Genomic DNA, 144,179 nt, shown 5'->3' with positions numbered 1-144,179 from the left:
AAAAGAGCTAGCTGGATTTCATTCACTAGTCCTTTTAACAGTTCCACTCCCTCTTCTGTTCTGTGCGTCAACCTCCGACAGCTCTCTGGGACCAAACCCGTTCCCCTATTTCTGGCCCAACTGTAGAAGACAATGTCACCATGGATTCTATTGCTATCTCCAACTTCTTGGATGACCATTTTGTGGAGATTTTAAGCTCCTCCCTCTAACAGCCTGGCTTCCTCCATTAGAAATGAGTTAAATTGCCAGGGCAAGAGCCAAAAGTTAACTCCAGGAGGTAACAGAGAAGAGGGATGTGCCCCATACTGGCAATCAAAGGAGTCACAGGATGGGTTGCCACACATGGCAGACAAACAGCATGCATACCTGTGGCGGAGAAAGTCATGGCAGTAGGTCAGCAGTAGTTCGGCAGCTTCTGCATCTGGACCCTCAACCAGGCTAGTCTAAAAGGCACTAGTGGCCAAACACATGTCACAATGGTGGATGGTATTAAGATGGCACAAGAGGGATGGATGTGCAGCTACATAAGTGAAACACCCAGAGTCTAGTTTTGAACAGGCGAGGGACTGGTACTAATAGAGGAGCACGGTTTGATCTGCTCCTCAGGAAGTACCATTGAGGACATTGAAGGGCCACATACAGTGGGCTGCCTATCAAGCACAAACCCCTGGAATTTCGTAGTTTCAATGAATGGAAGAGCAAAAGACCCAAGATATAAAGATGGTGGAAGAAACCAATAGTGCAGCTAGAAATTCATACAAACAGTTTTGTCAGTGGAAAAGTGAAAGTCACTGTTGATGCTCCATGCGTGAAGACAATCGAGACATTGCTGATAATGCCACTCAATGAGACAGGTCCATGGAGAACTGCATTAGATAGCAATTTCGTTGATGAACAGGGAGCCGGAGGTGCCCGGCGGGAGACAGGCCATTATAGGGCTAATGGCAATAGTAAAGAGAACGACGTTCAGGACAGAACCCTGAGGCACACCATTTTCCTTAATAAAGGTGTCTGACAAGGCACAACAGACACACACCTTGAAAACTCAGTCTTTTAAAAATTCCTGAAGTAAACAGAACAGGCAGCCATGGAAGCCTCACGTGTAAAGATTATGGAGGATACCAGTCCTCCAGCAGGTGTTCCTGGTTTTAGCTGTCTTCACTTCCATTGATTGGGATTAATGTGTAGTCGTTTTTAACTCCTCTTTTTGTCTTCGTGTTCTACAGTTCTGATGGGTGTGCATATGACTCTAGTTGTTTTTGCACCATAAAACAAACCAACTAACAAACAAACTACACTTGAACTATCAGAATGTCCATTGGTTCTGCACTTGTTTTCACAAATATTAAATGATCACTATGGCACACCACTTTAATCACACCACTTTAATCAGACTCTTGGAGTATTTGAATCACTATCACTATTGCTATGCCATATTAAATGCTTTTTCCACGTGAATAAAACATCATTTACTTACCTGACAATATTTCACAACTATTTAGCCATCTCACTTCACTTAAACACATTATGTTCACATCACATTTCTCCATTTCTTTCTTCAAATTTTCCCGTTCCCCGGCTTTTTGAAGTGTTCTTATTAAAATGGTCATCTCTTTTGATGACACCTGAAATCTGAAATACTACCAACCCAGAGATCAAAATTGGGAGGGGGCCACATTTACTTCCAGAATTTTTTACTCTAGGAAATGCCATCATTATTCTCTGGGAATATAAAAACATAGTGATCTTTCAATTTCCTTTCCACATCACAGTGTCATTGCTGAAGAACCAGACTGTGATTGGTTTCGCCCTTGCACCTTTGATCTCGATCAATTTAAAGTGTCGTTTACTTGGTGCTTCATGTCAGTATGGTGCCTGCTGCTGCCTGGTACCAGCCTACCTACATCACCAGCTGCCCACCTTCTACAATGTGGACATTAGCTCATCTTCTTCCTGAGGACTTCACTGTTAACCTGGGAAGGGGACCTCACAAGTGTGAACTTTTACAGAAATGCCCCAAAAGCACAATCATCTCTTCCACTTCCTCATACATGTCATTATCATGCTGCAAAGCAGAGTGAGTCCAACCTCCACCAAGTTAATTCACCTACCATTTCCCCCTCTCCTCCCTCATGAGCACAACACAGATCTGGATGCAGTACACCTTGCCAACATTTGCAGGATATCCTACCAGCACTATTCAGTAACCACAGTAGTGTTATATACTTTTTGCCCTTAAGTACAACCTAGACCATGCTTCATATATAGTTGCAAATGCATTAGTTGGAAATACAATATGCTATTTACTGTGCTAGAAGTGAAAGAATGAAATTTTCCATCAACGTGTAGAGAGAAAACGACACCATTCTGTAACACATTGACAGAATTGCTCAACAACACATCAAACTAGGTACTGCAGGACTGTGTTAATGCAATTCTAGGGCATTCAGAGTTTGATCTAGTGTCTAGTTTTAGTGCACATTTAGGTGGTTTGTCACAAACATCTAGACAAAATACTGGTTGGTTCTGGATTACACTTGGCATCAAGAATCCCAAACATTTAGCTTTCAGCTCACATTTCTTCAACATCAATCATATTGCTCAAACTTAAAAAATAGAAGACATTGAAATAATGGAATCCATTGATTAATATGATAAGATATAAATTTCTGTGAGTAAATAATGTGATATGCAACATGTGACACAAATAGTTTTAAATCCTTTCAGTACAGATTCCTCTCCCCAAATGAGGAAGCTCAGGTTATGAAACTGATATACACATACCTACATAATACATAAAATATTTATTTGTTATTGAGAAAGAACAATCTCCATGATAATAAGATCAGAGAAAGATGGCAAATACCAAAATATTCCTGTTAGCATATAGACACCAAAGACAGTCAAATTCTTTGAAACACTCCTGGACTATGTCAAATGGTTAGCTAGTACCCATGATGGTCTGATGAAGGGTCACTGCATTAGGGATGTTGCTGCATATGCTTATTGTCTTAAGCGGACCAGAACATGTAGACAGTAGCACAAATCATCACCGATATATCCAACTGCTATCACTAATATTTTTTTTTTTTTTGTATCATGTTTGACAGGAAGCCTCTTAATCAATCTGTGACCATATTTAGCAGTGGATGGAAGTACACTAGTCTCGCACATCAACATAATTTTTATTAACATCTCATCATTACACGTTTCAGGACTCCCCATTATCAGATTAGTCAAAATCCATATACGCCTCCAACAACAGTCCAGCAGATCATCAGTGCCCTAAGTCAGTAACATTATCCTCTGCATTTCTGATAATGTGACTGAAATATGCTGACGCCACATCTTCAAATTTTCATGAGGCTATCCTGCAGGAAGTCAAATTTTCATGAGGCTATCCTGCAGGAAGTCTTTGAGTGCTTTCAATATATTTCTTGTAGATAGCTACCTACAATTTCAGCCTACATTTTAATCAGAAACTCCAATTGGTGTTTAATCTGAATTGTTGTAACAAAAGGATTATCATCAACCCACAAAAATTGTTCATACCCGCTTGCAAGTCTTAGCCCAACTTGATGCACCATTTGTGTTGCTACTGATCGTATCTCAGTAATTTGATGATAAACAGCACTGAAGGTTGTCTTCTATCTGGAAACACATTTTCATACAGCCCCGTGTACATAACCATTCACTTGGCCTCGCATAAAATCATATTTACCTGCTCACAAAATGGATATCCTGTTGGTTGACCAGAACATTTATCACATAGTTCACTAGTACCATGTAAGTGAAAGAATCAGTGCAGACTAATATAAAAAGTACACAAATGACTTACTTTGTTCTGTGAATCATAATTGCAATCTTTCACTATGATATGGAATGAACCAGTTTCATAATTCTAGCACTAAAAGTGGAAAGTATGGCAGTATACAGGCTGTCCAAATCATCTGTTAAAATTGTTACATCATTAAGTAGGTGGTCAACAATTTTTCATGGCTGGATACCACACTCCTTTCTGTACAACACAAAGGCTGAGAAACAGATAACTAAAATCAGTTCTGTTTTGAGCCTCTGTTCACTTCCCTGTTTCATTTCTCAAAGCTACCAATTCATCTTCTACTGCATTTGTTTCCCTTGTTCTTGTCAATTGTTGCCTAATGGTCCCCATGAAACTCCCAAGAACCTCTGGTTCTTTCAACTTATCCTGACCCCCATCTCCTTAATTTCCTACCTTTCTGCAGTTTCTTGATTTTTAATATACAGTCAACAGCCAATAAATTGTGGTCAGAGTTCACATCTGCCCCTGGGGATGTCTTACAATTTACAATCTGTACTCGAAATTTCTTTCTTACCATTATATAATCAATCTGAAATCTTCCGGTGTCTTCAGGTCTCTTCTGTGTGTACAATTGTTCTTTCATGGTTATTAAGCCAAGTGTCAATGATGATTAAACTACACTCTGTCCAAAATTCTACCAGACGGCTTCCTTTTTCACACCCCTAAAGTATGTTAACATTTTTCCAAAACACCCTGTAGATGGCATTAGTGTTAAAGTTTATTTCTTGATCGATCATTTTTTAGGAATAGTATCTATTAGCACTTTACAAATTGTTACAATTATTAATGTCCATCAGGATTATTGGAAGTGTGGTGCTCTGTTTTGTTTCTAGCTCAGGTTTCTAATTGTCACTGTCAAAATTACTGACACCATTATGAATAAATTGCTCCTGGGGAATATTTTTTACCTACATTTCATGACTTGTTAACATCGTTGTTGGATGCTTCCTGTATTTAATATAAAATAAAAACTGTATGATTTCAGATCATCAAGACAAAAAAATGAATAATCATACTAATACTTATTCAGATTAATATTAATTATTTATGAATTCATATCATTATTGTAAAAATACTTTAGGTTTGGCAAAAAGCAGAAGTGTTGAGCTATCGATAGGCACATGCAAAAGAAGGAAAACTTATTAGCTTTGGAGTTAGTGTTTGATGAGCTACAGTAAAATACAAAAACACCCACACTCTTACACACATTCATAAGCATGCATATGTACCCACATGGTGCCAGCTAGACTGATAGTGCCAATGCTATTTTGCACCAGGTGACTGGTTGTGGTGGTGATAGTATTGGGTAGAGTGGGTACAGGGAGAGGCAGGCAGGAAGAGGGGCTGGGATGAGTGGCTAGCAGTTTGGAGGGAGGTGGCCAGATTGCCATCTAGGAATGTGGGAGGAACAGTTGCCAAGTATATGGGTTGGTCCGATTGTAACTGGTGTTGGGAAGCAACGCATGCTGGAGGTCGCATGGGGATGCAATAAGGAAGAGGGTGTCAGGACAGAGAAAGGGCGAACTGTTGGATGGAGTGTGTGGGGACAGGAGGGTACCTGAGTTTGAGGTCAGGACAATTACAGAAGCTGAGGATGTGTTGTAAGGATAGCTCCCATCTGTGCAGTTCAGAGAAGCTTGTGGCAGAGGAAAGGTTCCAGATTGCACAGGTTGTGAAGCAGCCATTGAAACTGAGCATGTTGTGCCACTGGGTGGTCAACTATGTTCCTGACAGCAGATTGGTAGTGGCCATTCATCCTGGTAGACAATTGGTTGGTAGCCATCCCAACATAAAAGGCTGTGCAGTGCTTGCAGATTTATTTATTTTATTTTGCTTGCAGAATAGTTTATGTATGAAATGGCTGCTTTCATAAGTGGCCCAGCCTCTGATGGTGAGGATAAGCACTTGACAGGAGTGGAGTAGGAGGTGCCTGGTGTGGGTGGATTTGGCAGGTCTTGCAGTTTGGTCTGCCACAGGAATCATATTCCTGTGGCAAGGTTTTCACAGTGGGAGTGGCATAGGAATGCACTAAGGTTGTGTTGTGTAGGTTGGGTGGGCGATGGAACACCACTTTAGGAAGTGCAGGAAGGATTTTGGGTAGGATGTCTCCTGCTTCAGGAAAGAGAGCTAATCATAGCTCTTGTGAAGGATATGATTCAGTTGTTTCATTCAAGACTGATATTGGCTGATGAGGGGGATGCATCTTTGTGGCTGATTGTTGGTGGTGTTGGGAGGATTTGGGGTATGTAAGGAAATGGCATGGGAAATTCTGATTGTGGACTAGGTTTGGGGGTGGGGGAGGGTGGGGGGGGGGGGGGGGAGGGTATTGCCTGTCTAAAGACCTTTGTGAGACCTTAAACATAGTGGGAAAAAGAATTCTTGTCACTAGTGATTTGTTGTTCACAGGTGGTTAGGCTACATGGGTTGGATTTTTGTGGTGTGGAAGGTGGTGACATCAACAGTGGCAAATAGGGGTTCAGGAGGTAAAGAGGTGAGGATGGAGGAAAGATGGTGAAGGAAGTGGTTAGTATTATTAATGTGGGAGGCTAGGTTTCAGGCAAGTGGGTGGAGGTGTTGGTCAACAAGAGCAGAAATTCTTCCAGAGGGACCACAATAGCTGGCTACAATGGGCCACCCAGGATTGTTGGATTTGGGGATTATGTGGAAGGTTGCTGTTAGTGTGAGGAGCAAGATGATTTAGGATGTGCAAATATACTCCATGAAAGAAAGAATGATGTCTGGATAAAGTTTGATGCTACATTCCACCTTTCAGACGAAAAACATACAAAATTTGTTTTGATGCAAACAAAACAGTTGTATTCTTGCTTATTCCACCTCCACACAATTGTGCTCCGTTAAATAGAAAGTGGGCAAAGAGCAATGTCCCTGCAACCTAAAAGCGCACTGTTTGTGTATTCTTCTAGTCATGACAACCTGCAATAATAGATTAATAGTGATTTATTTAGCTTATCAATCATTTCTGTAACTTTTTTGGAGACTGTTGTAAATTTATCTTTTTAACTGATTAGTGTTTAGTGAATACAAATAATCCCCATGTCCAGTTTTCTTCTACTGTCATCAAAGAATTTTCGACGTATCTAAAGTGCATGTACAGTATGAAGGGCCGATTCAAGAACATTTTTCTGCACAAGTGACATATCGTAATCCTCCCCCCTTCCCTTACCACATTCGCCATTGTGCATATTCATCCATGTCAATTTCCACTACTAATTGTGATGTACAGTACATAAAAATTTTGCACTTGGGTTATGCTGTCAGCTTGGTGCCCCAGGCATCTGCTATTAGTTGTAGTATGTGCTGTACAGAAGTCTTATAGTTATGATGCTGCTAGCGACTCTCCAAGTTTGGCACTCCAGCTCTCTATTTGTGTCACCTGTGTCTTGAACTGGTCCTTTCTGTATGGTATGTGTAACATAATTGTTAGACATTTTCCGAATAGAGAATAAATATTTTAAAAATTAACAGTTTGCAGAGATGGCGATTTCACAGATGATGTCATAGGACCCACTAGTGAGTTTAAAGTGAGTATACAGCAATCATTTCTGACCTCTAATGAAGTGTAATTATCTTAAACATATAAATTATATGGTGATTGTTATCTTTCCTCCTTCCATTACTTTCACTGCATCATTTTATTGATATACAATTTTCATAAAATAATACCACATAATGAGCTAGTTAATTATAAACAGGCTGAATATCTGGGGCAGTTATACGATGCTTCGTAAGCCCAGCATCAACTACATACTCACTGACACCCCTACCTAGCTTGTTGAGGGCATGGACGAGCTTGCGAGCATTATTACAGTCTTGCAGGTTCTGTAAACTGTGCAGCCGCCTCTGGACCAGGGCACTCAACTTGAGAGCCTCAAGCTCTCGCCACACCTCATAGCTGCCCACTCTGGCCCATTCACCAGTGTCTGACTTTAGGGACCTGTCTTCAAGAGACAGTTAGTTGAAATGTCAATTAACAGTTCACTGAGTGGCCCTGGAGAATGTTGAAAAAAGTTATTGGTGCACAAAAAGCACACCTAAGGCACAGGAGGTATCAAAGTTGTTTATGAATAGTTGCAGACAGCTGTTACATCAATCTGCTTACTTATGCTACCTCTTACAAACTAAGAGACCATCATTGGGCCTCAAAACATCAACTTAAAGTACACACGACAAGTCATAAATGAGGGAAAGCTTAAGATGTGCAGTTGAAACACACCATCCAAAACATATACTAGAATAGTAAATGTATCGAGGTACGGTTTTCACTAAGTTATAGCAGACAATGTGGTGAATTTCTGATGTACAAAACAATTTTTTTATGTTTGTATGCCAGATTATAACACATAATTTTGTTATGTTTAAATAAAACTATGTGCCTTCATAGGGAATTTCAATACCATAGTGTGTGGAACTTAGTAGCAAGATAACAGCATCTGCCATGATGATCTAAATGTAAGTAATCTCTTAACTCTGGTATTGTTCATGTGTATATTGTTATCACATTTATAGCAGGTGCTCAAAATGTTGTTTGATTTCTTCTGGATTTGTTAAGGGCTCTAGATATCTGGATGAAACAGGAAGTCATGTTGGTGCCTCACATGGATTGCCTTTTCTTAGTTGTGATAGTTTCTAATAACTTCTGCTGAGGACTACATAGCCAGATACATTTAAAATTTCTATCAGTAAAACAGGGACCAATGGTAGGATTCCTATAAAGTTTGCTCAGCATACTGGGTGGCCGAGGTAACTGCTTATCCATTTCTTTCAACCAGTGTGGATTTTCAAGTGGACAGGTAGTGCATATTGTGAAAATCTATTTGGTCATGATCTGTAAATGATGCTTTGTCCATAAACAAAATCTTACACAGAAACACTGCATTCATAGTCACCAGAACACTCACATGAACTGTTGATGCTGTGTAATGTGGAAATGGTTAAAATGGGTCGGGATGCGCTATTTGTAGGACACTCGTTTTGATTAATCCCTCTCATCTGCTAGAGATTCCTACTGGTGACATGTTGATTTTGTGTTACTGCAGTTATAATGTTAGTTACATTTCTCTCATGTATATGAAGAGTAAAATGCGATTCTTGAATTTATCATTATGTTTGCAAATGAAGATCATGTGGGATTGAAGCAATCAGGACATGTTCCAGTACAGGATAGCACCACTACTCCAACAGTTTGACAACATTGATTGTAAACAAAAACTGTATCCACATTTTCAGCTGTTGTTTACATTGTGAAAATCTGAATATCTCTACAAACAAGCTTTCCTATTGCTACAACAACTGAACAAGTGTTAATGCGCTTTGAGCATCCAAGTGAACTCACAAACTGTAGTTGGTTTATGAGTTGACAGAATGGACAGAATCACACCACACAAAATTGGAGCTGTGACCACAGAGTGGTCGATAGTCCTAGGGATAACACCATTTAGAATGCTAGAGAAATTGAGCTGCCTGGCAACTGTCTGCTCCTAGCTCATGCACACACATGAGAACCTCCAAAAGTTCCTTTCAGATTTTCCAAGCAATAGCTGTAATAACATATATTGCTTAAAGACCAGTTTAACTAGGAACATATTTTGTTCTTAAAATATCTGATGAAGAGAAATTTTTTTTGAAAAATTATAGCTCTTCCTACCTCACCATAAAGTGCATCAAAACACATGCATCGTTCATTGATAACACATGCAAGGCAGGTCTGCATATCTTCTCAGCCTGTGTAGAGAGAGAGAGAGAGAGAGAGAAAGAGAGTGCGTGTGTGTGTGTGGGGGGGGGGGGGGGGTTGGTGAGGTGGGGGGGGGGGCTGGTGGGCAAGCAAGTCATTTTTCATAAACGGGGCTATTCATGGATGTATTTCTTAGTGAGGCGAAGTAAGAGTTGGGACTTATGTTGTTACAACTATTATTTTAAAATGGCATTATAAGGCATAATGACAAAATTTGTGGATAAATAACGTGTAATAATATTCTCCCTTCTATTATTTCTATACTCTGGAACAGCCATGAATAATTATTGGAAGGAGCAAGATACATAGGTATCCTACATGAAGTTTATTGCTGTTAAACACTTACACTAAATACTCCAGTGGCTAAAGACACTGAACTGTATCGTTAATAGAAGTGTGCCCACTTGATCTCTCTACCAGTAACAAGACAAATGTGAACAACTTCTCACACTTTCCAGAGTCTCTACTGTAGAAAAATGTAGGATTACTTCCCACGTACCAATTTATACAGAAATTAACACTTCTGTGATAGGAAGTATTTAGGTTTTCTTTAGCTCTACATGGTAATTTAAATGTAGTAAATTTCCTCCCGTGTCAGTCTCATCATCTCCAGAGCAGCAATAACAACCACCGCCTTAAATTAGTTGTTGTATATATTCTAATCTCTGTTTGCCTTTGCAGTTCCTGCCCTCTACAGTCCCTGCAGTAAAATGGAAGTTATTCCCTGATGTTTTAGCAGAGTTGTTTTCCACATATATCTCTCCCTGCCAATTCACCTCATGTTTTATCTGTGTGCTTCATTTTCAGCATCCTCAGTCCAAAGCATAAATTACAAGCCTAAGTCCTTCTCTTGACAACACAAGCAAGACAATTCTGCAGTCTAGAGCTGTGTGTTGCTTTAGGCTATATCCACAGGTGGTGTGTTTGCACATGCCACAAGTGTTGTTGCTCTACAGCTCCATTTTGAAAGCGATCACAGCAACAAAGCCACAGCAGCCTTTGGCCTTAAATAGATTGGGCATACTGCATAAGGGGAACATAACAATACTGTTGTACACAAAATACTTTTATTGTGTATTTTGTGATGGCAGTACCACACAGCTCGTAAGCATTTGAGAAAACATCATTGTTCCACCACCAAGAGATCATCATCAGTTATTCTGTATATCAAGGGAGATAACTCATGAAACGCATTTCATATGTAACTGTCAATACAATGCAGTGTAATGAAGTGTTTCTGTTACCTTGTACAACATTCAGTCAATTCATATTAGCTATAAACCATATGGAACTATTGTTTTATTACTTAGTGTACTAATTTTCACTGTGTGTGCATGTTATCATTAATAAGATACTGTGTATGTAACTATGTTCCAACATATTGTCAGCCTACATATTATAGTTCATTATGGTTAATGTTTCCTGTAAGGAATTAGAACCTAACTGTGAACATATGTACATATTACTTCCAAGTCAGTAATGTACCATACATACCTAAATGTATTAAAAATGTACTTTCTTGTACTCCACTTACATTAAAACTAAAGAGTGTTGTTTCCTTCAAAGGTCACAGTGTAAGGAAAACATTGCACATACAAAATGTGAGGAGGAGAAAATTTAGATAGAAGAGAATACAAAAATATCAGTTGCTACTTATTAGCACTTCATGACTGTCAATGCTAATGTTGTTGTAATACACATAGTATACTATTGCATACAAAGTATAGGTTGCTGAATTTCTATATATGACTGTCATAAATGATCAGAGTGTCATGTGATATACAACATGTATAATTTCATTTCATTTTATTATCTTCCTGTAAATCATCTATGTGATTTAGAAATTGTCACAAGTTTAATTAACTTGCAAGGTACATGTAGTACAAACATAACAACAGAATGCCACTTAAATAGCTTTTTTCAATGCATTTTTGAGAGTACAACTTTTGTGATGAACATGTACATAAATGTTAACACAATAATTTTACACTCATTCAAAGTACTCATCTACGTCATAGAAACTTTTTCTTAAAAGGTAATTTTTAAGCTCTGTCTTCAATTTTACTTCATCTGTTATTTCCTTCTTTATACTGTTTACCCCAGAATACTATACCATAAGACACAATAGACCAAAAGTAAGCAAAATACACTAATCTAGCTCACTCTATGCTGCATACTCTACATATTATTCTCAATGTGAAACATGCCGAATTGAGCCTGTGGGATAAATATTTGTTATGCTCTTTCCAGCTTATGTTTTGATCAATGTGCATGCCCAGTAACGTGATGGATTGCACATTCTCCTTCTCTTGTCACCCAGTTTTAACAGGAGGTTATTTCCTTCAGTTGATTTGCCATACTGGTTATAATTTGTTTTAATTGAGTTAAATGTTAATTTGTTTGCATTAAACCACTGGTGTATATATTTCAGGACTATCTCAGTTGTGGTGGATAGTTATTTTTATCATCACTTCCAATCATCTCTGAAAAACATAATTTTGGTAGCAATATTTAGATTGTTTGTCATTTATATAAACCAAGAACAATAAGAGCCCGAGAACACTGCCCTGCAGCATGCCTATTTCCCCTTTTTGTGCATGTGAAACCCATTTTAGTTTCTGGTTATTGTGGTCTGAGATGATTTCTATGACCTGAGTTCTGTCTTGAAGGTAAGATCCAAACCATTTACACACAACTCTTCTTACTCCTATTGCCTCCTCCTTGTTTAACAAAATTTGGTGATTTACTGTATCAAAGTCTTTTGATAGACCTTAATTAATTCCCACTTCACATTTTTTGTTGTCAAGATTCCTACAATGTCATCAGTGTAAGCATGGATGACTGATTGTGTGCTGTGGCCCGAACAGAAGCCATGCTGCTTGCTGTCCACAATTTTGTATGCATCTAAGCAACCTTTAAGTCTTATTTTTCACTAATGTCTCTAAAATTTTGGAAAATGATTAGAGAAACAGCGGTCTAACCTTTGAGATTTTCAACCTTTTCAGAAACGCCCCTTAGCTGAATGACAAATTGGCAATATGTACCAGGGTCTTTATAATTTGTTGTGTAACTTGTTTAATTACTAACACTTCATACACACCTGCAGACATTTTTGGTTTTACTCTTTATCACCTTTAATGTTTCATTTATATTGATGGGAGTTAACATCATGCTACTGGCTAGTTTCAAAGATGTTAATTTCTTGCATTTGGTAAAGTTTTTGCTTAATGATGCAGATACACTTAAAGAATGGTTATTAAAGTAATTTTCCAGTATTTCATCTTTTAATTCAATATTTTCACAATTTTTGAGTACTATTTCCTGATCCACGAGGCTATTACCTGTTTCCCTTTTCATTATTTCTCAAATAGTTCTTGATTTATTGCCCGGTTTTCTTATTAATATATCACTACTTAGTAATTTTGCTTTTATTATTAACATTCTATGTATATTGTTTGTAGTTTATTACATGTTCTTCAAACTTGGGGTCAGTAAAATTTTCATTTTAGAGTTAAGCATTTTCATCATCCTGGATGAATTTCTAATACCTGTTGTAATCCAGGAATTAGTTTGTAAATGCCCGTATTAGTTTGTTCTGACAAGATTTTTCAGAAAATGCATTTCAAACTTTAACATAAATAGGGAAAAGGAAACACTATATGCAGCATTTGTGCTTGATTGTAACAATACTTCTGCCCATGATTGGTTAATCAGTGTATTTACGAAATGACTGCAACTGTTAGAGGAGAAAGTTCTGTTGTACATTTTATGTGAAGCATTTTTAGTCACTCGGGCTGTGAGAATTTTAAGGATTATTGCATTGTGATTGGATACTCCTAGGCTGACAATAATTACATCTTTATCTGTAGTTCCCAGATTTGTGAAGAAATTATCTGAGGCTTTCTGAAGAGTTTGTTACTCTTGTAGGGCTAGTTATGTACAGATACAAGTTGAAGCTCTGTAGAACATTCAGGAACTGATCTTGCCTTTTCAGTTAACAAGTGTGTTGTGTATGCAAACTCTCTGTATCATTTTTCATTTGACTTGTGGACATAAAACAGCTATGTAGTCACCAGTATAAGGTGTGTGTCTGCATGAAATGTTGGAATTAGATTGGACATGTAGAATGAACATTGTGTTTGGTACATTTTATTATTGAAAATATAATGTACTTTAAAAATTGACAGCAGATAATGGTGTATAAATGCATCACATGTAAGTAATTCGTTGTATGTCTGTACACTATCAGCAGCAATACTCACTGTATCATACTATTAATTTATATGTCTTTGATGGATTTTATGCTGTATAATGCCATAGGCCATGTTAACTGTTTTAAATCACTTTGTTAGTAGGTGATGTATTGCGTGAATTTTCATAAGCAACTTGCTACTAGGTGATGTGTTATTAGGTAACTTTTCATTAGTACATACACCAAAGTAGTATTGTATTGACAGTGAAATATGAAATGCATTTCACAGGTTATCTCCTATTGTACACAGGATACCTCACAATGGTCTGAGGATTGAAACTGGTCATAATATCTCAGCAGCTCTTGATGGTGGAACTGTGACATTATATAAATAAAACAATGGAAAAGCCATAATGGAATGTAACAATATTATGAAAAGGATAGCTGCTACTCACCATATAGTAGAAATTCTTAGCCTTAGATAGGCACAGCAAAAAGAATGTCACACACACACACCCACACACACACCCACACACTCTCTCTCTCTCTCTCTCTCTATATATATATATAGAGGGAAACATTCCACGTGGGAAAAATATAACTAAAAAGAAAGATGATGAGACTTACCAAGCAAAAGCGTTGGCAGGTCGATAGAACCACGAACAAACACAAACATACACACAAAATTCAAGCTTTCGCAACCAACGGTTGCCTCATCAGGAAAGAGGGAAGGAGAGGGAAAGACGAAAGGATTTGGGTTTTAAGGGAGAGGGTAAGGAATCATTCCAATCCCGGGAGCGGAAAGACTTACCTTAGGGGGAAAAAAGGACAGGTATATACTCGCACACACACACACATCCATCCGCATATACACAGACACAAGCAGACATTTGTAAAGGCAAAGAGTTTGGGCAGAGATGTCAGTCGAGGCGGAAGTAAGAGACAAAGATGTTGTTGAAAGACAGGTGAGGTATGAGCGGCGGCAAATTGAAATGAGAAATTAGCGGAGATTGAGGCCTGGCGGGTAGCGAGAAGAGAGGATATGCTGAAGGGCAAGTTCCCATCTCCGGAGTTCTGACAGGTTGGTGTTAGTGGGAAGTATCCAGATAACCCGGACGGTGTAACACTGTGCCAAGATGTGCTGGCCGTGCACCAAGGCATGTTTAGCCACAGGGTGATCCTCACTACCAACAAACACTGTCTGCCTGTGTCCATTCATGCGAATGGACAGTTTGTTGCTAGTCATTCCCACATAGAACGCTTCACAGTGTAGGCAGGTCAGTTGGTAAATCACGTGGGTGCTTTCACACGTGGCTCTGCCTTTGATCATGTACACCCTCCGGGTTACAGGACTGGAGTAGGTGGTGGTGGCAGGGTGCATGGGACAGGTTTTACACCGGGGGCGGTTAAAAGGGTAGGAGCCAGAGGGTAGGGAAGGTGGTTTGGGGATTTCATAGGGATGAACTAAGAGGTTACGAAGGTTAGGTGGACGACGGAAAGACACTCTAGGTGGAGTGGGGAGGATTTCATGAAGGATGGATCTCATTTCAGGGCAGGATTTGAGGAAGTCGTATCCCTGCTGGAGAGCCACATTCAGAATCTGATCCAGTCCCGGAAAGTATCCTGTCACAAGTGGGGCACTTTTGGGGTTCTTCTGTGGGAGGTTCCGAGTTTGAGGAGATGAGGAAGTGGCTCTGGTTATTTGCTTCTGTACCAGGTTGGGAGGGTAGTTACGGGATGCGAAAGCTGTTTTCAGGTTGTTGGTGTAATGGTTCAAGGATTCCGGACTGGAGCAGATTCGTTTGCCACGAAGACCTAGGCTGTAGGGAAGGGACCGTTTGATGTGGAATGGGTGGCAGCTGTCATAATGGAGGTACTGTTGCTTGGTGGGTTTGATGTGGACGGACGTGTGAAGCTGGCCATTGGACAGGTGGAGGTCAACGTCAAGGAAAGTGGCATGGGATTTAGAGTATGACCAGGTGAAACTGACGGAACCAAAGGAGTTGAGGTTGGAGAGGAAATTCTGGAGTTGTTCTTCACTGTGAGTCCAGTTTGGTGGGTCTCATCATCTTTATATATATGGACACAGTCTGGCTTCAGCTGCCAGAGACTGTGTGTGTGTGTGTGTGTGTGTGTGTGTGTGTGTGTGTGTGTGCATCACCTATTTTTGATGAAGGCCTTGTTGGCCAAGAGCTTATTTTGTGACAGTCTTTTTGTTGTGCCGATCTGCGCCTTAGAATCTCTGCTGTATGGCAAGTAGAAACTACCCTTTTCATAATATTGTTACATTATTAAAATACATTTATTGTGGTTGGGTATTCCCTTTCCTTTTCAGACATCATTGGTAATTGTACCCTTTGTGTAAGCTGAGGCTGAATCATGTAATGAAAGAATTGTGATAGCAGCAGATATTTTGCAGTGTCAGACTCAAGGTGAGCTCACTGTCAGTAGTTAGAGAAGAAGAGATGTGAGAGTTGATCTACATCTACACTCTGCACAGCACTGTGGAGTGCATGGGAGAAGGTATTTCACACTGCTCCAGGTAATGGTAGTTCATTCCATTCTATTTGCATATGGTGAGTGGGAAGAATGCTTAACATCTCTCCAGCAAATTTGCATATCAAACTCTCATAAAATTGCTCAAATTTATGTCAAATGCAGGCAGTAGACACTGCTGTGAAGATGGGAAACTTAATGAATGTAATATGTGCAGAACACAACTCCATCACAGCAGCTGATTTCCTAAGAACAGTTACATTTTGATCTTTAACTTTCAAAAGTGTTCTAAAAACAAGCAAGTCAGCAAATTGAATGATGATATATTGTCGTAATTATGTGTATACCTACACTGGAATTTAGTGGCAACAATTTTCCAAAACAAATATGCTGCCAAAAGTTGCAGAACACACAATTGAAACATGCACATGTTGGTGGACTATGGAGACCCATTATTCATGACACGTGCAAACTTACAAAAATTCTCAAATATATACAGTACTTTAATCATATAGATATATCTTGAAATTATGTAGAACATCAAGTAAAAGCAGAAATGTATGATGACATGAGCTTTACCCAGCATACTGAATGTTCAAATAACTTATGGGACTGCAGCCAGTAACATTATTGACAACCACAAATATTTCGACATTTTAATCTCCCATCATTTTTATGGTATGTGTACAGCAGTTTAAATCCTCAGTCATCAAAACTGTTACAGAATATAAAGGTTGGCAAAAGAATGTCCTGGATTGCTGGTAGTGGTGCTGGCAGTTTTCAGCTGTGAAGTGCAAATGGCTACAGGTGGAAACTGTAGCCATCTACAGAGCTGAGGTGTTTCCACAGAGACATATACAAAATTGCATTTTGTGACTGGGTGAAGTAGATGCACAAATCAGCCACACTGAGCCCACTGCAGCTGCATGGGATCATCTTTTATTGACTATACTTCAGCACCATCACACAACCAGTGGTGGTGGTCATCAGATGTTATCAGTAGTAATATAACCAAAAGCAGGTAGCTTTAATCCTGTCCCTCTGTTGTTTCACCAGGACGACAGCAAGATCCCAAGCATAATTCAGACAAATACATTTCATATCTATCTATAAAACATGTAGTTTACAGCAGAGAATACAGCAAGGGTCCTTTTTTTCTGCATCCAAACCTACATGCATAGATTTGGATAAAATCAGTCCAAAATATGTGGAATTAGGACAGAAAGAAGACATTTAAGTTATGTGTGAAATGTTATAATCTACATTTACGAAGTAAATATATCTGACACATGTGGTCTCAACATGTACACAGAGGAAATACCAGGAGTCACCTTACATATATGTAAACATTCACAAATTCTGCATTAAGCCTAGATCCAGTCACCTACTACACAACTGTGGCAAAGGCAGATAGAATAGTATTGTTTTATTTTTTTTATTTATTTTTTTCCCCTACTAAAAACGGAGAAATCTGTGAAGCTAATAAAGCATATCTGATGTGCCTCCACTTTGCTTGTACAATACACAGCCACATCCTGCCACCTGTGGTCCTTGTGGGTCATGTCAATGTACTCCACATGGTCTGATGACTAAGGCTGCTGCTACTGCCATTGACTGCTTAGTGTGTTTCCCATCTTGACCAGCTACTTCTGCAGGTGACACAGCCCTTCTGACATGTAGCCTCACATCTCCTGAATGCGCTGCGTGATGCTCTGTCTTACCACCTTTCAACACTGCTCTGGCTCGTGATGTTGCTCTAGGGCAAAAATTTAACAAACTGCCATTGAAACTGTTTTCGGTCAAAAGACACACAGAATTGTGACAGTACTCCTGTCAGCATGTACAGAGGCTGCAAAAGCTTAGGCTACATATAACACAATAAAATGTGACGTTTGGTTTGGCATTTGGGTCCAATCACAAATAAAGTCACTAGTATCGTATCACAAATAAATAAATATCACTGGTTAACAGTGAACTATTACAAATCAAAATTGGGCAATAATTATTAATGAAGAATCGTAAGCAAAATGTGGTTTGCTGTGTTTCCTTGTCCACTTTCAGAAGTTCCTGTAGACACGTATTGTGTTGGTCATGTCCAGTGACAAGTAAGTAGTCAAGTCCTTCTTATATTCTTGTAATGTTTTGTTTCTAAAGCACACACACACAATTACAACAGGATATGGCGGCTGCCTCATCTGCTGATAAGTGCTAATTGAAGACAATGAAAGAGAACATGGAGCCAAGACATTTTTGGCAACTGGAATTACTTTTAAAAACATTGTAGAAGTGGTGTACGTCAAAAGTATCTCCTGTCAAGGAAATGGCCATTAGAGGCAGAGCTCCCAGTAATATACTGTTGGGCATAAATGTATTTGGCATCTGAGTGCAAGAATCCCATGGCACCTGGAGAGCTTCTGCAAGTGGTTATGTTGTTAGCTTTAGATAAAATTATTAATGCATATTTCCTAGAATAAATACACTCTTTGAACTTAAGTCATTAACAACACACAACGGTAGCACCTGATTCCAGAATAGCTGCAGTAGTTAGGGTCTACGAACTACCCCCACGTGACCTGGTCCCCAAAACTTAACTCGTAACGAGATCCCTTCGAAGCAAATTGTCATAAAGATAGTTTATAAAGGCTTCATTCAACAATAAGAAATGTTACAGTTTATGCAATAATAACAGATACGACCAAACTGTGTTGTTTCTTCTGTCTTATTTAACGTAACTTTGTTCACAATTTTATTTCGCATTCACGCTCTGATGTGGAGTATATGCGTGTGCCTGAACCCTAACTTCCAAGTTCCATCGATACCCTTTGATGAACAGTTTTGGTTTGCTCGACACCAACAGTTAATGATGATACAGTATTTTGTAATTGACGCTTCTAGTTTAGCCACCGCCCTCCACGAATGTTTGTTAGGCGTAAGACAATTACACACTTTTCTCTCCCATCCGCAATTATTAAGAGTTCGCGTAAAAGTTAATGTTTCTCTCCTTTTCATAAATTGGAGCCCGCTCTCCGCGATATAATAAAACAAAAACGCGTCTCTGATGAGATGCGTATAGATTTATCCCGGAATTGACCGTCCTGTAGTTGTACACGATTTAATGACCACACTAAGCTATCCGCGATTTCGTGTAACTAAATGCCCTTTTCTTACACAACGCACAATTAGCTCGTCTTTACTTGTTTATTTCCAAGAGTAAACAAAAAGCTTACACCGTATCATCGGCTTCGTCGATATAAAGCAAAACACCTCAATATGCCCAATTTTACCTCTTATTATAGGATCGGCTACCTTACTCATTAATTTACTACATATTATTTCCAGTAACAATAAACAGGTATAGCTGTTATATTTTAATTGTATTCAAAAGCATGTTATTATTATGACCGAACAAATCGCGCGGCGTGCGTTTTTGACGATAGCCTTACACTTGCCCAGTCTTTATTCATGCAATATTATATAGAAATATACAGACAGGACCGAAAGATCGATCTCTCTACCGTAACCAATAGAGGCAAATACGCTATTCAACTTCTGTTACATATATCTTGACTCGTATTGTTACAACGTTTGAATTTTGTACATCATACGTTTCTAAATAAAGCTGCCCACAAACCTATTTTTCAGCTTAGTATTAAATTTAGCTTTCACATCTGTCAGACTCAACAATAATGAATGGGTAAGTCATAAAAACTTTGGTAGCATCAATACCCTTACTTTTCTCGGCTCAAGTCAATGTACAGGGTGATAAGTGTGTCTAGGTGAGCACCACATTTTTGTGCTATGAAAACTGTGAAACTTGAGTTATCGCCGGCCTGGGTGGCCGAGCGGTTCTAGGCGCTGCAGTCTGGAACCGCGCGACCGCTACGGTCGCAGGTTCGAATCCTGCCTCGGGCATGGATGTGTGTGATGTCCTTAGGTTAGTTAGGTTTAAGTAGTTCTAAGTTCTAGGGGACTGATGACGCAAGTGAGGCCACTGGATACTGAGCACAAGTTCAATCTTGAGAAAGAAACCGGTCATATCCTTTGCAAAGAAGGCCTCTTAATTTCCACTCTCACTGATTTGGGGAAACTGGAGAGAAACCTAAATCTTCTACAGCAAGAGTGGGATTTGGATATTCATCCTCCCAAAACACTTCCCGGAAGTGTAGGAATGCAGGGTAAAATGTTGACAGTTTGACAATATTCTCCATTCAGATGTTGGAGAGTTTTTTCATTTCGCAGACGTATATATCATACCACAAATTCAATACTTAAGGAGTCTTTTAACATAATAGAATTTTAATAGGTCTATGCAAGGGTAATCATTGTGTATTACAGCACTTTAGGATTATTAACCAAGGATTTTCTATTACATTGTTTACTTTATTAAATTGCAAATGCAGTATACATATCGTTTTTACACATCAGTTTTTCAAAACACTTCCATTTCGAAAAATGCGTCGTATATCTACAAGATATTATTAAGAGGTCTGCGAAAAACAGGTCAGTTTCACTCAGTTGCCACAAAGTATTTATAAAAAAAAAAAAAATAAAAGAAAGTTTTACGTTACCAGAATGAGATTTTTGCTCTACAGCGGAATGTGAGCTGTTATGAAACTTCTTGGCAGACTAAAACTGTGTGCCCGACCTAGACTCAAACTCGGGACCTTTGTCTTTCGCAGGCAAGTGCCTTACCGTCTGAGCTACCCAAGCATGACTCACGACCCACCCTCAACCGTAATTCCGCCAGTTCCTCGTATCCTACCTTCCAGAACACTTACCCGCACAAAGCAAAGGTCCCGACTTCGTGTCTCCGTCCGGTACACAGTTTTAATTTGCCAGAAAGTTAAAAGTTTTACGTTAATTGTCCGAACGGCCCCTGCCCAGCAGATACAGTTGCTTCATTACTTTTCCATAGAGTTTTACTAATTGTGCTTGCTGATATTACAGAACTAAACTTCGAGATGTCTGGCGACAGACAGGTCGTTATAATGCTCGAGTTGCTCATAATCTCTTGTCGATCGCGACTGCCTCTCTCATTAACATATTTTGCTTCTCCATTTAATATCACATCAATACTAATAACTTGTCGTATGATGGAGAACTCTCCGGAAAGTAATTTATGAAATCTTTCGAATCCGTGATTCTGATTTCAATCAGTAAATTAACATGTGACCATTCGGTCCTCATTTCAACCAGTATCGAATCCATTTCCTGTTTTTTGTTGCTTGCGAGCTATAGGTAATATAACTACAGCACATGTTCTTGTCAATGTTATTGATAGAGTGAGGTCGCTTCAGGATATTGAAGGTCTGACAAACTAGTATTGTCAGGCCCCTTAATGCTGACTATACTTGCAATTGGGAATATTGTAATTTTTTCAGTATCTTCTGTTGTTGCAGTAAACATTATGCGCTTTGACCAGTGTTGTACTTTCTCAAAATAATGTTTCTATTTCTGCAATCAGAGAGACAGTAAAATCAGTGAGCTTCAGCAGCAGAACTTTGTAACTGCACAGATTCAACGTCATTCATCCAGTTTCAAAGATAACATAACTATGTAATAACTGTTACAAAAATATTCAAAATAGCGTTTTACTTGTATACATACCTTCATCAAGAAAGCCCAAATATGTTAACATAAAATAGGCAAGTATAAAACATCCAGAACACAAAATCTTTTGTCATTCGTTGCTCGTTGGAAAACAAGCCATTTGTTCGACAATATGTGAACGAAAATACGTTCTCATTGTGTCGTGAATGAAACTTAGTGTAGACGAGACTACTATATATAGCTAACACTTCCACTCGACTTGCGATCGTCTACCTTCAATTTTAAAATTTAAGTAACTCTTAACGCCATATTAACTTACAGTGTGATTGTAACTGACTTCATAAACCACATACGAAAGAGGGACACGAAACAGTCTCCACTTCTCATAATATTTATGGTGGTTTACTTACTTGGGAAGTAACACAAAAACAAATGGCAAAAATGAAAGTAAAACAGTTTACTATCAAGCTGTGATGTCAGACTAGTTAGCTCCAGAATCGAATGCGAAAGACTGCATAGTGGAGAACACGGGCGAATCCCAAACCAGTGTTTTTTAAGCGAAAAGTAAAAGTGGTTCTGAGGAACTATCTACAGAGACGGATATAGATTTGCTTTAAGTACAGAAACCAATTATTTTGAGGCACATCGAATGACTTCAAATTAATGTAAATAGCAGCGCGCTACTTGGCGTCTCATGCCACGCATCGCTTCGGTGCGCCGCTCGTTGCTATAAACGGACGTGGTGTGGACCACGAAGTGACGTGTCCACGCCACGACATCTCTAAATTGTTCCATTTGTTAATATAGAGATAGTGCGGCGTATGGGGATCGACCGAGATTTGAAACACGGATATCCCCCTCCGCAGTCTAACACCGCTACCACGACGCCGTCGCTATTTGAACTCGCTCGCTATTACACATCTTGAGCTTGGATCGTTCACTGTTACAAATTTGCTTCGTTTTCAGAGTTTAGTGCACCACATTCCTGTTTCATGCTTGATATCTGTCCAGTTTTTGAGGGGTTGCCCACTGGGCCATCTTAACACTAAATCCAAGGGAGTGCGATAGAAAATTTCATTCATTAGTTACACGCTCCATGTATGATTTGAGCGGTAAATCTTAATGATTGGAACGAGTCATTATATATTTACATGGAATTTGTCCGTGAATGTGCTTCCATATTGAGCATTTATTAGCTTTTTTTTCATTTTTGAATTAAAGGCAGGTATCAGCAATTCCTACCCATCACCATTTACTTCAAAGAGAAACTTTTCAGTTTAGTTTCAAAAATAGTTCAAATGGCTCTGAGCACCATGGGACGTAACTTCTGAGGTCATCAGTCCCCTAGGACTTAGAACTACTTAAACCTAACTAACCTAAGAACATCACACACATCCATGCCCGAGGCATAATTCGAACCAGCGGTCGCGCGGTTCCAAACTGTAGCGCCTAGAACCGCTCGGCTACACCGGCCGGAAGTTTAGTTTCAAATTTTACTTTGCTGTCTGTTATTTTATATCAGTCGGTAAGTGAACTTCCTATTGGTTGCAGCATTGTGAACCCCCCCCCCCCCCCCCCCTGTTTCTGCTACAGACAACCTTAATGTGGCGTAATGAATGTTTTTTTTTTTTCTTCTTCCTCTGGTATTATAATTATGTGCATCGTCGTTCCTTCGAAGTGCTGTGGATTATTTACAACAAACTTCATGAGGGAATAACTACTGCGAAACGGATAGACGGTAATACTGAAGAATCGGATACAACCCGTCAGTTTGAGCAATGCCGTCACAAGTTATCACAAATGATGCATTGCGAAGACTTACAAGCACGGACAAATGTTGAAAAACGTATATCACATACATCAATTTTTCGAACGCAATGTTACCAATATCGCTTTTTTCAGTCATCGTATCCTATTTTTCCGTTTATCTATCTAGATCAACAACAATAGGATACTAGTGCTAGTGAATGCAAAAGAAAAGGAATATGTAATATCGCCATGGCGAATCTCAGCTGACCTATATTGGTACCTGAACTTGACTTCACTTACATAAAATTTGTATCCCATACTTGGGATACTTTCGCTACTAATGGTTCCTACACGTTAAAAATATTACACTTGTCGCTTATTTCGTCTTCACTAGTACTAGTACCCTATTCTTGAGCTAAGCTAAATAGGTCAGTGAAAGTACAGGATACAAATGTATATCGCTTTTTTCGCTATTACTAGTATCCTGTTGTTCAGCTGATGCTAGCGAAGGTGGAAGAATCGAATTTAAAGGTTCTCTGTCCTGTTTCTTGCTCGTATAAATCACGACAATAATCTATTTTTTCTCTTGTTTATTTCCATTATCTTCAATTCATTCCGATACAATTCGTGGATAAGTATGTAATCGCAAGAATTGTGACTAATTTTATCGTATGCTACATTCTTTTGTTTACAATTATCATCCGCTGCTTTCAAAGTTTACCACCACGTAGATCCTCGGCTCGGATATGACGTCACTGCTCAAAGCCGACGAGTGTAATCTAACACTAGAATATATCCCGAATGTGCGCACCCGTACTTCAGTTGACCGATATAGGTCGACTCAAGTAAACATTGTCCACAATGGAAAACACTTTATCCAAAATGTCTCATAAGCACTAAGGATGAAAAAAAGTACCTAATAAATTGGAACGAACAATTGATTAAATTATAACAAGCGAGTAAACACGTGAGAATCCCATCCGCTTTGAAAAATGACGTCATAATTTACCACAGATGATGTATTGCAAAGACAGAGATGGATGTTGACAAGCACAGGAATGAAAAGTAGGGAAAAACATTGCGGGTATATACCATGTATAGCCATAATTCGAACGTAATTTTACATATATCACTTTTCTGGCAGTGGTAAGTCCTAGTATCCCACTCCTCGGGTTATTTATATAGGTAAACTGAAGGCTAGGATACTAGAGAAAGCGACTAAAGTAAAATTTGCATCCTATACTTCAGTTGACCTACATAGGAAAACTGATGAGTAGTATATAGGGACTGACAAAGGTGAAAAAGAGCGAAACGTAAAATTTGTATCGTGTACCTCAGCAGAGTCAACTGAAGAATAGGATGGAACTTTGGTAGTTTAACTGAGGTACAAGATGTCTGTGCTCCGCACTCGTATATAGCTTTCTGCGTTCGCTAGTACTAGTATCCTAGTCTTTGGTTGATCCAGAGGAACTAGCAACTGGAACGGCTCACTATCAGACAGTGGTATAATTCAAAATGTGCATACAAATCATTCAAAATTATTAAAATGACAAGCGACAGAAAGCATATGAAGTATCTAACTCTCAATAACATATTTATTTTTATTTACAATTATGACTCTTTGCCCCAGAAGTTATTCGATTTATCATCTATGGCTCGAAAATAAACAAACTAATATGTATGACTAATATGTAAGATCATTCATCTAAATGACTACTCTGCAATCCACATTTAAGTGCTTGGCAGAGGGTTCGTCGAGTTGTATCCCATTCTTCAATTGACCCCACACGCCAAGCAGGCACGAAGAAGTGTGTTAACATACGTTTTCAGCCAAAACCACCCTCAGAAAAGAAGCAAAGCACACACAGACATTCAAATACACACGCGTGACTGCTGTCTCCGACTATTCTGGCCAGGACCTTTTTAAAGGGGTAGGAAAAAGGGGATGAGATGATGCCCCCCAACAATCAGCGCGGTTACGTAACCTTGTGGTCTGCGGGGACGAGACCGTTATTGCAGTGTGGCTCGGATGTCGGAGCGTTTGCGATTTGGAAGGCAATGGAAAACAGAAGTAAGGCAAATCGAAAGTCAAATGGGAAAAATAAAACCACTACAATGATAGTAAACAGTTCAACCATAATACGTGTGTACAAAACAAAATAATGCTCGAATGGCTGCTCTTACGAATGAATGTGATTCCTTTAAACCTTAGATTACAATCAGATCGATTAGTACTGCTATAAACAAAGAAGACTGGCACTTTTTATGAAAAACCAGTCGAAACTAGACGCTGTCAGGTCGGAGTGACGTCACGAGGAAGTACCACCGCTGTGAACCATGGAGGTAAGTATAAATGCCATGAACCAAATATATTTTGGCCTGCTTAAGATGGCAGACGTCTGTTTCAAGTTTATGACGTAATAACTCCTTTTTTTTTTTATTTTTCTTCCACCCCCACCCAATGTCTACGCAGCTTTACTCCCTGGAAAAGCGCCTTCTCCTAGCTAAACCAGACCAAGGCGTTGGGGTGGTTTCCAACGACATGTATCGATTATTGGCTCTGAGCACTATGGGACTTAACTACTGAGGTCATCAGTCCCCTAGAACTTAGAACTACTTAAACCTAACCTAACCCTAAGACATTACACACAATCATGCCCGAGGCAGGATTCGAACCTGCGCCCATAGCGGTCGCGCGGTTCCAGACAGTAGCGCCTAGAACCGCTCGGCTTAATGATTATTGTTATCGAGTTGTGCATTATTGCTTGTGCCATGAAGTCGGAAGTTTAAATATTTAGTATGGGTAGCGAAATCCTAGTAAGACTTATTTAACACCAGTTTTTCGTTGCTTATTTATAATGAAACGAAGCAAGTGCGACAGGAAAACAAATGTTACTGTTGCTATTTTTAAACAGTAAAATTATGTGGTATCATCAAGGATCTGAATACTGGAAAAAGTTTCAAGTCCATCTTATTACTTTTATTCACATTCATGTCGGTTTCTACTAGAACTGATAGTTTATTGGATTGACAACGAAGAGCTGAAATTAGCTTCACAATGAAAAATTTAAACAGAACAAGCAGTTATCAAAAAGGCTCGTCAACGTAATCTTTTTAGGGAAAAAGGAAATGATAGACTGAGGTCACAATGAGAATTAAGTACCAAGACATACGATGGAATGTCAGTATGAGTGGACATTTTATGATCTTTACACGAAAGTATCAGATAAATATCTTACAGCCTTCTTCAGACATTGCTATGACCATCTTATTAATTAGGTACCTCAATAGTCTCTAGTCCAACAAAGAGGTTAGTCTTGTTCAGTGGTCCTAAATCTCTGCATCTTTATTCACTTATTCCCCAAAAAAGATGCACGAACTTTCTTCGTGGCATTGATGGTTTTTGAACATGATTGTGAAAGCAGAGATTTCGAAAACTTGGCTGAAATGCATTTAGAGGATGCGCTGGCGTGTTGAAGGGTTTCAAAAATACATTAAAAATAGAACTGTTATCGAACTTGCTGGAATTTTCATGTGTACTGCTCATCGCACTCCAGTCGAAGAATGTTGAGCTTTTACATTGCAGTAACAAAATTGTGGAGTTTCAGCAACAGCTGCAAAAGGAAAGAGAACTTCGAAACCTAATCGTCTGCTTTCGATAAAACTGGGGAGGAACTTAACACCAATAAAATAATGAAGGCTGAATCACTTGATAACTACTTACGAAGACTATTTCGAAATTGTAGATAAAATCAGCAAATAAAAATTAGATCCCATCTTTTGAAAAATTGTAGTACTTTCCGTCAATAAAACTATAAAAAACGAGCCTTTTTATGGAAAGAAAAAAAATTACCGAAAAAGTACGATAACTATATCGAAATCTTTTAAATTTCACAAAGAAGGGTTGCTACCCGGTTCTGCATCACCGTTATTTTTGTCCCATTTTCGCAAAATACTGTTATGAGCTTTGCTTAAGTACTGAAGTTAGTCTGTAAGTGCAACATGTAAATGTACCCTCAGTTTTATTTTTGTCAACAAATTTACAATGACAAGATCGTCCCACAAAGCCAGGCCTCCGAATATAATTTCAGATTTTTTTTCAGTAGTCCGATCAGTGAAATTTATGTTCATGTTTCTGCAGTCAAACTTGGCTCTGTTTGAAAAAAAAAAAAATGTAAAAGTCATGGAGAATAGTGAAGTGTGGGTAATTTGATTACTGTTTGCAGCTTGTGGTATTGCGGTAGCGTTCTAGCTTACCGCGCACAGGGTCGCGGGTTCGAATCCCGGCGGGGTCGGGGATTTTTGTTCCTCGAGATGACTCGGTCCGTCTTCATCATCACTCATCCCCAATACGGTCGGAAGAAGGCTATGGCAAACCACCTCCGCTAGGACCTTGCCTAGTCGGCGGTGCGGGTCTCCCGTATCCTCCCCTATGCTCCTCAGAGTATGGGACCTGATCATCAATTTGATTACCAAATTTGAGGAACAGACAATGGCTTTCCATAACATAGCACTTGATGTCGGCTTTTTATTTTAATAAATATCGGAATTTTGATTGGATGGCGCTATAGGAAACGCGAGGTTGGATAATGATGTGAAATAGTATAATATACCTGACTAAAAATAATGTGAACATTTCAAAAGGCAATTGTTTCCAGGAATATGAGATTTGAAGAGAAACTCGGAATAATAGTCTAAAACCTCTGTGGAAGAAAAGTATACTTACTTCCTTAAAATCGTGAACGCAAATATGCAGCTGACTGGGTTCATTCAAACATCATCTGCCGAGTAATTCTTACTGTGCTACACAAACCCAACATCGCATGGATAAGCTAACACGCAAACCTCCAGATGTCAGACATTCAGATCAGTACCAAATGTTTTGTGTCGATAGAGTATCAGCCAAAACACCGGTTTAGTTCGTGCTGTATGCTGTCGTCCAATAGGAGATGTGTAAACGGTAATTAAAGATAGCACCTAGAACTACCGAGTATCGGGGAATCGTATCTGTGAGCTCTGGATCTGATAACTGGTAGGTGAGTTGCTAGTGGGACAGACCATTGTTCAGTGAAGTTCTCATTCACTGTCGAGTGCAGTGTTTGTTTGTGTTCAGTGTTACATCAATGCCCTCGCTGGGAATGGTTAAAGTGATAGCAAAACCAACAATGACCCTCCTTCCATCAAGTCAATACTAAGTACATAATCATCTCTCAATTGTATGTATTATGTTTTCTAATGCATTAGAAAAATATTGTTCACATTTATCGTTGTCAAAAACTTATTTGTAATTAAAATGGTTTAATCAATTATTACATATAAATAAAAAGAAAGACTGGAATTCTAGAAAAATTTAAATACAAACGGAAAACGTTTCAGAAATGAAACAAACGACCTCAACACAGAAATGCCATTAAAACAAAAGTAACTATCTAAATGGAAAATTGATGGCGAAATGTAATGGAATTTAAAACATACCTTATATCTACTATATATAATTGAACTGAATAAAGTTTATAGTTAAAAACAATAAAGAAGGTCCGAGTTCAAAATCTACTGATGGCGTATTATTATTATTACAGTTTAGGCGTGGAAAGGTTACACGGGAGAACTTTTTTCTGGCATGTAAAAGGGAGTTTCGGAGTTTGAAGCAATGTTCTTTTGGCAGACTTCTTTCGCTACGTTAGTTGAAAGCTGCAAATCTATAGCATATATTTGTACAGACAACAGCACACCTATCTATAAAAATGTATTCTACAGGTTTGCTACTCTCGACTAACGAAGCGAGAGCAGACTGCCAAAAGAACATTGCTGCGAACTCCAAAACGTCCTTTGTATATGTGAAAAAAATGTTCTCTCATATGACAGTTTCACGCGTAATCTGTAAAAAAAAGGACACCAGTCGCTATCAGTGAGTTACGAATTCATGACCTCTCATTCGACGGTCTGAGGCTCTACAAACTCAGCTACCAGAGATTTTAACATTCGGAGCTCACAGATACGATTTCCTTATATTCTGTAATTCTAGTGTTACTTTTATTTACCGTTTACGCATCGTCTACTGGTCGACAGCACACAGCCCGAACTAAATCCGTGTTTTGGTTTACACACACAACGTTTGATACCGATCTAAGTGTCTGACATCTGGAGCGTTGGGTGTAAGCCTCACCTCCACTGAAAAATATTTGCTTTCGGAGAAGCGAGGTCGTGATAAATCCAATTTCAAAGACGTGGCCAAGACATTCTTGCAGAAAGAACAAAGAATGGAATTAGAATTCAAACATTCTATCTGTAACATTTCTTGTGATGAGCAATGGTATCTTTCTGCGAACATTTAGAAAAGAAAGAAATGCTTGAGCAGAAACAAAACGGCAACTCTCCGCATAATGACCAACTTAAGTCTAGATGAGGGCTAGCGCCGGCACTTATCTACTGCTCACAAGCGCATTTTAACAACGTGCCAGTTTCCTAGTTTTAGCGTAGCCAAGGGATGTTCCTTTGAAATAACCAATGATAGGCGAGAAGAGATGCAATGCGCACCGAAATTGAAAAGATTGTTTTGCTTGCCATTTTTTCGGTGTAGAAGTGGCTACGTAATTTTTACAGATGACAACGTCTTTTGTCCCCATCACGCGAAACGTTGACAACATTCCAAGACGAAAAGTGGAAGTACGTCACGTTACTCTAGACTTTCATCCAAAGACCTGTGCGCATCCACAAAACATATTATTCTGCCTCTGGTTGATCAGCAACAGAGTAGTATACTTCGATTTGCTTCGCGGAGATATAACTATCACTGCCGACATTTATCATCAACAACAGAGATGTTAAGCAGGAGCAACCTGAGAACGATCAGGAAGACTGCTTTGAAAGCTTCTCCACGATAACACGTGCCAGCATTCTGTTAGTCTGACAAAAGAGGGAATGTGTTGGGAAGTCATTCCGCAACCATCTTATTAATCAGATCTTGCGCCCTCAGATTCTCACTTTCTGTCGAACGACCTTGAAGGAGCTTCCTTTCGGGATGAAAATGCGCTCCGAACATAGCACGATGAGTTATTCGCTTCAAACTACGTGATTTCTACAGTCGCGGAATCAAAAAATTACTCCAGCGTAGCAGACGTAAATAGTGAAGAATATGTTATTTATGAAGCGAATATATTATTTCAAGAGATTCCATCGTTTTTTGTATAAATATGTAGCAATGTATTTCAAACATATTTTAACAAAAGAGTAAGTGCGGCAAATAGCTTACCATCTAAACCAATAAACATCATTTAACTAAAGCTAAATATGCCGGGTATGCCTACCAACAATTAAGATTACTGACCCCAGACAAAAACTTCGAAATCGCCAGACGTCTGTCAATCTTATTACTTTCCCAGGCGCTCACATTCTGTAGACACATTTTTACCCTGAACTCCAAAACAGTTACCAAAATCTACTTTAAGCAACGCCAAATTTCACCAGTTTGTCAGTGGAGGACCCCAACTCTCATTTTGTTAAGCGATATTCCATTCCCCGAAGCCCCCCCCCCCCCCCCCCCCTCCCCAAGAAACGTCTAGAATCGCCCCTGGAAGCATATGGGCCCGTGGTGAGGTGGTTTTTAAAAACTGGAAAAAAAGTACAAAACAGGTTAGTTGTCCGAAATATTGATCATAAAGCAGGGATGACCTTTTTCTTTTACTCACCCCGTACCCCTTCCACCACAGTAGTCTGTGTGCTTGTTTCCCTCTCCATTGTTCCCTGCAATACCTCATTTCCACTGCTTTCAGAATTAAGTAATTGCAAGTCTTGCAGAGAAACAATTCAATAAGTTAACATAGAGTACTTCCATTATTATAATTCAGTAATATCATATGGGGTTATTTTCTTGGATAACTTGTGTTTCAGTTTTAATTACACAAATGTGTGCCATAAGAATAACATGTGGTACTCTCCTCCACACACTGAGTGTCTCATACTGTAAACAGCTATTTAAAGAGTATTCTCAGTTTTTGCTACATAATCACACCACATCAATTAAATTGTGCAAATTGTTAATAATTATATATTCGAAAGAAATGGACACCATAGTTGCAACACCAGATGAGAAAAAAAAAATTAAGTACAGAAAGATGTGGATATTGATCCTGCCAAAGTGACTTACCCATGGTCATTGAGCCTAACACATGTGAAAGCAAAATTTGGAACTAGGCTGGAAAATAGGTTTGTGGGCAGCTCCTATGTATGATGTGCATAGTGCAAATGTCTTACCTACTTACTTCTGCTATCAAAGTGAATATTCATTTTACACAGTCATATTTAAATAGAAATGAATTTAATAACCTGCAATTGATCACATTGCATGTCATTGTGATAGCCTATCTCAGACAACTGAGCCATTGAACACTTGATGATGTAGGTTACTAGCCTAGGACTTTGAAAAAACTCTCTCTTGTTATGTTGATAGGATAGTTAGTCTTGTAACAGAGTCCTATGGTGTAATCTTTTTGTGGTGATGCAGGTTATTCTACAGAAGCATGCATTAATAATTTTGTGTAAGGCTGACAACATACCATCTTGCAGAAGCCTCTCCATGGAATCCTTGTGCTCAGATGCCAAATACATGTACACTCTAATATAATGCATGCATCACTGTCTAGGATTGAAAGATGAGTTTTATATCCCTAAGCACAAGTCTCAACAGGTCAAAGTAAAATAGTACCTCATTGTCCACTCTTCAAATTTACCGCAACTTTTAGCCTGAAAGGCTTAAATTCCGGTAAACACTAATACTAGAATTAAAAACAAGTTGGACTTTACAGTATACATGCAGTTGGGAGTGATTTTAAATATCAATAAAATTACATAAATGCTTACTTAATATGCAGCAGTGGATAATAACTGCAGCAGGATAGTGCAAGAGGAAGAGCAGTGGATTTTTCAAAGTAGCTAAATTTCTTCTCATACACATATAGTGATATAGAAGTAAATCCAGTTCTTATTAATGTGAGTAGGTTGTAGTGTTTTGTTACACCTCACAGAAGTGGCTGATTTTACCTGTTAAATGTGTAATTTGGCTCCTCAACATGTGTGCTTCATGATGTGTTGTGTGGAATACAGAATGCATGTGTACATGAATGAATGAACTACTACTGTCATATGAGAATATGCTTGTTGTAGTCATGTTCCTGTTATGCAGTACAGTCTTACATACAATAAGAGCTAGAGAAGAACAGAATGCAAACAAAAGCCTTCATTATTGATGGTGTTGTGACAGCAACCAGCCACAAATTTAGTTTAAGTTCCTTTACTCAAAAGGTACCATTCCTAGTTTCCAATCATTACAACTCATCGTCAGGCAGCTTTCATTAGAACATGTGGTGCATTTTTTATTGATTACTTGTCCTAAAATATAAATAATACATAATTATAAGCATGCCACACAGATGGTTGCATTACAGATTTGTATTGGGTTATGACTTATGTGAAATGATGGTCTGGACTATTTGTTTTCATAGTTTTCGTCCAACAAATGATGTTAGTAGTTTTCGCCACATTGTTATCGCTGCATACATAAATTTGTGCTCAGTGATACAAATTGTAATCATTCAAAACTGTTAATGGTACCTTTTGAATAAAGGAACTTAAAATAAATTTGAGGCTGGTTGCTGTCCCAACACCATCAACATTTGTCTTCAAGTAACAGCCACAGTCTCCAACCATATCATCATATGACAAAATTGCCTTCATTACTGATTATTAGTAACCAGATCCTCATTGTAAGATGAAATTCTGGGTTTGTAAAGTGACACATGAATACTGCAGCTGCTCTTAGTTTCTTAGCACCAGACAGTTAACTCAGTAGTTAGTTGGTTACAAATGTAGTAATTAAGAGGGACACATTTAATTCCTGCCTGATGCGAGTGAGTCCTTGTTGCGAACACAGTTTATTGGCTGCAGTTCCTTGTGGGGGAAGGCTATATTTTGCCTATAACCAGGAATGCCCTTCTACATTGAGCCATCAACATACCTATCAGTGACATTGGTTAACTCTCAGCCTGCCACAGGTACCCAACCTACGTGAGACCCCGTTAAGTTATTGGCAGTGCATATGAAATGTGGGTCATCATATACAAATTAAGTCCAAAAGGGAGGCCAGTTGTAAATTAAAGAAACTATCCCTGCACCAGCTCCATTGCATTTGCTTGTAGGAAAGGGGGATATCTATGGCCATCAGTCTGTGATAAATCATATCACATCAGATCTGAGATTAATATATCATTCTCCTCTTTCACTATCTTTGTAAAAATTCTTCAATAAATTATACTGTATGTACCTGTAACTTGTAAAAATCAGGAAACCAGGTTATTATCCAGCTATTTCTAGACAGTGTTTGTGCATACGTAAGCAGAAAACACAATGTATCACATTTTTCCTCTATTTTCCCCTGAGAAGACCTGTTACTTTGGGTGGAAGAATGGGAGACAAATTCTGTGGATCCCGAGAAACTGTGCCATGCAGAGTCACTGCTGGATGGGCCAGCCACCACACAGCTGCAGCCAACAGCCTTGGACTACAAGTACTCTACCATTTTCCACATTTCTGTTTGTGTACTTTAACAATGTGCAGTTTAAAGCATAGTGTAGCTAACATTGCAATGATGTTATGTGGGCCATGTCTGAAAAAGCAGACACCACACATGAAGCAATTGAAAATCCAGGATGGAATGTAACAATATTATCAAAATGAAAGTTGCTACTTACCGTAGATGCTGAGTCGCAGATAGGCACAACAAAAACGCTGTCACAAAAGTGAGACTACAAACAATGTCACTCAGAAACATACGAGTCTAGATAATTACTAACGACAACAGCTGTGCACTGTAATTTTTTCACGTGTCGCATTGTAAACAAAGTAATGTAATTAAAAAATCAGTCAGTTGGCCACAAGTGTGTAAAAAAGAATGAAAAGTCTTAATTTTTGCTGATAATTATGGATGTCAGATAGCAGAAAATGTGGCAGGTACACAAACTAATGCAAGTGTCCATGCCTTTGTCATACCATGAGCAGGCATTGTACAAGTGACAAAAACAGTGCTGAAATTGTGTGAAAATCTTGACTCAAAAGACTGTGTCATAATCTGTGCAGGTGCAAATGATATTGCCAGAGATACAGGTAGTGAAATCATCACTGTTCTTGAAAGTGTGCAACCAAATGAGGAAACACAAATGTAGCTGTTGTAAATCAACCACACAGATACGACCTACCTCCTTGGTCATGTGTAAGTAAATTAATACATAGAGTAAACAAAGAGATAGATGAAGTATGTTTTTGCATACAATTCTATATGTGAACTTAATAAATGTAAGCACGTTAGACAAATCCATGCATACCAGCCATGGCCTTAATTTAAATCACTGTGGGAAACTATTTTTGGTCAAAGAACTCTGTCGTTTAGCAAATTTGAGTCACATCAGGCATAGTATAGAAGCAGTCCAAAGTACCTTGGGTCATAAAGAAAGATGTGATGCCTTATAAAAAGGGTGAAAGGCATTTTTTAGGGAAGTAGACTGTATCACAAAAAAAAGTGATGCAGAATTAAATTGCAAATACACACTGGAGATTGCACACCAGAATGTACAATCGTTAACAAACAAAGTTGAAGAAATAAATACACTCCTCAGTAGTGAATGGAAAGATGTTTCAGTTTTATGTTTTTGTGAGCATTGGTTACAAAATGAGTATTTCCAATGCTTAAAAATATTGTATTTTAACCTGGCAAACTTGGGTGTGAAATAGATTAGCTAAAACTAACAATAGTCTTAAGTATATGGCAATTAAAATATATAACAAATTGTCTAAAAATGGGTCAATAAAGCCTGACAAATTATTTAAAGACAATGTTCATAACTTCTTGTTAGCTAATCCATTCTATTCATTAGAAGAATTTTTAGAAAAGCCCAATATCAACGTGAAATATGTAAAAATTTATTTTGTAAAATTAATAGGTTAAGTGAAGTGACGAAGTCTACTGCATGTAATAATGCTGAATGACCAATAAAGAATCTGAATGAGACTGTTTGCAAACTTCGGTGTGAGACTGACTTTAAAACCTCAGCTGTTGAGTTAATGACTGAAAAAACTATTATTTGACATGTGTATAATTAGCAACATAAGTTTTTTTTTTTCTTCAAAAAACTGGACCTTGCTTTAGGCAAACTCAAGCCAACTGGGAAAACAGTGGTATTGTGTGAAGATTTTAATATTGACTTTCTGAGCCATAGCCTTCACAGGGAAATGTTCTTAAATATTATAAAAGCCTACAATCTTTGTCTGACAGTTGGCTCTCCAACACATGTAACAAAAACTAATGTCAGTCTCCTTGATCAGATATGTTTAAACTTTGATACCGACTATAGTGATCACCTTTCGCAATTATTAATCATACCTGAAAATCACATTTCGACCAGTGTACAAAATATTATCCATAAAAGGATATATAGTCAGAAAAAAAATTGAATACTTCCAGTATCTAATCAGTGAACAGTCTTGGAGAGAAGTATATGATACCTCTATTACCAGTGAAAAGATAGAAATTTTTTTGAACATTTTCAGGCATAACTTTGACATAGCTTCTCCACAAAGGAAAGTGATTTCCAGAAGTGCAGATAGAGCCAAAAACTGGATTACATCAGGCATTAGAGTATCCTGTAAAAGGAAGCAGGAACTATTTCTTCAGTCAAAAACTGACAGCAGTCCAGAATTTCTTAGTTATTTCAAAAAATACAAGCTAGTTTTGAAACATGCCATAAAAGAGGCAAAAATAAAGGAAAATGGCAAATATATAATGAAGTCATCCAATAAAACTGAGTCCATGTGGAAAGTTGTGCAGGGTCTTACAGGGCAGAAGACAACTCACAAAAATATTGTGATATCACACAATGGCAGTTGCAAACAGCTTCAGTTCTTATTATGCAACTGTTGCTGGAAAATTAGTGAAGGGAAAATTTGGAAATCAACCTAATACAACATGGAAAGAATTTTCACCTATTGAAATAAATAATATCTCAAGGTTCCTCAGTCCAATAGGTTCAACAGAGCTCCTAAATACCATTAACTAATTGAAGTGTAATTATTCAACTGGTATGGATGATATTCCCGGTTATATTATACAAATAACAGCAACACAAATACTGTACTGTCTCCCTTATTAGACATATGCAGTTCTTCCCTGTCATGTGGTGTCCTCCCACAGCAACTGAAAATGGCAAACGTGATACCCATATATAATAGGTGACCAGGTTTGTAACTATAGGCCATTGCCTCTGTGGCCAGGATTTTCAAAAATTATTGACAAAGTGTTCCATTTACAACTTACTACATTCTTCGAGAAGAATAATATTATTTCTGGATGTCAACATGGCTTCAGACCACAGCGATCAACTGAAACAGCCACTTTCAACCTGGTAAACTATGTCTTAAATGCAGTGGACAACCACAGTAATATCTCAGGTTTATTTCTGGACGTAACGAAAGCTTTTGATGTGATTGATCATTCTGTGCTCCAGGGGAAGCTTGAACGGTATGGTGTAAGAGGTGTACCAAATCAGTGGACTACATCATAGGACTATTGTTCTCAGGTAACTGAAATTAAGTACATGGAAGGAAATGAATTCAAGGTACACCTTGCGGAACCATGTGAACTAAGTCATGTTGTTCCACAGGGCTCTATTTTAGCTCTCCTCATTATGGTATACATTAATGATTTTCCATCACACATTAGGGATTCTGAACCTGTACTGTTTTCAGATGACATGAGTCTATTGATTGAAGGTAATAAAGAAGAAAATCTCACTGTATTTGCTAAATATCTACAAAAGGAGTGTCTGAATGGTTTACCGGAAACAAGTTAATAGTTAATCCACAAAAAACGATACTCATGAATTTCCAAACAGATCAAAATGAAAATGTGGCACAACCTGTAACATGTATAGATAACCAAATCATTAGTGCTGTCAATGAAACTAAATTTCTTGGGATTCATATCCAGGAAAATCTTAACTGGACCACTATCTCATCCCTGAATTCATAACTAGCAAAAATGAGCTATGTAGTAAGAATTGTTTGCAACAATACTAGTGCAGAAACGGTTAGAGCTGTATACTTTGCTTGTGTACATTCAATACTAAAGTACGGTATCATTTCCTGGGGAAATGTACACCAGGCCATAACAGTTTTCAGGAAACAAAAGGCAATTATGAGATAAATGAAACAAGTGAGCAGCAGAAAGCCATGCAAACCTTTCTTTAAAAATCTAAAGTTCTTACCCCTTCCCTGCATTTATATACTGGATGTAGTCATGCATGTCAAAAAAAGAAAAGAAAAGAAAACCTTTTTCCTCAAAACAAAAGTGTCCATGATTACAGTACCAGATCAGACAGTGACATACATGTTAATCATTGTAACACCACACTATACCAAAAAGATGTATATCATACAGGAACAAAATTATACAACAGATTGCCAAGACATATAAAATATTTTCCTGAACTACAGAGCTTTGAAATGTTTGCGACAGCCTACCTTCTGAAAAACTGATACTATTCAGTCTCTCATGCAAGAAAAAATATAATTTGTATTTAATTGTAGAAATAAATTAAAAATATACAGTATTTACAAAATTGTAATTATTAGCTGTATAGATCCAATTTATCAAAAAATTAAATATGTATGTATGACGTTTGAAAAACCAATAGATAAAAAGGTCTTCTGTCCGATATCCTGTTTACGATATATGTACTGAAAAAGAGATTTATATGGACAAATAAATAAATAAAGCATGGCTACAGTCGCCTGAGACTGCAGTCATGTGAGTGAGTTGCATGAGTGTACGTCAACTATTTTTGCCAAAGGCCTTACTGGCCGAAAGCTTTATTTGTGACAGTCTTCTTGTTGTGACTGTCTGCAACTCAGACATTACACATTCATATAATTGATTCGCCACAATGGATAATGAATCTTCCACCTTCAGCGCAGGTGCACAATTATGTTTGACTTCCTACAGGAACTGCAGATAGGTGGGAATGTGGGTCAGCCAGGATGTGCGCCAAGATAGTCATACAATTGTGACAAGCAGTGTCTGGATAGCACAGTGGTTAATGCAACTGCCAAGTAGCCAGGAGATCCCAGTCCAGCACTCATTTTCACTCAACACTGCTGCTTCTGCATAAAGTCCTGAGGCAGCAGACAGCAACAGATCCTTCCTTTTCTGCCCCCCCCCCCCAAAAACTGGGTTCCGGTTCTGTCTCTAATAGCCATTTTCCTTGACAGGAGATTAAACAACCCCCCCCCCCCCCTCCTCTTGATTTAAACTATTTCTATATTTTTAAAAGTAATTCTCATCTCGCAAAGATTACAGATTCTTGAGCAATGACATGTAGAAGTCTGTTGAAGTGGTTTCTTCTTTCTGCATGAATCTGGCTATCTAGCATGTTTTGATGTGTATGTCTGTCCTTTTTTGTGGTGTTTCCCCATCTTTTGTTACCTCGGTTAAGTCAGAATATAAGTGTAATTCATTCTCAGTGATTCTTCCATTTTGTTCTGTAAACCTGACATCTTTTGATATATATTGTGTTAGAAATTTAGTCAGTATTAAAAAAATTTTTTGTCATGTAACTGATGAAAGAGTGCTTTCTTTCTCTTTTACTTGTAGCCTAGGAATAACTGGGTATGTAAAATTTTGTTGTGGTTGCTGTTTGTACCATATTTTTAATTTATTGTAAAGTTTATCATTAAGAAATTTGAATCTTCTATTTTATTTCTAATGTCTGCATAGTCTTGGAATAATATAGAGCACCTTAAAATGTCTAAAGTATTTACTATTAATTTTTTAACTTTGTAATATTACTTTATGCATAATAAGATGTTCTCTTTCATTGTCTTCAATTAATATGCACTTATGAGCAGATAAGGCAGCAGAAATTTCCTATTCTAATCATGTGTGTGTGTGTTTTAGAGACAAAATAATCACAAGAATATACTGAAGAACTTGAGTTGACTACAATCTTGTCACTGGACATGACTAACATGATACGTATATACAAGAGCTACTGAAAGAGGACCAGGACACACACCGAACTACCTAATCATTTCACATCTCCTTCCATCCGCTTAGTCGGGGAGGAAGTGTTACTAACCTGTTACCCTGTCATGGTGTGCCTTTACTTGTGGATTGCTAGTCTAACACAGAAACACACAAATATGGAGTGCTGTTGGGTGTGGAGTATAACACACGTTGCTAATTTCAGGGAACCCCGTCATTTAGTTATAAAGCTCTTCTCCATTTTGACAGACTGCAATAAAAGTATGAAACATGCTAAAGAATTCATTATTTTTTGGGCCCTCACAGCTATACTCCAGCCAGTACCTCTCTCTAACCTTACAAAATTCACAGAAATTCTATTACATACTCTGTTGAAGTAGCACTCCTGGAGGAAATGATATTTAAAATACATAGCTTAATCACAGCCCAGGTAATTATTTCCAGACTGAATGCTCTGCTCTGCACTGTAGTGTAGTGTATGCTGTTTTGAAGCTTTGTAGTGTATTAAAACTGTGTGTCATACTAAATCTACAGATGAATAAATATATCAATAAAGGGTTCTCAGTCTTTGTCAGGGTGTTAATTCTAATTAGCAAACCACATTTTGGAGCTTTTTGTTCCCCATGTTGTGCATATTGTGCTTACAATTTTTCATTAATAATTATTGCCCACTTTTGATTTGTAATAATTCATTGTTACCAATGATATTCATTTATTTGTGATTGGGTGCTAGTGATTTTATTTGTTATCAGATTCAAATGCAAAACCAAACCTCACAATTTATTGTGTTATATGTAGCCTAAGCTTTTGCAGCCTCTGCACATGCTGACAGGAGTACTACAACGATTCTGTGTGTCTTTTGACCGAAAACAATTTCAACAGCAGTTTGTTAAATTTTGGCCCCAGAGCAACATAATGAGCGAGAACAGTGGTAAAATGTGGTAAGGCACCATGTCATGCACCACACTCAGGAGATGTGGGGCTACATGTCAGAAGAGCTGCGGTACCTGCTGGAACAGCTGGTCAAGCTGGGAAACACACTGAGCAGTGACTGGCAGCAGCAGAGGACCATGTGAGGCACATCCTCAACATGACACACAAACACCACAGGTGACGGGGAATGTGGCTGCGTATTGTACAAGCAAAGTGGAGCCACGTCAGATATGCTTTGTTGGCTTCACAGATTTCTCTGCTTTGAGTGGCACAAAACAGTACTGCTCTGTTTACCTTCGGAACAGTTGTGGCGGAGGTGATAGGAAACTTGCTAAATGCAGAATTTGTGCATGTTTACATATATGTAAGGTGACTTCTGTTATTTCCTTTGAGTAGATGTTGAGACCTCATGTGTCAAATATATTTACTTTGTAAATGTAGATCCTAACAATTCACATATAATTTAAATTTCCTCTTTCTGTCCTAAACCCAGTTATTTTAGATGGTTTTATCTGAACCAATACATGTATCATTATACACTGCATATTTTTAGATGAATTCAGTGGGTGGTGGGGGTACTTACTATATCATCTGCTGTCAACTATATGTTTTATAAATAGATATGGAATGCATTTGCTTGAATTATTTTTGGGATCTTGCTGTCTCCCTGGCGAAACTACAGAGGGACAGGATTAAAGCTATTTGCTTACCTGTGTTTGGTTAATATATCACTACTGATAACATCTGATGACCAGCACCACGGGTTGTGTGATGGTGCTGTAGTAGAGTCGATGATCCCAGACAGTTGCAGTGGGCTTGGTGTGGCCGATTTGTGCAATTACTTCACCCAGTCACATAATGCAATTTTGTGTACATCTTTGTGGAAACACCTCAGCTGTGTAGATGGCTATTGTTTCTGGGTGTAGCCATTTGCCCTTCACACCTGAAAGCTGGCAACACCACTGCTGGCAAGCCGGGAAATTCTTTTGCGACCTTTTTATTCTCTCACAGTCTTGGTGACCAAGGATTTAAATTGCTGTACACATACCATAAAAATGATGAGAGATTCAAATGTTGAAATATTTGTGGTTTTCAATAATGTAGCTGGCTGCAGTCCCATAAGTTATTTGAACATTCAGTATACTGGGTAAAACTTATGTCGTCATACATTTCTGCTTTTACTTGATGTTCTACATAATTTCAAGATATATCTATATGATTCAAGGTACCATGTATCTTTGAGAATTTTTGGAAGTTTGCATGTGTCATGAAAAATGAGTCTCCACAGTCCACTAACATGTGCATGTTGCAATTGTGTGTTCTACAACTTTTGGCAGCATATTTGTTTTGGAAAAATGTTGCCACTAAATTCTAGGGTAGGTACACACATAATTAGGACAATATTTCCTCATTCTGCTTGTTTCAAGGGCATTTTCGAAAGTTAAAGATCAAAATGTAGCTGTAATTCTTAGGAATTCAGCTGCTGTGATGTAGTTGTTTTCTGCACAAATTATATTCATATAAGTTTCCCATCTTTAATGCAGTGTGTATTGTCTGCATTTGACATATATTTGAACAATTTTGTTAGAGTTTGATATGGAAGTTTGCTGCTGAGGCATTTAAGCATTCTTCTCACTCACCATATGCAAATGGAATGGAATGAACTACCAGTACCTGAAGCACTGAGAAATACCATCTTCCATGAAGTCCGCAGTGCTGTGCAAAGTGTGGATGTAGATCGACTCTTGCACCCCTTCTCCTGTAACAACTGACAGTGAGCTCACCTTGAATCTGACACTGCAAGCTTCTGGTGCTGTCATAATTCTTTCATTACATGATTCGGCCTCAGCTTACACAAAGGATACAATTATTGATTTTGATGTCTTTTTATGCCTTCACTGAGTGGTCTGTTTAACTCAAAAGAGAAAAGGGAATATCAAACCACAATAAATGTATTTTGATAGTGTAACAATATTATGAAAAGGATAGGTGCTGCTCACCATACAGTGGTGATGCTGAGATGCAGATAGGCACAACAAAAAGACTATCACAAAATAAGCCTTTGTCAAAAATAGATGACAGACATGCAAACGCAGCTCACACACACAGACCACAGTCTCTGGCAGCTTCTGACACCTGAAGTCAGAGACTGTGGTCGTGTGTGTGTGTGTGTGTGTGTGTGTGTGTGTGTGTGTGTGTGTGTGTGTGTGTGTCCTACTTTTCACAAAGACCTTGTTGGCCAAAAGTTTATTTTGTGACAATCTTTTTGTTGTGCTTATCTATGACTCGGTATCTCCACTGTAAGGTGAGTAGCAACTATTCTCCTCATAATATTGTTACATTCCATCCTCGATTTTCCATTGTTTTATTTAAATAATGTCACAGTTCCACTATCACGAGCTGCTGAAAATTTATGACCAGTTTCAATCCTTAGACCACCGTGAGATATCCTGTGTACAAAGGGAGGTAACCTGTGAAATGCATTTTGTATTTCACTGTCAATACAATGAATCTTAGTGTATGTGCTTATGAAAATTCACATGGTAACATTTTACCTACTAACACAGTGATATAAGACAGTTAACATGGCTTATGGCATCAAACAACATAACATCCATCACAAGTCATAGAAATTAAAAGTACAACACAGAAAGTATTGGAGCTGAGAGTGTACAGACATATAACGAACTACTTAAATATGATGCATTTATACAATGTTACCTGCTGTCAAATTTTAAAGTACCTTACATTGACAATAATAAAATGTACCAGACACTATCAATGTTCATTCTATATGTACAGATCATTCCAACATTTCATGTAGAGACACACCTTATACTGTTGACTATACAACTGTTTTACTTCCACAAGTCAAGCCAAAAATGATACACATGGTTGACATACAGAAATATATACATTACGACCCCGATGACTAATATCCTTACATTATACATGTTCTATATCATATACCGCTCTGATCATTTATGACAGTCATAAATAACAACTCAGCAATCTATACTTTGTATGCAATAGCATACTATTAGTATTACATCAGCATTAGCATTGACAGTCATGAAGTGCTAATAAGTAATGACTGATGTTTATGTATTATCTTTTATCTGAATTTTCTGCTCCTTACATTTTGTATGCACAATGTTTTTCTTACACGGTTACCTTTGAGGGAAACAATACTCTTTAGTTTTAATGTAAGTGGAGTACAAGAAAGTACATTTTTAATACATTTTTATGCATGGTATGTTACTGACTTGAAGTAATATGTACATATTGTCACAGTTAGGTTCTAATTCCTTACAGGAAACATTAACTGCAATGAATTATAATATGTAGGCTGACAATATGTAGGAACATAGTTACATACACAGTATCTTATTAATGATAACATGCACACACAATGAAAATTAAGACACTAAGTGATTAAACAATAGTTCCATATGGTGTATAGCTAATATGAATTGACGGAATGTTGTACAATATAACAGAAACACTTCATCAGATTGCATTGTATTGACAGTTACATATGAAATGCATTTCATGAGTTATTTCCCTCGATATACAGAATAACTAATGATGATATCTTGGTGGTGGAACAATGATGTTTTCTCAAATGCTTACAAGCTGTGTCAAGTATTTTGTGTACAAGAGGATTGTTATATTCCCCTTATGTGGTATGCCCAGTCTATGAAGGCAAAAGACTGCTGTGGCTTTACTGCTGTGATCGCTTTCAGTGGCACTGTAGAGCAACAATGCTTGTGGCATGTGCAAACACACCACCTGTTGATATAGCGTAAAGCAACACATAGCTCTAGACTGCAGAATTGTCTTGCTTGTGTTGTCAAGAAAAGGACCTTGGCTTGTGTTTTATACTCTGGACTGAGGATGCCGAAAATGAAGTGCACAGATAAGACATTAGGTGAACTGACAGGGAGTGATATATGTGAGAAACAACTTTGTTAAAACATCAGGAAATAATTTCCATTTTACTGCAGGGACTGTAGAGGGCAAGAATTGCAGAGGCAAACAGAGATTAGAGTATATACAACAAATAATTTAAGGTAGTGCTTATCATTGCTGCTCTGGAGGTGAAGAGATTGACACAGGAGGAAATATGATAGATTTAAATTAATTAATATGCAGAGCTAATCATTATCTAAATGTTTCCGATTGCTAATAAATTGGAATTGCTCTTTAGATTGGAGATGGGCAGTAAGCCTACATTTAACATGGAGAATGTGTGAAGTTGTTCACATTTGCCTTGTTATTGGCAGAGAGGCCAAGCAAGCACATTTCTATAAACAATATAGTTGAGCATAGGCAAACCTATAAGTCAAAACAGGCTTAAACATTTACATTAAATACTCTAGTGGCTAACAGCAATAAACTTCATGTAGGGTACCTGTGAATCTTGCCACTTCCAGTCACCGTATTTGGCTGCTCCCAACTTTAGGAATAATAAAAGGAAGAATATTATTACATTATTTGTGCACCGCAATTGTGATTATGGCTTATAATGCCATTTTAAAATGATAGCTATAACAACATAAATTTCTTAAAGACCACTTCAACTAGATGTAAGAATATACTGCTCTTGAAATATTTTAGCTGTTACTTCTCCTCACTAAGAAATACATCCACGAATAGCCCATTTAAGAAGAATGGCATGCATACCCACACATACTTTAAACAAGCTGAAGCAGTTATACAGACCTGCCTTGCATGTGTTATCAATGATCAATGCTTGCAGTTTGATACACTTTATGGTGAGGTAGGAAGAGCTATAATTTTTCAAAAAATTTTTTTTCTCTTTGTCAAATATTTTAAGAACAAAACATATTCCAAGTTAGACTGGTCTTTAAGCAATTCATGTTATTACAGCTATTTCTTGGGTAATCTGAAGGGAACTTTTAGAGGTTCTGAAGTGTGGGCATGAGGTATGAGGAGAAAGTGGCAGACTGCTCAACTTCTTCCACATTGTAAATGGCATTGTCACTAGAGCCATCAACCACACTGTTCACAGCTTGAACTCTGTGTAGTGTGAGACTGCCCATTCTTTCAACACATAAACCGACTACAGTTTGTGTGTTCACTAGTATGCGTGAAGCCCATTAGCTTTTGTTGAACAGTTATAACAACAGGACAGCTTGTTTGGGGAGATATTCATATTTCCACAATATAAATGACAGTTGAAAATGTGGATACAGTTTTTGTTTATAATCACTGTCGTCAAACTGTTTGAACAGTGGTGCTATCCTGTACTGAAACATGTTCTAATTGTGCCAATCCCACACGATCTTCATTTGCAAACATAATGATAAATTCAAGAATCGCATTTTACTCTTCATATTTCCATCCTTGAAGAAAGAACAGTAATACACGAGAGAAAAGGAACTTACATTGTAATTGCAGTAACACAAAAGCAACACGTCACAATTTGGAAGCTCTAGCGGATGTGAGGGATTAGTCAAAAGGAGTGTTCTACGAATAGCTCATCCCGTCCCATTTTACCATTTCCACATTTCACTCCATCAACAGTTTATGTGACTGTTCTTGAGTCTATGAATGCAGTGTTTCTGTGTAAGATTTTGTTTATGGATGAAGCATCATTTACAAATCATGAGCAAACAGATTTTCAAAATATGCACTATCTGTCCACTTGAAAATCCGCACTGGTTGGAAGAAATGGATAAGCACTTACCTTGGTCACCGAGTGTGCTGTGCAAACTTTATGGGAATCATATAATTGATTCCTGTTTTACTGATAGAAATTTTAAATGTATCTGACTATGTAGTCCCCAACAGAAGTTACTTGGAAACATCACAACTGAGATAAGGCAATGCATGTGTGGTACCAACATTACTTCCTGTTTCATCCAGATAACTACAGCTCTTAACAGATCCAGAAGAAATTAAACAACATTTTGAGCACCTGATATAAGTTTCATAATGATATACACTCGAACCAAATCCAACTTAAGAGATTACTTACACAAGTTCCACACACAATGGGTTTGAAATACCCTTTGAAGCCACAGAAAAAGATATATAGATCCATTTAAAAATAACTAAGTTATTGTCATAATTTGGCAGTAATAAACATTAAAAATTTCTTTTGTATGTCAGAAAATTCACCACATCATTTGCTATAACTTAGTGAAAACCATACCTTGATATATTTTCTACTTTCATGTATGTTTTGGATGGTGTGTTTTAGCTGCTTCATCTTATATTTTTCCTTATTTATGACTTGTCATGTGTAGCTGAGGTTGATGTTTTGAGGCCCAATAATGATATCTTAGTCTGTAACAGGTAGCACAGTAAACAGATTCACGTAGCAGCTATTTGTGCATATTCCAAAACTACTTTGATACCTCCTGTTCCTTAGGTGCGTTTTTTGTACACCATTAATTTTTTATATATTCTCCAGCTCAGATCATTTGGTGAACTGTTAATCGACATTTAAATAACTGTCTCTCAAGGACAGGTCCTTACAGTCAGACATTGGTGACCCTGGAGGCAGCTGCACAGTTTGGAGAACCCGCAGGACTGCAATATCACCCGCAAGGTCGTCTGCGCCCTCAACAAGGTAGGTAGGAGGGTCAGTGAGTTTGTGGCTGCTGCCGGGCCTGCAAATCAGTGTAGAACTGCCCCAGATACTCGGTGTGTTTGTAATTAACTGGCTCATTATGTGACATTATTTTATCAGAATTGTATATTAATAAAATGATGCAGTAGGAATAATGGGAGGGGGAAAGGTAACTACTCACTGAACAGTTTATACGTTTAAGATAATTACACACCATTAGAGGTAAAAAAAAAAGAGCTCTGTAAACACACTAGCAAGTCCTATGACGTCATTTGCAAACTTGCTGTCTCTGTAAACTCAGTTACTTATGGAAAACTTGTTCAAAACTGCTGTAAATTGTTAAAATATTTAATCTCTATTCAGAAAATGTCTAACAGTTATGTTACAAACACCATACAGAAAGGACCAGTTTCAGACACAAGTGACACAAACTGTGGCTGGGGGTGCCAAACTGAGAGAGGCACCACAACCACAACTACAAGAATTCTAGAGAGGACATATCACAACTAATAGCAGATGCTTGGGGCACCAAGCTGAGAGTAGCACCCAAGAGCAAGATTTGTATGTATAGTGTATTACAATTAGTAGTGGATACTGAAACAGATGAAAGTGCATGATTGTAAATGTGGGAGAAAGGAGGGGGGGAGATAATAAGTTGCTTGTGCAGAAAAACCTTGTTTAAACAGCCCTTCATACATGTACTTTAGATATTTCATTAAGTCTGTGATGACGTACAAGAAAACTGGACACAAGGATTAAGTGCAATTGCTTTTTGGTTACAGGGATGTTGCTCTGGGCCCAGTTCTTGTCTAACGGAGCACAATTGTATTCTGTGGTGGAGGTGGAATGAACAAGAATACAAGTATTTTATTTGCATTGAACAAATTTTGTATATTTTTTGTCTGATGGGGAGACTGCAGTATCAGACTTTATTCAGGCATCTTCTTCCTTTTATGGAGCATATCTGCACACTTGAAATCATCTTCCATCTCATCGTAACAGCACCCCACACACCAAGCTTCCATATAATCCACAAAATCTACAATCCTGGATGCCCCATTGAATCTGACTATTGTGATCCCCCTGGAAAAATTTCTGTTCTTGTTGAGCGGTGCCTCCAACCACTTGCCTGAAACCTAGCATCCCACATTAACAATATTAACCACTTCCTTCACCAACTTTCTACCATCCCCATCTCTTTATCTTCTTATCTCCTACTCGTCATGGTTGATGCCACCACCCTACACACAACATCCGTCATGCCTGTGACTTTGCCACTATCGTACATTACCTCTCCCAATGTCCTTCAAGACTCCAAACCTACCATCTCTTTCTTCATATACCTTACCAACTATATCCTGACCCACAGATACTTTTACTTTCAACAGAAAATTTACAAATTATCCACAGCATAGCCATGGGCACCCGCATGGACCCCTCCTATGCCGACATATTTATGGGCCATCTTGTGGAAATCTTCCTAGCATCCCAAAACTTGCAATCCTAGCTTGGTTCAGGATCATTGATGAAATCTTCATGATCTGGACTCAGGGCCAGGACACCTTATCCACATTCCTTCACAACCTCAACAATATTTCTCCCATCTGCTTCATCTGGTCCTCCTCGTCTCCAATGGGCCATCTTTCTGAATGTTGACTTCCACTTTTCTGATGGGTCCATCCACCACTTTGTTAACATTAAACCCATTAACCACAAAGAGTTCTTGCATTTTGATAGCTGCCAAACCTTCCATACCACAAAAATCCATTCCATACAGCCTACCCAACTGTGGACAACACATCGGTAGAGACAATAACTCTTTTGCCAAGTATGTTTAAGGCCTCAAAAAGGTCTTTAGACAGGCAATACCCCCAAACCTAGTCCACAAACAGATTTCCCATGCCATGTCCTTACATGCCCCAAGTCCTCCCACCATCACCAAGAACCAGCCACAAAGAAGTGCCCCCCTCATCACCCAATGGAACAGCTGAATCATATCCTTCACAAGGACTTTGATTATCGCTCACTCAGTCCTGAACCTGGGAACATCCTACCAAAATCCTCCCCGCACATTCTAAAGTGGTGTTCGATCACCCACCCAACCTACACAACATCTTAGTCCATTTCTGTGCCACTTCCACTCTGACGCCTTTACCACAGGGATGTGATCCCTGTGGCAGACAAAAGTGCAAGATCTGCCATCTGCCCAATCCACCCTTACCAAGCACCTCTTACTCCAGTCCTGTCAAGCACTTATCCTCACCATCTGAGGTCAGGCCACCTATGAAAGCAGCTATGTCATATCAACTCTGCTGCAAGCTCTGCACAGCCTTTTATGTTGCGATGAATACCAACCAATCATTCATCAGGATGAATGGCCACTGCCAAACAACTGTCAAGAACATAGTTGAACAACCAGTGGCACACCATGCTCAACTTCAATGGCTGTTTCACAACCCAAGCCATCTGGAACCTTTCCTCCACCACCAACTTCCCCGAATCCACAGATGGGAGTAATCCTTACAACACATCCTCTGCTGCTGTAATCATCCTGACCTCAATCTCAGGTAACCCACTATCCCCACAAACTCTATCCAACAGTTCGCCCTTCCCGTGTTCCTCTTCCTGCGTTCTGCGTCCCTCTCCCCGTATCCGCCCCACCCAATACTGTCCCCACCACAACAAGCCCCTCTGGCACAAAATAGCACTGGTATTGTCAGTCTAGCTGGCACAATGTGGTGGAGATATAGGCATGTGTGTGAGTATCTGTTTGTGTTTATGTATATTACTTTACCTTGCCAAAGGAGTAAGGCACAACATGTTCAATTTCAATGGCTGCTTCACCACCTGAGCCATCTGGAACCTTTCCTCTGCCATAAGCTTCTCTGAACTGCACAGATGGGAGTTATCCTTACAACACATCCTCTGATCCTGTAATTGTCCTGACTTCAACCTCAGGTAACCCACTATCCCCACACACTCCATCCACCCTTCCTCTGTCCTGTCACCCTCTTCCGAATCACATCCCTGTGTCACCTCCAGCATGCTTCGCTTCCTACCAACAGTTATAATCGGGCCAATCCATATACCTAGCAACCTTCTCTCCCGCATTCCTAGATGGCAATCTGGTCCCTCCAAGCTGCTAGTTGCACGTCAGTCCCGCTTCATGTCCTGCCTCCCTCTCCCTGTACTCATCCTACCCAATACTACTCCCACCACAACCAGTCACCTGGTGCAAAATAGCACTGGCACTGTCATTCTAGCTGGCACCATGTGGGTACATAGGCATGTGTATGAATGTGTGTAAGAGTGTGTGTGTTTGTGAATTTTACTCTTGGTCATCAAAGGATAACTCCAAAAGCTAGCAAGTTTTCCTTCTTTTGTGTGTGCCTATCGACAACTCAACACTACTGCTTTGCGCTGAGTGGTTACCTTTAATCCTAAAGTATTTTTACAATAATGATATGACTTACTTAGTAATTAATATTACTCTGAATGAATATTAATATGACCATTCTTTTCATGCTTTTTGACTTGGTAATCTCAAATCACACAGTTTTCTTTTATATTACATACAGCAAGCATCCAACAAAAACGTTAACAAGTCATGAAATATACAAAAAAATATTCTACTGGAGCTATTTATTCACAATTGTATCAGTAATCTTGATAGTAACAATTAGGACTCTGAACTAGAAATAAAACAGAGCACCACCTGCAGTAATCCTGATTGACATCAATAATCATAACTAGAGACCGGATTATATGCATTTGCAGTTGCATATGAATTTGCACATTTGGTTCCTTTTAACTTGTTACTGCGTATTTTAACTAAAACTAGTGATGATACATATTTTTGCTCTGTGTTTTCAATATTTTAAAAATTTTGACGGGTAGTCTATAGCTCGATCTAGTTTTTATGTCTCACAGATTGACCGCAACCTAGAAATGCGTACAGTCAAGGCCATTGCCTAGCAAAATCATTACAGAAGAGGAACAGAGGCAGAGTCAATGCTCCTGTGCCTACACCCACCCGGTTAATCCCCTCCGCTGTCATACTGTACACGTCGGCAACAATTAAATTAAAGTATGCAAGCCCAGCCTTCAGTCGCACATCCAATGTTTTAGTTAGCTTTCTATTTACTTGTACACAGTTGAGAATGTTTACGATGTGTAGTGTGTAGTGTATCCAAAAAATGAAATGTTATTTCATGGATAGCTGACCATCCTGGAACATTTACATATGACAGATTTGTTTTATATTGCAGAGATTATGAGAAAACCGTTTTGTGCAAAAAAAAGTTTCAAATAGACCAGCATGCCAAGACAAGTCTTCATATCACACAAATGTAGAAGAAAGGACCAAGATGACAACTGCTGACAACAGCAAGTTGCAGTAGCAGGGATTTGTCCAAATGTAATGAAAAAAGTCGGTTTAACATGGATCTATGTGAAGCATCCATTGCAAGCGATATTTCTCTTCACAAACTTACGAACACTGCGCAAATATTGCTTAAATAAAAATATACTAGGTGAATCAACATTGCATAAAAATTACATACCAACAATTTACGTAAATGTTTTGGAAGAAATATGCAGAGAACTCTAGGACAGCATTATCTGGATTTCAGTGGAAGAAACTACAGACACATGTGGCCAATACACTGCAAATTTAATTGTTGGTGCTTTAAAAGAAAAGCCTTCTCCTTCCTATTTAGCAGCCTGCAAAGAACTTGGAAAAGTAAATCATTCTACGATCACCAGATTTGGGAATGAGGGTATTAGAAAAATGTTTCTGGAATCTTCCGCAGATGAAAGGGTGTTTGTGTTCATTTCAGATGGTGCTCCCTATATCGTCAAAGCAGAAAAAGCCTTCTAAGTATTTTACCTCAATTTGATTCAGGTGACGTTCTTTGTTCATGGAGTACATCACCTTGCTGGAGAAGTACGTTCCATGTTTGTGAATGTAACTAAACTGATTTCACCCACAAAGAAAGTGTTTCTAAGGGCTCCTGCTTGTATCAAGACCTGCAAAGGAAAACTAGCAAATAAGTTTTACCTCCAAAGCAGCGGTAACTCGTTGTGGTATGTGGGTTGAAGCTGTGTTGTTTTACATTGAACATTTCAAGGCCATTAGACGGGAAGTAAATGACTTCGAGAATGCAGAGGCTTTGGCAGTTTGTCAGTGCAAGGAAATTTTTAATTATTCCAGTATCAAAAAAGACATTGCTGTGATTAGCACTCATTTTTCCCATATGCCTGCAAGTATTAAAAAGCTTGAAACTCATTGGCGTTGAATGGATCTTTTCAGTTAATAAATAAAATTATTCTAGTGAACTCCTCATTGCTGGAGGTATTCCCAAGAAAAGTTCGAAAACATTATAACCAATAATCTAGGCTTTGAACCCTTGTGCCAAATTGATAGCTTTAATAGAGGGGCAGGTGAAATTTTACCAGAAACAGTAATTGCCAACATAGCGCCCATATTCAAATACTGCCCAGTAACCTCAGTTGATGTAGAACAGTCCTTTTCTGCTTATAAAAATGTTTTGATTGATTGAGGAAACAATCTTTCTACCAAACATTTGGAACAGTATTTGGTCGTTTATGTTTAAATTGGTAGAAAAATGTAAATTAAATTGTAAATGATGCTTTGGTCCAATAGTATTAATTAAAAGTTAATACTGTTAAAAAAATCATGATTATATGTTGTTTTTTAAATAAAATATTATGGAGTTTTTGAGTGTCCCTCTGCGTGCAATATATCTCAAAGTTGATCCTATACGTATCAACTGTTCCACTGTGACTCGCTCATATCGCATCTGCTTGTTACTGGCAACAATAGCATACAAGCAACAATTCTTGGAACATGGTATGTCTCCTCATTTTGCAAATTTTTAGAAAAGGCCCCGTTCCTACACTCTACCAGGAACTATTCAGAAAATGATGTCAGCATTCTGAATATACTGATTTTTCGCATCGCTGGCACTCTTCATCACAATTAACATGCAAAGATTTCAAAGGTTTGAGTTTGAGATGTAATGCTTGCAGAAACTACCATGTTTTTTTATTATTTGATCTTGCATATTGCAACACTTTTCATCCATTTTCATGCATATTTTACAGTTTTGTGATGTATATAATCTGGTCTCTAATTATAACCAGTCAAAAAAGGCCCCGGGAGTAGACAACATTCCATTAGAACTACTGACAGCCTTGGGAGAGCCAGTCCTGACAATACTCTACCATCTGGAGAGCAAGATGTATGAGACAGGCGAAATTCCCTCAGACTTCAAGAAGAATATAATAATTCCAACCCCAAAGAAAGCAGGTGTCGACAGATGTGAAAATTACGAAACTATCAGTTTAATAAGTCACACGTGCAAAATACTAACACAGATTCTTTACAGATGAATGGAAAAACTGGTAGAAGCCGACCTCGGGGAAGATCAGTTTATATGCCGTAGAAATGTTGGAACACATGAGGTGATACTGACCCTATAACTTATCTTAGAAGAAAGATCAAGGAAAGGCAAACCTACGTTTCTAACATTTGTAGACTTAGAGAAAGCTTTTGACAATGTTCACCGGAATACTCTCTTCCAAATTCTGAAGGTGGCAGGGGTAAAATACAGGAAGTGAAAGGCTATTTACAATTTGTACAGAAACCAGATGGCAGATATAAGAGTCGAGGAACATGAAAGAGTAGCAGTTGTTGGGAAGGGAGTGAAACAGTGTTGTAGCCTATCCCTGATGTTATTCAACCTGTAACTCTGTCAGAGACAGCAAAGAACCTGGAAGAGCAGTAGAATGGAATGGACAGTGTCTTGAAAGGAGGATATAAGATGAACATCAACAAAGGCAAAATGAGGATAATGGAATGTAGTTGAATTAAATCGGGTGATGCTGAGGGAATTAGACCAGTAAATAACAATGACACACTTAAAGTAGTAGATGAGTTTTGCTATTTGGGGAGCAAAATAACTGATGATGGTCGAAGCAGAGAGGATGTAAAATGTAGACTGGCAATGGCAAGGAAATCGTTTTGGAAAGAGAGAAACTCGTTAATACTGAGTATAGATTTAAGTGGCAGGAAGTCATTTCTGAAAGTATTTGTATGGGGCGTAGCCATGTATGGAAGTGATACATGGACGATAAATAGTTTGGACAGGAAGAGAATAGAAGCTTTCGAAATGTGGTGCTACAGAAGAATGCTGAAGATTAGATGGGTAGACCACATAACTAATGAGGAGGTATTGAATAGAATTGGGGAGAAGAGAAATTTGTGGCACAACTTGGGTAGAAGAAGGGATCAGTTGGTAAGACATGTTCTGAGACATCAAGGGATCACCAGTTTAGTATTGGAGGACTGGGTAAAAATCACAGAGGGAGACCAAGAGATGAATACACTAAGCAAGTTCAGAAGGATGTAGGTTGCAGTAGGTACTGGGGGATGAAGAAGCTTGCACAGGATAGAGTAGCATGGAGAGCTGCATCAAACCAGTCTCTGGACTGAAGACCGCAACAACAAACAAATTATAACCATTCATAGAGTACCAATGGATATTACTCCTAAAAACTGGTCAATCGGGAAATAAGCTTGGAAACTGATTCCAGCTACAGGGCATTTTGGAAACTGTTAACATATTGTAGGGGCATGAAAGAAGAAGCTGCTTGGTAGAATTTTGGACACAGCATAATTTAATCATCTTTAACATTTGGCTTAAGAACCATGAAAGAAATTTGTACTCATGGAAGAGATTTGGAGATTCTGGAAGGTTTCAGATTGATTATATAATGATAAGAGAGAGATTTCAGAAAGAGATCTTAAATTGTGAGACTCCCCAGGACAGATGTGAACTATGGCCGCAAGAAACTGCAGAAAGATATGAAATTAAGGAGATGGGGCCAGGATAAATTGAAAGAACCAGAGGCTGTTGAGAGTTTCATAGAGGCCATTAGCTAATAATTGACAAGAACAGGAGAAACAAATGCAGTAGAAGATGAGATGAAATAATGAAGTCAACAGAGGATCAAATAGGTAAAAAGACAAGGCGTAGGAGAAATCCTTGGATAACACAGGAGATGTGGAATTTAAAGAATGGAAAATCCAGGATGGAATGTAACAATATTATGAAAAGGATATTGCTACTCACCATACAGTGGAAATGCTGAGTCGCAGACAGGCACCACAAAAAGACTGTCCGATTGGAATAACTGATGACAGGAGAAAATATAAAAATCCAGCGAATGGAACAGGTTAAAGGGTATACAAAGTCTGAAAAACCAGATTGACGAGAAATGCAAAATGGCTAAGCAGAAATGTGTAGAGAATAAATGAAAGAATTTAGAAGCATGTAGCACTAGGGGAAAAATAGATTATCGCATACAGGAAAATTAAAAATGCATTTGGAGAAAAGAGAAGCAGCTGCATGAATATCAAGAGCCCAGATGTGGAACCAGTTCTAAGCAAAGAAGGGAAAGCTGAAAGGTGGGAGAAGTATATAGAGGACTTGTACAAGGGAGATGTAATTGAGAGCAATTTTATAAAAATGGAAGAGGACATAGATAAAGATGAGATTGGAGATACGGTACTGTGAGAAGAATTAGACCTAAGTCAAAACAAGGCCCTGGGAGTTGACCACATTCCATGAAAACTACTGGTAACCTCGGGAGAGCCAGCTGTAACAAAATTCGTCCATCTGATGCGCACAATGTATGAGGCAAGAGAAATACCCTCAGACTGAAAAAAGAATATAATGATTCCAATTCCAAAGAGAGCAGGTGCAGACAGGTGTGAATATTACCAAGCTATCAGTTTAATAAGTCATTGTTCAAAATATTAACATGAATTTCTTCCAAAAGAATGGACAAACTGTTAGAAGCCAACTGTGGAGAAGATCAGTTTAGCGTACGGAGAAATGTAGGAATCCCTGACGCAATACAGATCCTACAACTTCTCTTAGAAGATAGGTTAAGGAAAGGCATACCTACAATTATTGCATTTGTGGTCTTAGAAAAAGCTTGTGACAGTGCTGACTGGAACACTCTCTTTGAAATTCTGAAGGTAGCACAGGTAAAATACAGGGTGCAAAAGGCTATTTATAACTTATAGAGAAACCAGAAGGCAGTTGTAAGAGTTGAGGGGCATGAAAGGCCAGCAGTGGTTGAGAAGGGAATGAGACAGGGTTGTGACCTGTCCCCTATGTTATTCAATTTCTACATTATTGACAAGTAGTAAAGGGAACAAAGGAAAAATTTGGTGAAGCAGTTAACAGTCAGGGAGAAGAAATACAAAGTTTGAGGTTTCCTGATGACTTTGTAATTCTGTCAGAGGGAAGAAAAGAATTAGAAGAGCAGTTTAGTGTCTTGAAAGGAAGATACAAGATGAACATCAGCAAAAGCAAGAAAAAGAATCATGGAATCTAGTCAAATTAAATCAGGTGATGCTCAGGTAATTAGATTAGGAAATGAGACACATAAAGTAGTACACACAGTAGATATTTGGGCAGTAAAATAATTGATGACGGCTGAAGTAGACAGGATATAAAATGTAGACTGGCAATGGGAAGAAAAACATTTCTGAAGAAGAGGAATTTGTTAACATTGAATATAGGCTTAAGTCTTAGGAACTCTTTTCTGAATGTGTTTGTCTGGGATATAGCAATGTATGGAAGTGAAACATGAACAATAAACAGTTTAGACAATAAGAGAACAGAAAGTTCTAAAATGTGGCTCTAGAGAAGAATGCTGAAAATTAGTTGGGTAGACCACATAATTAACAAGAAAGTACTAAATAGAATTGGTGAGAAAAGAAATCTGTGGCACAACCTTACTAGAAGAAGGAATCAGTTGATAGGACACTTTCTCAGACATTGAGCAATCACCAATTTAGTACTACATAGAAGCGTGAGAGGTAAAAAATGTAGAGAGAGACCAAGAGATGAATACAATAAGCACATTCAGAGGGATGTAGGTTGCAGCAGTTATTTTTAGATGAAGAGACTTGCACAGGGTACAGTAACATCGAGTACTGCATCAAACCAGTCATTGGACTCAAGGCCACAACAACAAGTGGTACAACTCATCAGCACCACCAAGTATGCAGATGACCTGCTAGTGTTAGCCAAAAATCAAAGACAACTGTAACATGTAATGAACCAGCTGGTGGATACTATAAGAAAATACATGATGAAAATCAACACTGAACAATCGAAAGTGATGGGGGTATCAAAACTGACGAAAATTGAGAATGTGATGCAACTTAAGTACTTGGAAAGCTTGCTGACAAAGGATGCCCACTGCACAAATGAAATTTGAGCATGAATTTGTATGGCTAAAACCACATTCAGCAAGAAGAGCACTTGGCTGACCAGCAAGTTGGGCATGGAATTAAGGAGGAAACTGAGGAATTGCTACATATGGAGCATTGCGCTGTATGGAGCAGAGATATGGACCATGAGAAAAATTTAGAAAAAAATACATGGAAAGTTTTGAAATGCAGTGCTTGGGAAGATCAAGAAGACAGATCAGTGACAAATGATTATATACTGAAAAGAGTAGTAGAGAAGAAAATTCTCTGTATACAGTTATTCAGAGGAAGTCCGACAGGATCAGACACATACACATAACGGGCAAATACAAAATTTCATAGGAGGGAAATCAAATTAAATACAGGATGAAGAACAAGAATAATTCAATATCTGGATGACATGAAAGATAAGAGGAGATGCAGCAAACTGTAAGAACAAGCTCAAGAGAGGTAACATTCATGTCAGAAATTCTCCATACAGTGACATGAACGTGCCACTAGACAAAATACTACACAACAACAACAATTAGAAATGTGTGAGGCAGATTTTAAGAGGGGTAACAGCCGCCCACCCATCCTTCGTCCTCTTCTTCCCTTGTAGATGCTCAAACTGACAAGCAGATCTCCAGTACTGATTGAATGAATGTTTCTGGGCTACCCCCTTTGTGAGTGGATTATGCATTCTCAGGATTCTTTCAATGAATCCATCTGGCATTTGCCTTTCTATTACTAGTTTTATGTACTCATTCAACTTTAAATTACTACAGATGCTTATTCCCATATATTGCTTCTTAAACCTGTTACAATAAATTCCAAGTAGAACTGTGCTTTGGAGTTTTCATTAAACTGTAGGTCTTCCTATAAGTACTTGGTTAAGTAGTTCAAAGATCAGAGGAAGATAGCAGCACAGCAACTCCAATAACATACTGTTCTTGGTAAAGTGCTATGGTGTTCGGACCAATGTTTGAGTTGAGGCCAGCATTTCTTTGCTTAGCATTATTTCAGATGCGAAACAAAAGACCATTGCTTAGATGCGTACATCATTATTTCTTATCGGTAGTTGATACTTGGCTTATTCCAATTGTGTAAGGAAGAAAAGAAATTAAGTTCATAATCACATAATGTAGTATTCAGGCTGTCACCTAACTCACTCACATTAGAAATGGCACACTCACAAGGTAATGAATTCATATCACAAACAGCAGAAAGACAAATTAGAGACAATGGCTGAAGTCAGAGTTGTCATATGCCAAAACTCTTAACCTTAAAAGAAGAACTAAATGTAAACAAGTGAACTGGGATTGGTGGACAGATGATCTAATGGAGCTATATGAATAGCTTCATGTGGTACACTGCAAAGGAGCTGTTGCAACATTCAGCCATTATTTATTTGGGACAGTGAGTGGTGGCCATGCACATGTCACTCACTTAAAAAACATCAGGTATCAAAATTTATGTCAAACATACTCTATTTTTGACAAACATGTCAAACAGCACCATACAAGGTCAAATATTTGGCAAACATAGTAAAATTTGACAGATTGTTCAATCATTTATAGTGGCCTTTGAACATAACAAGATTGAATATAACAGCATTTACATCTACCTAAACAAAAAAGTGAGAACCAACCATTTTTAATTAGTTATCTCATTTTATTCCATTGGAATTTGAATGATCTGGTCAATATAAGTTAAGGCGGATGACTAGGAATAACAACACCATAATGTTTGGATAGAGCATTAGTAATGTCCTGCTTTACACAAAACATGTGGGTGGAACGTTGCAAAGCAATATGAAATGAGAAGAGTGTGCGAGGATTGTGATAGGGAAGGCAAATGGTTGACTTTGGTTTATTAGGAGAATTTTGGAAAAGTATGGTTCATTTGTAAATGATAATAAAATAAAATAAAAATAAACATATAGGACTTAAGCACTATCTATTCTTGAGTAACAGTTGAGCATTTGAGATCCACATCTAGTCAAATTAAAGGAAGACACCAAAGCAATTCAGGGACAGGTCCTAAATTCATTAGCGGTACGTGCAGATAACATGCTAGTAGCATGGAGGTGCTTTGATAACTCAAATGGGAATCCCTGGAACAAAGGCAACTTTCTTTTTGAGAGACACTATTGAGGAAATTTAGAGAACCAGCATCTGAGTCTGACTGCAGAACAACTCTACTGCCACCAACATAAATTTCATGTAAGGACTGCAAATATCAGATACAATAAATTAGAGCCCATACAGAGGCATATAGACAGTCAGAAAAGGAAAGGACGTGACTAGTTGCGGTATAGGGTACCCTCTGCCAACCCCCATATGGTGCCTTGCAAAGTATATATGTAGATGTAGATGAAACTTTAATTTATTAACATTCTTGGCATCAAGGACATCATTGCACATGCCAGCCACAGCAAGCATACACAAATAAGTAATATTATTTTGAATGACTAATGTAGGCTCTTCTGGAGTCCATAGAGCTTCTTTCTTTGGATTTCTCATTGAACTTTGAGATTCTGATAAATAACAGGGATGATTTCTTTGTGGCAATGAAAATGCAGAGCATTTCAATTCCAAAATTTGTGCATTTCAGCAATGTTTATCTTAACTGTAAACATTGAAATATTTCAAAAATTACACATCAGTTAAAAAATGTTATAATTCCAATTTATTTGTCCTGGGAATGTAAATGGAATTGGACCCCATAACTACAATAATAATAAAATAATAATTCTACAATTAATTTACATATTTTACTTGACACATTATTTGATACTACGTCTACTGATACCAAGTACTATTCCTTTGAGCACATATCAATGCATTTCATAGACAAGAATGTGTTTTTATCACACTTTTGTTCAAATTCTGTTGACAAAATCAATATATTAAATTAATCTGTTATACTATTAATCATGTTACACTCATCATCTTAGTATATAAAATAATCATTATCATCATAAACTAAATGCTATGCCTTGTCGACTTAGCCACATCCCTCTCTCCATTGTTATCCTATTCAATTCTTCATGTGATTTTATCCCCATATCTTCTTTGACGTTATTAAAATACGTTGCTCTTGGCCAACCTATTGGTTTTTTTCCCTAAAACTTTTCCTTAAAATACATTCTTTACAAACTGGTTGTGTCTCATTATGTGCCCTATCATTTTTGATTTTCTTCTTCCTACATAATTTAGCAGTGTTCTGTTCTCATTCACTTCTCTTAAGACCTGTTCATTACTTTTTCTATCTACCCAGCTTGTTTTCGCCATTCATCTCGATATCCACATTTCCACTGTTTCCAATCTTTTTTTCTCTGCCTTTCCCAGAGTCCACGCTTCACATCCATGTGTTAAGACACTCCAGACAAAAGTTTTGGCAAACTTTTTCCTGCTTTCTATGCTTATATGATTGTGTCTAAGTAGATCCATTTTATTTTGAAAGGCTTGCTTTGCCAAGGCTATTCTTCTCTTTATATCAGTGATACATTTATTGTCATCAGTGATTGTGCTCCCCAAATAACAGAAGTTCTCAACCTGCTCTAGATCAACATTTAATATTAACTTTACCATTTTCTTTCGTCTTCCCTACTACCATAGTTTTTTTTTCTTATTTATTTTTAGATTAAATTCTCTTAGGATTTTGGCAGATTTTAGCAACATAAGCTCCATTTCCTTTACTGAGTCAGCAAGTACTACTATGTCATCTGCAAAACGGATACAGTGTATTCGTTCCCCATTAATTTTAATTCCTTAGGTAAATCTTTTCGATTTTTCAATTGTTTTTTCAATAAATAAGTTGAACAAATATGGTGATAATAGGCATCCTTGCCTTACTCCCCTCCTTATTTGTATATAAAATAATAACAATATAATTTGTGTTGCTATTCTTCATAATGACTACCGTATAATGCCATTGTCCGATATTATGTCTACCTTGTAAGACTGCTGTGTTTGTTACTTAAAATGTGTAAATACCTGCAGTGCATAGTCTAGTTACACTTGTTACAGTTGGTGCTTGTGTACATAGGACAGCATTCCTTTGAATGACGTATAACCCTTTGGCTAACTGCCTCAATGTCTCTTGTCTCATTCGAAGTTATTAGAGTGTTTGTTCTATTCACAGCCTTGGCATCCCCAAACAACATTACTTTGGGCATATTTAGCTGTCCTCTTGTCTTTTACACATAAGTGCCTACCACTTAAGACTAGATTCTCACTCCTGCTAATCCATCCTTTGTACATAGGCCATCGTCATGCCGACCTCGGTAGAACCCATTACCTTTTTCCAGGCTACATTCATGTACATTGCAACATCAACTCTTTCCTATAGTAATGCCGTGTTAAAAGTATTTCCCAAAAGAGAACCATCATGATGTCCTTCAGCAGTTCAAACTAATGGTTATGCTCCTTTGCTACTCTGGTCTTTCAAACAACATTCGTTAAGAAGTGTCTTTTATTGTTTATGCTTAGAGGCCTTACTGCAGCAGTGGAATGTTTACTTATTTCCCCAGTTGTAAAAATAACTCTTAATGGCAGCGTCATGTTTTCTCTCTAGGCTCATCATGTTACAGAATCTCCACTCTATTCTACTTTTGATTTATTAGATGACACATTCAGTACCACCTAGCATACCACTGATGTTAGCATAATTTCTATCTGTCTGTGACCAGTAGTGTAAATAGCTTGAAGTGATGACTGAAGCATTACTACTAAACATAGAATGATTAAGTACTTTTAAATAAACTATTCTACAGATTTAAAATTAAGTGAATTTCCATAATTTTGCACAATGAAGTAGTAATTTTTAATATTATCAGGAAATGTCTTTTATGCAATGGTGTACATTTATGCTAATTATTGTTGACTCTCAGCTGTCACTCATCTGAATAATTTATATCAGCACATTACACATGTTTCATCATAGTGCTTTACTTTTATAATAGCCAATTGGTCACAGCACCCAGTGTTGCTCTCCCTACCCTTTACAGTTGTACATTTCATGGTGTTGAGTCTGGTACCCGACACCAAGTATTGCTACACAGGCTCTTGCAAAATTCCTGGAGAAGACTTGCATGGATTGGGACCATCATCTTACTCAGCCCCGCAGGAAAATGTGAAGAACAAGTGGACCTTATGGAAAGGAAAAATTAATGATATTGAGGATGAGTGAAACAAAATGGAAAGGGAAAGGCATGAAGATATTAAGGAAACAATACACACTGTATTGGAATGGAAATAACAAAGAGATGAAGAATGGTGTCAGTTTCATCATGAATAAAGATCTAGAAGGAGTCTCTGACATTCAGTACATTGGTGAGAGAATAATAGAGAAGACTGTACATTTAGGGAAAGAAAAACTAACTTTTGTACAGGTGTATGCACCTCAAACTGGATTTTGTCAAAAGGATAAGAACCAGTTTCTTGAAGATTTGTGTAAGTCATTAGTTAAGAGAGAGTGATCATTATAGGAGACCTAAATGCACAGATTGGGACAGGTAGAACACGATATGAGAATGTAATGGGACCCCATGGATATGATAGAAGAAATATAGAAGGTGAGCATCTCCTTGACATCTGTATGAGAAATGGGTTGGTGGTGAAAAACAGTTGGTTTGAGAAGAGACAGAGCCATAAGATAACACGATAAAATTGGGATGGATTACAAAAGACTGTAATTGATTACATCATCACAGATAAAGAGAGGAGTAGAATGGTGACTGATGTCAGAGTAATCCTTAGCGAGAACCTTGACAGTGATGACTGTCTATTAGTAGCAGACCTCAAAAACTTATATGTGCCTAAAGTACAGAACAAGAAGATGCCAAAAATCAAAGTATGGGAACTCCAGAAAACAGAGAAGAGAGCTGAATATCAGAACTGGATAAAATCCTTGTTATGAAGAGTTGAAAGCAAAAATGGAGAGTCAGAATGGACCGGACTAAGGTACACATTGGTAAAGGGAACCACTGAAGTTTGTGGAAAGACAAGTATGATGACAAGAGAGGAGGAAACACCTTGATCTAATGAAAGTGTGAGAGCAGTAATCAGGGAAAGAAATCTCTTCGGGAAAGAGAGGGATTGGGAGAAAAATAAACTGGAACTTATTAGAGATGAGGCAAAGATCAGAAACCTCAAACAAATGTACCAAATCAAGAAACTGGAAGTTAACAGAACAGTTGCAGAAGAAAAGACCAAGGCATGGCAGATATTCACACAAAAATTGGAGTAGGACAGTAGAGGCAATAATAAACTGTTGTATAGAGTTATCAGAGGTAAGAGGAAACAAATGAATATCATAAAAGCAGTTGAAGATTAAAATGGAAATCTGGTTAGGACAGAAAGTGGCATGAGAGAAGTCCTGAAACACCATTTTGACCACCTATTAAATAGATCAGTTGAAGAACCAAATACAGAACTGGAAATCCACATTTACAATGAGGAAACTCACATCACCTGAAGAGAACAAAGGCAGCCTTAAAATCTATGCCTAAAGAAAAAGCTTCAGGTGCAGATGAAGTGAACACAGACATGATAAAGGCAGCAGGTATCCAAAGCATACAATGGTTGCACCGAGTACCCAATGCCATATGTGCAGATAACAAAATACCTGCGAATTGGAGCAAGGCTGTAATAATTCCTCTGATAAGGAAGGTAGCAGGCAGAAACCCACGAAATATATAGGAATAACCCTATTTTTTCATGGGTTGAAAATACTTGAGAAGATCATAGAAAAGAGACTGAGAACTATAGTAAAACTACAGATGGAGGAGGAGCAATATGGCTTCAGAAGTAACAGATCAACAATAGATCTAATTTTTAGCACCCACATGTTGATGGAAAATTATTGAGACATAGGCAAGAACCTGGTCATTGTATGCCTGTATATAGAAAAATCCTATGATAGTGTTATAAGAGATAAGATCTGGGAATGCCTAAGGAAAAAGACTGTGCCTGAAGGTCTAATAAGAAAAATTCAGATGTTGTAAAAAAGACTGTGCCAGCTGTCTACCCCCCATGAACCATGGACCTTGCCGTTGGTGGGGAAGCTTGCGTGCCTCAATGATACAGATAGCCTTACCGTAGGTGCTACCACAATAGAGCGGTATCTGTTGAGAGGCAAGACAAACGTGTGGTTCCTGAAGAGGGGCAGTAGCCTTTTCAGTAGATGACCTGGCCTTCTAACACTAACCAAAATGGCCTTGCTGTGCTGGTACTGCGAACGGCTGAAAGCAAGGAGAAAATACAGCCGTAATTTTTCCCGAGGGCATGCAGCTTTACTGTATGATTAAATGATGATGGCGTCCTCTTGGGTAAAATATTCTGGAGATAAAACAGTCCCCCATTCGGATCTCCGGGCAGGGACTACTCAAGAGGACATCGTTATCAGGAGAAAGAAAACTGGCCTTCTACAGATCGGAGCGTGGAATGTAAGATCCCTTAATCGGGCAGGTAGGTTAGAAAATTTAAAAAGGGAAATGGATAGGTTAAAGTTAGATATAGTGGGAATTAGTGAAGTTTCGTGGCAGAAGGAACAAGACTTTTGGTCAGGTGAATACAGGGTTATAAATACAAAATAGGGGTAATGCAGGAGTAGGTTTAACAATGAATAAAAAAATAGAAGTGCGGGTAAGCTACTACAAACAGCATTGTGAACGCATTATTGTGTCCAAGATAGACATGAAGCTCATGCCTACTACAATAGTACAAGTTTATATGCCAACTAGCTCTGCAGATGACTAAGAAATAGTTGAAATGTATGATGAGATAAAAGAAATTAGATATAGTGGGAATTAGTGAAGTTTGGTGGCAGAAGGAACAAGACTTTTGGTCAGGTGAATACAGGGTTATAAATACAAAATAGGGGTAATGCAGGAGTAGGTTTAACAATGAATAAAAAAATAGAAGTGCGGGTAAGCTACTACAAACAGCATTGTGAACGCATTATTGTGTCCAAGATAGACATGAAGCTCATGCCTACTACAATAGTACAAGTTTATATGCCAACTAGCTCTGCAGATGACTAAGAAATAGTTGAAATGTATGATGAGATAAAAGAAATTATTCAGGTAGTGAAGGGAGACAAAAGTTTAATAGTCATGGGTGACTGGAATTCGAGAGTAGGAACAGGGAGAGAAGGAAACATAGTAGGTAAATATGGATTGGGGGGAAGAAATGAAAGAGGAAGCCGCCTGGTAGAATTTTGCACAGAGCATAACTTAATCATAGCTAATATTTGGTTCAAGAATCATGAAAGAAGGTTGTATACATGGAAGAACCCTGGAGATACTAGAAGGTTTCAGATAGATTATATAATGGTAAGACAGAGATTTAGGAACCAGGTTTTAAAGTGTAAGACATTTACGGAGGCAGATGTGGACTCTGACCACAACCTATTGGTTATGAACTGTAGATTAAAACTGAAGAAACTGCAAAAAGGTGGGAATTTAAGGAGGTGGGACCTGGATAAACTGACTAAACCAGAGGTTGTACAGAGTTTAAGGGAGAGCAAAAGGGGCCAATTGACAGGAATGGGGGAAAGAAATACAGCATAAGAATGGGTAGCTTTGAGAAATGAAATAGTGAAAGCAGCAGAGGATCAAGTAGGTAAAAAGATGAGGGCTAGTAGAAATCCTTGGGTAACAGAAGAGATACTGAATTTAATTGATGAAAGTGGAAAATACAACAATGCAGTAAGTGAAGCAGGCAAAAAGGAATACAAACGTCTCAAAAATGAGATCGACAGGTAGTGCAAAATGGCTAAGCAGGGATGGCTAGAGGACAAATGTAAGGATGTAGAGGCTTGTCTCACGAGGGGTAAGATAGATACTACCTACAGGAAAATTAAAGAGGCCTTTGGAGGAAAGAAAAGCCCTTGCATGAATATCAAGAGCTCATAAGGAAACCCAGTTCTAAGCAAAGAAGGGAAAGCAGAAAAGTGGAAGGAGTATACAGAGGGTCTATACAGGGGTGATGTTCTTGAGGACAATATTGTGGAAATGGAAGGGGAGGTAGATGAAGATGAAATGGGAGATATGATACTGCGTGAAGAGTTTCACAGAGCACTGAAAGACCTAAGTCGAAACAAGACCCCGGGAGTAGATAACATTCCATTAGAACTACTGACAGCCTTGGGAGAGCCAGTCATGACATAACTCTACCATCCGGTGAGCAAGATGTATGAGACAGGCGAAATACTCTCAGACTTCAAGAAGAATATAATAATTCCAATCCCAAAGAAAGCAGGTGTTGACAGATGTTAAAATTACGAAACTATCAGTGTAATAAGTCACAGCTGCAAAATACTAACACAAATTCTTTACAGATGAATGAAAAAACTGGTAGAAGCCGACCTCGGCGAAGATCAGTTTGGATTCCGTAGAAATGTTGGAACACGTGAGGCAATACTGACCCTACGACTTATCTTAGAAGAAAGATGAAGGAAAGGCAAACCTACGTTTCTAGCATTTGTAGACTTAGAGAAAGCTTTTGTCAATGTTGACTGGAGTACTCTCTTTCAAATTCTGAAGGTGGCAGGGGTAAAATACAGGGAGCGAAAGACTATTTACAATTTGTACAGAGAGCAGATGGCAGTTATAAGAGTCGACGGACATGAAAGGGAAGCAGTGGTTGGGAAGGGAGTGAGACAGGGTTGTAGCCTCTCCCCGATGCTGTTCAATCTGTATATTGAGCAAGCAGTAAGGAAACAAAAGAAAAATTTGGGTAAGTATTAAAATCCATGGAGAAGAAATAAAAACTTTGAGGTTCGCCGATGACATTGTAATTCTGCCAGAGACAGCAAAGGACTTGGAAGAGCAGTTGAATGGAATGGACAGTGTCTTGAAAGGAGGGTATAAGGTGAACATCAACAACAGCAAAACAAGGATAATGGAATGTAGTGGAATTAAGTCGGGTGATGCTGAGGGAATTAGATTAGGAAATGAGACATTTAAAGTAGTAAAGGAGTTCTGCTATTTGGGAGCAAAATAACTGATGATGGTTGAAGTAGAGAGGATATAAAATGTAGACTGGCAATGGCAACGAAAGCATTTCTGAAGAAGAGAAATTTGTTAACATCGAGTATAGATTTAAGTGTAGGAAGTTGTTTCTGAAAGTATTTGTATGGAGTGTGGCCATGTATGGAAGTGAAACATGGATGATAAATAGTTTAGACAAGAAGAGAATAGAAGCTTTTGAAATGTGGTGCTACAGAAGAATGATGAAGATTAGATGGGTAGATCACATAACTAATGAGGAGGTATTGAATAGAATTGTGGAGAAGAGGAGTTTGTGGCACAACTTGACCAGAAGAAGAGATCGGTTGGTAGGACATGTTCTGAGGTGTCAAGGGATCACCAACTTAGTACTGGAGGGCAGCGTGGAGGGTAAAAATTGTAGAGGGAGACCAAGAGATGAATACACTAAGCAGATTCAGAAGGATGTAGGCTGCAGTAGGTACTGGAAGATGAAGAAGCTTGCACAGGATAGAGTAGCATGGAGAGCTGCATCAAACCAGTTTCAGGACTGAAGACCACAACAACAACAACAACAACAGCTGTCTACGAATTGGGAAAGGACGATCATCATGGTTTGAGACCAAGAGTGGAGTTCAGAAAGGAAGTGCCAGGTCCCCACAACTATTCATTACTGTTATGGATAATATAATGAAGAACATCAAGGAGAAGTCAGGTGAACTGAATGCATTTACCTTTGCTGATGACATCATGATATGTGGAGAAACTGAAGAGGAAATACAGATCTGACTCGATGAATGGAAATTTCAGTTCCAGAATATAACCTCAAGATCAGCAAGACCAAGACAGTGGTGATGGCAGTCAACAGAGATGGACAACCAGCAAGTGTAAAACTAGGAGACCACCAGCTAGTGTATGTGTTGACAGTTTTCCTTACCTTGGAAGTGTAATCTCCAGTGATAATTTGGTCAGAAATGAAATCATCAACAGAGTGCAAAAAGAATCTGAATTCTACCAACAAATGATATCACTTCTATGGGATGACTTCATTCTTAAACCGGCTAAACTGATGATAGCTATTTCATACCAATATTGACCTATGGCTTTGAACCATGTACCCAAAAAGAGAAGCATCAAGGCTGCAAACATCGAAGATGAAATTTCTTAGATCTACCATCCAGAAGACATTGAATTGATGCATCTAGACTTTGATGGTATGGATATGTGATGAGAATGGATCCAGCTAGAACAGACAAAATAAATTTGGAAGGACAGGTGGATGAGAAATGACCTCAAGGAAGACATCGTACCCTATGCATGGATTTGATTAAGGCTAATCTAGTGACCCGAGGATGTGGATGATGTTCTCCTTGAACAGGTGTATTTGGACAGAAAGGAAATCATCAACAGAGTACAAAAAGAGGAGTGGAAGGGGCTCATTACCAGTACCCGGGAAACGAACTGTTAAATGATAATGATAACTAACTATTGCAACCATGCATGTGTCACTCTTCACCTAACTTCAGCAAAGATGATATAGAATCTGTCAAAATTGGATCACAATTCAGCCCTTCCATAGTAAGTCCAAATGAATCCCCAAAGTCTGAGCTCTGCACACCATTCCCAGTGGAATTGACATGCTTGTAAGAGCCAATACAAACCACCTAAAGCTTTGACAGAACTGGATGTTCATTTATTTTAATTAAACATTTATATTCCTTAATAAATTTTAAACCCAACTAAATGACAATTACAGTTACACACATACAAAAACAATTTAATTACATTAGCTCCTCATCATCGCTACTCGAACTGATTGATTGCCCTTTCCCAACCTCCACATGCCTGGAATGACGCCAAGTACTTGTAATACTTCCTGGTGTGAAATGTTAAGTGCCTCCTTATACTTTCAATTCCTTTGAGCACTATTAAGATCACCATAACATAAGATATAAATATCCCATGAAATTTTTAAATTAAACATGTATTACTTCATAATTTTATGCATAATTTTATATCTATTATGTACAGTAATGGTGAGTGAAACAACTCCTCTGTGATGGAGGCTGGTGTAATTCTCAGATACAAATGCATCATTTTCTGTTTGCCACCAAGGTCCCATTCAATTTTATTCTTGTTTTTCTACCTTCTTCTTCTAATTCCAACCATTTTTTCATATACCATAACACCACCCTATACTTCACCATAAAATCAGTGCCCCACACAATACCTTTCATTAAGATGTTAGAGCAAGAGAAGTGTATGATGAATTCTTTTTAAAAGATTGTGAAATTGAAAACAATGTCTGTGGAATGTCTATGATGTGAATGTCAGGGTTCAGGCTTTGGAACAAGGAGTGACACCATGCCCTATATCGATAGAAATGGGGGCTCCCATTAATTCCAAAGGAGTACTATATTGGAGCTAAAAAGACTTAAGCATTAATGGAGATTTAAGTCCAAAAATTATTGGTGAAGGTGATGTGATGTTTTCCTTATCAGCTCAGATAGTGGAACTGGTAGGTCAGAGAAATCAGATGAATTGTTTTTGGAGGAGGATGAAAAGGGCGTTATAAATAACTATATTTTATGTGTAGCTGGTAAAGTTACTGAGAGTAATACAATGGAAGAAAAGATGAGTACATTAAATTCTGCCAAGAGCATTGAATCAGACTTTGAATGATGAAGTCAAAATAGATTGTAATACAATTAATCTAGACACATATACTAAAGGTGAATGGTGTTTATGTAGTCAAACTTATGGACATCAGAAGCACATGTGAGATTTTGAAAAAGCCAAGATAGCGAAGGAAATTGATAAGTGAACCAGGGGTGAAGGAATTACTTGATGAATTAATGGAAGGAGATAACAAGGCTCATGACTCTTTGATAGAGGAGATGAATACAGTGTAGGTGCACAAAAATAAAAAAGAACCCACGAAAAGAAAAATGTTTGGAGGATGAAGAAAGGGAAAATGTACAGCCTATCTTAGGAATATATGTCTGTGTCAAGAAAATACATGCACTTATCGGTTCTGAGAGCAACGTGTTGTCAATGTTTGAAAATCTGTTAAACAGGCTAAAGACCAAGAAATTGGTAATTTTTAACATCACTGATGTAAAAATTAGAATTTCAGCAGGTGGGTTGTGCAAGCCTGTAACAGAAGAAATGTTAGTACAATTGCTTGCCTTTCGCGGGCAAGTGCTCTACCAACCGAGCTACCAAAGCACGACTCACGGCCGGTACTCACAGCTTTACTTCTGCCAGTATCTCGTCTCCTACCTTCCAAACTTTACAGAAGCTCTCCTGCGTAGAGCACTTGCCCGCGAAAGGCAAAGGTCCCGAATGACGAAGTCAAAATAGATTGTAATACAATTAATCTAGACACATATACTAAAGGTGAATGGTGTTTATGTAGTCAAAATTACAGACATCAGAAGGTTATGTGAGATTTTGAAAATGCCAAGATAGGGAAGGAAATTGATAACAGAACCAAGGATGGAGGAATTACTTCATGAATTAATGGAAAGAGATAACAAGGCTCAAGACTCTTTGATAGACGAGATGAATACAGAGTAGGTGCACAAAAATAGAAAAGAACCACTGAAGAGAAAAACGTTTGGAAGATGAAGAAATGGAAAATGTACAAACAACCTTAGGAAAAGATGTTTGTAACAAGAAAATACATGCATTTATTGGCTCTGAGAGCAAGGTATTGTCAATGTTCAAAAATTTGTTAAATAGGCATAAGACCAATAAATTAGTAATTTTTTATGTCACTGCTGTAATAAATAGAACTGCAACAGGTGGGTTGTGCAAAAGCATAACAGAAGAAATGTTAGTGGAATTGCAAAGCCATTGATTTCAGTTCACAATGAGTTGCTTCATTGTGAGAAGATTAATGTAAGATGGTGTGTTGAGCACTGATTTTATGATGATGTATAGGATGGTGCTAAGTCATAAGAAAAAGTGGTTAAAATTCAAACAGGAAGGTAGAGAGGTAGAATAAAATTCTACAGGATGCTTGGTGGCAAACAGGAAGTGACACATTTGCATGTTACAACGATCCCAGACTCAATAATAGACGAGCTCTTTCACTCTTCATAACCGTGCATAATGTATATACAATGATGCATGAAGTTATTGAGTATTACGTGCTTAATATAAAAACATTGCTTTGATATTTATGTTATGCTGATCTTAATAGTGCTAAAAGGATCATAAAGAATAAGGAGGCAATTATAATTTTGGAGCAGGAGGGACACAAATAGTCAGCAAAATTTGAGGCGTATGGAGTTTGGAAAATAGCAAGAGGTTTATCAGTTCAAGCAGGGATAATGAGGAGCTAATGTACTTCAACAGTTTGTGTGTGTGTGTGTGTGTGTGTGTGTGTGTGTGTGTGTGTGTGATGGTAATTGTAATTTTTTAGTTTTAAAATTTCTCATGGGATATAAATGGTTACCTAAAATAAATGAACATTCAATTCTGTAAACACATCAGGTGGTTGCATTCCCTCTCACATGTGGTCAATCCACTAGGGATGGTAAGCAGAACACAAATTTTGGGGATTCCTTCAGATTTTGTATTGTGGGGGCTGCTTTGTGATCCAGTTTTGACAGATTTTACATCATCTTTGCTGATTGTGGGTGCAGAGTGATAGATGCATGGACGCAGTACTTAGCCTCAGGTACCACACTCAACACCATGAGATGTGCATCTGGAAAGAGCAGGGAGAGCAACACCAGGTGCTCTGGCAAAATGGCTGTTATAAAAGTGACGTGCTACAATGAAACATGTGATGTGACAAAACACCATGGGCTGGTATAGATTATGAAAGTAAATGAATGCTGCGAGTCAACAATCAGGAACACCAATGCATAAAATCCCTTTCATGGTAATATTAAAAACGGCTACATATTTGTGAAAAAATGTTACAGTGGGAAAACTAAAATCAATGTAGATGTTATGATTGAGGTAAAGTGAACTCAATTTGGAAATTAAATTGACAAAATTCCAGATGAAGTAGGACGCTTGGATGAGAAAATAAATTCAACAGACCTAAAAGTGGAAGAGATGCATGATCATTAAAGGGCGGTGTTAATAACTGATTTCTGAGGAAGAATGCACATTTGGCGGAAACACAACATGCAGTTCAGAATGTGTGTCAAAGAACAGTAAATTGCAATATGGTCATTGGAAAAAAATCAGTGGGGTTTGGAGGAGATGAGCTTGAAAGTAGATGTATTAGCAACTGATCAGGTCGCCACTGTAATAGATGTACCATTTGGTGGGGCAGTATCATCAATATGCTTTCCTAACAATGGAAAGTACACACAGGAAAACTGATGAAAGGGGCCAATTCTTTCCGAATTTGGCCCAATACAATGAATCCAGAACAATCAGTCAACACTCAGGTGGATGCTCCATTACTTTATAGTAAAATTAGTTTTTAAGACCCTCTACCTAATAATATATGCAGTAGTAATTTCATTATGCACTTAAACATCAGAGGTCTGTCTGAAGGAATGATCATGAAGCTTTATGATATAGAAATTTTGCTAGAAAGTGTGAAACAATCTGTAAAAGTAATATGTCTTAATGAACATGGGCAAAAATCTGAAAATATCAGTCTCCTGAATAAACTTACAGGCTGTATGTAAACTGGCTACCATCTTTTGTAGGACCAATGGGTGTGGAGACTATTGCATTCCTCGGTAGACTATGATATCAGACCGAATTTTAGTCATCTGAATGAAGAAGGTACATTTGAAATTAGTTGTATAGAACTTAAAGAGTATAACATATTAATTATCAGCATATATAGCACTCCAGGGTACCATATAAGCTCTGTATTTTTAGATAAGTTCGATACATTGCTACATAAATTAAACGGTGAGAAACTGTACAAGAAAGTGCTTATATGTGCCGACTTCAACATAGATGTAAGGATGATGACAAATTTTCTTCACGCTTAAAGAACCTGGTAGCCACAAATGGGCTAAATCTCAATTTTGATTAGTATACAAGAATTACAGCAACCTCTGCAACATGTATTGACAATATTGTAAGTAGTTATAATTATTATGTAAAAGAAAAGTTTCTTCTAGATTTAGGAGTATCAGACCATAAAACACTATTTGTACCACTACTGAAGCAAAATTTAGTCTGCAGAACAAAAAGATGTAGGAATTTCAGTAAAGAAAATGTGGAAGTATTTTGTAAAAAACTAAGCCAAACCAAGCGGACTGTCAGCAAACACACTTCCACAAGTGAAAATTACAATAACTTTTGTGAATCATTCAATGACGTTTTCATAAACTATAAAAAATTTGGTGACTGTTCACCACCAAAAACAAAGCCCAATATGACAGACAGTAAATTTTCTCATGTTTCCATCTCCGATGTCATCAAAATCATAATGTCCCTAAATAATTCAAAATCTGTGGGGTGGGATGAGGTCCCCACAGAAATAATAAAAATAGTCCATCACAGTATTGCATATCCATTCTCTTTCATAATCAACCAATCTTTTGATGAGATGTTTCTCAGACTGATTAAAATATGCAGAAGTTAAGCCAGTATATAAAAAAGCCAAACAAGATGAATTGGGCAACTATAGACCAATCTCACTGTTACCAATTTTCTCAAAAATATTAGAAAGAGCTGCATGTGATCAGATCAAAAATCAAAATTCATCTAACATGAGTATCTTATGCAAGCAATATTGTTTCAGAAAAGGCTGCAGCACAATCCATGCAATAAATGAATTAGTCACAAAAGTCGGCAGATGTCTTGATGATAGAATGTGTGTGTCAGGCATGTTTTGTGACCTGTCCAAAGCCTTCGACATAGTAAATCATGACCTGCTTCTCCAAAAATTGACACACTATGGTTTTCAAGGCAAATCTCTTAGCTGGATGTCATCATACTTGGCAAACAGAAAACAAAGAGTACTTATTAACATGAATGGCAAGAAATTTCTCTCTGGCTGGAAACACACTCAATTCGGTGTTCCACAAGGTTCAATATTAGGGCCACTACTTTTTCTGTATTATATTAATGATATGCCATGCCAGGTCCAGTCTGATATTATCCTCTATGCAGATGACTCAACAGCTGTAGTCTGTTTTAAAAGTGAGGTAGACCTAATTCATCATATTGAACAAACACTTGGGGAAGTGGAGGCATGGGTCAAAAACAATAACTTGACATTAAATTTTACAAAAACAGGAATTGTTCATTTCACCACAAAACAATCTGCGCAGTCTATAAGTGAAATAAGGTACATGGACAAAAAATTAGAGACTGCAGACCCTGTCAAATTCCTTGGTTTTAGTCAATAAAAAGCTGTCATGGAGTCACCATGTGGACAACATACTGGGTCGACTGAATAGCCTTGTATATATTATGAATATCTTGTATAGTATTAATGATTTAGCTGTAAGAAAAATTGTATATAATGCATATTTTGTTTCAGTCATTAGGTATAGTAATATTTTCAGAGGGTCTGAAAAAACAAATTTACTTAGAGCTTTTAGACTACAAAAAAGAATCATCTGAGTAATGGTGGGAGCAAAACCAAAGCAACATTGTGAACCTTTATTTGCAAAACTAGGTTTAATGAGCGTTCCAAGCATGTACATCTATGAAACCCTCACTTTCACGAAAAGAAACCCACAACTTTTTGAGGGCAACTGCTTCTTGCATCAGTATGATATTAGATATAGAACGAGCTACATGTTACCTACCCACTGATTAAAATCAAATGAAAAAAACCCATACTATATGGGCATGAAATTTGTAAATAAAATATGGAAATGTATGGATGACCCAAATGTAAAAGGTACCAAAAGAGACCTGGAAAAATATCTGAAAGATAAATGTTACCATAGTGTAGAAGATTTCTTGAATGGCAACAATGCATTAAATTGTAATTAAAATACCTCTCTAAAGATGTTACACCATATGTATTATTAGTTTATTGTCTATTTTTAGTATTATTATATATACTGTAAAACTGACAATTGACTTATGTCACAATGTTTGACTGTGATAATAGAAATGGAAATGGAAAATCTGATAAATTTTTCTTGCAACATGTAAAGAGAAATGCACACTAGAAATGCCTGATGTGCGAGAAATAAAACTAATGCAAAGACAGATGGAAATGTGCAACAGTGGGCAAAACTGTTGACTGACTTGTTTACCAGATATGAGGCATTTGAAAACATATTTTGTAAGTAAATTTTGGAGTGTGGTGAAACACATGAATCTTCAGAACATGTACTAAAATGGGCCAGTTTACAGACATGGTAACACAAAGATGATAATGATTTGTGTATGTGAAGTGGCAAAACTATTGCACAAAACTAGACCGCAGGGTTCTTCTAACTGAAATTAGAATGCTCATCTGATGATTTCCTGAATAGATGCAATGAGAATTAGAACACAGGTAAACCAACTCAGCAGGTAAATTCTTAGAATTTGTAGTGAAACTAGAAACCACAGAGTTTCGCCAGCAGGCAATGGAATGGGAACTACAATGTATATTTTAATTAGAACAAAAGGAATCAATCCAACGTATTTCACTGGAGCAGCAGTAATTATGGAAATAATTAATAAAGGGGGAATAATGAGCAAGAAAATTTTAGACATCGTGACAGGGAGGAAAGGTTGGAATGACCAGCAATGCAAGGACAGAATAACCACAACAGCAAAAAACTAGATTTCTCTGCATCTCAGGTCCAGAGATGTTGATCTAAACTAGCATGGAAAAGGACAAGATGGGTAGCAAATCCGAGAATATATAGCGAGTTTGAAAACAAAGGTGAAATTATGAAAATGGAGATTGTAAAGGAGAGCAAGAAAGTAGGGAAAAATCAGATGCAGAGTAACAGCAAGGAAGGAGAAATACATGGGAAATATGTATCGAATGACAAGAAAATCAGAGTAAAAGATTTACTTAATTCAGGGGACAACGAGGCTGATAGAAAACTTATGAAAAACAAAATCAGTCTCAGTTTCGATGCCAGAAGCAGATACAAACTTGGTGGAGACTGAATGTAATCTTATCTCAATTGATATAAAATCCAACAGCAGTAATTATTGCCATATCAGTTCTAACTCAGTGGATGGAGCGGTGGATGTTCAAGAAGATTGTAATAGTGGTTCATATGTTGAACTGATACATGTAGAGAAGGTTGAATTTATGTCAACAGATGTAATTCATTCATTGTCAAAGAAATGCGAGGAGGAAATTCAGAGAATAAAGTAGTGGATGAGCATTGTAATACTGCTGGATTAGAGAGAATCAAAGCATTCATTTCTGTAGTGGATGGTGAGCCAGTTGTTATAGATGATGATAAAAAGTCAATCAGAGTTCTAAGTTAGACCCAGAGAACAGTACGAAATAATGAGGAAACTATTGAGCGGGATCACAAAATTAATACTGAGTAATGCATAAAGGAGGAAGTAGAATATAGTTTTATGATTGGAGGTCATATTTGAAAATTTTAAAATCACTTTTACTGAAATTGTGGGAGAATAAATAGTTTAAGGTGGCAAAAGCACTTAATAGCAGGAGAGAAAATTTATCGCAAGAGTAGTATATGATGAATATTTTTTAAAAGATTGTGAAATTGAAAAGTTGTCCATGGAATGTCCCTGATGTGAATATCAGGGGTCAGCCCCTAGAGCAAGCGGCAGGAACAGGTTGTAATTTGATGGAAATGGAAGGTCCCATTAATTCCAAAGGAGTACTCAGATGTAGCTAGAAATATTAAAGCATAAATGAAGTAGCTCACTACCAGATAATGCACTTTTTACAAAACCTTGACAGATTGTATGCAAAGGAAATGGAATGAAAATGAGCTGAAAATGTAGATGTAGATGTAAATGTCAATGGAATTGGACCCCATTACTACAATAATAATTCTACAATTAATTTACATATTTTACTTGAAACATTATTTGACACTATGTCTACTGATACCAATTATCATTCCTTTGAGCACATATCCATACATTGCATAGACAAGATGTGTTTTTATCGCATTTTCATTCAAATTCTGCTGACAAAATCAATATGTTAAATTAATCTGTTATACTATTAATCATGTACCACTTCCTTTATAAGTGTACGTGTGGATTATTTTCAGGTATGGCTCAATTAATGTAAACACTTGTCATGGTAGTATATTAAATAATAATAATATAATTTGTGTTGCTATTGGTGATAATGACTACTGTGCAATGCCATTGTCCGATATTATGTCTACCTTGTAAGACTGCTGTGTTTGTTATTTAAAATGTGTAAATGCCTAGACTGCAGAGTCTAGTTACACTTGGTGCATGTGTACTTAGGATTGCATTCTGTCGACTGACATATAACCTTTTGGCTTACTGACTCAATATCTCCTGTCTCATTCTAAGTTCCTAGATTGTTTGTTCTATTCACAGCCTTTGGCATTTGCAAACAACATTACTTTGGACATCTGTTGCTGTTAGCCACCCTCTTTGTCTTTTACACATAAGTGCCTACCACTTAAGACTAGATGCTCACTCCTGCTAATCCATCCTTTGTCCACAGGCCCTCGTCATGCCGAGCTCCGTGGAACCCATTACCTTTTGCCAGGCTACATTCATATACACAGCAACATCAACTCTTTCCTATAGTAATGCCGTGTTAAATGTCTTTCCCAAAAGAGAACCATCGTTATGTCCTTCAGCAGTTCAAACTAATGGTTATGCTCCTTTGCTGCTCTGGTCTTTTAAACAACACTCGTTAAGGAGCGTCTTTTATTGTTTATGCTTAGGAGCCTTACTGCAGCAGTGGAACGTTTACTTATTTCCCCATTTGTAAAAATAGCTCTTAATGACAACATAATGTTTTCTCTCTAGGCTCATCATGTTACAGAATCTCCACTCTACACTACTTCTGATTTATTAGATGACCCATTCCGTACCACCTAGTATACCAATGATATGAGGATAATTTCTATCTGTGTCTGACCAGTAGTGCAAATAGCTTGAAGTGGTGACTGAAGCATTACTACTAAACATAGAATGATTAAGTACTTTTAAATACACTATTCTATAGATTCAAAATTGAGTAAATTTCCATATTTTTGTACAATGAAGTAGTAATTTTAAATATTATCAGGAAAGGTCTTTTATGCAATGGTGTACATTTATACAAATTATTGTTGACTCTCAGCTGTCACTCATTTGACTAATTTATGTTAGCACATTACACATGTTCCATCACAGCTTATTACTTTTATAATAGCCAATTGGTCACAGCACCCTGTGTTGCTCTCCCTGCTCTTTCCAGTTGCACATCTCATGGTGATGAGTATGGTACCCAACACTAAATATTGATAGACAGGGTCTAGTAAAATTGCTGGAGAAGACTTACATGAATTGGGACATCATCCGACTCAGCCCCACAGGAAAATGTGAAGACCAAGTGGACCTTACAGAAAGGAGAAAATTAACAATACTGGGGATGAGTGAAACAAAGTGGAAAGGATAAGGAATGAAAAATTAAAGAAACAGTACATACTGTATTGGCATGGAAATAACAAAGATATGAAGAATGGTGTCAGTTTCATTATGAATAAAGATCTAGGAGGAGTCACTGACATTCAGTACATTAGTGAGCGAGTAATAGAGATGACTGTACATTTAGGGAAAGGAAAACTAACTTTTTTACAGGTGTATCCACCTCAAACTGGATGTTGTCAAGATAATAAGAAACAGTTTCTTGAAGATCTGGGAAATGTCATTAGTAAAGAGAGAGTGATCATTATAGGAGACCTAAATGCACAGATTGGAACAGGTGGAACATGATATGATAATATAATGGGACCCCATGGATATGGTAGAAGAAATATAGAAGGTGAGCATCTCCTTGACTTCTGTATGAGGAATGGGTTGGTGGTAAAAATCAGTTGGTTTGAGAAGAGACAGAGCCATAAGATAACACGATAAAGTTGGGATGGATTACAAAATACTGTAACTGATTACATCATCACAGATGAAGAGAGGAGTGGAATAGTAACTGATGTCAGAGTAATCCCTAGTGAGAGCCTTCACAATGATCACCGTCTATTACTAGCAGACCCCAGAAACTTCCATGTCCAAAAGTACAGAACAAGAAAATGAAAGAAATCAAAGTATGGGGGAACTTCAGAGAACAGAGAAGAGAGCTGAATATCAGAACTGGATAAAAGCCCTGTTACAAGAGATGGCAGGAAAAATGGAGACTAAGGTACACATTGGTAAAGGAAGCCACCGAAGTTTGTGGGCAGACAATTATGATGATAAGAGAGGAGGAATCACCTTGATGGAATGCAAGTGTGAGAGCAGTAATCAGGGGAAGAAATCTCTTCAGGAAAGAGAGGAATTGGGAGAAAAATAAACTGGAACTTATTAGAGGCAATAAGAAACTGTAATACAGGGTTACCAGATGTCAAAGGAAACCAATGAATATCATAAAAGCAGTTGAATATGAAAATGGAAATCTGGTTAGCGCAGAAATTGACATGAGAGAAGTCCTGAAACACCATTTTGGCCACCTATTAAATAGATCAGTTGAAGAACCAAATACAGAACTGGAAATCCACATTTACAATGAGGAAACTCATATCACCTGAAGAGAAACAAAGGCAGCCTTAAAATCTATGCCTAAAGAAAAATCTTCAGGTGCAGATGAAGTAAACACAGACATGATAAAGGCAGCAGGTATCCAAAGCATACAATGGCTGCACCGGGTACTCAATGTCATATGGGCAGATAACAAAATACCTGCAGATTGGAGCAAGGGAGTAATGATTACCCTGTTTAAGAAAGGAATCAGGTGGAAATGCACCAACTACAGAGGAATAATTCTATTGTCTCATGGGCTGAAAATACTTGAGAAGATCATAGAAAAGAGACTGAGAACTATAATAGAACCACAGCTTCAGAAGTAACATCAACAATAGATCTAATTTTTAGCACCCACATGTTGATGGAAAAGTAATGGGAGAAAGGTAAGAACCTAGTCATTGTATGCCTGGATATAGAAAAAGCCTATGATAGTGTTATAAGAGATAAGAATTGGGAATGCCTGAGGAAAAGAACGTGCCTGAAAGACTAATAAAAAAATTCAGATGTTGATAAAAGACTATACTAGCTGTGTACGAATTGGGGAAGGACGATCATCACGGTTTGAGACAGAGTGTGGAGTTCAGCAAGGAAGTGCACTGTCCTCACTGCTATGCACTACTGTTATGGATACTATAACAAAGAATGTCAGGAGAAGTCAAGTGAACGGAATGTATTTGCCTTTGGTGATGACATCATGATGTGGGGTGAAACTGAGGAGAAAGTGCAGATCAGACTCTATGAATGGAAATCTCAGTTCCAGAAATATAACCTCAACATCAGCAAGACCAAGACAGTAAAGATGACAGTCAACAGAGATGGGCAACCAGCACGTGTACAACTAGGAGACCACTGACTAGAGTATGTGTTGACAGTTTTCCTTACCTTGGAAGTGTAATGGCCAGTCATAATTTGGTCAGAAATGAAATCACCAACAGAGTGCAAAAAGGAAATGAATTCTACCAACAAGTAAGATCACTTCTATGGGTTGACCTCACTCCAAAACCAGCCTAATAGATGATGTTTAACAACTATTTCATACCAATATTGACCATTGGTATTGAAACATGTACCCTTACAAAAAGAGAATCATCAAGGCTGCAAGCATCAGATATAAAATTTCTTAGATCCACCATCCAGAAGACAAGGATGGACATGTTAAGGAATAAAGACATCCAAATTAGATCGAGTTGACACATATAGACTTCGATGGTATGGGCATATGATGAGAATGGAGCCAACTGTAACAACTAAATTAAATTTGAAAAGACAGGTGGATGGGAAAAGTCCACAAGGAAGACCTCATTCTCAATGGATGGACTTGATTAAAGCTGATTTAGTGACCAGAGGATGGACTGTGGATGATGTTCTCTGTGAACAGGTGTATTTGCACAGGATGAAGTGGAAGAGGCTCATTACCAGTACCCAGGAAACTGGAACTGTTAAATCATGATGATATCTAAGTATTGCAACCATGCATGTGTCGCTCTGCAACCAACATCAGCAAAGATGATGTAAGTCCAAACGAATCCCCAAAGTCTGTCCTCTGCACACCATTCCCAGTGGAATTGACGTGCTTGTAAGAGCCAATGCAAACCACCTCATGCGATGACAAAACTAGATGTTCATTTATTTTAAGTAAAAAATTATATTCCTTGATAAATTTTAAACCTAACTAAATGACAATTACAGTTATACACATACAAAAACAATTTAATTACATTAGCTTCTCATTATACCTACTGATCCTGCTGATTGATTGCCCTTTCCCAACCTCCACATACCTTGATGACGCCAAGTGCTTGTAGTACATCCTGGTGTGAAATTATAAGTGCCTCCTTATACTTTCAATTCCTTTGAGCACTATTAAGATCACCATAACACGAGATATAAATAACCCATGAATATTTTAATATTAAACATGTATTACTTCATAATTTTATGCATAATTGTGTATCTATTATGTACAGTAATGGTGAGTGAAACAGCTCCTCTGTGATGGAGTCTGGGGTAATTCTCACATACAAATGAATAGTTTTTTGTTTGCTACCAAGCATCCCGTACAATTTTATTCTTGCTTTTCTACCTTCTTCGTCTAATTGTAACCATATTGTCATATAACTTAACTCCACCCTATACTTCATCATAAAATCAGTGCCCCACACAACATTTTTTATTAAGATGTTAGTGCAAGAGAAGTGTATGATGAATTCCTTTTAAAAGATTGTGAAATTGAAAAGATGTCTGTGGAATGTCTATGATGTGAATATCTGGCATCAGGCTTAGGAACAAGGAGGAAGAACATGTCCTAATTTGACAGAAATGGAGGGTTCTATTAATCCCAAAGGAATACTCTGTTGTAGCTACACATATTTAAAGCATTAACATAGATTTAAGGCCAAAATATGTTGGTGAATGTGATGTTTTCCTTATCGGCTGAGATAATGGAACTGTTAGGTCGGCAGAATCAGATGAATTGTTTTTGGAGGAGGATGAAAAGGGTGTTATAAATAATTATATTTTATGTGTAGCTGGTAAAGTTACTGAGAGTAATACAACGGAAGAAAAGATGAGTACATTAAATTCTGTCAAGAGCACTGAATCAGACTTTGAATGACGAAGTCAAAATATATTGTAATACAAAAGATTCAGACAAGTATACTAAAGATTAATGGTGTTTATGTAGTCAAAATTACAGACATCAGAAGGTTATGTGAGATTTTGAAAATGCCAAGATAGGGAAGGAAATTGATAACAGAACCAAGGATGGAGGAATTACTTCATGAATTAATGGAAAGAGATAACAAGGCTCAAGACTCTTTGATAGACGAGATGAATACAGAGTAGGTGCACAAAAATAGAAAAGAACCACTGAAGAGAAAAACGTTTGGAAGATGAAGAAATGGAAAATGTACAAACAACCTTAGGAAAAGATGTTTGTAACAAGAAAATACATGCATTTATTGGCTCTGAGAGCAAGGTATTGTCAATGTTCAAAAATTTGTTAAATAGGCATAAGACCAATAAATTAGTAATTTTTTATGTCACTGCTGTAATAAATAGAACTGCAACAGGTGGGTTGTGCAAAAGCATAACAGAAGAAATGTTAGTGGAATTGCAAAGCCATTGATTTCAGTTCACAGTGAGTTGCTTTATTGTGAGGAGATTAATAAAAGATGTTGTGTTGATCACTAGTTTTATGATGAAGTATAGGATGGTGTTAAGTTATAAGGAAAAGTTGTTAAAACTTGAACAGGAAGGTAGAGAGGAAGAATAAAATTCTACAGCATGGTTGGTGGCAAACAGGAAACCACACATTTTCATGTTACAACGATCCCAGACTCAATAATAGATGAACTCTTTCACTCATCATAACTGTGCATAATGTATATACAATGATGCATGAAGTTATTAAGTACTACATGCTTAATAAAAAAAAACATTAATGGGATATTTATGTTTTGTGTTATGGTGATCTTAATAGTGCTAAAAGGACTGCAAAGAATAAGGAGGCACTTATAAATTTGCACCAGGAGGTATTACAAGTACTCGGCATAATCTGGTGTGTGTGGAGTATCACAAACAGCAAGAGGTTAATCAGTTAAAGTAGGCATAATGAGGAGCTAATGTAATTCAACTGTTTCTTTTTATGTGTAATAGTAATTGTCATTTTTTTTGTTTTAAAATTTCTCAAGGGTTATAAATGGTTACTCAAAATAAATGTACATCCAATTCTGTCAACGCATTAGTTGGTTGCAGTGTCTCTTATATGTGTGTCAATTCCACTAGAGATGGTGTGCAGAACAAGAAGTTTTGGGATTCCTTTAGACTTAGTATCCAGGGAGCTGCTTTGTGATCCAATTTTGACACCTTCTACATCATGTTTGCTGATGGTGGGTGCAGAGTGACACATGCATGGCTGCAGAAGTTAGGTACATAGCATCGGGTACCACACTCATCACCATGAGATGTGCAGCTGGAAATAGTGGGGAGAGCAATGCCATGTGCTGTGACCATTTGGCTATTATAAAAGTGAAGTGCTGCAACAAAACATGTAATATTGCAAAACACCATGGGCTGGTATAAATTATGCAAGTAAGTGAAAGCAGAGAGCCAACACCAATTTGCATAAAGGAACACCATTGCATAAAAAACCTTTCATGATAATATTAAAAATCGCTACCTCTTTATGCAACTTTAAATCTATAGCATAGTTATTTACAAGTACTCGATCATTCTATCGTCAGTAGTAATCCTTCAGTCACCACTTCAAGCTATTTACACAACTGGTCAAACACAGAAAGAAATTATGCTAACATCAATAGTAGGCTAGGTGGTACTAAGCGTCTCATATAATAAATCAACTGAAGCATTAAGTAGAGATTTTGTAACGTGATGAGGCTAGAGAATACACATAACATTGCCATTAAAAGTTGCTTGTTAGGACTGGATAAATCAGGAAGTTTTCCCATGTTGCAGTAAGGCCCTGAACTGTAAACAATAAAAGAAACTCCTTAACGAGTGTTGTATGAAAAACCAGAGCAGCAAATGAGCATAACCAATAGTTTGAACTGCTGAAGGATGCCAGAGATGGTTCCCTTTCAGGAAATGAATTCAACTTGGATTTAGTATAAAAAAATGTTGATTGTGCTGTGTATGTGGACAAAGAATGGGGAAATGGTAATGGATTAAACTGAGCTCGACATGACAAGGGTCTGTGGACAAAGGGGACAAAGGATGGATTAGCAGGAGTGAGAATCTGGCCTTAAGTGGTGGGCAAAGTCAAGAGGCCAGCTAACAGCTACAAATATCGAAAGCTGTATTGTCTGCAAAGACCAAGTTTCTGAACAGAACAACTACTCTAATAACTTAGAATGAGAAAAGAAATATTAATGCAATAAGCATAACAATTATATGTCAGTCCAACAAATTCAACCCTATGTACACTAGCAACAACAGTAACTACAAGCATAACTAGATTCTATACTGCAGGCATTTACTCATTTTAAATAAGAAATAAGGCAGTCTTACAACGTAGACATAATATCAGATAATGGCATTGCACAGCAATCATCACCAGTAACAACACAAATTTCATTATTATTATTTAATATGCTACAATGATAATTGTTTACATTAAATGTGTGATACCAGAAAATTACTACATACATAGACTAATACAGGAAGCCATTCATAGTTAATAGTATATCAAATTAATTTAACATATTGATCTTGTCAACAGTATTTGACTGAAAGTAAGATACATACACATTCTTGCCTATGGAAAGCATACATCTGTATCAGTAGACATGGTATCAAATAATGTTTCACGTAACATATGTAATTATTAGTGCAGGAAAGGGGTCCAATTCCATTTACATTTACATCTACATCTACATTTCCAGACCATTTTCACTAAATTTCACTGCATGCAATCTATCAAAGTGTTGCAAAAAGTGCCATATGTGGTAGGGAACTGACAGGGATCCAAATGGTTATCTTTGGTGACATCCGTGGGCATGGTAGTGGGAGATGTGGTCTTGGGAGCTGCTGGAATATGCAAGGAACAGTTATGTTATGGCCATCAGACAGAGAGCTGGTTTAGTTTTTCTGATGCATGACTGAATATTTGATTATGACTATGATAAAATTGTATTTTTCATGATGGGGAGACTAGCCAAGTCATAGATTACGAACAGAGACTTATGATTGTGACTCTGGCTGACAGAGCATGTGTCTGTATTGCACATTATATGAACTTTAGTTTATGAATCTGATGTGGGGTTAGAAGACCTGGTGTATAAACTCACTTAGCAATTTAAGCACATTAAGTTAAGACTACCATCACTTGTGTGCTGTTACTTATGTTGAAAATGGGACATTCTTACTAAATGGACTCACGGCTTTGTCTCATTAATGACCACAATTCAGTAGGAAGCTATATCTAGCTAAAACTAGTTTCATAAAATATGAATCTGGAGTAAAGCATATGTTATTACTGCAATTTTCCTAATATGTTATGTTTAATAATCTTTAACTTGCATTATGTGTCTGCCCTCAACCATTTCATGGCAGGATTACCAGGGCAGTGGACTGATTGGTCACTATCATATTAGGGTGTAAAGAAGACTTTCTATGCCACTATCCTGAAAAACCTACAAGCCAAGTTTTTAACTAAAGAACATTAGCCAAAGAACATTAATTCACAAATGGGGTCTTTCTCGCCTTGAATGTGGACCTGCATTCTTTTAGTTCTGAATTTACAAACCAGAATCAGTTGTCCAGGTCCTGAGAGGTGTAGCCAGTTTTGTATAAGGGCTTCGAGCTTAGAAACATTCAGCAGCAGTAGTACACAGAGTTGTTAGTGATACTAAGCAGTGCAAGAGGGAAGATGCTGGCATAATGAAAGTGCATTTAGTGTCATCAGCTTCAGCAGAGGAGACCAACAGTGCAGACTGGGACTACAACCATGAGAGCTTCAGAGTCTTCATCAGGAGATCCAGTGACAGCAGACTATTCACTTTTTGGTGACATCATGAGAGCTAAGGCAATCACCATAGGAGAATAGGTAAATACTGGTGACAAAGATGTCAATGTATGTACCTTTGCTAGACTACCATCAGGAACTGAAGACGTCACTTTCAAACTGTCACTGAACACTTGTGGTTTGGAGAACAATAGTCTGCCGAATAGCTTGAAGTCAGATTGGGAAGTTTATATTTGTAAGTTCCAATTACTAACGTGTTGTAGATAATGGGACTCTACAGTTCAGTATGGGAAAAATGCAGACTGATCTATCAAATGAAATTTTAATTGTAAAAACAAACTACATTCAAAGACAGATGAAGGACATTAAAATGGATATAGATGGTATAATTGACATGAAGTTAGCTCAAATCAGAACCATAATGTACAAAATTAGAGACGAAGTACGCCACATGGATGAGAAAACATGTGATGTTAAAAAGTCAATGAAGCTAAAAGTGGAAAAGGATGCATTAATAATTCAAGGGTGGTGTTAGTAACTGTTTGCTGAAGCTGAATGCACTTTTGGGGAAAATACGAGATGTACTTCACAATATGCCTAAGAGAACTGTAAATTGCAAATTGGTCTTTGGAAAAACTCAGTTGGGTTTGGAGGAGATGAGCTTGAAAGTAGATGTGTTAGTGATGGATGGGGTATTCACTATAATACATGTACCATGTGGTGGACCAGGATCTTCAAGATGCTTTCCTAACAAAGGAAAGAACCATCTGACAGGTAAAGACAGCTGCACACCAGGTTGTCTGATGTGTGAAAAATAAAACTAGTAGAAAGACAATTAAAAAGAAAATGTGCAACAGTAGGCAAAATTGTTAAATGACTTGTTTACCAGTTATGAGGCAGTTGAAAAATGTTTTCCAAATAGCTTCTGGAGTTTATCGGAACAGACAAAACTTCAAACAAGTTCTTAAATGAGCCAATTTATAGACACAGCAATAAAATAATGAGAAAGTTTAGTGTATGAGAAGTGACTAAACTGATGCACAAACTTGACCGCTGGATGTTCTAACTGAAATTACAATAGTCAAGTAACGATTTCCAGAACTGATGCAATGGGACTTAATACACAGCCCAACCAACCCAGTAGCCAAATTCTTGGAATTTGTAGTGAAACTGGAAACCACAAGGTTTCACCAGCAGGCAAGGGAATAGGAACTACAATGTAAATATTAATTAAAACAAAAGGAATCAATCAAAACTATTTCACAGGCACAGCAGTAATAATGAAAAAAATTAAAGGGGGAATAATGAGGCAGAAAATTTTAGACATCATGACAGGGAGTAAAGGTTTGAACAACCAGCAATGCAATGACATCATAAAGACAACAGGAGAGCAGAAAACTAGATTCCTCTGCATCTCAGGTCCAGATATGTTGATCTAAACCAGTATGGAAAAGGACAAGATGGGTAGCAAATCCAAAAAAATATAATCAATTAGAAAGCAAGGTTGAAAGTATGAAAATGTAGATTGTAAAGGAGGGCAATAAAGCAGGGACAAATCAGATGCAGATTAACAGCAAGGAAAGAGTAATACATGGGAAAGATGTATCAAATGAAAAGAAAATCAGAGTAAAAGATGTATCTGAATCAGGGGATGATGAGGCTAATGGTGGAAAACTTTTGAAAAACAATCAGTTTCGAGACCAGAAGCAGATATGACCTTGACAGAGATTGACCGTAAAATCATCTCATCTCATCGAATCAGACTTTGAATGACAAAGTCAAAATAGATTGTAGTACAAAAGATCTAGACAGCTATACTAAAGATGAATGGCGTTTATGTAGTCAGAATTACAGACATCAGAAGGGTATTTCAGAGTTTGAAAAGGCTAAGATCAGGAATGAAATTGATAAGAGAACCAGATGTGGAGGAATTACTTCATGAATTAATGGAAGGAGATAACAAGGCTCAACACTCTTTGATAGAGGAGATGAATACAGAGCAGGTACACAAAAAGAGAAAAGAACCCATGAAGAGAAAAATGTTTGGAGGATGAAGAAACAGAAAATGTTCAGCCAATCTTAGAAATTGATGTTTGTGACAAGAAAATACGTGCACTTATAGGTTCTGAGAGCAAGGAACTGTCAATGTTCAAAAATTTGTTACATAGGCTAAAGGCCAAGAAATTGGTAAATTTTTATGTCACTGGTGTAAAAACTAGAACTGCAACTGTTGGGTTGGGCAAACCTGTAGCAAAAGAAATGTTAGTAGAATTGCAAAGTCATTGATTTTAGTTCACAATGAGTTGCTTTATTGTGAAAAGATTAATAAAAGATGCTGTGTTGAGCACTGATTTTATGATGAACTATAGGCTGGTACTAAGTTATACGAAAAAGTGGTTAAAATTCGAACAGGAAGGCAGAAATGAAGTATAAAATTCAACAGGAAGCTTGGCAGCAAACACAAAACAACACATTTGCATGTTACAACTATCCCAGAGTCAATTAGAGATGAGCTGTTTCACTCATTTAACAGTGCATAATGTATATACAATTATACATGAAGTTATTAAGCATTACATGCTTAATATAAAAACATTCATGGGGTACTTATGTTTTGTGTTATGGTGATTTTGATAATGCTAACAGGACTGTAAAGAATAAGGAGGCACTTATAAATTCGCACCAGGAGATATTACAAATAGTCGTCATAATTTGAGGGGTGTGTAGTTTGGCGAACAGCAAGAGGTTAATCAGGACAAGTAGGGATAATGAGGAGCTAATGTAATTCACTTGTTTTTGGGTGTGTATAATAGTAATTCTCATTTTTTTAGTTTTAAAATTTTTCAACAGATATAAATGGTTGCTTAAATTAAATGAACATCCAATTCTGTCAACACATTAGGTGGTTGCATTGCCTCTTATGTGTGTCGATTCCATTGGGGATGGTGTGTAAAAGACGAATTTTGGGGATTTCTACAGACTTAGTATTCCGGAGGCTGCTTTGTGATCCAATTTTGACACATTCTACATCATCATTGCTGATGGTAGGTGCAGAGTGACACACACATGGTTGCAGTACCTAGCATTGGGTACCACACTCATCACCATGAGATGTGCAACTGGAAAGAGTAAGTAGGAGCAACACCAGGTGCTACAACGAAATGTGTGATGTGACGAAACACCATGGGATGGTATAGATTACGCAAGTAAGTGAAAGCTGAGAGTCTACAGTCATTTGCATAAAGGAACACCACTGCATAAAAAACATTTCATCATAATATTAAAATTGCTACGTGTTTGTGTAAAAGTATGCAAGTTTAATTCTGTAGGATAATGTATTTGTAAGTACTGGAACATTCTATAGTTAGTAGTAATGCTTCAGTTACCACTTCAGTCTATTTGCAATACTGATCAGACAGAGACACAAATAATGCTAACATCAATGGTGCACTAGGTGCTACCTGTCATCTAACAAATCAAATGTAGCATTAAATGGAGATTTTGTAACATGGTGAGGTTGGAGAGAAAACATTATGCTGTCATTAAGATTTATCTGGGGAAAAGTGGGAAATATTTCATTGCTGCAATAAGGCACAGAAATGTAAACAATAAAATACACTCCTTAATGAGTTTTGTGTGGATAACGGCAGCAGGAAAGGAACACAACCATTAGTTTGAATTGCAGAAGGATGCCAGGAATCTTTCCCTTTCTGGAAATGTGTTCAACATTGATTTAGCATAGAAAACTGTTGACTGTGCTCTGTATTTCTACAAAGGGTGGGCAAACGGTAATGGGCTCAACCGAGCTCAACAAGACGAGGGCCTATTGACTAAGGATGGATTAGGAAGAGTGAGAATCTGGCCTTAAGTGGTAGGCATTTACATGTAAAATGCCAACAGCCTGGCTAACAGTTACAAATATCCAAAGCTGTGTTGTTTAGAAACACCAAGGCTCTGAACAGAACAAACACTCGAATAAGAATGAGATTAGATATATTCATACAGTAAGCATAATGGTTATATGTCAACCAATGAATGCAATCCTATGTACACAAGCACCAACTGTAACTACAAGCATAACTAGACTCTATACCGTAGGAAGTTACACATTATACATAACAAATAAGGCAGACCTACAAGGTAGACATAATATTAGGTAATGGCATTTCACAGCAGTCATTATCACCAGTAGTGACAGAAATATTATTATTATTTAATACGCTACGATGGTAAGTGTTTATATTAATTGTCTCATACAAGAAAAATACTGCAGACACCACACTTAAACAGGAAGCGGAACATTGATAATCGTATGTCAAATTAATTTTACATGTTGATGTTACTGACAGTATTTGATTGAATGTGTGAAAAATACACATTGTTGCCTATGAAAAGCATACATCTGTGCTTAAAGGAGTAGTAATTAGTATGATTAGACATGTAACATATATAAATTAGTTGTAGAATTATTAGTGCAGGAATGGGGTCAAATTCCATTTAAAATTACATTTCCAGGTTGGTTTCACTCCATTTCAACTGCAAGAAATCTGTCAAAGTGTTGCAAAAAGTGCATTATGTGGTAGTGATCTAATAGAGACCCCATTAGTTATCTTTGGTGACTTTGGTGGACATGGTGGTGGGAGAGGTGTGTCTTAGGAGTTGCTGGAAAATGCACACACAAGTTATGTTATGGCCATCAGAGAGGGCTGCTTTGGTTTTTCTGACATGAGACTGAATATTTGATTATGACCATCATAAACTCGTACTTTTTAAGATCGGGAGTCCAGCCAACTCAGAGATTACGAACAGAGACTTGAGTTTATGACTTTGGCTGACAGAACATGTGCATTATTGCACTTTATATGGACTTTAGTTTATGCATCTGAGAGTGGGGTTATAAGACCTGGTTTATAAACACACTTAGCAATTTAAGCATATTAAGTTAAGGCTACCATCACTCACATGCTACCAGTTATGTTGAAAATGGGACATTCTTACTACATGACTCACTGTTTTGCTTCATTAAGGACCACAAGTCAGCAGGAATTCATGTCTTTCTGAATTAACCAGTTACATTAAATATAATTCTGGGGCATAGCATATGTTATTACTGCAATTTTTCTGATATGTTACGTGTAATAAAGTTTAACTCACATTGTGTGTCTGCCCTCAACCATTAGATGGCAGCATTACACGTGCAGTGGAGTGTTGTTAAACCTGGAGCGGGAACTAAACACGTTTTAGACGCTTGCATTCAAACAAAATCCACGCAAGAAAATGACTTTGTCGTATGCATAACGGGATCAAATGATGTTGCGAAAAATGAAGCAGATGTCTGCGCAAAAGTGCTTCAGAACTTTCTAGAAAAAAATAAATCAAGGAATACAGTTGTTGCTACAGTGCCTCATAGGCACGATCTAATCTATAGTTCGTGCGTTAATAAAGAAATTCGAAGAACGAATATTAAAATAAAGAAACTGTGCTCTGAATACGCAAACTGTGCTGTGGTCAATATAAGTAAACTTAAGCGTAACCTTCACACCAGACACGGGCACCACCTAAACTATGAAGGGAAAAAGTTTGTGTGCGAACGTGTCAATGAAATAATTAAAGAAAGACTCACACAGAATAAAACGATCTACGAAAGTAGCTGTTTGAGTAATACCTGGAATGTACGTCATTTTTTAGTATAAAAGTCTCTGAATTGGCGGGTAATAAACCTCCTGTACTTGAACTAGGTGCTAAAAGCGACATTCGAATGAGAGTGTGTTCTCAGTCAATAAACAATAAAGATAAATCTGTTACTGTGATGCAAACGAACATTCGCTGCATTAGGAACAAAGTATTACAATTAGAACATTTTTGCAGTATTGAAAACGTTGATGTTGTTTGTATCTCAGAACATTGGCTGACATGTGATCAAATACAATATTTTGTTCCTCAGGGGTATGCTGTTGGAGACATTATGTGTAGAAGTGAAAGAAAGAATGGAGGTGCCCTAATATTTGTTAAAGATAGTATAATGTTTACTAAAATAGATGTTAGCTCTTACTGTGCAGAACTAGATGGAGAATTTAGCTGTATAAGACTAAATGTAGAGAATACTATAATTGTTAGCTTATATAGATCACCAGGAGGAGATGTAAACATATTTTTCGAAAGATTTGAGCTGCTTATGAGGAAAATACTAAAATCTAACATAAAACTAATTATCTGTGGGGATTTCAACATTGAAATGGCCAACAGTGATGAACATGTTACTAGAACGTTTTTTAATATCTTAAGATCACTAAATTTACAATGTACAAATTACACACCAACACGGGATAAGGCGTGCTTAGATAATATTATAGTAAATTTTTCTAGAGATATGTACGACGTCAGACTTGCCAGTGGAGCCCTAGCTGATCATGAACCATTGATTTTAACATTCTCCTGTGATCAGTTGCCTAAATCAGTCAGAATCAAGTCTAATGCCACATGGGTAAGAGGGCAGAAAGATGAATATATTAATTTATTGATTGACAGAATATCTTATGTTAACTGGGACTTTGTATACAACACACAACCTGGAAAGGGTGCTGGTGAAATGGTGTTTAACAAATTCCTGGAAATACTCATAGAGTTATGGTACTCCTGCTCACCATTAGTCAAAAGCAGCCCTAAGCATAAACAGAAAAACAAACAGCTAAAATGGTATACAGATGAGCTAGCTCTCACTAGGGAGGAGATGCTCAGACTGTACAGAATATATAAAAATTCTTGTAAACAAGGACCTGAGCTAGATAATACTTCTTACAGAGCTTATCTAAAATGTAAAAAAATCTACAAAGATAAACTGTCCTTGGCCAAAAAACAAGCATGTGAACATTACATTGAAAGTGCACCCAACAAATGTAAAGCAGCATGGGATATCATCAACCAATATAATTCACAAACCCATACACAAGATGCAATGCTGGTCCCAGAAGAAGTAAGTAATTACTTCCTAACCTCAGTGAGTGAGCAGAAAAACAAAATCAAGCAAAATGGCACTTGTGCACTAGATCATCTTGGTGCTGTGCCCCATAGTATGTATACTTTCCACTGGAAGGTTGTCACCCCAGAGGATATTGTAAAAGCTGTGGCAAGGTTCACCAACTCCAAAAGTATGGGCTGTTATTGGTTTTCTAACTATGTAATGAAAAAAATAATACACCTTGTCTGTCAACCTCTTTCTTTCATTTTTAATATGTGTTTAGAATCTGGAGTTTTCCCAGATGCACTCAAAACTGCTAAAGTAATACCAGTCTTTAAAAAGGGAGATAAGCATCTGCCCCAAAACTATCGACCAGTCTCTATTGTCCCAATTTTCTCTAAAGTTTTTGAATATGTAATGTACAGTCAACTAAATTACTATTTTGATAAGCATGATCTCCTCTCCACAGACAGTTTGCATATCAGCATGGTAAAAACACCACTACTGCTGTCACTGAAGTTGTTAACCAGGTGTTAACTGCATTCGAAAATAAGGATCTAGTATCAGTCGTACTGTGCGATCTTAGCAAAGCCTTCGACTGCATACCATCTAACACCCTACTTGCAAAACTGGAATTTTATGGCATACACAAACCATCTTTGGATGTAATCGAATCATACTTAAGTAACAGGAGACAGTATGTATCAATTAAAAATAGATGCTCCTCACTGAAGGAAGTTCGGACTGGAGTGCCTCAGGGCTCGGTCCTAGGTCCTTTTCTGTTTATCATTGCAATTAATGACTTACCTTACCATGTAGGAGCAAATTCAGTTGTGTGTTATGCAGATGATACAACGTTGCTCAATACACACCATGACACAACAGAACTGCATCAGGCAACACAGGAAAAACTAGAACTAGTAATGGATTGGTTTTCTTCTAATGAACTCCTGTGTAATCCTGATAAAACACAAGAACTAATTCTGGGTTTAACTACAGCTGTTGAAAGCAAATCAGTAAAATTGTTAGGATTCCACATTGACTCAAAATTAAACTGGGATGAACACATTAGCATATCTGCAAGAGAATAGCACGAGTGTGTTATCTCATCTGGAGACTGACAGATGTAGTCATTGATGAGTATCTAAAGGTGGTATATTTTGGCCTCTTTCAGTCACACACTTCCTACGGCATATTGTTATGGGGACATTCTTGCTTTGTCAGTGAAATTCTGAAAATTCAAAAAAAAGTAATCAGAATAATAAGCAAAGCTAAGCCCAAGGAACACTGCCGTCCCCTCTTTATCAAGCACATGATATTAACTGTGGTGAATCTATACATCTACACAGCACTGCTTTATGTCAAAAGCAACTTAAATGAGTCCGAGACCAGAGAGAACATACATCCCCACAACACCAGAGGCAAACTGGACTTTGACATACCAAGACACAGACTCACAAAGACTGCAAACTCACACAAAATAATGAGTTTAAAACTCTTCAATAAACTTCCAGCATCTGCTCGGTCACTGACCAATAATATTTTCAAACGTAAGGTTTATGACTGACTTCTCAAACACCCATTTTATAAAATAACAGAATATTTTGAAATAAGCATTGACATTAGTATATAAGGATATTCCTAAAAGAAAAGGAATTAAATTGTAAAAAACTTTACTGTAAAGTAATTGTTAATTGTATATTTAATGTTCAGACCTATTCCGCTGTAAGTGGTCAATGGTGAATAAACTGAAACTGAATAAACTGAATATGCCACAACCCTGGAAAACCTACGAGCCAAGTTTTTAACTAACAGAGTTCTGCATTGGACCATGACAGTTAAGTCACGAATGGGCTCTTTTTTATCTGGAATGTGGTCTTAAACTTATTTAGTTCTGAATTTACAATCAAAAATGAGTTGTCCCGGTCCTGAGAGGTGTAGACAATTTTGTATAGGGACATTGAGCTTAGAAAAATTCAGCAGTTGTAGTACACAGAGTTGCCTGTGATATTAAGCAGCAGAGGAGGGAAGATGATTGCACAATGAAAGTGCACTGAATAAGTGTCATCAGCTTCAGCATCAGAATCAACAGTACAGAAATCAGCTATAACCATGAGAGCTTCAGCGTTGTCATCAGCAGCAGATCTAGAATCGGCAGAATATACACTTTTCAGTGACGTCATCCGAGAAAAGGAAGTCATCATGGGAGAATAGGTAAGTACTGGTGACAAAGATGTCAATGTGTGTACCTTTGCTGGCGTACCATCAGAAACTGCAGCTATCACGTTCAGTCACTGAACACTTGTGGTTTGGAGAACAATAGTCTGCCAAATAGCTTGAAGTGAGATCAGGAAGTTTAGATTTGTAAGTTCCAAATACTAACATGTTGCAGATAATCTAGCTCTATTGTTTAGTATGGAGAAAATTGCAAACTGATCTATCAAACGAAAGGGCGGAGGGGGATGGGGGGGTGGGGAAGTGGCCATGGGGGTGGTGGGCTAATGTTTGTGTTGGGAAAATTAAAATCAATGTAGATGTTATGATTGAGTGGAAGTTAAATAAGATGAGAACCAAAATTGACGAAATTCCTGATGAAGAAGGATGTGTGGATGAGAAAATAAATGATGTTAAAAAGGTCAACAGACCTAAAAGTGGAAAAGATGCATGACCATTGAGGGGTGGCATTAATTACTGTTTTCTGAAGCAGAATGCACTTTTGATGGAAACACAAGATGCGATTCAGAATGTGCCTGAAAGAACTGTAAATTGCAAAATGGTCATTGGAAAAAATTCACTGGAGTTTGGAGGAGACGAGTTTGAAAGTAGATGTGTTAGTGACGGGTGACGGATCAGGTCGCCACCTTAATAAGTGTACCATGTGGTGGATCAGGATCTTCAATATGCTTTCCTAACAAGGGAAAGTACCATCTGCCAGATTTTCTTGTAGCATGTAAAGACAGCTGCACACCAGGAATTTCTTATGTGTGTAAAATAAAACTAGTGGAAAAGCAGTTAGAAAGAAATGTGCAACAGTGGGAAAAACTGTTCAATGACTTGTTTAGCTATTTATGAGGAATTTGAAAAATGTTTTGTAAATAAATCCCGGAGTGACGCAAAACAGACGAAACTTCAGAACAAGTTCTCTAATGGACCAATTTACAGATATGGCAATACAATAATGAGAATGTTTTGTGTATGTGAAGTAGCTAAACCCATGCACGAAACTTGACTGCTGGATGTTGTATCTGAAATTAGAATCCTCAAGTGACAATTTTTCCCCCCACGAACCATGGACCTTGCCGTTAGTGGGGAGGCTTGCGTGCCTCAACAATACAGATAGCCGTACCGTAGGTACAACCACAACAGAGGGGTATCTGCTGAGAGGCCAGACAAACGTGTGGTTCCTGAAGAGGGGCAGCAGCCTTTTCAGTAGTTGCAAGGGCAACAGTCTGGATGATTGACTGATCTGGCCTTGTAACAATAACCAAAATGGCCCTGCTGTGCTGGTACTGCGAACGGCTGAAAGCAAGGGGAAACTACGGCCGTAATTTTTCCCGAGGGCATGCAGCTTTACTGTATGATTAAATGATGATGGCGTCCTCTTGGGTAAAATATTCCGGAGGTAAAATAGTCCCCCATTCAGATCTCTGGGCGGGGACTACTCAAGAGGATGTCATTATCAGGAGAAAGAAAACTGGTGTTCTACGGATCGGAGCGTGGAATGTCAGATCCCTTAATCGGGCAGGTAGGTTAGAAAATTTAAAAAGGGAAATGGATAGGTTAAAGTTAGATATAGTGGGAATTAGTGAAGTTCAGTGGCAGGAGCAACAAGACTTCTGGTCAGGTGACTACAGGGTTATAAACACAAAGTCAAATAGGGGTAATGCAGGAGTAGGTTTAATAATGAATAGGAAAATAGGAATGTGGGTAAGCTACTACAAACAGCATAGTGAACGCATTATTGTGGCCAAGATAGATACGAAGCCCACACCTACTACAGTAGTACAAGTTTATATGCCAACTAGCTCTGCAGGTGATGAAGGAATTGAAGAAATGTATGATGAAATAAAAGAAATTATTCAGATAGTGAAGGGAGACGAAAATTTAATAGTCATGGATGACTGGAATTCGAGTGTAGGAAAAGGGAGAGAAGGAAACGTAGTAGGTGAATATGGATTGGGGGTAAGAAATGAAAGAGGAAGCCGCTGGTAGAATTTTGCACAGGGCACAACTTAATCATAACTAACACTTGGTTTAAGAATCATGATAGAAGGTTGTATACATGGAAGAACCCTGGAGATACTAAAAGGTATCAGACAGATTATATAATGGTAAGACAGAGATTTAGGAACCAGGTTTTAAATTGTAAGACATTTCCAGGGGCAGATGTGGACTCTGACCACAATCTATTGGTTATGAACTGTAGATTAAAACTGAAGAAACTGCAGAAAGGTGAGAATTTAAGGAGATAGGACCTGCATAAACTGAAAGAACCAGAGGTTGTAGAGAGTTTCAGGGAGAGCATAAGGGAACAATTGACAGGAATGGGGGAAAGAAATACCGTAGAAGAAGAATGGGTAGCTTTGAGGGATGAAGTAGTGAAGGCAGCAGAGGATCAAGTAGGTAAAAAGACGAGGGCTAGTAGAAATCCTTGGGTAACAGAAGAAATATTGAATTTAATTGATGAAAGGAGAAAATATAAAAATGCAGTAAATGAAGCAGGAAAAAAGGAATTCGAACGTCTCAAAAATGAGATCGACAGGAAGTGCAAAATGGCTAAGCAGGCATGGCTAGAGGACAAATGTAAGGATGTAGAGGCTTATCTCACTAGGGGTAAGATCGATACTGCCTACAGGAAAATTAAAGAGACCTTTGGAGATAAGAGAACCACTTGTATGAACATCAAGAGCTCAGATGGAAACCCAGTCCTAAGCAAAGAAGGGAAAGCAGAAAGGTGGAAGGAGTATATAGGGGGTGTATACAAGGGCGATGTACTTGAGGACAATATTATGGAAATGGAAGAGGATGTAGATGAAGATGAAATAGGAGATACGATACTGCGTGAAGAGTTTAACACAGCACTGAAAGACCTGAGTCGAAACAAGGCCCCCGGAGTAGACAACATTCCATTGAAACTACTGACGGCCTTGGGAGAGCCAATCCTGACAAAACTCTACCATCTGGTGAGCAAGATGTATGAAACAGGTGAAATACCCTCAGACTTCAAGAAGAATATAATTATTCCAATCCCAAAGAAAGCAGGTGTTGACACATGTGAAAATTACCGAACAATCAGTTTAATAAGCCACAGCTGCAAAATACTAACTTGAATTCTTTACAGACGAATGGAAAAACTAGTAGAAGCCGACCTCGGGGAAGATCAGTTTGGATTCCGTAGAAATGTTGGAACATGTGAGGCAATACTGACCTTACAACTTATTTTAGAAGAAAGATTAAGGAAAGGCAAACCTACGTTTCTAGCATTTGTAGACTTAGAGAAAGCTTTTGACAATGTTGACTGGAATACTCTCTTTCAAATTCTAAAGGTGGCAGGGGTAAAATACAGGGAGCGAAAGACTATTTACAATTTGTACAGAAACCAGGTGGCAGTTATAAGAGTCGAGGGACATGAAAGGGAAGCAGGGGTTCGGAAGGGAGTAAGACAGGGTTGTAGCCTCTCCCCGATGTTATTCAATCTGTATATTGAGCAAGCAGTAAAGGAAACAAAAGAAAAATTCGGAGTAGGTATTAAAATCCATGGAGAAGAAATAAAAACTTTGAGGTTCGCCGATGAGATTGTAATTCTGTCAGAGACAGCAAAGGACTTGGAAGAGCAGTTGAATGGAATTTATGGTGTCTTGAAGGGAGAATATAAGATGAACATCAACAAAAGCAAAACGAGGATAATGGAATGTAGTCTAATTAAGTCGGGTGATGTTGAGGGTATAAGATTAGGAAATGAGACACTTAAAGTAGTAAAGGAGTTTTGCTATTTGGGGAGCAAAATAACTGATGATGGTCGAAGTAGAGAGGATATAAAATGTAGACTGGCAATGGCAAGGAAAGCGTTTCTGAAGAAGAGAAATTTGTTAACATCGAGTATGGATTTAAGTGTCAGGAAGTCATTTCTGAAAGCATTTGTATGGAGTGTAGCCTTGTATGGAAGTGAAACATGGACGGTAAATAGTTTGGACAAGAAGAGAATAGAAGCTTTCGAAATGTGGTGCTACAGAAGAATGCTGAAGATTAGATGGGTAGATCACATAACTAATGAGGAAGTATTGAATAGGATTGGGGAGAAGAGAAGTTTGTGGCACAACTTGACCAGAAGAAGGGATCGGTTGGTAGGACATGTTCTGAGGCATCAAGGGATCACCAATTTAGTATTGGAGGGCAGCGTGGAGGGTAAAAATTGTAGGGGGAGACCAAGAGATGAATACACTAAGCAGATTCAGAAGGATGTAGGCTGCAGCAGGTACTGGGAGATGAAGAAGCTTGCACAGGTTAGAGTAGCATGGAGAGCTGCATCAAACCAGTCTCAGGACTGAAGACCACAACAACAAACAAAGTGATAATTTCGAGAATCGATGCAATGGGACTTAATACACAGCCCAACCAACCCAGTAGCCAAATTCTTGGAATTTGTAGTGAAACTGGAAACCACGGGGTTTCACCAGCAGGCAAGGGAAGTGGGAACTACAATGTGAGGAAGAAATTTTAGACATCAGGACAATGAGTAAAGGTTTAAACAACCAGCAATGCAAGGACAACATAACCACAACAGGAGAGCAGGAAACTAGATTTCTCTGCATCTGGGGTCCAGAGATGTCAATCTAAACCAGCATGGTAAAGGACAAGATGGGTAGCCAATCCGAAAAAATATAGTGAGTTACAAACAAGGTTGAAATAATGAAAATGGAGATTGTAAAGGAGGGGAAGAAAGTAGGGACAAATCAGATGCAGAGTAACAGCAAGGAAAGAGAAATACATGTGAAAGATGTATCAAATGACAAGAAAATCAGAGTAAAAGATGTATTTGATTCAGGGTATGATGAGGCTATTGGTAGAAAATATTGAAAAACAATATTGGTATCAGTTTCAAGACTAGCAGCAGATACAGCCTTGGCAGAGATTGACTGTAATCTCATCTCAATTGATATATAATTCAACAGCAGTAATCACTGCAATGTCGGTTGTAACTCAGTGGATGCATCGATGGATGTTCAAGAAGGAAGTGGTAGTGGTTCGTATGTTGTATTGACGGATGTAGAGAAGGTTGAATTTATGTTGACAGATGTAATTCATTCATTGTCATTGGGAAGTTAGTAGGAGATTTCAGAGAATAAAGTAATGGATGAGCATTTTGATACTGCTGGATTAGATGTGTCAGAAGAGAAAATCAAAGCTTTCATTTCTATAGTGGATTGGGAGCCAATCATTTTAGATGATGATAAAAAGTCAATGACAGTTATAAGCCACACATAGAGGACAGTAAGAAATTATGAGGAAACTATTGAGCTGGATCACAAAATGAATGATGAGTAGTACATAAAGGAGGAAGTGGAATACTCTTATGATTGGAGATCATATTTGAAAATTTTAAAAACACTGTTGCTGAAATTGTGGGAGAATAAATAGTTTAAGGTAGTGAAAGCACTTAACAGAAGGACACAACAGTTAACGCATGAGAAGTGTATGATACATATTTTTTAAAAAATTGTGAAGTTGAAAAGATGTCCGTCGAAGGCCTATGATGTGAATATCACAGGTCAGACCCTAGAGCAAGGGGCGACAACAGGTCCTAATTTGAGAAAATGGAGGGTCGCATTAATTCCAAAGGAATATTCAGTTGTAGCTAGAAATATTTACGCATAAAAGGAGCAGCTCACTACCAGATAATACACTTTGTACAACACTTTGACAGACTGTGTGCAGAGGAAATGGAATGAAAACGAGCTGAAAATGTAAATGTAGATGTAAATGGAATTAAATCCCATTACTACAATAATAGTTCTACAATTAATTTACATATTTTACTTGAAACATTCTTTGATACTATGCCTACTGATACTAATTACTATTCCTTTAAACACATATCTATGCTTTTCATAGAAAAGAATGTGTGGTTATCAGACTTTCATTAAAATACCATTGACAAAATCAATGTGTTAAATTAATGTGTTATACTATTAATCATGTACCATTTCCTTTAAAAGTGAATGTGTGGAGTATTTTCTGGTATGGCTCAATTAATGTGCACACTCATTATCATGAGATTTTAAATAACAATAATAAATTTCTGTTGCTACTCATGATAATGACTATTGTGCAAAACCATTATCAAATATTACGTCTACCTTGTAAGACTGCTGTGTTTGTTATCTATAAAGTCTAAATGCCTACAGTGCACAGACAAGTTAAGCCTGTAGTTGCAGTTGGTGCTTGTTTACGTAACATTGTATTCCTTCGATTGACATAAAACCCTTTGGATTCCTGCTTCAATATGTCTCATCTCATTCTAAGTTATTAGAGTGTTTGTTCTATTCTCAGCCTCGCACTTCCAAACAACACTGCTTTGCACATTTGTAGCTGTTAGCTGCCCTCTTGTCTTACACATAAGTGCCTACCACTTAAGACTAGATGTTCCCTCCTGCTAGTATATCCTTTAACCATAGGCCTTCATCATACCAAGCTTGGTGGAATCCATTACCATTTATCAGGCTACATCATTATAAATAGCAACATCATCTGTTTCCTATATTAATGTCACATTAAATGCATTTCCCGGAAGGGAACCAACGTAATGCCCTTCAGCAGTTCAAACTAATGGTTACACTCCTTTGCTACACTGGCCTTCCATACAGCACTCGTTAAGGAGTGTCTTTTATTGTTTATGCTTAGAGGCCTTACTGCAGCAGTGGAATGTTTACTTATTTCCCCAGTTGCAACAAATAACTCTTAATGGCAGTGTAATGTTTTCTCTCTAGCCTCATCATGTAACAGGATCTCCACTCAATTCTACTTTTGATTTATTAGATGACACATTCAGTACCACATACCATATCACTGATGTTAGCATAATTTCTATCTTTGTCTGAGCAGTAGTGTGAGTAGATTGAAGTGCCGAATGAAGCACTACTAGTAAATATAGAATGACCCAGTAATTATAAATAAACTGTTCTATGGATTAAAAATTGAGTGACTTTGCATACTTTAGCACAATGAAGCAGTAACTTTACATAGTCATGGAACGTCTTTTATGAAACAGTGTAGCACACCGTAAATTATTGTTGACTCTGACTTGTCACTTATTTGAATAATTTATATCAGCCCATTATACATGTTTCATCATTGCACTTTACTTTTATAATGGCAAATTGGTCACAGCACCTGGCATTGCTCTCCCTACTCTTTCCAGTTGCACATCTCACGGTGATAAATCTGGTACCCAACAGTAAGTACTGCAACCATGCCTGTGTCATTCTGCACCAAACATCAACCAAGATGATGTAGGATCTGTAAAAATTGGATCTCAAAGCAGCCCCCACAATTCTAAGTCTGAATGAATCCCCAAAGTCTGTGCTCTGTACATCATTCCCAGTGGAATTGACATGCTTGTAAGAGCCAAGGCAAACCAGCTTAATGCTTTGACAGAACTAGATGTTCATTTATTTTAACTAAACATTTATATCCCTTGATATATTTTAAACCTAACTAAATGACAATTACAGTTATACACATACAAAAACATTTCAATTACATTACAATTTAATTATCCCAAGTTGAATTGACTGATTGCCACTTCACAACCTCCACATGCCTCCAATTGCGACAACAATTTGTAATACCTCCTAGTACGAAACTGTAAGTGAATCCTTTGCCTTTCCATTCTTTTGAGAACCATTAAGATCACCATAACACAAGACATGATTATCCGATGAACATTTTTATATTAACCATTTATTACTTAATAATTTTATGCATAATTGTATATCTGTTATGTATGGTGAGTGAAACAGCTCCTTGGTGATGTAGTCTGGGGTGATTGTCACATACAAATGCGTTGTGTGCTGTTCACCACCAAGCATGCTGTTCAAAATTATTCTTGCTTTTTTATCTTGTTTTTCAAATTTTAGTCACTTTTTCATCTAACTTATCACCATCCTATACTTAATCACAAAAGTCAGTGCCCCACACAACATCTTTTATTAAGATGCTAGTGCAAGAGAAGTGTATGATGAATTCTTTTTAAAAGATTTTGAAATTGGGAAGATGTCCATGGATTGTCTGCGATGTGAATATCAGGGCTCAGGCCTCAGAACAAGGGCTGAGAACAGTTCCTAATTTGATAGAAATGGAAGGTGCCATTAATTCCAAAGGAGTACTCTGTTGGAGCTACAAATATTTAAGCATTAACGGAGATTTAAGGCCAAAAAATGTTGGTGAAGGTGGTGTTGTTTTTTCCTTATCAGCTGAGATAGTGGAACTAGGACTCAGATGAATTGTTTTTGGAGGAAGATGAAAAGGCTGAGGTAAATAATTATATTTTATGTCTAGCTGGTAAAGTTACTGAGAGTAATACGACAGAAGAAAACATGAGTACATTCAATTCTGTCAAGCACATCGAATCAGATTTTGAATGACGAAGTCAAAATAGATTGTTGTACAATAGATCTGGACAAGTAAACAAAAGATGAATGGTGTTTATGAAGTCAAAATAACAGACATCAGAAGGGTATGTGACATTTTGAAATGGCCAAGATACGGAACGAAATTGATAAGAGAACCAGGGGTGGAGAAACTATTTCATGAATTAATGGAAGGAGATAAAAAGGCTGAAGACTCTTTGACAGAGGAGATGAATACTGTGCAGGGGCACAAATGTTTGCAGGATGAAGAAACGGAAAATGTACGGCCAGTCTTAGGAATTGATGTTTGTGACAAGAAAATACGTATGCTTATTGGTTCTGTGAGCAAGGTGTTGTCAGTCTTCAAAAATTTGTTAAACAGGCATAAGACCATGGAATTGGTAATTTTTAACGTCACTGGTGTGAAAATTAGAACTACAACAGGTGGGTTGAGCAAGCCTACAACAGAAGAAATGTTAGTAGAATTGTAAAGACATTGATTTCAGTTCACAGTGAGTTGCTTTATTGTGAGAGGATTAATAAAAGGTGTTGTGTTGGGCACTGATTTTATGATGCAGTATATTATGGTGCTAAGTTATAAGAAAAAGTGGTTAAAATTCGAATAGGAAGGTAGAAAGGAATTAAAAAAATGCAACAGGATGCTTGGTGGCACACAGGAAACAACAAATTTGCATGTTACAAATACTCCAGACTGAATTACAGATGAGCTGTTTCACTCATCATAATCACGCAATATGAATATACAATTATGCATGAAGTTATTGAGTATTACGTGCTTAATATAAAAGCATTCATGGGATATTTATGTTTTGTGTTATGGTGATCTCAATAGTGCTAAAAGGACTGTAAAGAATAAGGAGGCACTTATAATTTTGCACCAGGAGGTATTACAAGTAGTACGCCTAATTTGAGGTGTGTGGAGTTTGGCAGATAGCGAGAGGTTAACCAGTTCAAGTAGGGATAATGAGAAGCTAATGTAATTCAATTGTTTTTGTGTGTGTATAATGGTAATTGTTATTTTTTTAGTTTTAAAATTTCTCAAGGGATATAAAGGGTTACTTAAAATAAATGAACATCCAATTTTGTCAACACTTTAGGTGGTTGCATTACCTCTTTTATGTGGGTCGATTCCACTGGGGATGGTGTGCAGAACACGAATTTTGGGAATTCCTTCAGACTTATTATTCTGGGGGCTCCTTTGTGATCCAATTTTGACAGATTCTACATCATCTTTGCTGATGGTGGGTGCAGACTGTTACACGCATTGCCACAGTACTTAGCATCGGGTAGGATAGACATCACCATGAGATGTGCAACTGGAATAAGTGGGAAGAGCAACACCGAGTGCTCTGGCCAAATGGCTATTATAAAAGTGAAGTGCTGCAATGAAACATGTGATGTGACAAAACACTGTGGGCTGGTATAGATTAAGCAAGTACGTGAAAGTTCACAGTCAACAATAATTTGGAACACCGTTGCATGAAAAACTGTCATGATAATGTTAAAATTGCTATGTCTTTGTGCAAAAGCATGCAAGCTTAAGTCTATATTATAGTGTATTTATAAGTACTGGATCGTTCTACAGTTGTGGTAATGGTTCAGTCACCACTTCAAGCTATTTACACTATTGGTCCAACACAGAAGGAAATTATGCTAACATCAACAGTAGGTTACATGGTACTGAATGTGTCATCTAATAAATCAACTGTAGTATTAAGTAAGGATTATGTAACATGACGAGGCTAGAGAGAACACATACTTGTCAGAACTGGGCAAACCAGGAAATTTTCAGCTGCTGCAGTAAGGCCGTAAATTGTAAACAATAAGAGACACTCCTTAACGAGTGTTGTATGAAAAACCAGAGCAGCCAAGGACCATAACACTTGGTTTGAATATCAGAAAGACGCCAGTTATTTTTCCCGTTTGGGAAATGCAGTCAACAATGATGTAGTATAGAAAACTGTTGACTGTGCTGTGAATTTCGACAAAGGCTGGACAAACGGTAATGGGTTCAACTGAGATTGACATGACGAGGGCCTATGGACAAAGGATTGATTAGCAGGGGCGAGAATCTGACCTTAAGTGGTCACACTTATATGTAAAAGCCAAAAGCCAGCTAATAGCTACAAATGTCCAAATCTGTCTTGTTTGGAAACACCAAGGCTCTGAACAGAACAAATAGTCTAATAACTTAGAATGAGACAAGAAATATTCATACAGTAAGCATAACAGTTATATGTCAGTCCAATGAATTCAATCCTTTGCACACAAGCACCAACTGTATCTACAAGCATAGCTAGACTCTATATTGTAAGCATTTACACATTATAAGTAACAGATAAGGCAGTCCTACAATGTAGACATAATATCAGTTAATGGCATTGCACATTTATCATTATCACCAATAGCAGGTAGCAGCACAAAATATTTAATATGTCATTTGATAAGTGTCTACATTGAGTGTGTCATAACAGAAAATTACTACAGACATACACTTATACAGGAAGTGGTACGTAGTTAATAGTATATCATATTAATTTAATATATTGATTTTGTCGACAATATTTCATTGAAAGTGCGATGTAGACCCATTTTTGCCTATGAAAAGCATACATCTGTGCTTAAAGAAATAGTAACTAGTATCAGTAGATGTGGAATCAAATAATGTTTCATGTAACATACGTAATTTAATTGTAGAATTAATAGCGCAGGAATGAGGTCCTGTTCCATTTATATTTACACCTAAATTTACATTTCATGCCATTTTCACTACATTTCAACTGCACGCAATCTATCAAAGTGTTGCATAAAGTGCATTACGTGGTAGGGATCTAACATAGATCCCATTAGTTATCTTTGGTTACTTCGGCGGAGATAGTGGAGGGAAATGTTGTCTTGGGAGCTGCTGGAAAATGCAAGTACAAGTTATGTTATGGCCATCAGACAGAGAGAGCTGGTTTGGTTTTTCTGATGTGAGACTGAATATTTGATTATGTCCATCATAAACTCGTATTTTTCATGATCAGGTGTTCAGCCAAGTCATTGATTATGAACAGAGACTTGAGATTGTGACTTTGGCTGACAGAGCATGTGATTGTATTGCACTTTATATTGAATTTAGTTTAAGCATCTGAGAGTGGGGTTATAAGACCTGGTTTATAAACAGACTTAGCAATTTAAGCATATTAAGTTAAGGCTACCGTCACTCACATGCTACCAGTTATGTTGAAAATGGGACATTCTTACTAAATGACTCATTGTTTTGCTTCATTAAGGACCACAATTCAGCAGGAAGCCATATCTCTCTGAATTAACCAATTACATCAAATATAATTCTGGAGTATATCATATGTTATTACTGCAATTTTTCTGATATGGTGCATGTAATAATGTTTAACTGCCCTCAACTATTTGATGGCATGATTACCAGTGCAGAGGACTGATTGGTCTCTACCATATTAGGGTGTAAAGAGGACTGTGTATACCACAACGCTGAAAAAGCTACGAGCCAAGTTTTTCACTAACAGCATCATGCATTAGCCCATGACAAAGTCACAAATGGGGTCGTTCTTGTCTGAATGTGGGCTTAAATTTATTTAGTTCTGGATTTACAAGCAAGAATCAGTTGTCCAGGTCCTGAAAGGTGTGGACAGTTTTGTATAGGAGCTTTGAGCTTAGAAACATTCAGCAGCAGTACTACACAGAATTGGTAGTGGTATTAAGCAGTGCAAAAGGGAAGATGATGTCACAATGAAAGTGCACTGAATAACTGTTATCAGCTTCAGCAGAGGAGACCAACAGTGTAGAAATCAGAATATTCACTTTTCAGTGACATCATCATAGAAAAGGAAGTCATCATGGGAGAATAGGTAAGTACTGGTGAAAAAGATGTAAATGTGTGTACCTTTTCTCGCCTAACATCAGGAACTGAAGATTTCATGTTCAAACATTACCAAACCAACAGGTGGCCTGAAGTCAGATCAGGAAGCTAAGATTTGTAAATTCCTATTACCTACTTGTTGCAAATAATGGGGATCTACAACTTAGTATGGGGAGAATGCAAACTGATCTAACAAATGAGATTTCAGTTGTTAACACTCACCTAATTTAAAAGACAGGTGAAAGAAACATGAAATCAAAAAATGAGGTAAGGGTTACATTGAGAAAAATAAAATGGATGTAGATGTTATGATTGAGGTGAAGTTAACTCAAATCAGAACCGAAAGTAGCAAAATTCCAGCTGTAGTAGGCTGCATGGGGGAGAAAAAAAGTCAACGGACCTAAAAATGAAGAGATGCATGATCATTAAGGGGCGGTGTTAATAACTGATTTCTGAGGCAGAATGCACTTTTGGAGGAACACAAGATGCAGTTCAGAATGTGACTCAAAGAACAGTAAATTGCAATATGGTCATTTGAAAAAATCAGTGGGGTTTGGAGGAGACAAGCTCGAATGTAGATGTGTTAGCAACGGATCAGGTCGCCACTGTAATAAATGTACCATGTGTTCGGCCAGGATCTTCAATATGCTTTCCTAACAAGGGAAAGTACCATCTGACAGATTTTCTTGCAGCATGTAAAGACAGTTGCACACCAGGAATGTCTGATGTGCAAAAAATAAAACTAGTGGAAAGACAGAAGGAAATTTACAACAGTGGGCAAAATTGTTGAATGACTTGTTTACCAGATATTAGGCATTTGAAAACCATTTTGTAAATAAATTCTGATATGAGGCAAAACAGACAAAACTTCAGAACAAGTTCTTAATTAGGCCAATTTACAGACATGGCAATACAAAGATGATAAGGTTTTGTGTATGTGAAGTGGCTAAACTATTCCGCAAACCTCGACTGCAGGGTGTTCTAACTGAAATTTCAATGCTGAAGTGACAATTTCCAGAATATATGCAATGGAACTTAGAACACAGCCCATCCAACTCAGTAGACAAATTCTTGGAATTTGTAGTGGAACTGGAAACCACAGAGTTTCACCAGCATGCAAAGGAATGGGACAACATAAATTTTAGTTAGGGCAAAAGAAATCAATCCAATCTATTTCACAGGATCTCCAAAATTATGGAAATAATTAACAAAGTGGGAATAATGAGAAAGAAAATTTTAGAGATTGTGACAAGCAGCTGAGGTTTGAATGACCAGCAATGCCATGACAACATAACCACAACAGGTAGGCAGAAAACTAGATTTCTCTGCATCTCATGTCTAGAGATGTCGCTCTAAACCAGCATGGAAAAGTACAAGATGTGTAGCAAATCCGAAAATATATAGTGAGTTAGAATGCAAGGTTGAAATTATGAAAATGGAGATTGTATAGAAGGGCAAGAAAGGAGGGACAAATCGGATGCAGAGTAACAGCAAGGAAGGAGAAATATATGGGAAAGATATTTCAAATGACAAGAAAATGGGAGTAAAATATTTATTTGAGTCAAGGGATGACGAGGCTAATGGTAGAAAACTTTGGAAAAATAAAAGTGGTATCTGTTTCGAAACCAGAAGCAGATACAAACTTGGCAGAGTTTCATCGTAATCTTATCTAAATTGCTATAAATCCAACAGCAGTAATTATTGCCATATCAGTTGTAATGCAGATGATGCAACTGTGGGTGTTCAAGAAGATAGTAATAGTTGTTCATATGGTTGAATTTAAGTCAACAGATGTAATTCATTCATTGTCAAAGGAAAGTGAGGAAGAGATTTCAGAGAATAAACTAATGGATGAGCATTGTAATACTGCTGGATTAGATGTGTCAGAAGAGAGAGTCAAAGCATTCATTTCTGTAGTGGATGGCGAGCCAGTCGTTTTAGATGATGATAAAAAGTCAATGAGAGTTCTAAGTCTGACCCAGAGAACAGTAAGAAATTATGAGAAAACTGTTGAGCTGGATCACAAAATTAATACTGAGTAGTGTATAAAGGTGGAAGTGGAATACAGTTTTATGATTGGAGGTCATATTTGAAGATTTTAAAATTACTGTTACTGGAATTGTGGGAGAATAAATAGTTCAAGGTGGCAAAGGCACTTAATAGGAGGAGAGAAAATTTAGTGCAAGTGTAGTGTATGATGAATTTTTTTTTAAAAAAGATTGTGAAACGGAAAATATGCTTGTGGATTGTCTATGATGTAAATATCAGGGGTCAGCCCCTAGATCAAGGGGGAGGAACAGGTCTTAATTGGATGGATATGGAGGGTCCCTTTAATTCCAAAGGAGCTCTCAGTTGTAGCTAGAAATGTTTATGAGCATAAATGGAGTAGCTCACTACCATATAATGCGCTTTTTACAACACCTTGACAATGTAGGATGTGAGGCCCACCAGTTATGCAAAACACCTGTAAGAGGTTTCCACCCAGCATATGCATACAGTATGAAGAAGAGCAGATGGAAGAGGTTGACAGTCTTAAATTCCTGGGATTACAACTCGATAATAAATTCAGCTGGGAGGAGCATACCACAGAACTGCAGAAACGCCTTAACAAATCTGCATTTGCAATTCGAGTGTTAGCAGACATAGGCGACATAAAAATGAAAAAGCTTGCATACTTTGCCTACTTTCATTCCATAATGTCATATGGTGTAATATTTTGGGGTAACTCTTCAAGTCAAACAAAATTTTTCAGAGTCCAAAAGCGTGTAATACATATTATTTGTGGAGTACATTCACAGACGTCCTGTAGAAACCTCTTCAAAGAACTGGGTATACTAACTACTGCCTCTCAGTATATTTACTCCTTAATGAAATTTGTCCTAAATAATATATCTCTTTTTTCCAACAAACAGCTCAGTTCATACATACAATACCAGGAACAAAAATGATCTGCACAAGGACTTAAAAGCACTTACTTTAGTCCAAAAAGGGGTCCACTACTCAGGAACATTAATCTTCAATAATTTGCCAGCAAACATAAAAAAATTTAGTTACAAATAAAGATCGGTTTAAAAGGAGCCTGAAAGACTTACTAGTGGCCAACTCCTCCTACTCCATTGAAGAATTTTTTAGTAGAAACAAATTATGTATTGTATACATTCATACGATTAGTTTTGTTATTTCAGCTTAAAAAAAAAAAAATTATTATTTACATGTTGCACATCCACGAGGATCTACTCAGCACGGAACTATGGAATGAAAAACTAATCTAATCTAAACAGCTTTTTCCAAGTATCCAAACATGTTTCAGCACCACTGTGTCAACATCAGTGGGCTTCCATTTTGTTTAATCTGTAATGACAACATTTTTACTAAATGATTACAAAATTATGTGGATATTTAGTTCAAACAATAGTGCCTTTCAATTTGTTAATACCTTTACAAAGATGTAAAGGTATTAACAAAAATATAGGAACTATTGTTTGAACTAAATAACCTCATAATTTTGTAATCATTTAGTAAAAATGTTCACATTACAGATTAAATAAAACAGAAACTCACTGATGATGCCACAGTGGTTTTGAAACATGTTTGGGTACTTGAAAAAAACGTGTTTTGCATAACTGGCAGACCTCACATCTTACAATTTTAACTGCAAACATGCTAAACACAAGGAGCTGCAAATCAAAATGATGAATACCTTGACAGTTTGTGTAGAGAAGAAATGGTATGAAAATTGACCTGGAAATGTAAATGGTATGGACCCCCTTACTACAATAATAGTTCTACAATTAACTTACATATTTTACATTAAACCATTTTTAATACTGTGTACATGGATACTAATTCTATTCCTTTAAGCACATGTCTAAGCTTTTCATATACAAGAATGTGTTTTTATTGCCCTTTCATTCAAATACCATTAACAAAATCAATATTTAAACTGATTTGTTATATTATTAATCATAAACTGCTTGCTTTATAAGTGTATGTGTGGAGCAGTTTCTGGTATGACACAATTAATGTATACATTTATTATCGTAGTATATTAAATGATAATAAAATAATTTGTGTTTCCACTCATGATGACTACTGTGGAATGCCATTATCCGATATTATGTCTACCTTCTAAGGCTGCTGTGTTTGTTGTTTATAATTCATAAATGCCTACAGTGTACAGTCTAGTTACACTTGTCGTCACAGTTGGTGCTTGTGTACATAGGACAGCATTCCTTTGAATGACATATAACCCTTTGGCTTACTGCCTCAATGTCTCTTGTCTCATTCGAAGTTATTAGAGTGTTTGTTCTATTCACAGCCTTGGCATCCCCAAACAACATTACTTTGGGCATATTTAGCTGTCCTCTTGTCTTTTACACATAAGTGCCTACCACTTAAGACTAGATGCTCACTCCTGCTAATCCATCCTTTGTCCATAGGCCATCGTCATGCCGACCTCGGTGGAACCCATTACCTTTTGCCAGGCTACAGCCATATACTTAGCAACATCAACTGTTTCCTATAGTAATGCCGTGTTAAATTCATTTCCCAAAAGAGAACCATTGTGACGACCTTCAACAGTTCAAACTAATGGTTATGCTCCTATGCTCCCCTGGTCTTTCAAACAACACTCGTTAAGGAGTGTCTTTTATTGTTCATGCTTAGGAGCCTTACTGCAGCAGTGGAATGTTTACTTACTTCCCCAGTTGTAACAAATAACTCTTAATGGCAGCGTAATGTTTTCTCTCTAGGCTCATCATGTTACAGAATCTCCACTCTATTCTACTTTTGATTTCTTAGATGACACATTCAGTACTAAGTGAAGCAGTATGACTAAATATAGAATGATCCAGTACTTATAAATACACTACCCTATAGATTTAAATTAAGTGAATTCCATACTTTTGCACAATGAAGTAGTAATTTTAAACATTATCATGAAATGTCTTTTATGCAATGGTGTACGTTTATGCAAATTATTGTTGACTCTCAGCTGTCACTCATGTGAATGATTTATGTCAGCCCATTGCACATGTTTCATCATAGCGTTTTACTTTTATAGTAGCCACTTGGTCACAGCACTCGGTGTTGCTCTCCTTACTCTTTGCAGTTGCACATCTCATAGTGATGAGTGTGGTACCCAATACTAAGTATTGATAGACTGGGTCTTGCAAAAACCTCGGAGAAGACTTACACTGATTGGGACTATCAACTTACTCAGCCTCACAGGAAAATGTGAACAAGTGGACCTTATGGAAAGGAGAAAATTAATAATACTGGGGATGTGTGAAATAAAATGGAAAGGGAAAGGCATGAAAAAATGAAGGAAACAGAACACACTGTATTGGTATGGAAATAACAAGGAGATGTGGAATGGTGTCAGTTTCATCATGAATAAAGATCTAAGAGGAATCACTGACATTCAGTACATTAGTGAGCGAATAATAAAGATGACTGTACATTTAGGGAAAGAAAAGCTAACTTTTGTACAGGTGTGCGCACCTCAAACTGGATGTTGTCAAAAGGATAAGAACCAGTTTCTTGAAGATTTGCATAAGTCATTAGTTAAGAGAGAGTGATCATTATAGGAGACCTAAATGCACAGATTGAGACAGGTAGAACACAATATGAGAATGTAATGGGACCCCACTGATATGGTAGAAGAAATATAGAAGGTGAGCTTCTCCTTGGCGTCTGTATGAGGAATGGGTTGGTGGTGTACAACAGTTGGTTTGAGAAGAGACAGAGCCATCACGATACAGTTTAGATGAAATTGTTAAGGCTTTCGTGGCCACTTGTTGACAAACTGCCTATTGGCTTCTGTCTCGGGTTCTTCGGCCGACGTTCATCTAATGATTTTGCTGACGTTTCGCCAGCACGAGTGGCTGGCATTGTCAAAGCTTCACCCTCCATTGCTGGTGGTGAACTGGAGGCGAGCTCGCGGCCGCAGGCTATATGTACCTGGCGCGCCAACGTCCGAGGGCTTCTCCGCGGTCATTTCCGGTGCGTTTCTCCTCTTGCTACCTGCGACGGTCATTCGCTGCAGTACGGGAAGCCAGGATCCGTTTACCTTAAGGCTTTCCTCTTTCTTGTTGAAACTGTTCGCGTGTTTTTGGATATCACACGCGCCTGTTCAGAGAAGCTGTAGAAATGACCGCGGAGAAGCCCACGGACGTTGGCGTGCCAGGTACATATAGCCTGCGGCCGCGAGCTCGCCTCCAGTTCACCACCGGCAATGGAGGGTGAAGCTTTGACAATGCCAGCCACTCGTGCTGGCGAAACGTCAGCAAAATCATTAGATGAACGTCGGCCGAAGAACCCGAGACAGAAGCCAATAGGCAGTTTGACAGTTTAGATGGATTACAAAAGACTGTAATTGATTATGTCATCACACATGAAGAAAGGAGTAGAATGGTAACTAATGCCAGAGTAACTCCTAGCGAGAGCCTTGACAGTGATCACTGTGATCACTCATTGGAGCAAGGGTGTAATAATTCCTCTGGTAAGAAAGGTAGCAAGTGGAAACCCACTAACTATAAAGGAATAACCCTATTGTCTCATGGGTTGAAAATACTTGAGACAGAACTATCATAAAACTACAGATGGAGGAGGAACAATATGGCTTCAGAAGTAACAGATCAACAATAGATCTAATTTTTAGCACCCACATGTTGATGGAAAAGTATTGAGAGAAAGGCAACAACCTGGCCATTGCATGCCTGGATATAGAAAAATCCTATGACAGTGTTATAAGAGATAAGATCTGGGAATGCCTGAGGAGAAAGACTGTGCCTGAAAGACTAATAAGAATAATTCAGTTGTTGTAAAAAGACTGTACTAGCTGTGTACGAATTGGGGAAGGACGATCATCGTGGTTTGAGACCAAGAATGAAGTTCAGCAAGGAAGTGCCAGGTCCCCACTACTATTAATCACTGTTCTGGATAATATAATGAAGAACATCAAGGAGAAGTCAGGTGAATGGAATGGATTTGCCTCTGCTGATGACATCATGATATGGGGAGAAACTGAAGAGGAAATACAGATCTGACTAGATGAATGGAAATTTCAGTTCCAGAAATATAACCTCAAGATCAGCAAGACCAAGACTTTGGTGATGGCAGACACCAGAGATGGACAACCAGCAAGTGTGAAACTAGACCACCAACTAGAGTGTGTGGACAGTTTTCCTTATCTTGGAAGTGTAATCTCCAGTGATAATTTGGTCAGAAATGAAATCATCAACAGAGTGCAAAAAGAATCTGAATTCTACAAACAAATAAGATCACTTTTATGGGATGACTTTATTCCCAAAGCGACTAAACTGATGATGTTTAATAGCTATTTCATACCAATATTGAGGTATTGAAACATGTACCCTCACAAATAGAGAATCATCAATGCTGCAAGCATCAGAGATGAAATTTTTTACATGCACCATCCAGAAGACGAAGATGGACAAGGTAAGGAATAAAGACATCCCTATTAGATCAAATTGGCACATCTAGATGTCGATGGTACTGGCATGTGATGAGAAAGAAACCAACTAGAACAGATAAAGGTGGACGCTAAAAGCCCTCAAGGGAGACCTCATACCTGATGAATGGACTTGATTAAGGCTGTTGTAGTGACCAGAGGATGGACTGTGGATGATATTCTCTGTGAACTGGTGTATTTGCACAGGATGAAGTGGAAGAGGGTCATTACCAGTACCGGTACCCAGGAAACTGGAACTGTTAAATGATGATGATAACTAAGTATTGCAACCATGCATGTGCCACTCTGCACCCAATATCATCATAGCTAGTGTCGAATCTGTCAAAATTGGATTACAAAGCAGCACCCATAATGCTAATCCCTAATGAATCATCAATGTCTGTGCTCTACACACCATTCCCAGTGGAATTGACATGCATGACATAACCAATGCAAACCACCAAATGCTTTTGACAGAACTAGATATTTATTTATTTTAAGTTAACATTTATATCCCATGATAAATTTTAAACCCAACTAAACGACAATTTCAGTTACACACATACAAAAACAATTTAATCACACTAGCTCCTCATTATCCCTACTTGAACTGATTGATTGCCCTTTCCCAACCTCCATATGCCTCAAATCACGCCAACTATTCTTAATAAATCCTTGTGTGAAATTGTGAATGCTTCCTTATTCTTTCAATTCCTTTGAGCACTATTAAGACCAAAGTAACTCAAGACATAAATATCCTATGAATATTATTATATTAAACATGTATTACTTAATAATTTTATGCATAATTGTATATCCCTTATGTACAGTAATGGTGAGTGAAACAGCTCCTCTGTGATGGAGTCTGGGGTGATTCTCTCATACAAATGCATTGTTTTCTGTTCACCACCAAGCATCTCGTTCAATATAATTCTTGCTGTTCTACCTTCTTCTTCGAATTTTAACCATTATTTCATATAACTTCACATCATCCTATACTTCATCATAAAATCAGTGCACCACACATCTTTTATTAAGATGTTAGCGCAAGAGATGTGGATGATGAATTCTTTTTCAAAGATTGTGAAATTGAAAAGATGTCCGTGGAATGTCTATGATGTGAATATCAGAGGTCAGGCCTCAGAACAAGGACTTAGAACACGACCTAATTTTGATGCAAATGGAGGGTCCCATTAATTCCAAAGGAGTGCTCTGTTGTAGTTACAAATATTTAAGCATTAATGGAGATTTAAGGCCAAAAATGTTGATGAAAGTGATGTGACTTTTTCCGTATTGGCTGAGATAGTGGAACTGTTAGGTTGGAGGAATCAGGTGAATTGTTGTTGGAGGAAGATGAAACTGTGTGGTAAATAATTTTATTTTATGTATCGATGGCAAGGCTACTGAGAGTAATATGATGGAAAAAATATGAGTTCATTAAATTCTGTTGAGAGAGTCGAATCAGACTTTGAATGACAAAGTCCAAATAGTTTGTAGTACAAATGATCTAGAAAAGTATACTAAAGATGAATGGTATTTATGTAGTCAAAATTACAGACATCAGAAGGGTATGTGAGATTTTGAAAAGGCCAAGATAGTAAAGGAGATTGATAAGAGAACCAGGTGTAGAGGAATTACTTGATAAATTAATGGAAGGAGATAATGAGTTTGAAGACTGTTTTATAGAGGAGATGAATACAGTGTAGGTGCAAAGAAATAGAAAAGAATCCATAAACAGAAAAATGTGTGGAGGATCAAGAATCTGAAAATGTACGGCCAATCATAGCAATGAATGTTTGTGACAAGAAAATACATGCACTTATCAGTTCTAAGAACAAGGTGTCGTCAGTGTTCAAAATTTTGTTAAATAGGCATAAGACCAAGAAATTGGTAATTTTTATCGTAACTGGGGCACAAATTAAAACTGCAACAGGTGGGATACGCAAGCCCATAATAGAAGAAATGTTAGTAGAATTGCAAAGTCATTGATTTCAGTTGACAATGAGTTGGTTTATTGTGAGAGGATTAATAAAAGATGTTGTGTTGGGCACTGATTTTGCGATGTAGTATAAAGGTGGTGCTAAGTTGTAAGAAAGCATGGCTGGAATCCAAACAAGAAGGTAGAAAGGAAGAAAAAAATCAACAGGATGCTTGGTGGGAAACAGGAAACAATACATTTGCATGCTACAACTACCCCAGATTCAATAACACATGTGCTGTTTCAATCATCATAACCATGCATATTGTATTACAATTATGCATGAAGTTATTAAGTATTACATGCTTAATATAAAAGCATTCATGGGATATTTATGTTTTGTGTTATAGTGATCTTAATAGTGCTAAAAGAACCATAAAGAATAAGGTGGGACTTATATATTCACACCAGGAGGTATTACAAGCAGTCGGCACAATTTGAGGTGTGTGGAGTTTGGCAAACAGCTAGGGGTTAATTGGTTCAAGTATGGATAATGAGAAGCTAATGTAATTCAATTGTTTTTGTGTGTTTATAGTGGTAATTGTCATTTTTTTAGTTTTAAAATTTCTCCAGGATATAAATGGTTACTTAAAATAAATGAACATCCAATTCTGTTGGCGCATTAGGTGGTTGCATTGCCTCTTACATATGTGTCGATTCCACTGGGGATGGTGTGCAGAACACAAATTTTCGGAATTCCTTCAGACTTAGTATTCTGGGGGCTGTTTAGTGATCCAATTTTGGCAGACTATACATCATCTTTGCTGATGGTGGGTGGAGAGTGACACATGCATGACCGCAGTGCTTAGCCTCAGGTACCATAGTCCTCACCATGAGATGTGCGGCTGGAAAGAGTGGGCAGAGAAACACCACATGCTGTGACCATTTGGCTATAATAAAAGAGAAGTGCTGCAATGGTACATATGTAATATGGCGAAACACCACGGGCTGGTGTAAATTATGCAAATAAGTGAAAGCTGAGTGTCAACAACAACTTGCATAAAAGAACACCATTGCATAAAAACACTTTCACAATAATATTAAAAATTGCTTCCTGTTTGTGCAAAGGTATGTAACTTTAAATCTACAGGATACTGTATTTATAAGTATTTGATCATTCTGTAGTTAGTGGTAATGCCTCAGTCCCCACTTCCAGCTATTTACCCAACTGGTCCAACACAGAAGTAAATTATGCTAACACCAATAGTAGGCTAGATGGTACTGAATGTGTCATCTAATAAATCAACTGTAGCATTAAATACAGATTATGTAACATGACAAGGCTGGAGAGAACAAATTACATTACTATTAAGAGTTACTTGTTAGAACTGGGGAAACCAGGAAATTTTCCACTGATTCAGTAAGCCCCAAATTGTAAACAATAAAAGACACCACTTAACGAGTGTTGCATGGATAACCAGAGCAGCAAATGAGCATAACAAGTAGTCTGAACTGCTGAAGGACGGCAGGGATGATTCTCTTTCAGGAAATGCATTCAACTTGGATTTAGTATAAAAAAATGTTGATTGTGCTGTATACGTGGACAGAGAATGGGTAAACGGTAATGGGTTCAACTGAGCTTGACATGACGAGGGCCTGTGGAGAAAGGGTGTATTAGCAGGAGTGAGAATCTGTCCTTAAGTGGTAGGCACTTACATGTAAAAGCCAAGAGGCCGGCGAAAAGCTAAAAATATCCAAAGCTGTGTTGTTTGGAAACACCAAGTCTCTGAACAGAACAACAATTATATGTCAGTCCAACAAATTCAATTATATGTACACCAGCACCAACTGTAACTACAAGCATAACTAGACTCTATACTGTAGGCATTTACACATTATAAGTAAAAAATAAGGCAGTCCTACAATGTAGACATAATATCAGATAATGCATTGCACAGTAATTATCACCAGTAGCAACACAAATTTCATTATCATCATTTAATATGCTACAATGATAAGTGTTTACATTAAGTGTGTCATACCAGAAAATTACTACAGACATACACTTATACAGGAGGCAGTACATAGGTAATTGTATATCAAATTAATTTAACTTACTGATCTTCTCGACAGTATTTGATTGAATGTGTGACACATACACATTCTTGCCAATGAAAAGCATACATCTATGCTTAAAGGAACAGTAATTAGTATAAGTAGACTTGGTATCAAATAATGTAATGTAACATATGTAAATTAGTTGTCAATTATTAGTGCAGGAAAGGGGTCCAATTCCGTTTACCATTACGTCTACATCTACATTTACATTTCCAGGTCATTTTCACTCCATTTCAACTGCACGCAATCTATCAAAGTATTGCAAAAAGTGCATAATGTGGTAGGAAGCAAATAGAGGTCCAGTTAGTTATCTTTGGTAACTTTACTGGACATGGTGATGGGAGATGTGGTCTTGGGAGCTGCTGGAATATGCAAGGACCAGTTATGTTATGGCCATCAGATTATGGCCATCAGGCAGAGAGAGCAGGTTTGGTTTTTCTGATTATGACCCTCATAAAAGTTTAATTTTCATGATCGGGAGTCTAGCGAAATCACAGATTATAACAGAGACTTGAGATTCTGACTTTGGCTGACACAATATGAGTCTGTATTGCATTTTATGTGGAGTTTAGTTTATGCACCTGAGAGTGGGGTTAGAAGACCTGGAGTATAGACATACTTAGCAATTTAAGCATATTAAGTGATGACTACCATCACTCGTGTGCTGCTAGTTATGTTGCAAATGGAATATTCTTACTAAATAGACTCCCAGTTTTGTTTTATTAATCACTACAATTCAATAGGAAGCTATATCTACCTAAAACTTGTTACATAAAATATAAATCTGGAGTTAAGCATATGTTATTACTGCAATTTTCCTAATATGTTATGTTTAATAACCTTTAACTTGCATTATGTGTCTGCCCTCAACTATTTGATGGAAAGATTTCCAGTGCAGTAGACGGATTGGTTTCTGCCATATTAGGGTGTAAAGAAGACTGTGTACGCCACAACTCTGAAAAAGCTATGAGCCAAATTTTTAACTAACAGAGTCATGCATTAGGCCAAGGAAGTTAAGTCACAAATGGGGTCTTTCTTGTCTGGAATGTGGTCTTAAATTTATTTAGTTCTGAATTTACAATCAAGAATGTGTTGTCCCAGTCCTGAGAGGTGTAAACAATTTTGTATAGGGGCTTCGAGCTTAGAAACATTCAGCAGTAGTAGTAGTACACAGAGTTGCTAGTGATATTAAGCAGTGGAGGAGGGAAGATGATAGCACAATGAAAGTGCGCTGGACAAGTATCATCAGGTTCAGCATCAGAGATCAACAGTGCAGAAATCAGCTACAGCCATGAGAGCTCCAGCATCGTCATCAGCAGCAGATCCAGAATCGGCCGAAATTAAAATCAATGTAGATGTTATGATTAAGTAGAAGTTAAATCAAATCAGAACCAAAATTGACAAAATTTTCAATGAAGAAGGCTGTGTGGATGAGAAAATAAATGATGTTAAAAAGATCAACGGACCTAAAAGTGGAAAAGATGCATGACCATTGAGGGGTGGTGTTAATAACTGTTTTCTGATGCAGAATGCACTTTTGGGGGAAACACAAGATGCAGTTCAGAATGTGTCTGAAAGAACTGTAAATTGCAAAATGGTCATTGGAAAAAATTCACTGGTGTTTGGAGGAGACGAGTTTGAAAGTAGATTTGTTAGTGATGGATCAGGTCACCACGTTAATAAATGAACCTTGTGGTGGACCAAGATCTTCAATATGACAGATTTTCTTGTAGCATGTAAAGACAGCTGCACACCAGGAATTTCTAATGTGCAAAAAATAAAACTAGTGGAAAAATAGTTAGAAAATTAGAACGGAATGTGCAACATTGGGAAAAACTGTTCAATGACTTTTTTAGCAAATATAAGGAATCTGAAAAATGTTTTGTAAATAAATCCTGGAGTGAGGCAAAACAGACGAAACTTCAGAACAAGTTCTTAAATGGACCAATTTACAGACATGGCAATACATTAATGAGAAAGCTTTGTGTATGTGAAGTAGCTAAACCCATGCACAAAACTTGAGTGCTGGATGTTCTAACTGAAATTAGAATGCTCATGTGACAATTTCCAGAATCGATGCAATGGGACTTAATACACAGCCCAACCAAGGCAGTAGCCAAATTCTTGGAATTTGTAGTGAAACTGGAAACCACAGGATTTCACCAGCAGGCAAGGGAATGGGAACTACAATGTATATTTTAATTAGAACAAAGGAATCAATCCAATATATTTCACAGGAACAGCAGTAATTATGGAAATAATTAATAAAGGGGGAATAATGAGGAAGAAATTTTAGACATCAGGACAAAGAGTAAAGGTTTAAACAACCAGCAATGCAAGGACAACGTAACCACACCAGGAGAGCAGAAAACTAGATTTCTCTGCATCTCAGGTCCGGAGATGTCAATCTAAACCAGCATGGTAAAGGACAAGATGGTTAGCCAATCAAAAACAAATATAGTGAGTTACAAACAAGGTTGAAATAATGAAAATGGAGATTGTAAAAAAGGGCAAGAAAGTAGGGACAAATCAGATGCAGAGTAACAGCAAGGAAAGAGAAATATGTGGAAAAGATGTATCAAATGACAAGAAAATCATGTACACTTCCTTTATAAGTGAATGTGTGGAGAATTTTCTTGTATGGCTCAATTGATGTGCACACTCATGATCATAGTATTTTAAATAACAATAATATAATTTCTGTTGCTACTCATGATAATGACTATTGTGCAAAACCATTATCAAATATTACGTCTACCTTGTAAGCCTGCTGTGTTTGTTATTTATAAGGTATAAATGCCTACAGTGCACAATCTAGTTATGCTTGTAGTTACAGTTGGTCCTTGTTTACATAACATTGCATTCCTTCGACTGACATATAACCCTTTGGATTACTGCCTCAATATCTCTCATCTCAATCAGCCTTGCATTTCCAAACAACACTGCTTTGCACATTTGTAGCTGTTAGCTGCCCTCTTGTCTTACACATAAGTGCCTACCATTTAAGACTATATGCTTGCTCCTGGTAATCCACTCTTTAACCATAGGTCCTCATCACATCGAGCTCGGTGTAACCATTACCATTTACCAGGCTACATCCATATACTTAGCAACATTAACTGTTTCCTATAGTAATCCCATGTTAAATGCATTTATCAAAGGAGAACCAAAGTAATAAATATCCTTCAGCAGTTCAAACTGATGGTATGCTCCTTTGCTACACTGGTCTTTCATACAACACCTGTTAAGGAGTGTCTTTTATTGTTTATGTTTAGTGGCCTTACTACAGCAGTGGAACATTTACTTATTTCCCCAGTTTTACAAATAACTCTTAATGGCAGCATAATGTTTTCTCTCTAGCCTCATCATAGTACAGAATCTCCACTCAATGTTACATTTGATTTATTTGATGACACATTCAGTACCACATAGCATACCATTCATGTTAGCATAATTTCTATCTGTGTCTGACCAGTAGTGTAAGTAGACTGAAGTGCCGAATGGAGCAGTAGTTGTAAATACAGAATGATCCAGTACTTATAAGTACACTATTCTATAGATTAAAAATTGAGTGACTTTGCATACTTTAGCACAATGAAGCAGTAACTTTGCATATTATCATGGAACGTCTTTTATCCAAGAGTGTACCTTTTTGCAAATTATTGACTCTCATTTGTCACTTATTTGAATAATTTATATCAGCCCATTATACATGTTTCATCATTGTACTTTACTTTGATAATGGCAAATTGGTCACAGCACCTGGCATTGCTCTCCCTACTCTTTCCAGTTGCACATCTCACGGTGATTAAGTCTGGTACCCAACAGTAAGTACTGCAACCATGCCTGTGTCATTCTACACCCATCATCAGTGAAGATGATGTAGGATCTGTCAAAATTGGATCTCAAAGCAGCCCCCACAATTCTAAGACTGAATGAATCCCCAAAGTCTGTGCTCTGTACATCATTCCCAGTGGAACTGACATGCATGTAAGAGCCAATGCAAACCAGCTTAATGCTTTGACAGAACTAAATCTTCATTTATTTTAACTAACATTTATATCCCTTGATTTATTTTAAACCTAACTAAATGACAATTACAGTTATACACATACAAAAACATTATAATTACATTAGCTCATCATCATCCCTACTTGAACTGATTGATTGCCCTTTCCAACCTCCACATGCCTCGAATGAGACCAACTATTTGTAATACCTCCTGGCACGAAACTTTAAGTTCCTCCTTATTCTTTCAATTCCTTCGAGCACTATTAAGATCACCATAACACTAATATCCAATGAATATTTTTACATTAAACATGTATTACTTAATAATTTTATGCATAATTTTATATCCGTTATGGATAGTAATGGTGAGTGAAAAAGCTCATCTATGATGGAGTCTGGGATGATTCTCACATACAATTACATAATTTTTTGTTCACTACCAAGCATCCCGTTCAATTTTATTCCTGCTATTCTATGTACTTCTTTTAAATTTAACCATTTTTTCATATAACTTAACATTATGCTATACTTCATCATAAAATCAATGCCCCACACATAATCTTTTACTGAGATGTTAGTGCAAGAGACTTCTGTTTAAAAGATTGTGAAATTGAAAAGATGTCTGTGGAATGTCTACGATGTGAATATCGGGGGGTCAGGCCTCAGAACGAGGACTGAGAACAGGTCCTAGTTTTATAGAAATGGAGGATCCCATTAATTGCAAAGGAGTACTCTGTTGGAGCTACAAATATTTAAACATTAACGGGGATTTATAGCCACAAAATGTTGGTGAAGGTGATGTGATGTTTTCCTTATCTGCTGAGATAGTGGAGCTGTTAAGTCAGAGGAATGAGATGAATTGTTTTTGGAGGAGGATGCAAAAGGTGAGGTAAATAGTTAAATTATATGTGTAGATGGTAAAGCTACTGTGAGTAATACAATGGAAGAAAAGATGAGTACATTAAACTCTGTCGAGAACACTGTATTAGATTTTGAATGACGAAGTCAAAATAGATTGTAGTACAAAAGATCTAGACAGGTATACTAAAGATGAATGGTGTTTTTGTAGTCAGGATTACAGACATCAGAAGGATATGTCAGAGTTTGAAAAGGCTAAGATAAGGAATGAAATTGATATGAGAACCAGGTGTGGCGGAATTACTTTATGAATTAATGGAAGGAGATAACAAGGTTCTACAGTCTTGCATGGGGAAAATGCAGACTGATCTAATAAATGAAATTTCAATTGTAAAAAAACAACTACATTCAAAGACAGATGAAGCTGCTTAAAGTTGATATAAATGGTATAATTGAGAGGAAGTTGGTTCAAATCAGAACCTGTACGCCACATGAAAAAATAAATGATGTTAAAAAGTCAATGAGGCTAAAAGGGGAAAAGATGCATTACTAATTTAGGGGTGGTGTTAATAATTGTTTGCTGAAGCAGAATGCACTTTTGGGGGAAACACGAGATGTACTTTACAATATGTCTAAGAGAACTGTACATTGCAAAATGGTCTTTGGAAAAACTCAGTTGAGTTTGGAGATGAGCTTGAATGTAGATGTGGTGGACCAGGATCTTCAATATGCTTTCCTAACAAAGGAAAGAACCATCTGATAGATTTTCTTGCAGCATTTAAAGGCAGTTGCACACCAGAAATGTCTGATGTGTGAAATATAAAACTAGTGGAATGACAGAAGGAAATGTGCAACAGTGGGAGAATTGATGAATGACTTGTTTATCAGTTATGAGGCACCTGAAAAATGTTTTGTAAATAAAGTCTGGAATGAATCACAATGGATGAAACTTCCGAACAAGTTCTTGGATGAGCCAGTTTACAGACACAGCAATACATAAATTAGAAAGTTTAGTGTATGTGAAGTGGCGAAACTGATGCACAAAACCTGACTGCTGGATGTTCTAACTGAAATTACAATAGTCAAGTGACAATTTCCAGAATAGAGGCAATGGGATCTAATACACAGCCCAACAAACAAAGTAGGCAAATTCTTGGAATTTGTAGTGAAACTGGAAACTGCAGAGTTTCAACTGCAGGCACGGGAATGGGAACCACAATGTAAATTTTAATTAGGACAAAATGAATTGGTCCTATGTATTTCACAGAAACAGCATTATTTATAGAAATAATTAAGAAAGGGGGAATAATGATGAAGAAAATTTTAGACATCATGAAAAGGAACAAAGTTTTGAATGACCAACAATGCAAGGACAGCAGAACCACAACAGGAGAGCAGAAAACTAAATTTCTCTGAATCTCAGGCCCAGAGATATAGATCTAAGCCAGAATGCAAAATAGAAAGATGGGTAGCGAATCTGAAAATATATAGTGAGTTAGAAAGAAAGGTTGAAATCATGGAAATGGAGATGGTAAAGGAGGGCAAGAAAGTAGGGAAAAATCAGAAGCAGAGTAGCAAAAAAATGGCTCTGAGCACTATGGGACTTAACATCTGTGGTCATCAGTCCCCTAGAACTTAGAACTACTTAAACCTAACTAACCTAAGGACATCACACACATCCATGCCTGAGGCAGGATTCGAACCTGTGACCGTAGCAGTCGCGCGGCTCCGGACTGAGCTCCTAGAACCGCTAGACCACCGCGGCCGGCTGCAGAGTAACAACAAGGGAAGAAAAATACATGGGGAACATATATCAAATGACAATAAAATGGGAGTAAAATATTTTTTGATTCAATGGAGGAAGAGGCTAATGGTAAAAGACTTTGTAAAACAAAATCACTACCAGTTATATGACCAGAAGCAGATATAACCTTGTCAGAGATTGAATGGAATCTTGTCTCAATTCATATAAAACGCAGCAGCAGTGATCATTGTGATGTCAGGTGTAATTCAGTGAATGTACTGGTGAATGTTCAAGATGACAGTAATAGAGTTTCACATGTAGTATTGATGTATGTGGAGAAGGTTGAATTTATGTTGACAACAGATGTAATTCATTCATTGTGAAAAGTGAGGAGGAGATTTCAGAGAAAACAGTAGTGGATGAGGATTGTAATACTGCTGGATTAGATGTGTCAGAAGAGAGAATTGCAGCATTCATTTCTGTAGTGGATATTGGGCTAGTTGCTTTATATGATGATAAAACGTCAATGAGAGGTTCTAAGTCAGACCCACAGACCAGCAAGAAATTATGAGGAAACTATTGAGTGGGATTATGAAATTAGTACTGAGTAGTACATAAAGGAGGAAGTAGAATACAGTTTTATGATAGGAGATCATACTGGAAAATTTCAAAATCACTATCACTGTAATTGTGGAACAATAAATAGATTAAGGTGGTGAAAGTGCTTATTACAAGGAGAGAAAAATTAGCACAACAGAAGTGTATGATGAGTTCTTATTAAAAGATTGTGAAATTGAAAATATGTCCATGGAATGTCTGATGTGAATATCAGGGGTCAGACCCGAGAGGGGTGGAGAACAGGTCCTAATTTGATTGAAATGGAGAATCCCTTTAATTCCAAAGGAGTACTCTAATTTAGCTAGAAATATTTAAGCATAAATGGAGTAGCTCACTACCAGATAATGCACTTTTACAAACTTTGAAAGATTGTATGTGGATGAAATAGAACGAAAATGCCCTGGAAATGTAAATGTAGGTGTAAATGTAAATGGTATTGGACCCTTAACTGCAATACTAATTCTACAATTAACTTACATGTTTTACATTAAATCTTACTTGGTACAGTGTATACGGATACTAATTACTATTCCTTTAATTACATGTCTAAGCTTTTCATAGACAAGAATGTGTGTTTATTGCACTTTCATTCAAATACCATTCACAAAATCAATATTTAAATTAATCTGTTATACTATTAATAATGTACAGCATCTTTTATGTGTATGTGTGGAGTAATTTCTGGTATGACACAATTAATGTTAACAGTTATAATCATAGCATATTAAATGATAACAACATAATTTGTGTTGCCACTCATGATGACTACTGTGGAATGCCATTGTCCGATATTATGTCTATCTTGTAATGCTTCTATGTTCATTATTTTTAATGTGTAAATGCCTAGTTACACTTGTAGTTGAAGTTGGTGCTGGTGTACCTAGGATTGCATTCCTTCAACTGACATATAACTGTTTGGCTTACTGCATCAATATTTCTTGTCTAATTCTAAGTTACCAGGGTTTTTGTTCTATTCAGGGCTTAGGCATTTCCAAACAACATTACTTTGGGCATATGTAGCTGTCCTCTTGTCTTTTACATGTAAGTGATTAACACTTAAGGCTATCTGCTCACTCCTGCTAATATATTCTTTCTCAATAGTCCCTCACCATGCTGAGCTCAGTGGAACCCATTACCATTTGCCAGGCTACATCCATATACACAGCAGCATCAACTGTTTCCTATAGTAATGCTGTGTTGAATGCATTTCCCAAAAGGGAACTGTCCTTGACGTCCTTCAGCAGTTTGAACTAATGGTTATGCTCCTTTGCCGCTTTGGTCTTTCATACAACACTTGTTAAGGAGTGTCTTTTATTATTTATGCTTAAGGGCCTTACGGCAGCAGTAGAACATTTTCTTAATTCCCCAGTTGTAAGAAATAACTTTTAATGGCAGTGTAATGTTCTCTCTCTAGGCTCGTCACGTTACAGTATCTCCACTCAATGCTACATTTGATTTATGAAATGACACATTCAGTACCACCTAGCATACCACTGATGTTAGCATAATTTCTATCTGTGTCACCAGTAGTGTCAGAGGTGAATGAAGCAGTACTACTAACTGTAGAATGATACAGTACTTATAAATACACTATTCTATAGATTTAAAATTAAGTGAATTTGCATACTTTTCACAAAGAAGTAGTAATTTTAAATACTATCATGAAAGGTTTCTTATGCAATGGTGTTCAATTGTGTGAATTATTGTTGACTGTCAGCTGTCACTTATTTGAATAATTTATACCAGCCCATTTCACATGTTTCATCATAGCACTTCATTTTCGTCAATCGGTCACAGCACCTGGCGTTGCTCTCCCTACTCTTTCCATTTGCACTTCTCATGGTGCTGAGTCTGGTACCCAATGCTTAAGTACTGCAACCATGCATGTGTCACTCTGCACCCACCATCAGCAAAGATGATGTAGAATCTGTCAAAATTGCTTCATTAAACAGTTCCCAGAATACTAAGTCCGAATGAATTCCCAAAGTTTATACTGTGCACACCATTCCCAGCAGAACTGACAAACATTGTAGGAGCCAACGCCAAACTGCCTAATGCTTTGACAGAACTTGACGTTCATTTATTTTAAGTTAACATTTATATCCCTTGATAAATTTTAATCCTAACAAAACGACAATTACAGTTATACACATACAAAAACAATTTAATTACATTAGCTTGTAATTATTGCTACTTGAACTGATTGACCTCTTGCCCTTTCCCAACCTCCACATACCTCAAATTCCGCCCTTGTTATACCCCCTGGTGCGAAATTGTAAGTTCCTCATTATTCTTTATATTCCTTTGAGCTCTATGAAGGTCACCATAACACGAGACACAAATATCCCATTAATATTTTTATGTTAACATGTAATATTTAATAATTTTATGCATAATTGTATATCCATTATGTACAGTTATGGTGAGTAAAACAGCTCCTCTGTGACGCAGTCTGGGGTAATTGTAATATACAAATGCGTTGTTTGTTGTTCGCCACCAAGCATCCCATTAAATTTTATTTTTGCTTTTCTAGCTTTTTCTCAAATTTTAACCATTTTTTTCTTATAACTTAGCACTGTCCTAGACTTAATCATAAAATCAGTGCTCAACACAACATCTTTTATTAACTCTTTCACTATTAAGCAACTGAACTGAAATCAATGACTTTGCTGTTCTACTAACATTTCTTCTAATACTGACTTTCTCAACCCACTTGTTGCAAATCTAATTTTTACACCAGTGACAGTAAGAATTACCAATTTCTTGGTTTTTTGCCTATTTAACAAATTTTCTAAAATTGCTGACACCTTGCTCTCATAACCGATAAGTGCATGTGTTTTCTCATCACAATTATTGTTTTCTATGATCTTCCTCCAAACATTTTTCCCTTCATAGATCATTTTCTATGTCTCTGTACTTCCAGTGCATATATCTTGTCTGTCAAACAGTCTAGAGCCTTGTTATCTGGTTCTATTAATTCATCAAGGAATTCCTTCACTTCCGATTCTCTGATCAGTTTCCCTACTATCTTGGCCTTTTGAAAACTCCATATACCTGTATGATGTCTGTAATTTTGACTACATAATCACCATTCCTCTTTTGTGTAATTGTCTAGATCTTTTGTACTCCCATCTAATTCGACTTTGTCATTCGAAGCCCGATTTGATCCTCTTGACAGAATGTAATGTACTCATCCTTTCTTCTATCACATTACTCTTCATAGCTTTACCATGTACACATAAAATATAATTATTTACCTCATCCTTTTCATCTCCCTCCAACAACACTTCATCTGATTCCTCCAACCTAACAGTTTCACAAACTCACCTGATGAGGTGTTTGGTGGCTGTGGTGGTGGGTGATTTACTCTTGGGAGCTGTTGGAAAATGCAAGGAATGGTTATGTTACGGCTATCAGATAGAGAGGACTGGTTTGGTTTTTCTGACATGAGAGAGAATGTTTAATTATAACCATAGGAAACTTGTATTTTTCGTGATGTGGAATGGAGCCAGTTGATAGATCGAGAACAGAGACTTGAGACTGTATCTTTAGCTGATGGAGCATGTGATTGCATTTCATTATATATGGACTCTAAAATCCATGTATAATAAAAAGCATTCAACTGCCCCGTCAGCTAAAGTCTGCTTCTGATTGTGAGGTTAGAAGATCTGATGTATAAACACACTTAGCAATTTGAGCATATTAAGTGGAGATTACCATCACTCGTGTGCGGTTAGTTAGGTTGAAAATACCACATCCTTACTTGATGGGGCCACATTTTTATTCCATTAAGGACCACCATTCAGTAGGATTCTATATCTTTCTAATTAAATAAATTACATAAAATATAAATCTGAATTGCAGCATACATTATTACTGTGATTTTCCTGATCTTTTATCTTTAGTTATCTCTAACTCTCATTACATGTCCACCCCTAACCATTTGACAGCAGGATCACAGTGTTTTGACTGATTGGTCACCACCTATCAGCGCTTAGACCAGACAGTTTACAGCTCATCCCTGAGACATCTACGAGTGAAGCTTTTAAAGATCACCACCACCACCACCACCACCACCATTATCATCAGCTGAACTGCGACTTTCACATTCAAAATAGAATTAAGAAACAATGATTTTCATGCAGACTTCACCCTGTTGTTTAGGGTTGTGAATGGAGTCATCTGCTCTGGTGGCAAGATATTCAACAAGTTTCCACACAACATAAAGAAAGAAACTCTGAGTATCTACCAATCCAAAAGAAAATTAAAAAGCATACCCAATTAACAAACTTTCTACAAATTATCTGAATGCCCTAACACTAGGAAATGATAAGTTGTTTCCTATAAAGCAAGTATCAAAGTGTGACTAAAAACTGCATAACAAGCAGTTATGTACTCTAAATAGAACTCAGTATATAAAGCTTTAGGTACATATTTCCTTTGAAATATACCATTCTAATAAAGTAAATATTAAGTGTCAATATCAATAAGCAGCAGCAATATGGCACGATTGAGATGGCACCATCCTTTTGTTCAGAGAAGCAGATTTCCTTCTGATTTAGGACATGCCATTAAATTTAAATGATGAATAAGGAAAGTGTTACACAGTGTAGTGATAATTTAGAGTTAAAGCAGTATAAGGATAAGGTTTCCACAATTTCCTTGTCTTTTCTTAATTAATTTTTATCTTAGCTCATTTCACATCCCTGAAGGCTATCGTTCTTGATGGGCTCTACGAAACATGATGAAGAAATGAATGGAACTGGATTTACATTTATCCTCTAATTGTCTTACGTGTGGATATGAGGAATCAATGAGCCCCCCCTCCCCCCAATTGTATGATCTTTTTCAAGAACCTTCTCCAAAGAGCTTAAATTGCAGATGACACCACTGGGCCTTGGTTTTACTTAAAAAATGCTATTGTAACCTGGTAATCACTTCCCAAAGAGTTTTGAGCTAGTTCTGATATTCCCCCTTTTGTGGCTATTAGCCAGCAATAAGATCTTTATGGTCTTCATAAAAGTTTTCTTCCCACACAGACTGCTTGAAACTTCTTGGGTTCTCTGAATGCTTTTGCCCTCACATGGGGAGGAAACAATAGCTAGGCTGGAAACTTCAAAGTTTTAGGGGCCCATGTATCAATAATCAATTTAAGCTGGAAAAAACACATTTTGAAACTCTTAAAAGAACTTAGTTCACCTGCATTTGTACTTCAAATCATTGCAAATCTTGGAGAGAGACGAATCGGCACACTGATACATTTTGTGTATTTTCATTTAGTAAGATCATATGGGATAATGTTCTGGGGTAACTCATATTTGAGAAAGGAAGTGTTCATTGCTCAAAAATGTGCCTGCAAGAATAATGTGTGTTCATACATGATCAACTTATAGAGATCTGTTTAAGGGATTAGGCATTTTGACTACTGCCTGACAATCTATTTATTTCCTCAAGACGTTTGTTGTAACTAGTCCACTGCAGTTGGATAGGCATCATGATATACATAATTACAATATGATACACATAATTACAATATCAGAAGACAAGATTACATAAAATTACATTCATTACTCCACATTACGGTTGTTCTTAGCACAAAAAACTGTGCATAATGATGCCACCAAAATTTTTGGTCGTTTTACCAATGATGTAAAATATCCGACAGAGAGAAAAGTTAAATTTGAAAATAAACAGAAAAAGATTCTTTACATAATGTGAACTTGTAACGAGAAAGTAGAATGACTTGTTCCACATTATAATGATTAATTATACAAATGCTCCATGGAACATGTAACTAAATCAGTCTCCAAAGCAATGAAGCTATCGGAGACAACTAGACTGAAACAAATAGATTTGAAGCTTTACCTAGATCTTTGTACAGATTTAGAAGGCTTGATGGTGATCCAGTGTTCTAGTCTAACCATAATATTACAACTGCAGACTGCAGCTCTCAAAATTGCCAACTCTTCTTGCACTACTATCAAATTGGCACCTAGTTTCAAGACAAGCTGCTTGTTTTTCTAACACTTTGCAGCAGAAGAGACAGTCACTGTGTTTCTAGAAGTGACAATTAATGGTTGTCATGTATATTGCATTACAACATCCCAAGCGGGGGAAAAAAAAGAAAGAAAAAAAGAAAACGCTTACATTCCTCACACTTGCTGCCATTTATGATGATTCTGTGGTAGTAGTAGTAGTAGTAGTAGTAATAATAATAGAAGAAGAAGAAGAAGAAGAAATAGTAATAGTAGTAGTAGTAGTAGTAATCTGTGTATCAAGTTTACAAGGATATTGGACATAATGCGGTATTACAATTTAAGAAAAACAAAAATAAAGTAGTATACATATACAGACATTTGCATACTTACAGTACAGTATGGCAAGGATGCAACAGGTAGTTGGCTGTGGCTTTGCAGTAGTAACCACCTGAAATCCTGAGGTAAATTAGAGAAACCATGGAAAACCTGAATCACAATGGCTATATGAAGATTGGAGCCTCCATCCTCCTGCAACAATTTGCACACTTATTTATTGCAACACTCATGGTAATTGGTTAGAACGCTATGTTAAAGGAAGTTAATGCACATGGGATTTGTGCAAAACTGTTTGAAAATTAGAATTATTTTGGGGAAAATTAGTCACATAATTTAAGAGAAGCTTTTAAGTTTAAGTACTATTCGCATCACAATGAAATTTATTTTACGAGAGAATATGAATATTACTTATTGGTGAAGATTTTACGACAGATGTAAATTCTCTTGTCACAGAAACGGAGGTTAGGTTAGTTCACAGCTACTACACAGTCGTGATAAAATTAAGTAATCTGATGGTATTCAACTAGTAGTTTTGTGGATACTGGCGTTATACTAAACTATAGTATAAATGGTACCGGCAACTGCACAAATCTACTGATATTTTCCTAAAACTAAACGCTAAAAGTTAGCTACAGCTTTGTTTTACAACGTCGATGCGACGGATTTTCTCCCTAACACATATAATCTATTAAGTACAGATAAACTTGATATACTGCAATAGCTGTAACTACGAAACTTTAAATAGCCGCGTCTAAACTATAATTATGACTAACCAGAAAAGCAATTCAGTAATTAGAACCTTGAGTTACATTACAAACCTATATTTGACAGCAACCTCTATTCAAACCAGTAATTGAGAAAAATGTCGAATCTGCTGTGCTGAAAATTCAAAGGAAGATTAACCTCCGTAAAACGTCGAACAATTTCAATTCCAGCGCTTCGAACATTTCGCTCGTTCCTCGTCTCTCATTGGCTGCCGAAAACAGTCTTCCCATTGGCTACGGGACTGACGCAGTGCCAACATTTATAAATTGTAATTGTTTCAAAAAAATTGCATTTTTTGCATGCTGCACATCGAAATTTTTATTTTTATTTATGCACCCAGACGTAAAAAATGGACAAATCATGTACTATTTCAGGACACCTACAGAAGATGCCTTGCAAGAAAGGCGAAAAATACAAATTTCGATGTGCAGCATGCAAAAAAGGCATTTTCTTTGAAACAACTGCTATTTATATACAGCTGCTGCGAAAACGACCACTACAAGAAACGTGCCAACATATATGCTCGGAAGAAAAGTAGTTGTTCACACTACCTTGACATTGATCGTGACCCTAATATGAACTGGAAAACTGGCATGTTAGATTTTATTTCTGCCAAGCATCTATTATGCTCTTGAAGGGCCAACACACGCACGAATTTATTGACCGGCCGATCGTCCACACCATTTCGCCCAACACATCATGTCTTGTGCAGCGCTGTCGTGACAAGCGTCCAACAAAAGTTCAGATACCGGTGATGGGTAATCGGCGGTTAAATGTATCAGGAGGCATATGACACAGTAAACGAATGTAGACTGTCCGTTATCATTTTGGTGTAGTGAGGAACGTCCTCAGTTGCGGGTAAAGAGATTAATTTCCAAATACGACAATGCTGTTTCTCAACCAGTCATGAATAAAAATGTTATTGTTTAGCTTCACGTTTCAGATAGCTTCTGCGACTTAACATTGTCAATAATTTACTAATTTACCATGAAACACGGAAAATGAGAATGATTTATTTGGCAAAAACAAACTCCCACTCATTGTTAGAAAAAACACGAAAAAGGCAGATCCATAAGAGAAAGAATTAACAGATGACTTAGTTTCACTGTCAGTCGCCTATAGGGTCTAAAAGAAAATTTACAAGCTAGTAATTTTAAACGACAACTTTTCCAAACAAGAACGTCTTCAAAGAAAGCACTTATGCCGACGAAATTTATTATGGTACTGGTACAGGCATATCCGTGCCTGTGTTTTTTTCTCGTTGTTTCAGTTACTTTCAAGAGCGAAGGTAGAATTTATTAACAGTGAACTGTAATTTTTCGCAAAAATTATAACGTACTTCATGCAACCAGCACATTTATTTAGCATTGGGGGAGCTTCTTAAGTACTTTTCGTACTACATACCAGTAGTAGGTTCTCACTTTCCAAGAAAGAAAAGGCAGCAACAGTTTCCAAGTTTGTAATGAATAAACCAGATGAATATGTAAAGAGCTCCTTCTTTAATTTGTCTGTTAGAATAGCTGCCATAATCACGATTGTACCTTGATAACTGATACATTTATTGATGCCTTTGAGAAAGGCAAGATATATTTTTGAAAGGAGCGCAGCTATATTACCTCTCGTGATGTGTATAAAAAACGCACGTAACACTACTCTCTGCGCTGTTATGCAAATCTGGCATGGACTCCCGCTCCTCTCTCCTTTTACTTTTATCATGCCCCACAGATCCTCGAATGCCATGTGCTCCACCCAGTGTTTGGGCTCCACTTACGCCTGCCCCCCTGCATTCTCTGCCAACTTAAAAATTCCCCAGACTACTCCTTCATCATGAAGACCCCCATACCATAAACTCGACACTACCCACCCCCTAGCACTCCCTCCCCCCATTCACTGACTGTGCTACTCTGTTGTAACTCTATCTCCACATTCCCCCCCTCCCCCCCCCCCAGCTCCACACCTCCACATCTTCTCCCAATGAAACTTTAACTGCCTTCCTTTCCCAACCATGAAATCCACCCTGAAATATATGTATGCCCATCCTACCAGATCTAATAGATCCCTACCACCATCCCATTGTCAGGGCAATATTCCCTTCCAGTCCTCTCCACCCAATACCTAAGTCTCAATGTCGATTCAGTGCACTCCCTCCCACTTCACCTTTCCCCAGTCCTTCCTTCAAACATCCACACACACATCTGTTTTTATATTTTAATTACTCATCAAATCAACCTTTAATATTTTAACTTACACAGCTGATAATCTGTCTTTTTATTGTTCAAAATATTTACTCATCACCATTTCTAATCTTTCTTCTTCTGATCTAAAATGAGTTCCCAGATCTTAAAATTATAGGAAACATCATTCATTCGACATACGTAAATAAATCCTTCAACCCCCCCTCCCCACCCTTCTGAATCATCAGTCTTCTGACTGGACTGATGCAGCCAGCAATGAATTAATTTCCTGTGCCAACCTTTTCATATCAGAGAGGCATTTACAATCTACATCCTCAATTATTTGCTGGATGTATCCCAATCTCTGTCTTCCTCTACAGTTTTACCCTCTATAGCACCCTCTACTGCCCTGAAAGTTTTCACTGATAACTTAACACCTGTACTGTCATACTGTCCCTTTTTCTTGTCAGTGTTTTTGATATATTCCTTCCTTCGTTGATTCTGTAGAAAACTTCCTCATTCCTTGCCTTATCAGTCCATCTAATTTTCAACTTTCTTTGGTAGCACCAAGCCTCAGATGCCTCTATTCTCTTGCATTCTGGTTTTCCCACATTCTGCGTCTCAGTGTCGTACAGTGCTGTACTCCAAATGTACCTTGTCAGAAATTTCTTCCTCATACCAAGACTTATGTTTGATACTAGCAGACTTCTCTTAGCCAGGAATGTCCTTTTTGCCAGTGCTGGTCCTCCTTGCTCCATTCATCATGGGTTATTTTGCTGCCTAGGTAGCAGAATACCTTAACTTCATCTACTTTGTGATCACCTATTCCTATGTTAAGTTTCTTGGTGTTCTCATTTCTGCTGCTTCTCATTACTTTTGTCTTTCTCGGCTTACTCTCAATCCATATTCTGTACTCATTAGACAATTCATTCCATTCAACAGATCCTGTAATTCTTCTTCACTTTCACTGAGAATAGCATTGTCACAGTGGATCTTAACATTTATATCCTTTCACTTTGCATTTTTATCCCATTCTTAAAACTTTCTTTTATTTACGTAAACACTTCTTCAGTATATAGATTGAACAGGTCAAAAGACTGCAACCCTGTCTTACACCATTTTCAATCTGAGCACTTTGTTTTTGGTCATCCAGTGCTATTGTTCCCTTCTGGTTCTTGTACATATAGTATGTTACCCACCTTTCCCTAGAGCTTACTCTTGTTTTTCTCAGGATTTCAAATATCTAGTACCATTTTTGCCGAACACATTTTCCAGTTCAACAGATTCTATGAACGTTTCTTGATTTTTTTAAAGTCTTGCTTCCATTATCAACTGCAACATCAGACTTGCCTCTCTGGTGCCTTTACCTTTGCCAAAGCCAAACTGATCATCATCTAACAGTTCCTCAATGTTTTTTCCAGTCTTCTGTACATTATTCTTGGATGCATAAGCTTTTCAGCTGTTTGAGTGATACTTCTCATATTTGTCAGCTCTTGCATTCTTGGGAATTGTATGGATCCATTTTTCTGAAAGTCTGATGGTATACTGCCATACTCATACATTCTATACACCAGTGTCAGTAATCATTTTGTTGTCACTCCCCCCAATTATTTAGAAATTCTGATGGAATGTTATCAATCCCTTCTGTCTCATTTGATTGTAAGTAATTCAAAGCACTTCTAAAGTCTGATTATAAAACTGCATCTCCACTCTATTCCCTATTAATTTTTGTTTCTTCTTCAATCACATCACCAGGTAAGTCCCCTAGAGACTCTCAATGTACTATATCCACCTATTCACTCTGTTCTCTACATTTAACAGTGGAATTCCCATGAACTATTTCTTCTGTTACCCATGTTTTATTTGCAGTTATCTTCCTTGCACCTATGTTTTCTCTCTAACTTCTGTGACTGCCCATTTTAGAGATGTCCATTTCTCTTCAACTGAGCTGACAACTGAGCTATTCATTATCACAGTATGTATAGCCTCAGAGAACTTCAAGCGTATCTCTTCATTCCTTAGTACTTTCGTATCCTACTTCTTTGTGCACTGATTCTTCCTGACTAGTCTCTTAAACTTCAGCCTACTCTTCATCATCACCAAATTGTGATCTGAGTGTATATCTGCCCCCAGGTACGTTACAGTCCAATATCTGATTCTGGAATCTTTGCTTGACCATGATGTAATATGACTGAAAGATTCCTGTATCACCCAGCCTTTACCAAGTGTATCTCCTTCTCTTGTGATTCTTGAGCAGAATGTTCACTGTTACCATCTGAAATTTATGTCAGAACTCAATTAGTCTTTCTCCTCTCTCATTCCTATTACCAAGCCCATTTTATTCCATAACCTGTTCTTCTGCTCCTTCACCTACAACTGCATTCCAGTCTCCCACGACTATTGATTTTCATCTCCCTTTACATACTGAATTATCCATTCCATATCCTCATATACTTTCTCTATCTCATCATCTCATCATCTTCTGCTTGCAACATCAGCATGTATACCTAAAATATTGTTGTTGTTGTTGGTCTGCTGTCGATTCTGCTGAGAATAACCCTATCACTGAACTGTCCATATTAAATCATTCTCTGTCCTACTTTCCTATTCATAATGAATCCTACTCTCATTATTCCATTTTCTGCTGCTGTTGATATTACCCTATGCTCATCTGACAAGAAACTCTTTTCTTCTTTCCATTTCGCTTAACTGAACCTACGATAGTTATATTGAGCTTTGGCTTTTATCTTTTCATATTTTCAAGCTTCCCTACCACATTCAAACTTTTGAGATTCCCTGCCCCAACTTGTAGAAACATTATCCTTTTGTAGGTTGTCCAATCTTTTCCTCATGGCCACTTCTCCATTCGTAGTCCCCTCACAAATCATTATGACACTTTGTGAGCTGCAGGCCACATGTCCTGTGGATATATGTTATCTATCTTTGATGGGATGGTTTCCATTGACCTTTGAATCCACGTGCCATTGATAATTGTTGTTTCTGATTTGCTTTACCATGATGCATTTCCTGTACACCTGTAACTAATGCTGCAGATTTCAGGAATAATTTTACACAATACCTGAATTAGAGATCTTGCTAAGTTCTGTTAACAACTAGAAAACTTGATACATTGAAGAGCTGCTCCTCACAGCTCACTGCTTCTCTTATCACTGTACCAGTATACTTTTTCATTGAGTGTAACTTAATGTGCTTTAGCAGCTTGGAAAAGCACTGTATTGTATTGTATTGTATTTTTTATTGGTCCTGTTGTCTACATAGCAGCTTATGCATAAGACATTGGACAAGTCAAGTTATAAACATACAGACCGAAAGTCATTTCAAGGCATACATATTTAAGGTTACAATAATACACTTTACACGTAAGTATTTACATAACACTTTTCATAAATTTAAATATTCTTCAATGGAGTAAAAGCAGTGATGCTGTAAATATGTCTTTAGAGATTTTCCAAATGTATTGACCTCTGTGATAGCTTTTATGTTTTCAGGAAGTTTGTTATAAAGCTTAACTCCCATGTGAAAAGAACCTTTTTGGCACAATGCTGTGCTGATTTGAGTCATATGTAAGTTTCTGTTTTGTCTGGTAAAGTGATCATGTATATCACAGTTTTTTTGCAGTCTCCAGTCCTTACCTATTACACTTAATTTAAAGAACAAAAGGGCTTCCATAATGTATACACATGGTAATGGAGGAATACGAGATTTCTTAAACAGGGGTTTACAAGAGTCTCTAGGCTTGCACCCAAACAAGATTCTAATGACCCTTTTTTGTAGTTTAAAAGTGCTATTAGCTGTTTTAGAGTGACCCCATATCTAAGACAAGAATGAAAGTTTGCATGATATGCCTTCAATACTGTTTTCTCACTACAGCATGATTTTAATGAACAAAGAAGGTAATATGTTTTGTTCAGTTCTGCATTGAGATATTCAATATGCTTATTCCATCTGATGTTACTCTGCAGCCAAAATCCTAATAATTTCATTTCAGAATTGTTACCAACTGGTTTGTCATTGATAGAGACTGATGGGATAAACATGTCCTTGTTAGGAACTTTGTGGAATTTTAGAGCAATGGTTTTTTTACTGTTTATTACAAGCTGATTACCCTGTGCCCAGCTGCTAAGTTGTTTCGTGACCACGTTTACTGTATGCTGTAACTGTTCATCGTCGTCTCTTTTTAGTAGAATTGTAGTGTCATCTGTAAATATGATTGTTTTGTGTGCGTCAACATTTAAACGTAGATCATTTATGTACAGAAGAAACAGGAGGGGTCCCATTACTGATCCTTGGGGTACATCACATTTAATTTATTTATAGTCAGATAAGTGATTAGATACAGTTTTTAGTTGAATATTTGTGTGCTTGATGCACACTGCTTGCTTACAATTAGTCAGGAAGGAACTGCTCCACTTGTTGGTCAGACCTCAAATTCCATATCTTTCAAGCTTTGATAGCAGAATTTTATGGTCCACCATGTCAAAAGCTTTTGACAATTAACTAAATACTCCTAGTGTTTCCTGTTTTTTTGTCCATCGGGTTTAGGATGGAATTGATGCACTTATAGACAGCAGTTGTCATTGACCTCTTATTTCTAAATCCATGTTGTTCATTACATAGGATGCTGTTTTTGAAACTTCCTGGCAGATTAAAACTGTGTGCCCGACCGAGACTCGAACTCGGGACCTTTGCCTTTCGCGGGCAAGTGCTCTACCAACTGAGCTACCGAAGCACGACTCACGCCTGGTACTCACAGCTTTACTTCTGCCAGTACCTCGTCTCCTACCTTCCAAACTTTACAGAAGCTCTCCTGCGAACCTTGCAGAACTAGCACTCCTGAAAGAAAGGATATTGCGGAGACATGGCTTAGCCACAGCCTGGGGGATGTTTCCAGAATGAGATTTTCACTCTGCAGCGGAGTGTGCGCTGATATGAAACTTCCTGGCAGATTAAAACTGTGTGCCCGACTGAGACTCGAACTCAGGACCTTTGCCTTTCGCGGGCAAAGGTAGGAGACGAGGTACTGGCAGAAGTAAAGCTGTGAGTACCGGGCGTGAGTCGTGCTTCGGTAGCTCAGTTGGTAGAGCACTTGCCCGCGAAAGGCAAAGGTCCCGAGTTCGAGTCTCGGTCGGGCACACAGTTTTAATCTGCCAGGAAGTTTCATATCAGCGCACACTCCGCAGAGTGAAAATCTCATTCTGGATGCTGTTTTTATTTATAAATTTCATAAGCATCTCTCATCAAGCCTTCAAAAATTCCAGAAAGCATCTGGTCGCAATTCCTTCACTAATGTGGGTAAATAAATTTCTTTCTTTGATAAAGTCGTTTCTTTTCCCACAGCTTTCTGTAGCCGCTTCAGTCCTTGTCAGTTCTAAACTAATCAATGTAAATACAAATTGTGTGCACAGCCTCTTAGTGTATGTTTAAATGAAATGCATAATGGGTCCCTGAAATGGTACACAGTTCAGGCTTGTTTTGTTAAAGCAAACAATAAGTTAAAGCAATAACTATTCTTTTTAGAAGGCATTCCTGCTCCCTAAATTTTGTGAACACCAAATAGAATTAAATTTCTTGTTGTATTATTTTAAGGAAGAATAGGGAAGGAACATGTACACATAATTGTGAAAGAATAAGTGTACATAGATCAGCCAAAATAGTATAAACATACAATACATTCATCCTGTATTTTCCATTACTTCATTTACTATATGCATTTTTTATCTCTACAGTAAAGCCTATCTCAAATAGATTAATATTTGTTATGAGCTTACTTTCAGGCTTCATCAAGTGCTAGGCCACTTCCCTTTATGAAGCATGCCATGTTTTTGTGTGACAGCTCTAATATTATTTTTCTGCATACAAGCTTTGTCAAGAATTTTAAAATACACTGTGCCTTGTGGGACACAATACCACTTCTAAAGAATTTTATTAAAAAATGTATGGTTTGCTGAACCAGTTTAATGTAGAACATAGGAAAGTAAAATCAGCTATAGAAGAGTCGCAGTGAGCTGAATGATGTAAGTAAATAACTGCATATTTTCTACTTTACTTAAATTAAACATGTCATTTTCCAAAAGTCAGGCACATTTGACTATTCTCTGTGTGATTATGAGGCTCACAGCTACCTCACAATCGAAATGTTTCAAATTTATGACACACATTTGTGATTATGTTGCACTTAGCAGTACACCTACTGTGGTGTTATTAACTGAAGCCTTTGATACCACTTTACCAACTCACAACCAAACTGACACTTTTCAGACTAACTTGTGCCTCAGGCTACACTACAGATCACTATGCCACCACAAGGTTTTTGTATTCACAGTAGTCGGCTTTGAAGATTCACAACACAATTTTCAACTTTCAACGTAATCTATACCTTGCAAAAGAAGAAGAAGAAGAAAAAACAAAATAAAAAAAAAACTGTCAGTGAGCGGTTCTTTTCCTTTGTGCATGTATGATGCTACACACCATATCATCAGTATATCCTGGTATAATGCTGACGTATGGTATCAATACGTTCAGTTGACCCGTATTCATGTACAATGATGTGTACTTAACAAGCAAGGAAATAAGAACTACCACAATCCATTTTTTGTTTCTAAAGATTCTTGAAATTTCATATATCTTCAGTGAATAGTGGATGACAATATACTTTCCCACTTTCCCACCAATATATTTTTATGAACTTTAAATCTCGTAGGTATACAAATCTACCTTGTGGTATTATCAAAAATTATTGTTGATGGGAGACATCTTTGTCGCAGAAAAGAATGAGAGTCTTAGGACATAGTGGACACTCATCAGCAATAAGCACTGATGACAATCATGTGATATGTACTGTTAAGTATTAACTTAATACAAAAACTGAATTTTGTAGGCCTTATATGTGTAGCATGTAGAATTCAAATTTGGTAACAGAAAGAACTATGATTGAAATTACAGAAATTGTAATGAAAGCTACTCCTGATGTAGAAGCTGCTTTTTTACATTCAATATATTCAACTGTTTTGTTGTGATACTAAGCACTGCATTTTGTGCTCCAATGAATTTTATTGTGTTTTACAATGTACATGTGTGTATTGAGCCCTTTGATCGAATATAGTTTCCTTTGAGCAGTTTGATGCAGAAGTCATCACAAGATTCATTCTTCTGTGAGTCCATAGAAGCTACAGTACTGATGTAGGCATATTGCAGCCAATATGCTTAATTTTCAACCTCAAGAATCACCACAACCACCACAAGGTCAGCAGGCTCTGTGTGCTACTCCGAGCAGCGGGAGTACACATAAGAGGATTACTGACCATTACACGTCAGCAGTTGAAGTAATTGCTGCAAAAAGAATGTGTGCAACACTAACACGTCAATTTTTTTAATCATCAGTCCGCTGACTGTTTTAATGCAGTCCGCCACGAATTCCTCTCTTGTGCCAACCTATCCTTCTCAGGGTAGCACTTGCACCCTGAGTCCGCAATAACTTGTTGGATGCATTCTAATGTCTGTCTTTCCCTACAGTTTTTTACTCTCTACAGCTCCCTCTAATACCATGGAAGTTGTTCCCTGAAATTTTAACACATGTACTGTCATCCTGTCTCTTCGCCTTGTCAGTGTTTTCTGTATGCTCTTTTCTTTGCCAATTTTGCAAAGAATCTACTCTTTCTTATCTTATCAGTCCACCTAATTTTCAACATCCTTCTACAGCACCATATCTCAAACAATTTGATTCTCTTCTTTTCCAGTTTTCCACCAATGCATGATTCAACATTGTACAATGTTGTGCTCCAAATATGCAGTACATTCTCAGAAGTTTCTTCCTCAGACTGAGACCGATACTTGATACTAGCTGACTTCTCATTGCCAAGAGTACCCTCTTTGATTGTGCTAGTTGGCTTTGTATGTCCTGCTTGTTTCATCTGTCATGTCTTATTTTGCTTCCAAAGTGGGAGAATTCCTTACCTTTGTCTAATTCACATTCCCACTTTCCATTGTTAAGTTTATTGCTATTATCATTTTTGACACTTCTCATTAATGTTGCCTTTCATGGATTTACTCTCAATCC

General features: G+C 37.5%; 1 long non-coding RNA gene across 1 annotated transcript; it reads right to left on the bottom strand.

Annotated features, from left to right (window-relative positions):
- Nucleotides 1-46,995: 46,995 nt before the first annotated feature.
- On the bottom strand, nucleotides 46,996-134,098 carry LOC126109790 (uncharacterized). Its single transcript, XR_007523731.1, has 3 exons — nucleotides 133,982-134,098; nucleotides 133,218-133,355; nucleotides 46,996-47,238 (listed from the first exon to the last, which is right to left on the bottom strand). It is a non-coding gene; the product is annotated as an uncharacterized LOC126109790 (long non-coding RNA).
- Between the last annotated feature and the right edge of the window lie 10,081 nt (nucleotides 134,099-144,179).

The sequence above is a fragment of the Schistocerca cancellata genome, chromosome 12, assembly GCF_023864275.1.
Source record: "Schistocerca cancellata isolate TAMUIC-IGC-003103 chromosome 12, iqSchCanc2.1, whole genome shotgun sequence".
In the NCBI taxonomy this organism is placed as follows: domain Eukaryota; kingdom Metazoa; phylum Arthropoda; class Insecta; order Orthoptera; family Acrididae; genus Schistocerca; species Schistocerca cancellata.
The sequence above is the reverse complement of the archived record's forward strand: the minus strand, read 5'-3'. Positions and strand labels throughout refer to the sequence as shown.